The 135864-nt window shown below is 41.7% G+C and overlaps 7 protein-coding genes and 1 pseudogene across 9 annotated transcripts; 3 read left to right on the forward strand and 5 right to left on the reverse strand.

The window, feature by feature from the left end:
- Window positions 1-7882: 7882 nt before the first annotated feature.
- On the reverse strand, window positions 7883-22535 carry LOC149284684 (ras-related protein Rab-15-like). The gene is made up of 7 exons (XM_089496423.1): window positions 22412-22535; window positions 17985-18045; window positions 17124-17184; window positions 15001-15078; window positions 14551-14640; window positions 8512-8577; window positions 7883-8038 (listed from the first exon to the last, which is right to left on the reverse strand). Exons 1-7 carry the CDS (start codon window positions 22533-22535, stop codon window positions 7883-7885), a joined length of 636 nt encoding a protein of 211 aa, XP_089352549.1.
- Window positions 22536-25752: 3217 nt separating this feature from the next.
- On the forward strand, window positions 25753-32939 carry LOC149284685 (protein farnesyltransferase subunit beta-like). The gene is made up of 12 exons (XM_089496413.1): window positions 25753-25851; window positions 26404-26465; window positions 28267-28339; window positions 28766-28857; window positions 29569-29715; window positions 30185-30268; window positions 30392-30478; window positions 30717-30846; window positions 31426-31558; window positions 31842-31953; window positions 32039-32153; window positions 32832-32939. Exons 1-12 carry the CDS (start codon window positions 25753-25755, stop codon window positions 32937-32939), a joined length of 1242 nt encoding a protein of 413 aa, XP_089352539.1.
- A 4453-nt stretch (window positions 32940-37392) lies between these two features.
- On the forward strand, window positions 37393-72421 carry LOC149284686 (eIF-2-alpha kinase GCN2-like). Its single transcript, XM_089496314.1, has 40 exons — window positions 37393-37623; window positions 38009-38112; window positions 43389-43491; window positions 43679-43852; window positions 44364-44444; window positions 50079-50227; window positions 50787-50902; window positions 51019-51176; window positions 51564-52099; window positions 52262-52371; window positions 53550-53707; window positions 54085-54494; window positions 54646-54709; window positions 55169-55255; window positions 55462-55584; window positions 55741-55845; window positions 58624-58633; window positions 59712-59756; window positions 60004-60083; window positions 60256-60357; window positions 60641-60691; window positions 61018-61254; window positions 61755-61830; window positions 62126-62247; window positions 63129-63178; window positions 63441-63606; window positions 64068-64184; window positions 64401-64466; window positions 64575-64745; window positions 64997-65131; window positions 65583-65705; window positions 66102-66224; window positions 67044-67130; window positions 67506-67618; window positions 68185-68243; window positions 69608-69705; window positions 70143-70211; window positions 70822-70866; window positions 71388-71503; window positions 72364-72421. Exons 1-40 carry the CDS (start codon window positions 37393-37395, stop codon window positions 72419-72421), a joined length of 5028 nt encoding a protein of 1675 aa, XP_089352440.1.
- Window positions 72422-76781: 4360 nt separating this feature from the next.
- Window positions 76782-99270, reverse strand: LOC149284687 (spectrin beta chain, erythrocytic-like). The gene is made up of 36 exons (XM_089496315.1): window positions 99237-99270; window positions 97564-97755; window positions 97275-97426; window positions 96505-96678; window positions 96218-96306; window positions 95768-95848; window positions 93970-94085; window positions 92980-93092; window positions 92505-92692; window positions 92062-92179; window positions 91503-91661; window positions 90778-91080; window positions 90209-90359; window positions 89066-89936; window positions 88832-88969; window positions 87611-88367; window positions 87033-87235; window positions 86501-86591; window positions 85640-85786; window positions 85291-85554; window positions 84854-85063; window positions 84637-84726; window positions 83644-83922; window positions 82776-82906; window positions 82419-82623; window positions 81911-82285; window positions 81436-81680; window positions 81189-81327; window positions 80840-80924; window positions 80410-80606; window positions 79215-79312; window positions 78849-78918; window positions 78026-78300; window positions 77621-77794; window positions 77199-77241; window positions 76782-76949 (listed from the first exon to the last, which is right to left on the reverse strand). Exons 1-36 carry the CDS (start codon window positions 99268-99270, stop codon window positions 76788-76790), a joined length of 7119 nt encoding a protein of 2372 aa, XP_089352441.1. The 3' UTR covers window positions 76782-76787.
- Window positions 99271-106212: 6942 nt separating this feature from the next.
- LOC149284688 (protein Churchill) lies at window positions 106213-109081 on the reverse strand. Of its 2 annotated transcripts, none has more exons than XM_089496425.1 (4): window positions 109043-109081; window positions 107655-107790; window positions 107507-107577; window positions 106213-106305 (listed from the first exon to the last, which is right to left on the reverse strand). In XM_089496425.1, exons 1-4 carry the CDS (start codon window positions 109079-109081, stop codon window positions 106213-106215), a joined length of 339 nt encoding a protein of 112 aa, XP_089352551.1. The 2 variants fall into 2 exon arrangements, with proteins under 2 accessions (XP_089352551.1, XP_089352550.1); XM_089496424.1 differs by having other exon boundaries at window positions 107507-107580.
- Window positions 109082-111904: 2823 nt separating this feature from the next.
- On the reverse strand, window positions 111905-113620 carry LOC149284689 (glutathione peroxidase 2-like). Its single transcript, XM_089496257.1, has 2 exons — window positions 113399-113620; window positions 111905-112255 (listed from the first exon to the last, which is right to left on the reverse strand). Exons 1-2 carry the CDS (start codon window positions 113618-113620, stop codon window positions 111905-111907), a joined length of 573 nt encoding a protein of 190 aa, XP_089352383.1.
- A 5316-nt stretch (window positions 113621-118936) lies between these two features.
- LOC149284690 (serine/arginine-rich splicing factor 5-like) lies at window positions 118937-121507 on the forward strand (annotated as a pseudogene). Its single transcript, XR_016277820.1, has 7 exons — window positions 118937-119062; window positions 119251-119321; window positions 119413-119550; window positions 119649-119715; window positions 120632-120705; window positions 120807-120917; window positions 121002-121507. The product of XR_016277820.1 is annotated as a serine/arginine-rich splicing factor 5-like (transcript).
- A 1032-nt stretch (window positions 121508-122539) lies between these two features.
- Window positions 122540-125852, reverse strand: LOC149284691 (hepatic sodium/bile acid cotransporter-like). The gene is made up of 4 exons (XM_089496316.1): window positions 125509-125852; window positions 124657-124867; window positions 123936-124114; window positions 122540-123068 (listed from the first exon to the last, which is right to left on the reverse strand). Exons 1-4 carry the CDS (start codon window positions 125850-125852, stop codon window positions 122540-122542), a joined length of 1263 nt encoding a protein of 420 aa, XP_089352442.1.
- Window positions 125853-135864: the final 10012 nt, after the last annotated feature.

Genomic DNA, 135864 nt, shown 5'->3' on the forward strand with positions numbered 1-135864 from the left:
TATAGAATGCCTTTTTTTGTCCATGGCATACCTAAGAAAGGCAAATGGTATTTGTTGATGGCAATGTATAGCCGTCACCTGTGAGATTGGGCACAGTGAGCATGGATGGGAAATCCTGCCTTTGTACAAAAAGTATTCTCAGCATTAGGCGCCAGGAAGGTGCAAGACATGAGTCCAACTAAAACTCTATAAAGAGGTGGAATGCTTTACAAAACAAAAATCAACTAATACATAGCATGAGGTATTTCTGCATTGATATGTTACCGTCTTTACATAGGAATAAGACACATAGCTGGTTTTCAGGAGGGTCACTCAGAACGACTATCAGGTTCCTTCAGAGACGTGTCAAAGGCTGTTCCTTGCAACCCAGCAAGCGATTCATGTGTGCTCAGCTTGCACCAGGCACCAGTATGTTTGGGAGATTGATGACCAAGGGGGAACCCTAAATTTGAGGGTAGTCTGGTAGCTAAGAAGACATCAAAATGTTTTGGTTTAAAAAAACAAAACAGCACTCCACCCCAGTTCCTGAAACTATACTCCAATGTCTGTCTAGCTTTGCTTTACTGAGAGGGTGATGGATAAATACAACAGCAACTCTGCAGAAGTGATAGAGGTTATTACAGTAAGTGAATTTAAACATACATGACACAATTTTCACACTGAATCGAAGAGGAGACAAACAACTGATTAAGGTTTAAGTCTTTACAGCAGGACAAATGGGCAGACTAGACGGGCCAAATGGCAAATTCTAGCTTTTCCTATTCATTTAACTTGATACCACTCTATGCCCTTCTTTACTAATCTGTTCTTTTTACACCTGCTTTACACCAGAGCATCAAAACAATGGAATACAATCAGACAAGTTGAAAAATAATCTTACCTGTCTGTGTGATATCCTTCCACTTAAGTGCTGTTCAAACAGTATTCTGCAATACATTTGTGCCAGTATTTGTTGGCTGATCCACACCCTTTCCTCTTAAACACAACTCACCTGACCTTCTTTTCTCCAGGACAGTCACGTATCTACACTAAAGATCATAAGTTTAAAAAGTATCTCCCAAAACAACAAAACTTAGTAGTTGATTCCACAACTGCCCTTACCTCCATTAATGTAAAGACACTGAGACTGGTCTTTGGTTTGGTCTTGAATATAGCTGTATAAAGTAATTATATCCTGTTGTAGACCCCTTTTATCCAAATTAACCAAACCCAATTTGGAAAGTCTCTCTTCTTACCTTAACCCCTTCCCAGGTACCTCACGAAAAAACAGTCAGTTAACCAATGACTTGCCTGGCACCTCATTACATTAAATAAGCTTAGAAAGCATTCTAAGATTGTTTTCTTTACTTGAACAGCTTTTCTGTAATGCCTCAATGTCGAGACATTCAGCAATACTAAAATCAGCAGGGGCCCCGTGTGGCCCCTCCTTGGGGCGTCAACGTTCACCACAAATAATATGGCGGGTTATTACTACAATTAGTGGATAGAAAGTGTTAAAACACAGTATTTGAAATACATTTGGGTGTCTAGGTTTCAAACATATATAGTTTGACAGGGTAAATTGAACAACTATAAAGATGTCCCAAATAGGACATGGGGCAGGAGTAACAGATGTAAAAATTCCAAGTTGCAAAATTGAATTGCACATGTCCCAAATGTGGCCTTTCAGCCCCCAAGTAACCCAACAAACCCATGCATGGATGGTATCACTGTACTCGGGATATGCTGATATTTGCTGAACATAGATTGGGGCGTTGTAAATTTATACTTGAAGTACAATTTGTGTAGGGGGAAAAAACACAAAAATTATTACTACAACCTTGATGAATGCTTGTAGTACAATTTGTGTTTGGAAAGTGTTAAATTATTTGAAATAACCCGGTGTGTCTCGTTTAAAACAAAATATATATCGTTTTGATGGAGTAAATTGCATTGTTTTTGAAATGGCAAAACACTACTTGATGCCCTATAACTTGCAACAGAAACATTGGGTATTTCTAAACTCTGAACGAATAGTACAATCTATTTAGTAGGTTTTTTATGAGTAAAAGATTTTTCAAATAAGTGTGAAAATGTGCCTTTTTTTTTTTTTTTTTTTTTTTTTTTTTTTTACATTTTTCACCATTTTATTATTTTTTTGATTAAGCATGCTATTACCATGACATCATGTGTATTAATACATGCCTTATTTAGGGTGAAACCCTTAAGGGCCTTATGTAAAATGTTTGTCCTAAACAAAGTCTGACTATATTAATCTTCATGCTTAAATGAAGACAATGTCCTATGGACGTGAAGTACTTGAACGTGCAGTTGTGAGCATGAATTCTTGCTTTAATTAGTTATTAGTTGCCGTTCTAAACACAATTGGTCTAAGGAATGCACCAGTGGGGGAAAAGTAAATGACAACTTCTTTGTAACATTCTTTGCGCCATGGCACATGTCTTATTGTCTGACATTGCTATAAACTACTAAAGACGCAAGTGTTCCAAGTGGCAAATGTGTTCGGTGCTTTGATCACTGTCAAATAAAATACATCACTGATGTTTGTTTAAATATGCATCCATGGTTTTGCATTGGCGATGGTGGTGGGGGGGGTGAAGTTAATAATTAGTAGCTGGGAGAGGCAAGTGCTTCTACTGCTTTACAGATCTCTGGTCATATCCCCAGTAGGATGTGGAAGCAGTGGAGAGAGATCAGAGGAGGGCGACTAAACCGGTGAATGGTGTGCGTGATAAGACTTATGGATCTCAGTATGTCCGGTTTAGAGGAAGGAAGAGAGAATGAATGTGATAGAAACGTTTAATTTCTTAGAGATTTAACAAAAGAGGAGCAATGATAGAACAAGAGGTCATAATCGAACACTAGAATTTAGATTTGATTTCTGTTATTGAGAGGGTGGTAGATAAACAGAACAGCCTTCCGTAAGGATTAAAATCTTTACAGAGTCTTTATATAAGGAAAAATGGGCAGGCAAGATGCGTTGATCAGGTCTTATTGTGACTCCCCTTAAATATGCTGTCAGCTGTCAAGCGCTAAGTAAATCTGTCGCTGTTAAGTAAATGAATACATACATACAAATAAAGTGAGTTAGTGAAATTCTAAAATAAGCATCTCAGGTGTAATACGCAGCACATCTTGCTGTAAACTCTATCCCACGCATTGACCCTTCTTTTTTGCATCCTGCAACTAATTGCCAATTACTGCTTCAAACTGCCACCAAATTATTTATAAATGAAGGCTATTATTTATAAATGGTGGCTACTCTCCCTAGAAGTGGGCACCCAGCCAAGGTGACTCCAAGGGTGCAACGTGCAGTGCTTCACGATGTAAAAAAAGAACCCTGGAGTAGCAGTTAAAGGCTTGAAGGAATCATTGGAGCTGGTTAATATCTCCGTTCAGGAGTCTACCGTATGCAAAACATTAAATAGGAAGGGGATATATGACAGGACCGTTTGTCTGAAGTTTGCTAAAGAGCACCTTGACACTCGGCATCACTAATGTGTTGGCTGATGAAACTAAAGTTAAATTGTTCGGTAAGAACACGCAGCACAACGTATAGCGTAAAAAGGGCACCACAAACCAACATGAAAACATCATCCCAATGGTAAAGTATGGTGGGGGGGTATCAGGATTTGGGCCTGCCTCAGGATCTTCAATTTCCATCATTGAAGGGACTAAATTCCCAATTTTATCAAGGTATTACACAGGATAATGTCACAATGGCCAGCTTAAGTTCATCAGTAAGGTGGGTCAAGGACGATGACCCTAAACTTCAAGTAAATCTTGGGTGCGGTAATTGACATTGAAAATACTTCTTTTTTTTTTGTTTTGTTTATACTTGTGACTTTGATGTAGATCAGATCACATTTTATGAACAATTAATGAAGACCATCAAGTAATTCCCTGTAGTTATCAATGTCCAGCAAGTATTGATATATCTTAACAGGGTGACTGTCGGTAAGAACACATTACTTTGTCACAAACAATTACGATGCTTGGGGTAGTCTGTGGTGTTTTTACCAACTACAACTTCCCAGGTCAGCTTAGCATGTGATATATCATTGTGTGTGATGTCACAAACACATGGAATATACTGTACTTAATGAAGGGGCGACATCAAGATGGGTCAACAGCAGAGATTCCTGTGGTAAAGGTTATCTTGAGGACACTTGGGAGTGAGTAAACTGTGGAAGGTAAATTAATGACCATGACAATGTTACTTCAATAACATTTCATTAATATAATCTCTTGGAATACTACCTTTAGAAGATTTATGGGTCAATGTTGTGAGCTGTATCCACCTGATCAGCTTCTGATTATCCTGTTATCACTCCTTAGAATATCATGTTACTCTATCTCCCTCTACAGGTGAGAATAAAGAAGTATCAGGATATTTGGATTTCTGTAGATGTTGCGTTATTTGTTTAGTTTTGCAACTGATGGTGGGGAGATAGGAACATCAAATAAAATAGTAGTGCGTTATTTAATACCACATCATTCTGTCACCTGTGTCTTCTGTTACCTCCATAAGACATGTAAATTATCAGGTGAACTCTGAGAATGATGCTGTGTGATGTGGGTTCTCAGGAAACCTCAGCACAATGGACAGGATATATTTTACAGTTATTGGGGGTTTCTGTATGCAGTTTTCTAGAGGACGCTACACACCTTTTATAAGCAAATATAACTTTGCATTGCCTTTGGTAGATGCCATGCCTTTAATACCCCTGTATTTATTCATAAAAAGTGGTCACATAGGGTGTCGCTAGGTTATCATACATCCATGTCAGTTTAAGTAACCTCTTATAACCTTGTTGCTTCATGATCTGTGTATGGTGGTTTAGTGACATACATTCTTTTGAACATACAAATTTAGTTCATATGAGTTTGATACTTTAAGATACATATAAAAAAAAAAAAAGTTTTTAAATGCGTAATGTAACTGGTTATATACTCAGAGGCCAGCTGGGTGCATCTAAAATATTAACCCTTGTAAACTGTTGGTTTCATTTTACAGAGCTTGGACTAGTAGATTAATAAACTTTAGTCCTGCTTGGCTTCAGAAAGGCTTTTCCTCCAATTTCTATGAAACTTACTTGCAACTTTTAACTTATATATCTGTAACATTTGTTGTTACAGTACAGAAACTTCAAATTAGACTACATTCCAAAGAATGGTAAAGATGTAGCATAATATGAAGACGGTGGACAACCTTGTCTTGTATCGCTTGTATTAATAAAGAAGCCAAGTCTTTATTTAGAGATATTTCACCAGCCTAGTGATACTGGGGTCATTCATCCATGACAAATTTAGAGCTACTCTACTAAAAAATGTTCTCTCTCTACAGAGATGCAGACAATACAATACAGCAGGGTTTTGATTCAGTCATATGATGTCTTGGTAACAAAACATAGATTTATTAACATCACAACTTCCCATGATCACAGAAATAATATTTAACAAAACGAGTCAAACTACAAGTGCATTGATGTAAAATAGATATTTATTTTAAAGAGCCAATATATCATTTGGTAATGTTCTTATGGTGTCTGACTTCAGCCTGCAAGCTTTCAGTTTCCATACATCAAAAAAGATAATCTGTAAATATGCAGACCCACCATATGATTGTCTCGGTGTTCAAATGACTTACTTCGATACGGTATAAAACAAAGTTAAATAGGCATCAAAGCACAGCAAGTACAAATGACATAGGTCGTAAAGACTAATGATTGGAAAACAGCTTTATACACTACTGATCACAAATATTGTATTGTATTGATTTTGAGCCGTGAAAGCCTGTTAACGGTTTGTTAAATCGATCGATTCCAGTAATGCAGGCATTCCATTACCTTGATGACCTTCTTTTGATGTGAAGACCCTTGTGGTTACTGATAAATAGGATGAGAAACAGAGACTGCGATATATTCAGGCATATTAAGCAAATGATTGATAGATCAAAGTAGAGAACGGTCTCGCATATTGATGTGTCGAATATGTGAAAAAAGTATATGAATGATGTTTCAGTCTTCAGAGAGACCTTCTCATGAAGTTCTTAGAGGACGGAAACACTGATAACTTTGGGGGGCAGCCCTGGACTGGCCAGCAGGCAGATGTTTGTTGGGCCAGCGCCCAGTGGTGCCTCTGGATGCATGTAGTAATTCCCAGTCTAGTCCCATTGGGGGTACCTATTAAAGTAGGCTTTATACTTTTTGAATTTCTATCAGGGTAGGCAGATGTAGTCTTTGTAAAGAACCCTTTAAATGCTTCATAGCCACCAATAACTTGACAAACCTTGTTGTGGACGTAAACGTGACCTCTGTGACACGCTTGGTAGAGCGTTCTCATGTATGGTTGGGCGGGGGCTGGGGGGTTGCCCCATTTTGTTTGAAGACCACCCTAAACATAGGCTTGCACTAATTTTTTGGGCATTTGCTCTTTATCTACTCATACGTAATACAAACTATTTGCAATAGGTGATTTAAAGGAAAGCTGCAGTCTAGACACTGCTTTCTAGAGCTCCCAGGTATATCTAATATTAACGTTCAGCCCAGGGGCACCTCACATTTTTAAGCCCCCCGCTACACAAGTGGTAGAAATAATAATAATTCTGCAAGGATCATACTTCTGATCATGATTATTTTAGTCATGTAATGGCATTAATTTAATGAAGATCTCACCTCTTTTATAGCCTCAATATCTGCTTATACACTTATTACACTGTCCAATAATTTTTTTTCTTTTTTGTTTGGTGACAGATATTTGCATATAGAAGGTTTTTGTGCTTTTTAAAACCATTAACCGATCTCAAAAGCCTAAACACAAGATAACGCCGTGAGAATGGATTATGAAAGTGTAGTATCAATACATATTACTGAATCTGGAAACAAACAAAACATATATTTAATATTTTTCGACATTAAATACCTCTTTGTCTCTGTCATGATGACAGTCTAACAAAAAACACTTGCTTGACAAACATTTTCCAAAAAAAAAACCATAACTCGGTTATGATGTCACTACAACACAATCGGTAAATTTGAAGTAGCGCTGATTTCCAGTCTTTTAGAGATTCGCAAATTAATTTTTATTAATAAGGGAGACCATTTTTCTATTAATTTTTATTTCTATCAATACTTTCAATGCTGAAAATATTGTGGTTCTTTTTTTATTTATTATTTACAGAGGGTAAGAGCAATATTAATTTAATGGGGAGGGAACCTCGGAATTTTACACTGGGAATTAATGTATAAATTCAATATGCCTCGTTGTCCCTATTTTGTAATAAAACTAGCAATGTTTTACTTAGAAACGTTCCTCGTTTACTTTCCCCGTGACTGTTGGCCCCAGCAGGCATCCTGCCCAAACTCCCTTCTCCCTTAATCTAGAGGAAGCCCATGCTGCCTTCTACCTGCTAGACGCGCTGTCGCCCCTGTTTGTGGAAATAGGAGGGGGCATTTTTTGACGTGACTCTGCTTTTAATGCATTTATCTGAAATTCGATGGCAGTTTCTTCCTGTTTGACATATTAAAGATCATAAAAGGCCAGTGCGAAAACCAAAAAGAATAATACTTCCCCCTCAAAATAATATTCCCCTTCCTATATTTTTCTTTTTAATTTAGGATTTATTTAATTTTTCAATTATAGCTGGGTTTAATCACCTATTCAAAAGTATATTATTTTTTAATCTCATAGATCTTGGTAGGACTTGGAGATAAAATTACTGGTCAACCAACGACAGGTAATAGAATTCCAGCACTTGAAAAATTCCGGTAACGTAGGAACTGAAGGTTCCATCAACATTAACTGGTTCCATGATAGTTTACACCTTAATGAACTCCTTTCACAGATAAACCTTTACATACATCCTCTACAAAGGGCAGTTCTAGCACCAACAGGATTTTGAGGCTGTCGTCCCGTCCTGTTTGTCGGTGTCCTCTTCCATTTCGACTAGATTCAGTTCATTGGTGGAAGAGACACGCAAGCCATCCAACTCCTTCTTATGAGCCAAAAGCACCAGTTCCGTCAGTCGAGTAAATGACTTCAAAGAAAGCAAAAAAAAAATTTAAAATAAATAAATTCACTGTTACATTCAGATGAGGACGTGATGGAAAGATAATAATGGTGAACGTTTTCTTGTGAAATATTAGTCCTATTTTACGGGGCTGGAGCCACCTGCTGAAAGTTACACACGCGTCTACTCGTGTCTCCTGGAAAGTGAACATAGTACGTGGTATAATTACATAGCTGTATTTCTGGCTTCAGGCGGTATAGAAAATAATTTCTTGGCACAAACACAATGAATACGTAATGATCAAATCTTTTGATGGTATTTGGCGGGGAAACATAATTTCAGGTACTTCTCGTTACTCGTACTTCAGGTTAATTTGATGTACAAATTGGTTCGTAGAAACACCTTGTTGGAAGGAGACTTTGCCCAAAGTATATCACAGGCAAAATATTTCCGATAACCAATAGGACAGACTGAGTTCAAAATGCATTGTTTTATCTTACCTCTTTTATGTTGATGTTGGTGCAGGCACTTGTCTCGAAGAAGTCCATGCCGTACTCTTCTGCAAGCTAGAAAAAAAATAGACAGCTTTAGATTTGAGTGTTTTTTGGGGTTATAAGGTGAATACACTTTTTCTCATGGAAGACAGCTGCAGGTAGGGTTTGCCCGCAGAATAAGACTACAAGAGTGCGAGGATTCAAATGTCCACCTGACTGCTATGATTTCAAGGTTCTGAACCACTAAGAGAAGCAGGTTGTGTTTGCTTTACTTGCAAGTCCATAGGTCGTAGAGTGAGAACGTTTTTGTTTTGCACCTTGATTGTTTTTCTGTATTCCCTTTGTGAGCCATCTTCTCGGTCCCTTTTTTGTGTTAGACAGGACTAGATACTGGGCCACTTACTTTGCAGCATGGCCCAAGAGGTGTCAGCCCACCACTGTTGGAATGACGGCGTTTAAACAATCCCTAGATCCAGAAAAGCCATTTTTACTATGGAAGTCAACGAGAATGTTTCCCCCATCTACAAGCTCCAGTCCTTTGCAGGAGTTTGGCCAAACGCATCTCCTGCTTAGGACTGTGCAAGTACAACGTACTCCCCTCCGGCAGCCATTCCCACAAGATTTACAGGCACCCCCCTCAAACTGGTTTAAGCATTTTGTGTATTTTTGCCAATAAAATAAAAAAAAATGCATATTAAAGTAATGAATAGGCATTCGAGTTTGCTGAGGTTGCTTTGTACAGTAGACTGTCCTTCCAGATGATAGACCATCGTATTTTGGAGCTCAAAACTTTGTGAAAAGCTTCAGCATGTGCTGAGAAGGTCTATGGCAGAAAAAGCACGGGCCTCGTGTTCACTCACTAGACCGCCAGGGCTCTGACTAGTCACGCTAAGCAGAAAGGATTGGGTTCTTGTTTTAAACAAGGCGCGTTCAGGGTATTTTAATCTGAAAGGATGGTGTGGGGTTATAAAGTAAGGCTGAGATGCAGGTATAAAACAATGGAAAGCCAATAGAGGTGGGCAGGGTTAAAATGATTAGAGCTTAAAAATATAAAGAAAGGGGTATAAAAAAAAAGAGAAAAGATGTTAAAAAAAAATAAAAAAAAAAAATAGGAAGATCAAAAAAGGTGCAATAAGAGGATGAAAAAGAAAAATGATATGAAGGATATATATGAGAAAAGGATGAGAGCACGGACTTAAAGGCAAGACCAAAGACTGATTAAGGTCTTTACATCGGGAAAGATGGACAGACTAGATGGGCCGAATGGGCCAGATCTGTTGGTGTGCCACTAGATGTTTCTGTTCCACTAGCAGTTAACGAGAAATGCGTCCATGGAAGAAAAATGATTTTGCTGTTATAGGAGAAAAAAAAAATCAGAAGGTAGCCCAAAGAAAATCCGCAAGTTAGTAAAAGTTGCGGCCCAGATATCTACTTAACCACAATGTTTAAAAAGAAAAAGTTATTTGCAGGTGATATAAAATGCATCATGAGGTCGTATTACTTAATCAACCGCTCAGCAAATTAATGAATACTTATCTGTTCATACATACATTTTCTCCTTAGTTCATGGTCCACTCAATATGTTGTTCAATGTTTGAACATTGCCTGTAAAATAAAATAAAGGGTTAATATATATCTACGCACACTGGAGACTTTTCTTAGTGTTCAAAATGATAAATTCTCCCTGCGGAGTGACGGAGCTCTGCTGATTTAATTGTAGCTTTGAACGTGGCGTGGGTTTCGACACAGCAGTGTCTTCGATAGAAGGTAATTAACAACAGATTTGCACTAATTTAAAATAGGTTTTTAAAAAGGGGAAGAAATTATATGGTTTACAAGGTCAAACCCTCCTTTCAGCCTGAAAAGTTCAGTTCATTCACGTTTTCACACCACTCAGTACTCGAGTTAAAGAAAAGAATTATGCCAAGTGCCTACTCGTGTCTGGGTCATATTTCTGGGGCCATAAAGACTTATCTAGTTTTATATTTTTGTAAGCCGATACCCAGAATCTTTACTAGCAAACAACATAAATTAAGTAACTTTGGAGTCTGACACGTCCATGTTTTGTGGTCATACTTGGATCTATGTCTGGGTTGTATTATTGAGACCTTACAGAGGTTGTCTTTTTGTCAACCTATAGCCAGAGTTGGCAAACCATGTTAAGTAGCTTTGGGGTCCATTGATCAACATGCTACGGTGAGACTCGGATCACTTCACTCGATTTTTATATGCACTAGATGGATATGGTCAGTTGGGGGATCTATCTTCGACACTGTCCTGCACTGTCGGCACTCGTCTCTTAAGGATGCTAGTGCGGGGTGGAACTTTGCAGAACTGTGCCGAACAGTGGTGTTACAGGGAGCCTGATCACCCAAGAGGGCCATAGGCTCCCTGTCTTGCAACAGAGGACCTGGCCACCGTGGGCCTAATTGGCCTTGAGCAGAAAACACAACTGTGTAGGACCCAAGACATGCCCACATGTTCCTTATCAACAAAATCTAGATATGTTTGTAGAGAATCAGGAAAGGTATAGCACCCACGTGCCCACAAATTGACAATTGGGCAACAATCGAGCCTCCATATTAATGACTAAGGTGTGATCAAACATTTCTTTTTGGGGAGGGGGTAATTTGTAGACTTTTGGTTTGATTCAGTAACTATGGGTTGTATATAGGTTGAGACAGATTGAAATATCTCTGTGCTGCTAGTTTAATAATGCTGAGTTTCACTGTAAGTGGGGCCATGTTGGCCTCGCGTAATACATTACTCGGATAATATCATAAATCAGTGCAATATGCAAGGCCAACTCAGGCCTTCCCACAGGGAAATTAAATGTTTTAACTCATCCATACCCACTGGGACTCTATTCACTAAAGATAGTCTGCTATGGAATTGATTGATTCGACTCCATGATATCGCCGCGCATCATTAATTATTATTGCTCTTTTTAATTAGTACTACATGCTTGTCTTCTATGTTAGTGAATTCAATAGTTAAGGGATAGTCTAGTCCACAAAAGTGTTTTTAATGCATATTGGAGTCTATTTATTGGCGTTGGGGAATGGGACTTCTGTCACTTGGCTGCCTCTCTTGAAACCAGGAAGTATACACAGGAAGCATACTTGAGTACACTTCCTGTATATGCCCTGGCAGCCAATCACACGTATGGCAATTGAACAGCAAAGTAAACACGTCCTTTTTGACAAATGTCAAATGCTATTCTACAAATAACGTCTGATTTTTAACTTTTACCATAGCTAAAGTAATGTGCCGGGCATTTTGTGTTACACCACCGGCCCTTATTAGTAGGGAGCACTCCACATGTGACTTTACATATCATATTATAGACCTACATTACTTTTGAGTGGATTGCCATACTGAGCAGTAGATCCCAATCCACGTGACTCTGCATGTATGTAAAATTTATTTTCATCTTTAGATAAATCTAGACAATTATTTCAGCCAATAGGAAGCCTTAATGGTGGAGAACCAAACCAGGAGGAGATGGGCTAAGCGTGATCAATAGGAGAACACAAAAGAAAATATACACACACACACACTGACAAATGAATATATGCCTCCTAATAGCCAAACATACCCGTGTCGCCTTATAGATACCTTATATGTAAGCAAATGTTCTGAAACCATTCAGTACTTCAGCAAAAACCTAGACTTTATGGTACAAAAATGTGTACTAATTGGGGAAAAAAACCCTCCAAAAAACAAACGTGTTGATCGGGGCAGGCTCACGTGGTAGGATAGGATAATTACCCCTTATGCAAAAATAACTTAAAGAATTTGGCTTCCCACATTTCTAGAAATGTTTAATATAATATCCAGAATCTTTTCTTGCGACTAGATGCAGCAGGTTGGGTGGACACAACTCGCCAACGTGCATTGAGGCTTTTAGTATAGCCAAATAAATTGTATTAAACACTCACTCTCAATATATTTTTTATTATATTTTTTTTGCCAGACCGCCCCATCTTCCGCAAAAAACATAACGCGTACCAGGCAACCAGGAGAGAGAGAGTGTACCAAGCCAGACGGTTTGCCTTCCAAGAGGACATACATAGATATTGTCCAGTCCCAAACCCAACATATATACGTGGGAACATATATATCTAAGCCAAGTTACTTTCCATTGGTGCAAATCTGTTATCTTTTACCATTTAAGCAAGGGACATATAGAGCGTAAATTCTGTAATGTGCAAAGCCAGGCCAACTCATAATTCTAGGTCTCCAACTGAAGACCGTTCAAAGACAGAAGAGAGCGTGCTGGGGCTGCCTTCTTGGCATTTTACAGAAACCTAGCCCCTTAAATAAAGAAATAGCAGTCTTTTTTTTTTTATTCCTTCTAGAAATGGTACGCTTTGAACACCAAGATGCATCTTAAAATGTACGTGTAGATATATATTCATCCTTTTACTTTCCAGAATATAAGCTAACATTGGTTAAAAAAATAAATAAATAAATAAAAAAACAGGACCATGAACCATTGAGAAAACATACATGTGTCTTAATATATTGATTCCTGAGGCTGGCATTGCATACTCCAAACAATGAACACATCAGATCTGACTTACCTGGCCTGTCTGTGATCACCAGAGGTGCACCCATGGTCTATACAGAGACATTATAACACCACAACGTTGTCTTCAAGGAGACAGCCTTTCCAGCAACCATCTGACGTTCATTCTTCAGGTTGCGCATGTTATACAAAGCTGCCACCGACTAACCGCTCATTTAAATCTCAGTTTAGTTAGTCTTGTAATTTAACCTATCTGAGGACGAGTTACTTCAAGCTTTTGTAACCTTAAGTTAATTTTTCTATGTTGGCCCCCAAAAAAGGAACCAGCTTCAACTAAACATTCAATTTACTCTCGGGCTAATAGTTTATATCCAGAAATCGAGAGGCTGCTTTAAAAGTGCCACATCTCCTAATTTAACGTGGTTCATTATGACATTTTTACCAATTTGTCACTCATTAGTACATTGCAGTTTGTGATAGATAAATAACAATTGTAATTGTAGGCAACTCTATATCACATTATATTTTCACAATCCTCTATCATTTCGTTAAGTTGAAAAAGTAAAGTATCTCGTTACTGGGCTGACCATGTCGATGATGCATTTTAAGTAATAATTGGCAAACTGGATCATATTTACTGGGAGCTTCCGTACTATATCATCATATTATGTCAGGAAGGGAAAGATCTGATGGTTATGTTGAAAATAGTTATTTTTCTCCATGCTTTCTATATTTTCCTTGTTTTTTTTCCCAGAATATACCTGCTGTTTCTACTTAACTGTGCTATTTGTCCCTAGTTTGGAATTTAGCGATTATATTGCACTTTAACATTCAGGGGCCCTTAGTAACATAGTAATTTAGGTTGAAAATAAAAAAAATAAAAAAAAATAAATAAAAAAAAAGCCAAGTTCTACCCTTCTACCCTTCCACCCGTCCTTCTGGCTTTTGAGCCAAAAAGTCAAAACCCAATTGTTGTTGTTTTTCTAATTTTCCCACTTGAAAAGTGATGTCACGTTTTGCAAGTCAGGACCCCCACAATGCATGCGGCCATCGTTTCTCACCCTGCCATGTCCTTAAATAGTTGACGTGACTTGTGACAATCTCTTTATAGCAGCATGAAGATTTACCTACCAATCTCATTAAAGTAGGACTCGGGGCTTAATCAGTCGTTGGTCTGGTCTCGGATTCAGGAGCCGTATGCCTATCCCTGTATGTTTAATTTCCCTCACTGTATTAGCCTTTTTTCACCATTTTTGCCTGTTCCACTTTTCTACTACTCTCTCCGTAATGTAAAACTCCCTTACATTACTTCTAAGCCAGTGACCCTCTAGTTTTAGACTACGACTGCTTGTACTAACGTTTCTCCTCCTTTGGGATAAACACTTTGTTGAGTGATTTCTATGTATGTCTTCATTGGTATTTTGAATGTAGGAGAAACGTGTATTTTAACTTTGTTTCCCTTTTATTATTAAGCAACTTTAGAGTTTGGAAAGGCAGCTTCATTCGGAACGTACCTTCATCCCTTGATTTCTCCCGACTTGCCTTTTCTGTTCCTCATCAGCCTTATTTCCAATCAGAATCTTTTGAACTCCGTCTGGCGCGTACTGGGGAATAATAACAAAAGTTTAATTGTTGCCACTATCTATACAGCCTCAAAAAATTCTCAAGTGTGTGTGTGTGTGTGTGTGTATATATTTATTTATCATGTATATTATAGAAGTTATGTTTCCTTGTACAGTTCTGGAGATGTATAAAGGGCAGACATGTATCATACCACTTGAATCATCAGAGCTTAAACAATATCTATTTGTTATGGGAAACTTTAAGTCTGATGACGTAGGTGCGGCCGAGTGCAGTATACGCGCAGCAGCGCACGGTGTTTTTATGCTCGCGTTGCTGTCGGGCATATCCAGCCGCTGGTTGCACGCCGCAGCGCACCCGATCTGCTGGAGCATTGACCCTACCTCGTCTACGTCGCTGGCCCATTTCATTATATGCTGGTAGGAGCGCTCACTTGTTATATCGTACACTAGAAATATTCCCTGAAAAACATAAAGAGAGCAAACGTTAACAGGCCAGAAGCAGCCTGCGCGAGCTCGTGTAACATTAGTATAAACGTACAATGGAGCTCAACCGGTAACAAAAAATATCCATACTTTGTTCTGTGATGTAATATTACAATGACGTGTATTAGAATTATCTTATATCCAAATGGATGCTACAACGTGTCAAGAATCGGTGAAAGCAGAAGGACTCCATAACAATATCTAGCAGCAGCACAGGTCATCCCAGGAAGGGGTTATCTGAACGGATTAAGTTCATGTCCTCATTTATCAAAGTCAGACTGCAAACCTGATTCTGGTGACATCACAAGAGCCTCATCCCTTTATCGCCTCTAGGGGCCACCACTGACACATCAAGTCAATTCACTTGCTGATCTTTGTAACCAGTTTGTAGCAACCAGGCTGAACCTGGAGGCAACTCCACCGGAGACTCCCAGTGTCCACCTAGAACTCTCAATGTACCGCTATAATATAGTGAATATAGATGTATACCATTCCCTACAACATGTCAGGTGCTGGGAGGGAAGAGTGGCAATGGGAGAGGAGTGGGACTAGAAGTGGGAGTCTGCCCATCTTACAGGGAGTGTCGCCTTGCGGCGCGCTACAATGGAGGCTTGTGCTGCTACAGCAGAGACCTCCATTGAATTGACATGTCCCCGAGCTGGCCAGGGGAGGTCTGAGGATCTCCACAAATGGCTGATGATCTCCACCGCCCGCAAAAGTGGGACACTGGGGCGGCTACCAGACAGCGTGACTGTGCCTAGAAATCGGGATTATTTGTGTAAGGCTGACTCTTCAGACTTTATTCAGTGAAGTAATATCGTGGTATTTATAATGGTTTAGAAATCCATGGTCTTCGAGTCAACGTCTACAAACAAGTTTGCAGTCGTTAAATTTAGATTGCGACGAAGAAAAGCTTTGTAGAAATCAATAGCTTCGTTTAAGCCTCTCAATGGGGTGCACAGAGTATGAACGCAAGGTAAATGGGTACATACAAAAGTGATAAAAAGACTTAAAACATTTAACATGCCATAGAAATGTAACATAAACCCCCGGCACATGCACAGAGACGTCTAGAGATGATATAGCATGGACAAAATAGCCCTTTCAGTTGTGTCATGTGATGTGCTTCTTTTAATCTATAAACGCCATGAAACGAGTTTATTGTTTAAAAATGCAGGAAAAGAAAAGAAAGATCTGCTTTAAATGGCCTTCTTTGAAAACCGTACGGCGGTATCTGCTTCTCTGCGGATCGCCAACCCACATGAACCTCTCTCCTGACCCCTCTTTAGTCTGCTTTTCATCTAGCCGCACTTAAACAAAGTCACTTCTGACAGCTGCCGTACTTTTCTAACCTCAGTGGAACAACACAGGAGTACTTCAATAGCAGAACTTCCTCACAGACACCCTAGACCATGAGAGCTTGGATTAATAAGTCTTAAGAAACCAAAGAAGCGATACCTTAAGGGAAGTATTCAATGTCTGTACTAGTGTGCACGCGTCGGTAGTCTTACACCTTCTATATGCTTATTTCCTCTATCCCAAAACACAATGGCGTCTATTTACTAAAGGAGAATTCACAGTCAGGGGTGACTTAATGGTCTATGTTTGACCTTAGTGATAAGTCAATGTTATGGGCCCTTGAGTACCTCAAAGGCTTATCTGCTGTAGTGAAAGTAGTTCAAATATAAATATAGAACTTGAAAGCAGATAAGAACCACCCGGTCAACCTTGGAAAAACCTCAAACCTTTTTCAGTCGTTGGTTTTTCGCATTCCTTTCCCGTCTAGCATCGCCATTTAATCGCTATACACATTATACGGCTGCGTAACGTTTTGCACGCTTCATTTCACTTGTTATGGCCAATCTGAAGAGTCCTAGCTTTGTTACTAAAAGCCATATCCCACTCGCTCCCTGTCTATCAGTAAGCACTCTGCATGACCTCAGTGTGCTCATCAGTGACATCATAAGCCCACTTTGTTGCTCAACATAACAAACGGGCATCAGTAGCTCTTAAGGACATACCTGGGCTCGCCTGTAGTACTGTTTAGTTATGGTCTGGTATCGTTCTTGTCCAGCCGTGTCCCTAAGAAAGAGAGATGTCAGGCGGTTATTAAAGATCAAATAATATAAGTATCCTATCATTGCTGCTCGGGCATGAAATACGATGACAATTATTTCAGCTCTTTAAAGCGGAGCCAAGATGCCTCCGCTGTCGGGCTGCGATGATTCAGACGCTGACATTCAGCCATCGCGTTCTATACAGCACCGGGCGACACGGGAACATTGATCTTTCATAACAAAAACCATGTTTAGACAAGAATTTGGAGAGAGATGAAATGGGAATCCGATCACACGCCAGACAATTACCGGGTCATCATTGTGTATGTCGCTACGGAGAAAGCAAGCGTCCATTCATCCGTTCTACCTAAGCTATAGCTGATGATATCTAGACAAACGTTGTTCGAGATGCCAGCGGGTATTTGAGTTACAATAAAAACATAGAAATAGTGTTATCCTTTTTCTTCTGTTTTTTTGCTACCCCAAAGCTTCTTAAATCCTAAATACTAGAAGTGAAGGCTGGTCCAAGAGAGCCACAGGTTGGTCGTTCCCGCGAGTATAAAGAATACATCACTGGTATTAGACGCTCGGGGGATAACTGAAGTTCAGTGGGGAGGTTTAATGTGTAAGTCTCTGGACAATATGATAGATATTTAGAAATAATGATGTGAGGGGCGGAATAGATGTTGGGTAGCTTACACTAGCCAAAACACTTAAGGCTCTGCCATTTCCCGCTCCCCAGTTGACCCAAATTAGGTGTAAGTAAATTTTAGAGAATATCTAAGGAGATAAGTCTTAGTCTTAGGCTTAGGTAATCTTCCTTACCAGATCTGTATTCGAACTTTGATGCCATCAACGTCTATTGTCTTCATTTTAAAATCAACCCCTGAAAGGCAAAGCATAAGGCAAATTAATAACGACAAGATGTTTTTTTTAATATTCACAGGTTTTGAAATCCCTTTTTCATCCACTAGAAGGAAGCCATGACATACACTTCAGGGTGTCTACAAGGCTCCAAAAACACAAGTGCCGACTCTCAGCTACGAGACGTCATATGTTCCTACAGAGGAGCAGATAACAACAACGCCGTCCCTTAGACCCGTATCTGGGGAGTACAATGGGGAGAGGTCTTTGGGTCTTCGTAGACAAGTCGGTTTTCCGCATAGTATGAGCCAGATCCTAAAGCTTTGCTTATTGAGCCATTCAATGCTACTTGTAAGCACCGGAAACCTAACCCAAGGAGGGCTTTCTCCTCTTTTTGCTACTTAGGGATGAGGCAGGTTTGAGTGAATGCTGGATCGCCTACCGACAGACCCTCCGGAAACCCTTGTTCTTTAGTCAGCTGCAATGAGTACTTATAGCAGAATATGTGCACTTTCGGGTCCATTATATTCAAGTGGAACTTATTTAGAGGAAATATGGCAGCCTTAAGATCAATATGGGCTTCTTATTTATTTTTTGTTAATGGAATCTTGTAGCTATTCTTGTATCGGTTGTATACACACACTTCATTCCACTTTGGATTCCCATGACGCAAGTGTTTTTCTTCGAATAGAATCATTGACCTTTTTATTTGTTTTAATTTTTTTTGTAATGGCATGATCCATTAGGATTTAAGATTGCATGAAATATATTTTAAGGATGGTGGGGGGGGGGGTGTTCTTTGCAGGGAATGTATTTAACGCCATGCAATTATTATGCAAAATAAATTTTGTATTGAATATTCGGCTGCAGATATATCTAAATTCTTCACTGAATAATTGTAATTGAACTGAAATCTGGTTATTTAAATGATGTCAAATAGTCTTTTATGTTCTAGAGAATGGGGACCTGCGCACCCACCCCCTGACCGACGCCATGAACATTTTGGCAATAGAACTTATATGGATAACCGATTACTCTTTTAAGTTAGATATAGCCATTCCTGAATTATTGTAAAAAATAGTAACAGTGACATTTAATTCTATTTATCCTGACAAGATGTCAGAATTGATGTGCAATTATATTGATGTGGGACTCAAAAGGCTGAGCGCCACATGCAGTACAATCAAAATTTGGGGGGTATTCCTTCCTTTTCAGGTATGACGCCGTGTCTTGCAGGAGAAGATGCAGCAGAGAAGGTTCTATCATTAACTCTGCTGCTGGGGCAGAAAGTATGGGGCGCATACGGTATGCAGACATCCATGCACAATACACCCTGCACCCCCCAATCTGTACCACAATCTTTACTTTTTTCAAATGACAGATGTCATTTTAAAAAAAATAAGGTGGTGAAACAAAAATAAATCCCTGATCTCATTCAGGATTAATTTTTCTCCCGTTATCATCATTCAGTGCATCCTGGAAATCCTAAATTATCGTTCCTTACCTGTGATTACAGAAAGCCTCTTTAATGCTACTGAAGGGTCAGTGATCCGTGGAGCTATTATCTCATGAATCAATACTTTCTGCTTAAAGTGATAGTAATCTGAGAACACGTAGTTGTACTTGAAGAGCCGCCCATGCTGTGTGGATTGGATATTTGGGGCATACACGGTGTTAAGTAACAATGGATGACATCAGCATGTCTAGTTGTCTACAGCACCCACCAGAATCAGAATGGGAGTTATAAACTTATGTCATGGTATGGGTAGAAGCAACAATGTCTACTGATCACAAAACTTTGTGTTGAGTCGGCAGTAGGGTGATCAAGGGGGTTGAAGGTGGCTTCAGCTTTACAAAATGAAACCGGTTGACCCTCAACTCCATGAAACTCAACGTAGTTTCCCAACTCGGCAATCCACGCAAACAGCTTGTTGGGAGTCAAGTTGGACTCCATGACATCTCAACATAAGGGCACTCAACTGCAACTCTACTTTTTGTGAGAAGACATTCTGTTAATAATTACGTTATTAATGTTGAGTTAAATGGTCAACGAGCCTCCTCTTGAAGAACCGAGTTTATTTTGGCAAGCTGAAGCCATTTTTTTTAAAATCCATGACCATATGTTTAAAGATTGATGTATTGTTACATGCTTCCTAAACATGCTCGTCTTATCTTTATATTGGTGCCTTTCTAAAAATCCATGGCAACAAACAATTGTCAGAGCAGAAGCAGCAATGGCAGAAGGAAGTCTAAGAAGGAAATATCCCTTAATTGGTTGGGTGTGTGTGTAAGGGTTAGCTTGTAAGCTTGAAAATACCGGATGTCTCCTTAGAAGAACACTTAAACCTAATCAGACGGTCTCTTGATTACATAAGTAAATGCTTTGGAGATCACATCGAACCAATAGATCTTACTTTTATGTGTATAGAGTAGAGTAGAGCGGGTCATATGAAGTGCATAAGATAAAACTGCCTTTCCGATCTACCCCAGTAACGTCACGTTGGATGCCAACAATACGTCGGCCTTGATGGCTGCTTGGAAACCTTTTACGTGTCAGTCCAATCGTTTTTATAATATGGCATGTAGGTTGCTGTCACAGAACTGTAGACACACTTCCCTTTGTGAGCTGGAAACTATTTCAGAGAGACCCTGCTACTCATTGCTGACGATGGCCAAACTATGAGGCCTCATTACTCAGTGTATGTGTGTATATATGGCAGGGGCAAGTGTTGGTGTGAATGGGTTAGTACCACCGTGGCGGAGGCAACCTCTTGGTGATAGACTGGCAGTGGGGGAAATCGACCCAAGCTGCAGAGCGGTTCTGGCTGGTTATGATGATGCACGAGCCAAAATGGCCAGCTCACGGTGTCCATTGGTGTGTAAAGTTAACTTGTGTGACACCGTTCAACTACACCCATCAAGGTGTCTGACTTTCATAGCTGAGACATATAGTGTAGCATGGTGTCTCATATAGGGTGTAGTTTGAAACCAAAATCTGAAAATATAGTTTTAGAATGTAAGCGCTGCGTAAATTGTTGGCGCTATACAAATAATAGATAATAATATATTCTCATTCTTCTTTATTGGAACGTATTCATCGTCCATCAATTAACGGCGACAGAAGGCTTTTTGTATCGCCCTCCTTAGCTGGGAGTGTGAAGAATGTCTTAGTCGCTCTATTGATTTCTAGATACCAGACAAAAATACCAAGACTTTAATGACTCTGAGATATCATCAGACTTCTCCCGAGCCCTGCCGCATGCTTCTCACAGAGACACTGAGTCTGGACTACACCGAGGAATTGTGGGTTAATATATATATATATATATTTATATCGATGAACACATCAGTAAAATGAGCACGCAGGCTATTACAAGGCTCAACTGGTTTACCAGAAGCCATTTTTTATTTTATTCATTTTTATTTCAAAATAAAATGTATCCCTTCGGTTTGTCGTAACATTAAACTGCATGATGGATACATTTATACAAAATATCACAACCGCTCTTTTCAATATAGATTTTTTATTTAATGAAGCCCAAGAGGCTGTGGGGGGACAAAACTAAATAAAAAAATGTCAATTATATTACCCGAGCGCTCAACAGATTCAGCTTTTGATGACAACACAAGTGACTAGTATTTGTGAATCATCAACACAAGCTGCTTCTGTAGTATGATGTCATAGATGAGAACACATCCAACATCTTTAACTTAAAATGTAATATAATCTAATGTAAATATTTCTAAATATTTCTCATACTTTATAAGGGGAGCCATTTTGATTAATGGGAAAACTGGTTTTATACAGGTGATGCATTTGGGTTTGGACCCTTGAGGACTCGAACCTACACAGTACTTGGACTGTAAACACAGACATAAACATTTAAAGTATATTGTTAACAATATAAATAAATATTAGGCTTATATAAAAAACAGTTGTTTAAACCCCATGCATGCAGAATTTAGAAATAAATAAAAAAAAAAAAATACATCTAATATGCTAGGAGCTGTTTGTTTCAAATAAATTATTTTGCAAATAAATGGGACCATAAAGGGATATTATTTCCTAAAATAGGTCAAATATTTTTGGATGTACAGTTGCTGTATACACTAGTCATAACCCACACATCAGCCTTATTGTTGAGTGTTGCTGCAGTAACAATACACCCAGGATAAGAACACAATGGATATAGGATGTTTGCTTATGGCAGGCAGGATCTGAAGATATTCCATGTGAACAAGAGACCTCTGAGGTCCTGCAAGCTTACGTAACTCCTCTACATGTTGTTTTCTATGCTGTCTGAATACAATGTATCACTAAGGTTCCAATGAAAGCAGTGAGAATTCTTGAATATCAGGAGCTGGCGAAAGCATCTCAAAGGTCTTACCTATTGTAGAGATGTGTGAAGGATGGAACTCGTTGTCTGTGAATCTGCACAGCAAACATGTCTTGCCAACCCCAGAGTCTCCTATGAGAAGCAGCCTGAATAGCACATCGTATTGTTTAGCCATTGTGTGGCTGGAAGGAGCCTTCGCACAGACAGCGTTCAGCTGAAAAGGGAGGAGGTCTTATTCAGGACACAGACGCTGCTCCCCATCCATGGCTGTCTGTGGAGCAGCAGATGTAGTCCCCACAACAGGTTCTTCTCCTCTTTCTTGTTCTCCTCCTTTGTCCAGATAGGATCCAGCAGGATAGGGAGATTGTCTGTTTGCTTTTGTTGAGTAATAAAACACACAGACTGTGAGAAACGACCAGATGGAAGATCTCTTATCAAAATGGGTTTGGAGGAGGAGGAGGAATTCAAGCTCCACCTAATGCAGTAGACCAGGAGAGGCTGCTCTGCATCTCCTCGCATAGGTAAAGGATATACAAATATATTGGGTGTGTTGGAACAGACGGCTGATCTGAACACGACAGGTTTACTGGGGTGGGATCGATCGATTACTGTTCACCATTATAATCCATTTACACCTCCTTAATGTGACGAGGAGCTGCCCCCGGGGGGAAACTCTGTCCTTCTGACAAATGCTTGGGGCATTACATCACAGTCATTTATTTGGATTGGGGCAACCCGGGGGCAAATACTGAACCTGTCTGACTTGTTTGTGGAGACTGACATTTCTTAAGAAAATACTCAAAATTCTGATAGAAGGATGTGGGAAGCGAAAAGCCAACACGGATGTAAATGTCTGGAGAGAGAGAGAAGGCAGGTGATGGTTAGCGATGCAGCTTGTAAGTAGGGCTTTAAATCCCGAGTGGTTCCGCAGCCCCCATATTCATTAATAGATTAGACACAAGTAAGACCCGTGTCTCTGATGGCACAGAAGGCTCTTTTCCTACTCGCACTGAGAGCAGAAGTCTGTCGGTGAGATCTGTAACTTGAAGCATACCTCCCAATTGTCCCTCTTTATTAGGGACAGTCCCTCATTCCCCCCCTGAGGAACACTTGGGGCATATAATGTATGATGTATCACAATTTTCTGAAGCCCTAAAACTATAATAATGTGTATAGACAGCAGATCACGTGCACAGAAAGTGGCTATGGGACGCGGGAAGGGGCAAATGCATATGGGGAGATTGGGCATGCAGTGCCCGACCTGGGATAAGGGCAGCCCTGGCGCTTTCAGATGGCAGCCACCTAATGATGTAAGTGTGTCCAACGGCAGCGCATGTTATGTTTTGGTGGAGCCCTCCTGTTTTGTTCTTTTTCTGACTCTATTAACAATTTTATTTAAAATTAAAGTTCCGTCGCACACCAGAAATGAGGTGTCTCTGGTTAAGGACAGATCTCTGGTTAAGGTGCTCTCCGTGTCTTAGCGTCTGTCCCTTCTGCTGTTCCACATGGTGCACAAGCCTAGAAGGAATGACATCACAAATGCCTCGATGTCGCTCAACGAGGACGGCAGACATCTGTTGCCAGAGCAACTCCAAAAGGTTCCAAGCCTTTTTAATCAAATTTGTGAGATTGAGACTTGTATAAAGAAACAAAAATGACAAGATGATTCATTTTGATCTCATTACTCATGTCTATTAATAAGCCGGGCAGAGCACCGCTCGTGTCTTGCTCGATAGATTTTGAGCTCTGCCTGGCCTTATCGGCTTTTCAGGGGGTTTTGCTGAACTCTTCGCCGACTTGTTAACATTTACTGTAGCAAAGTCTTGTTTGTTGGCCGTGCGCATGGACAATTGTGGGTTTAAAAATACTGAAGAGGGGTTTGACAGCTATAAAAAATATAAAGACAGTGAAATCAGCCACTAGCTCAGACACATAGAATCCGACGCGTTTCGTCGGCCCGTTTCATTGGTTGTTAAATATCGTGTTACAATAACGCGCTGCTTCTCGAAGTTCTGCTTTATGTCTGACAATTGTCAAGCAACAGGAGTGTTAATGATTGTGTCATCAAACCTTGATTATGTCACAGTGCCTCACTAAGAATATAGAACCGCAGACCAATCATGGCCAGACCTATATATTGTTGCCTAGCAACTGCAGCATCACTGATTCTGCACCCTGTGCATCTATCTTGCCGTAGATGGCGATGGCTTCATATTTAAAGCAAAGGGAACGTTGGGGTCTTACAGAAAGTTGTCAAAAATGGCATTGAACGAGTCCTCGTTACTCATTAGACTTCTGTTGCTTAAGGAGTTTTAAAAACCGCCTGTAAGGGCCACGGCATCACAGGGGGCAGATTCAGCTCAGAATTTAGGTCCGCAGTGAAAAGAGGGGGCCACCTCAGCCAGGGAAATGTGAGGGGGGTCTCGTACTTTGATCCCCCGGGTGCGCTGATCCCCTAGCTCAGGTCCAGGACCCCCCCCCTGCATAAATCCATCACTGGTGAGAATGTGTAGCATTAGCCCTACATAATACCCATTGTACAGCGCTGCGGAATAGGATAGCGCTATGTAAAGCGATAAACAAAGAATAATAAGTTGGCCTGCCAGACCTTAAGCTGGGGAGCTTGGCATTTGGGGGCAAGGTCAGAGATTGTGCCCCGGGCGTATGCCACGTCTGTCGCGAAGTGGAAGATTCCCAAACTATTCTTATAATAACCTTAGCCGTAGCCATATCAGATGTATAACACCTCGCATACAGTACGGACTCTCTCTGCACCCCTCATTTCACTCGCTTTCCATCGTTTTCACCTCCACTTTCAGATGCCATTTCTTCCTACTTCATTCTATAAGTGTAAAACATTATTACTTATTTTATTATTATTATGATACAATTCTTATAGTCAACATTATATTATTATCCTTTATTATTATTATGATACAATTCTTAGTCAACATTATATTATATTATTGTTCTTGTTATTATTATTATGATACAATTCTAACAGTCAACGTGATATTTATTATTAATATTATAAGTGCAAAACGGTGCTTATTATTATGATACAATTCTAAAAGTCAACATATTATTGTTCCTGTTATTAATATCTTGATACAATTCTAACTGTCAACATGTTATTATCAAGTTGACTGTTATAATAATGGGCTAGGGCAGCACAGGGCACTGCAATTCTAATACTCGGTATATTACGTATAATACAATGATATAATAATGATGCTGATGTTGGCGCATTATTGTTTTTGTTTTTAGTGCCTCTGACTCCCAGTGACGGCTAGGCGTGGCTGTGACTGCGCGGGCGCGTTTTGACCCTTTCAGACCCTGCCGAGCTGCCGTAGCTCCGGACCCGCAGCCCGTGGGCGTGCTGAGCGGCAGACATGGCGGAGAGCGCAGAGCAGCTGCGGTGTACCCGGGACAGCCATGCCCTGGAGCGGCTGCAGGATGACTCCGTGCCCACCGAGACCTCCGTGGAGCAGGTACACGGACGAGGCTGCGAGTACAGGCAGCGGCCGCTCAATACAAGGCGTCTCTCCCAACTTTATAGCAACTCTTTTGTATAACACTCTGCCCGGTGACATGTCTGCTCCCCCTGCCACTCTAATGCTTTTGTTTGTTTATTTCTTGTAAATATTTGGGTTTGCAGCATATACAAACCATAGGGCACTGCTTCTATTACATCACCGACCACAACCAATACACCCATCCCTCATTATGTCATGTATGTCAGGGGACTGGTTTTATTATTATTAATAATAATAACAATCAAATATTACACTCTTTATATCGATGTTTGTTAGAATGGGCTTGCTGCCTCCCCTTTCTTATTAGTTGATCTATTTATTATTATTTAGTAACTTTTAGTAAAAAGTAACTTTGCAGTAACACACAATTACATATGTGTAATGATGATGACGTGGTTGTTTGATGGGTATGATGTCATAGTGAAGAGACACCTCACATTAATACAGGGTTTGGTGGAGAAGCTCCGTGTTTATTAAAAGTCTAACGTGTTGTGCTTTAATTCCCAGAAAAAAGTTGAGAGCTGTGTTGGCGCGATATTCAATATGTTTAAGAAGCAACCAAACCAACCGTAAGTAGTTCCTCTGCGCGTGTTTATTCTGATTCCTGGGTGATTTGGGTAAGTTTTGCAATACAATAAAAAAGTATTCTGTATCGATAAATGTAATTTTAAAGATTTTTTAAACTTTTTGTTCATGAAAGCTATGGTACCGTATTTGCTCGATTATAAGACAATCCCCAAAATTTTAATGTTAATTTAGAAAAAAAGAAAAAAGCTTGAATATAAGACTACCCTATAGGAAAAAAGTTCTACTAGTAAATATTCGCATGTAAACTATCTTTTCTTATTTCATAAAAACCTGTTTTTATTTTCTTTGCCAACCTGCCCCCCTATATGCCACTGCCTCCCTGATATGCCACTCCACCCCCTATTTGCCAACCTGCCCCCCCAGATATGCTTATACCCCCTATTTGCCACTCTGCCCTTAGACTTACCAATGCATCCCCAGACTTGTCCCCCACATGCTTCAGACTCCTTGGTGTTTAGTGGGGGCAGCCACAGAACGTTTGCACGATGCGCGTACACAACCTCTGCTACTACCCAGAACTTCTGCCAGGGCTACTATGACTGAGCACGGGAAGTCATGTCACGCGGCGCTGTGTCATAGAAGCCTCAGGGCATCGCACAGACACCCACCGGCTGCCAGAGAGGAGGATCCAGGTCCCCTGCAGCTCTGCGGAGGGTCGCTGGGTAGAGGCTCTGCGGAGGGTCGCTGGGTAGAGGCTCTGCGGAGGGTCGCTGGGTAGAGGCTCTGCGGAGGGTCGCTGGGTAGAGGCTCTGCGGAGGGTCGCTGGGTAGGGGCTCTGCGGAGGGTCGCTGGGTAGGGGCTCTGCGGAGGGTCGCTGGGTAGGGGCTCTGCGGAGGGTCGCTGGGTAGGGGCTCTGCGGAGGGTCGCTGGGTAGGGGCTCTGCGGAGGGTCGCTGGGTAGGGGCTCTGCGGAGGGTCGCTGGGTAGGGGCTCTGCGGAGGTCGCTGGGTAGGGGCTCTGCGGAGGGTCGCTGGTCCGGGGCTGTGCGGAGGGTCGCTGGTCCGGGGCTCTGCGGAGGGTCGCTGGTCCGGGGCTCTGCGGAGGGTCGCTGGTCCGGGGCTCTGCGGAGGGTCGCTGGTCCGGGGCTCTGCGGAGGGTCGCTGGTCCGGGGCTCTGCGGAGGGTCGCTGGTCCGGGGCTCTGCGGAGGGTCGCTGGTCCGGGGCTCTGCGGAGGGTCGCTGGTCCGGGGCTCTGCGGAGGGTCGCTGGTCAAGGGGCTCTGCGGAGGTCTCTGGTTAGCGGCGCTGCGGGGGGGGGTCTCTGGTTAGCGGCTCACACCAGAATAACGCTTCTTTGGTTTCCAATGAGAATTCCACCCGCTCTGAGATTCATCAGCACAGGTCCAGGGTCACGTCCTTAAAGAGAACGTCTTGCGGAATAATCGGTGTAAAGCCCAGCAGAGTAAGTCTTCTCCCTGCCCCGGAACAGCTTTTTGGGTACATGGCTCGTGGTGCTTTGTTTCCAAGCTTAGGGCAGGACACCAAACCACAAACCGGCCGCAAACGTACAGCCAAAGTAAGATCGCGGTTTGTAGGCAAAATGTATCCCAGTGTGTTCTAAGAACTCGGCTGTTCGTGATTTGTCTTCTAAGTGGGTTTCCGTTCAATGAATTATGTTACGTGCTGGGAAACGATTTCAGAACAATAGACATGGAGATGTCCTACAGATGTAAAGCAGCTCCACATTGTTCATAACCCTGACTTATCCAAATTCTATACCGGATATGGAACATATTGCTGTTCTAGAGCTGAATTGTGTTCTGTTAATGATTTCCCCTTTTCTAGCCTTGTTCTAGAGCGAGACATACATGCCCACTACTTGAGGAAGGGTTTACAGCATCTTTCTGATGCATACGAGGTAATCAGATGACTTTTTCATGAAACTTGGCTTTTTTAATAGAATAAAGTAGATGGTTCTGATCTTGTCATTGACCCCATATTAATGATTGACTTATCAGAGTCTAGAAGGCAATCTTCCTGAAATGATTGGCTTGTGGGGTGTCTAATTCTCGAGCCTGCGCATGTGCCCTTCTGTTAGAACGCGGACCAGTTCCTTTAAACGCAAACAGGGCTGGCTCGGGAGATTCTTTTGCCATTTCGCAATCTCTCTTAAATCTGTAGGACCCTAAAGAGAGACCAAGAAAAATGTCCACGGTCCTGTTAAGATTTGGTGGCCTGTGACCTTGTTACTGGACCACTGCTGTGATCAGACTAATTGAGGGTGGTGGGAGTTGTAGTTGCCCAGTAGTGCCGCCTTATCAGTACACGATTTCTTTTTTCCAAGTGCCTGGATGCCAGCCGCCCGTGGCTTTGTTACTGGATCGTGCACAGTTTGTCGTTACTAAGCGAACCCATTCCGGAAACTGTGGCGTCAAAGTAAGTACTTTCCAGATTGTCTCTTGTACTCTTTGGGCGTTTCCGGTCTCTGAAGATTAACGTTTATATAAAAAAAAAAAAAAAAGTCAGTTTTCGGGGATCCACGAGATCAAAAATGTTGTGCCCTCAAGTTTATAAAGTTCCCGCTTTGAATCGTGAAGATGGCTATAAACAGTCACATTCAGTAGCCTTCTGTCTCGGCTGTTTGGAACGCTGGCATCTGATGGGTCTGATTGATAAAGTTGTTGGGTGACCCTTTCACTTTCGGGCAGTGATTGGAAGGCTCATGAGTCGCATTAATTACCCGCCACGTATAAAATACCTGCGTGGCAACGTAGACCTGTGGTGCCAACCACGTGTCCCATTAATTTTGATGTCTCCGCTCTCTCGTATGGCTAGCAGAAGATGTATTTAACCGGTCACTTGCCTCCAGCTGGCTCCATGAAGATCTGTAAATATTTACAACCACATACAACCAAAAAAATTACTTTTCCTATTAAAGGGGGCCTTAACATTGCGCATTTAATCTTTTCGTCTGTGGTTTGTATCATTGGGGCATTTGGCCCGACTTGCCCTCTAAACTGAAGGCTGCCAGTCCCTCTGAACTGGAAAAGAGTGAGAGTCTATTCCCACGATCCGTCCGTCTCTGGAAATGTAGCGTGATGTGTCAGGTCGGGTAAATGTCATCGTCTGCCTCTTCTCCTGCTGCAGTGTCTGCCAGTTTCTAGCTCACTGTCAAGATAAAAACGGAGGCTTTGCCGGTGGGCCCGGTCAGGAGCCCCATCTCGCCCCGACGTACGCCGCCGTCAACGCTCTGTGTTCTATTGGAACCGAGGAGGCCTTCGATGTAATTAACCGGTAAGCTTAACGGATCCTTCTCTGCCAGTATGCGTTGCGTACGTTAATGTTATCGTTCTAGTTTCTCCACTCATTGTCAGCGCTCTACGGAAGCTATGATGTAACGGGTGGGTGTCTCGTATTCTCAGCCTTCCATCACCTGTGTTCATGGATTAACAAAAAAGTCGAGGCTGGGAAGCCAGACGGTGGATCGCAGACATCCTTCATCTTGTTGGATGGGTTATTGGGGTCATAGATGCCTTGGGTTAGGTCTTATCACCATAGCAACCATTGCTTTTTACACATTGCTTTTTGGCACTGGTTCTCATGACGAGCGCAATGCGCACGCCTCCTCTCTACCTTTATTCACTCCTGATTTATGAGTGTTTATAACGTTATCAGTCACGGTAACTTTGACGTTTAACGTATCAACTCTTCGTGATTTTTTTTTCTCTTAGATTTTTAACCCTTGTTTTGTGTTTTTTGGCAGGGAAAAGCTGCAAGAGTTTTTGTATTCCTTGAAGCAACCGGATGGCTCTTTCAATATGCACCGCGGAGGAGAAGTGGATGTTAGGTAAGATTATTTGCTAATGTAAAAAAAAAAAAGTTACCCATAATCCCCTTTATTGGCAGTACGGTGTTGCGTGTGCGCGGAGGCGGTGTTGCGTGTGACCGTTGATGCTTTTTTTTGTTGTAGAAGCGCGTATTGTGCTGCTTCGGTGGCTTCGCTTACCAACATCTCCACCCCGGACCTGTTTGATGGAACTGCAGAGTGGATCGCAAGGTACGGCCATAAACTGCTGTCCTTCTGTCTTGTTTAGGGTTTATTAGAACACACGTGTACCACGTATGCTGCATGTGACGATGCGGGGGTTGGTCACCCATCTGCATTAGCCGTAGGGATTAGAGAGACACCTCAGGAAAGTGCCTGCTCCGCTTTGAGTGGTATTATTGTAGTGCTGTTTAGGTGTTGGTGTCTTTCTGCGATTGCACATGTGATTTGTTTTTATTTTCCACTGTAGGTGCCAAAACTGGGAAGGTGGCATTGGCGGAGTTCCCGGTATGGAAGCGCATGGTGGCTATACCTTCTGTGGACTGGCTGCCTTGGTCATTTTGAATAGAGTGCAGCTCCTGGATCTGAAGAGTATGCTGGTGGGTTTTAGTTGTAAACTGAACACTAAGTCTAAACGCTCCTGGTTTTTCAGATTATACCAAAAAAATATTCTTGCGTCTTTTGTTCATCTCCTTTCATTCTGTATCTTTTTTTTCTTCTACCTGCCTGTCATCTATCATTATGCTTTGTTATGGAACAGCAGGCGTTCTTTTTGCACCATTCGTTATTCTAGCAAGATCTTCGTAGACTTGACTCAGATTGATCACATAAAATTATATAAGCGGATCTGAATACATTTATTTCTAGAATGCTCTGTATCGCCCACAATATATTGATATATACGTTTAGATGATCATTCTGATACGTGAGCTGTAGGCCAGTGCTTTGGGTGCTGTCTAGATCTATCAACGTAAATCTGTCTAGAGCAGTCCATTAAGCTTGATTTGGCTGTATGTTTCATGCATTTAGGGCTCGATAGATGCAGATCGGTCTACTACGTGCATAGGATCTGGTTATGGGGTCCAGATAGGTCATATAACATCATCTTATTCCATGTAGCTGTTGAATGAACAAAGCGGGCATTACAGACGGGTGTTCATATTGTGTCTTCCCTCCAGCGGTGGGTTTCCTTCAGACAAACGAGATATGAAGGTGGATTCCAGGGCCGCTGTAACAAGTTGGTTGATGGCTGCTATTCCTTTTGGCAAGCTGGTTTGATGCCACTGATTCATAGAAGCTTACATGCTGAAGGTAATGTTATTTATGAATATATTATCACTTGGGTTTTCTCCAGTACCTACTTTGAGCTTAAGGCCCGTTGCTACTGCCACGTCAATGTTAGGAAACAATGGGGTAGTTGTGTCCGGGGATGATCTCCTAGTGACGTTGCGTTGGGCACGTCTTCCTCGGTGTCAGACCTCAGCAAGTCCTGACAACAATTATTCAGTTATTGAGTTGGCCGATTATTACCCAAAACCAGTATCTAAAACATACGTTTATCTGTCTTAAACTAAATCTGCTTCTGGTTTCTCAGGGGATCCGGCTCTCAGCCTCACGAACTGGATGTTTGATCAGCAGGCCATGCAGGAATATATACTGCTGTGCTGTCAGTGCCCTACCGGGGGGCTGCTGGATAAACCCGGCAAGTAAGTGAGAGGCGTTGGTGTGTATGGTTGGCCATCGTCTGCCTGTAGCGCCAGCTGCTAACATATATAATATCTTTATTATTAGGTCGCGAGACTTTTATCATACCTGCTACTGTTTGAGCGGATTATCTATAGCACAACATTTTGGTGGCGGCGATATGCTACATGAAGTCATAGTAGGGCGACAAAGCAACAGACTGGTAAGAAGGAGTGTTTCTATGTAAGCTAAGTCTTATGTTGGATTCTAAGGCAGTGAAATAACCCAAATATCTAAATTGTCCCCACGGAGGGGACAAAATAAATGCTCCCAAATATACCTTTAAAATACTACCTTCCAAGTGGGTGGAGAGGAGTGGAGAGGGGAGTCCTGGAAAATGCCTGAGGTGGAGAGGTCGGCAGAGAAAGTGCTCTGGCCATTTAGCCTGCTGTGTCTTCGCTGCAACGTTATTGAAGGTATCCTCAAATATTTATTCTACGAACAAGGATGCCAACAATTAGATGCAAAGTCATAGAAATGCGTGCAGGACTCTTCTCATCTGCTCTTGTAAACACACAATACCCTTAGAAGGTTTGGGGTCACTTAGGAATGTCCTTGTTTTTGAAAGAAAAAAGCTAATTTTGTTAATTAAACACAATGTTGTAAATGACTATTGCAATCTCTTCATAGGCGTACAGAGGGCCTTTATCACTCCCATCACTCCTTTGTTCCAAGGTTAAGTTCAAAAGGCTAATCGATAGTTTCTGCAATTATGTTACAGCTAGAGAAGTCCTTGTTTTCCATGAAAACAGCTAAGTGACCCCCCAAATGTTTGAACGGTATGTATTTAAAAAAAAAATAAAAAATTTTTATATTGACTTTGCTCTCTCTTGTCTAACAGAATCCAACCCATCCCGTGTATAACATCGGCCCTGACAGAGTGGCTCGGGCCATTATGCACTTCAGGAAGAAGGAAGTTCCAGAGACGGCCAAGTCCAAGAAGAACTAGCAATCCTTCCGACACGTGGCCGGTACATGGAAGTAGAAGAGCCATTGTGCAGCTCCATAAGGGCTGTGCATTGTCCTGTGCCACGATGTACCAATGCATCGGGTAGGACCCTGTATCGCAAAGTAACCGTACGTAACCCCTCGGTTAAACCCAACGCTTATTTAATATGGAAAAACTCTAACTTGGCTTTTTAATGCTGCTACATAACTAGTAGTACGTCCAGGTTATATCAACTAAACGGCTGCTACTAGTGTGGCTATTTTCCCTTATTACAGAAGGCCATAGCACAAATCATTGTGACTCCTAGCGGATAAGTCGCCTGTGGCCACAGCATCGTCCTGTAAAGCACATGCTTCGCGTGTACAATACGTATGATTTATGCACTGACGCGATTCTGTCTTGCGTGCGTTATTGTCCGAGACCCCCGACGTGTCATGTCAGCATCAAATGGGAAAGCGTGTTCAGTGTGATGGTTTGTTCGGGTCTACCTTCCACGTTAAAAAGTCGTTATGTAGCGGACATGAAAGCCATCGTTTCGCTTATAAGATCTATATATATATATATATCACAGGCTACTGTGTAGCTTAAGGGACTTTTCTGCCAACATCTAAATGTACCTGACTTGAAGGAACTTTGCCATTTAAAGGGACCTCTTTGGATTTGTATTCACAGAGCTCGGGGTTAGAGGTCTTTAGCATGGTGCTGGACTGTTTGGCTCTGCTGGACACGTGTATTAAAGAGCAGAGGGTTTGTACCGTTAGCCCCTTAACCTTTAACTTGCACTTAATAAACTGGTTTCTGGTAACCGCACACGTGGTATGTTTATTTATGGCGTAACTGGGATGTTACCGGGTGTTCACAGCGTCTGCTACGCTCCTCTGATGTTACATGTGAAGGGGTAAAGCTGGCTAAGTGTTTGTCTTGTGTGTTGTATCCATAGGGGCATCACGGGAGACAGGTGCAAGGGTTCTATACCCACCTATTCTGGGGGAAGTGTCCTTATCACCATGGGAACCAAAGTAATGGTCCAAACGGTGGCGCCATATTGTGTATTGTACAGCAGATCTGCTATATGTTTCATATAGCGCGTTAAAGGTGCTGTTCTATTGAATAATTTAGACTGTCCAAGAAACTATACCTTAGCAGAGCTGCCCTTTTGCTCTGTTTCTATGGCAACAAGCATCTGCATTTGTGCCACATGTTTACGGCAAACGTTTACTCGATTTAACGATTATTTCTGTGATGGTTTAGACATTCAGCAGCGCTAGGAGCGATCCTAATGCCGCATTGAGTTACCAAAGTTCATTTCTAATTGCCTCAATTTTAAAGCTGCAGTTCCACCCGCTGACTTTCTCACTGTAATGTACGTGTTTCATTAGCATTTACGTTGTAACATCTCGTTTGTTTAGAGGTGAGCAGTGGCGACTCTAGAAACAATATATAGGGGGGGCACACAAGATACCACAGTCAAACTGGGGGGGGGGATTCATTTTCACCATTAAATCATACCACTGAGAAAATATATATATATATTGCCAAAAGTAGCTATGGAATGATACTTTTGTTATTGGACTAACATAATACTTGATCATTCAACATGGGAAGCCTGAAGTCACAATTTAGTACGACTAATCCTTGAAGTAAATATTATAGCATAAATAACACAATACCTTAACTTTTCCACTAAATGATTTCAGGGCCTTGAATGTTTTGTCCCCTGAAGTCACTACACCTTCAGGAGGGCATTTTATCAATGGATAAGTATAAATTAAATCATTCCAACTGTAAGTTTATTGCCAGGAAAAAGATAACCAAACACACACACCAACACGGGCTCTGTCGCACCGACACCCAGACACACACACACACCAGGACAGGCTCTGTCGCACCGACACCCAGACACACACACACCAGGGCAGGCTCTGCCACACGGACACACAAACACACACACCAGGACAGGCTCTGCCACACCAACACCCAAACACACACCAGGACAGGCTTCCTTCTCTGCCGCGGCGAGCGCTGCTTCACTGCTGAGCGCCGGATATGATGTCATATACCGGCGCTCAGTATGAAACGCCGGCCTCGTGGAGGAGAGTGAAGGTGGCCGAGCGGTTGCTAGGCGCCCCACTCTCCTCCGCGTCCAAAAAAAACGAAAAAAAAAAAAACGTTTCAGGCTGCCCAGGACTTAATCCGCTGGATGGTTCCAAATTCGGCGGGGGGGCAAGGAATAACCTAGGGGGGGCAATTGCCCCCCTGTAGCGACGCCACTGACCAAATGGTACATGAACCACAATGACTACATTCAAAAGGGGCAAGCCGCAACTTCAAAAATCTCATATTTCAACAGACAGGCTGGTTCGCTATAAGGTTTATTTCCTAAAATAAAGGTGGATGAATATTGCTTGAGTGAAAAAAAAATGGTTGACATTTTTAGTTAGTTATATACCCTATACCCTGCAGAGTACTATGTGGTTGTCACTAAAGGGTTAACAAATGGATCCCAACGTGTAATTTATTCTTAATTGTCGTTTGATTTAGTTCTTTGTATCAGTTTTGTCTGATAAAAAACGTGCACACACCCGCACTGGGATTAAAAATTTGCCCCGGTGCCCCACTGGTAACTGCCCTGTGTGTCCAGGGGCCACTGCGCCCAGGATATGTCTCTTGTAATATGCTATTTATTATCGATATCAATAAAGGTGCTATCGCTAAGGCATATAGTAGTGTAAATGTTTCAATACGAAAGAATGCGTTAAGAAAACATTGATGGTTTTATGATATTTTTAGAAGTATGTTTTTATTGATCATTCATAATCACGAATAAACCTTTGAAGACACATGCGTGTTTTTCTTATGCTGTATGTAATCATTTGGAATGTTGGAGAATCAGTGAGAAAAGTTGCCGGACGTCCATCGTCTTGTGTAGGGTCCAAGACCACCAAGGCTACGTCAACGGGCCGGTCCCGCTGACGTCAACGGGCCGGTCCCGCTGACGTCAACGGGCCGGTCCCGCTGACGTCAACGGGCCGGTCCCGCTGACGTCAACGGGCCGGTCCCGCTGACGTCAACGGGCCGGTCCCGCTGACGTCAACGGGCCGGTCCCGCTGACGTCAACGGGCCGGTCCCGCTGACGTCAACGGGCCGGTCCCGCTGACGTCAACGGGCCGGTCCCGCTGACGTCAACGGGCCGGTCCCGCTGACGTCAACGGGCCGGTCCCGCTGACGTCAACGGGCCGGTCCCGCTGACGTCAACGGGCCGGTCCCGCTGACGTCAACGGGCCGGTCCCGCTGACGTCAACGGGCCGGTCCCGCTGACGTCAACGGGCCGGTCCCAGTCATCACACAGATGAATTCTCCTGTTGTCCCCGGAATCACTTCCAGCTCCAGCCAGCATGCGCACCTTGGAACCCTGCTATGTGTAACCAATAAGTAGACACAACTACCTTGAATTGAGTACAGCGGGAATGAACAGTTTATTGAACAGAACACAGCATATTTATACACAAAAACATCAAGACAACAGAACAAAAGGGCTCAATCAGTACATAATTGAATTACATCACACAAGATTTAACTAGAACAATTGAAAAACTAACTTTTCGTGCGGTCGGTTGACAATGAGCGGTCCCGCTGATGTTGCGTGCGGTCGGTTGACATTAGTGAGCGGTCTCGCTGACATTGCGTGCGGTCCGGTTGACGTTGCGTGCGGTCCGGTTGACGTTGCGTGCAGACGTTAGTGAGCGGCCCGGTTGACGGTGCGTGCGGACGTTAGTGAGCGGCCCGGTTGACGGTGCGTGCGGACGTTAGTGAGTGGCCCGGTTGACGGTGCGTGCGGACGTTAGTGAGCGGCCCGGTTGACGGTGCGTGCGGACATTAGTGAGCGGCCCGGTTGACGGTGCGTGCGGACGTTAGTGAGCGGCCCGGTTGACGGTGCGTGCGGACGTTAGTGAGCGGCCCGGTTGACGGTGCGTGCGGACGTTAGTGAGCGGCCCGGTTGACGTTTTATGTAGTTGGTTGACAATGAGTGGTCCCTTGTAACCAACCCACTGAGAAGCAGCATGACCCTCATTTTGTCCCTGAAAAAAGAGTAAAATCATACAGTCCAGACTTGCAATATTCAGGCAGTATTGTCAGGGCCCACAATAAATATGGAGAAGGGGCTATAGGATTATTTACTTTAGTAATTAAGTAAAGATCAGTATACCAAATAAATAATAAATTAGTAAATAAATAACAAGTTTGGTATATCAAAAGATAACCGAGTACATCACTTTGATCAATGTGTGATGGGTTCTTCAGCCACAAGATGGCAGCCTTGGACAGGCTTACTTCCCTTGCCCACATTAAACATGGCAGCCGAGTCTTCATTAATGTGCACCGTGTCCTCTTGCACGTCAGTGGGCCCGTCAGCTTACAAAAGTAAGCCGTGTCGGTATGCGTCCGCTATAGCATGGCCGGAAATGCGGGGAGTACCCGTCTCTCCGCCGAACTCGTTTTTTCGCCGACCTCCCCTCACGTTACTGGCAATGATCCGGCCGAGAGCGGGAGTATGCGGAGCCCGGTGCGGCCTGCCCCGGAGCCGCCGGAGACCTACTTCCACAGGCAGGAGAACGAGCTGCAGGTGCTGGATGCTATCTACGGGGGAGACTTCACAGACTTGCGGCAAAACTCGCCGTGGAAGGTACATATCGCCATGTATACAGAGCGGGTGAGCCTGGCGCTCAGCACAGTGTTCTGTGGAGAAATTATATACTGTGTGGTATTTATGTGTATGTATACTTTTTATATGGCTATATGTTTGTGTGTGTCTTTCTATTAGTTTTGTGACCTGTAACATCACAGGATACATATCACACACTGTTAACAAAAATAAACACTTTTACCAAAAACAAACAATGTTACCAAAAACAAACAATGTTACCAAAAACAAACACTATTGCCAGTTGGTGAATACCTTTTCTGTTGCCTTTATGTAGACATTGTTGCCCATTATGCATTTTCAGGTATTTATTTTCAGGTATTTATTTTCAGGTATTTAGGTTTAATTTACTGCCTTTTTTTTCAAGGTCCAGCAACCCCCTGAAATTCTTCTCGCCTTAAGTCCACAAGGCAAAGATGTTCACGTCAAAGTGGATCTTTGGGTAAAATGTCCGCAAACCTACCCTGACATGTGAGTAATAATTCATATTCGTTATTTACTGATGTCCTATTATAATTGTGTAATATAATATATATATATATGGCCTATACAGACCTCCATAGCCGATGCAATGTGGTGAATATATATACATGTGGCTATTTATTGAATCGTTTTAATGTGATTGTGACTTTCATTTCTGGATCTGCTATTTTTAACTGTCTAAAAAAATATATATTGCAAAAAATATTCTCTGACTCAATTGTGATATTTAGCCTTTTTTCCCCATTTTATTTTTTTTGTTTTTCTTGTACATAACGTTTGAGAACGAAGATGGCAGGAACTCGCGACAGCAGCCTCATAGCTCCACGTACATGAGTTTAATAACTTCATACTCCTTACTATTATATATATAACTCCATTTAATTTGCCTGATTGTACGTACACACACACACACACACACATGAATGTTTCATTTTGTGTTTTATGTATCTATGTATATGTGACAGCCAGTAAGAAATCAAAAAGTGATTCAATGAGTTTTCGTCTCTCTGCCTTTAATTCCAGTTGCATACTGGATCCCATAGAAACTCTTCCTCCCGACTCGACTAGGGCAGCACTAACACGTAACTAGAAGCTACCCCTCTACTTCCCCCATGTGTTAAAGGGGGTTATTTCTGTCTTTTGGCCATCAGAGCTGTTCAATTAGCCCGCTGTACCCCAAGGGGGTAGAGAAAGGAAGGGGCTTACCTGGAGTAAGGGATCTGGAGGGGAATCTGCAGATTTGGGCAATAGGGTTCCGGCAGGCTAGATGGAGGAAAGTGTATCTTGTGCTCCAGGTGATGTCTCAAGATGGCGACGGCTGCAGCTGATTCAGAGTACAGGGTGCGCTTGGCATCAAATGCAGGCTTTGTCAGTTGATGGGGTGCACAGTAGACTTTAAAGAGTCCAGAAATGTTTCATTTTAGTGATTCCTTCACTGGTACTTCCTGAAGATGAATCTTTTTCTGCCTGCCCAATGTTCTGCTTCTGCAGTCAAGGGAGTTTCCCATATTATTTTTTGGGGATATTGCTACAGTAGGTTCTGCTTAACACCTTCTTTGGGTAGCCATCCCTTCCTCAAGAGGGATTCTTCACTTCCAGTCCGTTCCTTTCGGTTTTGCCTCTGCACCAAGAATCTTCACCAAGGTGCTGTCAGGGTTAACAGCTTTCCTGAAAAAGGGAGGTATCCTTTCTAGGATTGGTCTTAAACACCTCCTGTCAGTCAAATATAGAAATATCACAAGTCTTACTAGTTTGATTCTTTTGAGACATCTCTCCAGCCTGAGTCTCCTCATGCACCTTCTTGGAATGATGGTGTCTACAAGACCAGCTCTTGCATGGGCACTTATGAGTCCGCTACAGAATTTAATTCTGGGTGTATGGGATTGATCCATTCCGCCTCAAGAAAATATGCTATTCCCTCAGGTGCTGGCTTTAAGAAAGACTAAGATCAGGCCTGGTTTGGATGGAACCTGCATGGACGGTTTCAACAGATGCCAGTTTGACTGGGTGGGGGCCACGCTGTAAGTATACAGAAAAGGATTTGGTCAACCTAGGAACGACTCCTACATATCGATGTGTTGAAGCTTCTTGCGGTATGGAAAGCACTTTCTTGGAAACAGGTTACGGGGAAGGCAGTGAGGATCTTATCAGACAATCGCACAGTGGTGGCTTTCCTGAACAAGCAGGGAGGTACAAGGAGCATCTAATTGGGGACTCTTCTACAGACGATAGGGAAATGGCCCGAGAATAATCTCACATCTTTCAGCAGTGTTCAATCGTGGTAAGGAGAACATCACAACTGACTTCCGCTGGACGTCTGTTCTTCAGGGAGAATGGAGCCCGAACAATTCTGCATTCCTGTAGATCACAAGAGACCGACGTACTCCAGAGATCGACCTCGTGGAAACGCTGAGCAACAGAAAGCTACAAGCAGAACTGCAGGCAATAAGACGGTGTACTCTGGCTGTAGTGTAGAAGAGTGTCGTTTTGACAGCTCATGAGAACCCTAGGGGAAATTATCTTAATACACGGTCCCCTGGACTCTTGCTCATGTCCTACCCCTTCAACACCACCTACTAACCACGAAGCATTTCTTTTTTACCCTTGTGAAAGGTATTTCATGGTGTCCTTTAGTAGACTACACAATTATAATAGATGCTTGTCTGACTGGGTGGGAAGCCCATGTAGGGGAAAAGTGGCCCATGGGAGATGGTCTAAGGAAGAGCTAGTGTGCTCCTTCAGTCACATAGAAAAATTTGCTGTATGGAGAACCCTAAATCTCTGGCAAAGGAAGATCAGAGGAAGGATAATCTGAGTTTGCTCAGACAATAGGCCAGTAGTGGCATGTAAACTGTAATGAAAATCTTGCTTCAGTGGGCCAGAAAAGAGACTTTTTAATATTCCCTTTAAGGGTAAGACTCTAGTGAAGAGCTAGCGTCCCTTTTAGAGAAGACTACAGGGGATAAACATTGGATGCCACAGCGGAGACCTGCTTCCAAGAGACGGCAGTCCTTTAGGCCGTACTTCTTGTGCCTGTCCAGAGGCTATTGTTCCAGATTCGCTCGCTCGTCAAGGGATCAAGGCTTCTGGGGAAGATTCCCGCATGAGAGGGGTAGAGTTTGACTTTCCTTCCCCAAGAGCTTCGCATGCTGCCACCCCCATTCCGGTAGGAGGGAGGCTTCGATTTTTCCAGAGACAGTTGGTTCTCCATTATTCGAGAACACTGGGTAAGATTCATCATCTCATATCGGCCTCCGTTTTTGAGAAGGCCTTCGGAATGGTTTTTGATTTCCCAGTGTTTGAGGCCTTTGTGGCTATATTTTAGACTGGCATCGCAGCTGTGTGTGTGGTGAGAGCCATGTGTTTATGGCTGCAACAAGTGGAAGATGTCTTGGGAGGTGCAGGGGAGGCAGGTATCCTCCGAGTATTTCGGACATCATAGAAACATAGAAAGTGACGGCAGATAAGAACCAGTAGGCCCATCCAGTCTGCCCAACCTCTGAGTACTTTCCTTTAGTACTTGCCCTTATCCTATATCTATCTACATCAAGGGGGCTGCTGACTTTTTTTCGTTGTGATGTAGCCATTGAATCAGTCCGCATAGCAGCGAGCGCCTCCGCTCTGTTGGTGGTATCTAGAGAGGCCATCTAGTTAGTCTTGGTCTGCGGATAATACTTCAAACACTATTTGTACAGTATTTTTCAGGGAAATAACTGGAGACATAGAAAAGGCTACCGGTGACATTTTTTACAGAAGAGGAAACCTCTGCCTCTGTTCCGCGTCTCGTGACGAGATCCTCATCCTGATTTCACGAGACCCTATATCTCCAGATTTCACTCAAGAAGAAGAGGTAGCGCTGCTCTGACCAAGCAGTAAGATTCCTCTTCAAGAAAGGCGTGAGATTTTTTTTCATAACTGGACTTGGATCACTTGGTTAGGTTCTGGGTATTTTTTCTAGAGGGTACAGTCTTAAGCTTATTGGTATTCCCCAGAAAGTTTCCTGGTGTCAAGTGTTCCTGGTGTCCCCTCAGATCCTTTATTGATGGCAGGCTTTTCAAGATTTAATTCACTTTTTTTTTTTTTTTTTATTGAAAATGGTCTGAATTTCAGTACCTCCAGAGGAAGAGGTATTCAATCCCAGGTATTCACGGTTCCAAAAGCTTCAGGTGGATTCAGGAACCTGAGGTCTAATCAATCTGAACAGTTTTATTTTTTACAAGAAATTAATTTGGTTAAATCTACTGTAGAGCTACTCGCCCAGGGATATTTTTTTTGCGGCTTTCAGGACGCTTAGCTGCGTGTTCCTGTCCGGCAGGACGTGCAAAGGTTTCTGCGCGTAGCCATTCCTTCAGTGGGGGTTCTTCACTTGCGGTTACAGTCCATTCTGTTCGGTCTCTGTTACGCTCAAAGTATCTTTACCAAGCTCGTGTTAGGTGGTATCTGGGAGAGTGGCTGCTGGCAGCAGGTTATCCAAATCTCCTATTTCATCACAAGAAATTGTTTCTGCTCACTGTCTGCAGCGGGCCATCCGCTAACACTGAACACCCATTCCCAGAAATGGGGCATCCTGAATATTGCAGCCTTTAGATCTCTCGACCACTCAATTTGCGTTTCACCCTAGGGTCAGATGCTTAAGCAGGCTGAATGCAGGCTACGGCGTTTCAAACTATCACTGGTGCTATCCTGGGATCTGAACTTGGTTCTCTCCCGTCTGACTTTTTCTCTGTTAGAGCTTTTACAAGACATCTCCATCAGGATACTTACCCTGAAGCCTGCACTCATAGTCTTGACGTTAGACGGATGGGTAGCAGAGATCCAGTCTCTTTTGAAACCCTACATTCTATTTTTGAGAATAAGCTGATGCGTACTGGTAAGTTTCTACCAAAGGTAGTGTCCCCTCTCCACCTGAACCAGGAAACTACCGTTCTTTTGTCCAGAGCCGAAGAATGACAGAAGGCCTGCTCCATTGCATGGACGTCTGGAGGTGTTTGAGAGCTTACTTGCAGAAGACAACTACTTGTAGGAAGTCCTCCAGCTCATTTATTTTTCCGGATCTGGGAAGGGGCTCTAGTGGCTTTTGTCTTGGTAGTGGTTGTTCTTTGAGCCTGCCTTTATAAGCTTTGTTGGATCTCCTATGCTACCAGGAGTGACTAGGGAAACTATCTTTACCTGAGAATTTCTCTTGCTTGTAACTTCCCAGTAGCATTTTTGCCTTCCCTAATAGAGGTGTTTGTCTAAATAGGTTTTTTGTATTCTCTGAGGATAAAGGGAAGGTTCTGGGGGCTTTATTTTTCCTGCATTAGCCAAATAGGCAGAGCCATCTCTTTTGCTACTGGGATCTTACAAGGAAATGAAGGGAGCTCATGTACAAAATTGATCACCCTGGGGTTTCTGGACACCAAAAGAACAAGAGCTTCTGATGGATTACATGAGAACTTCATCTGCGACGCTAGAGACAATTTGTCTTTTAGATAACTGTACTGTTGTCATAATTATCAACAAACAAGGAGATATAAGATGCTTTCCTATACAAGAACTGAAGAGGCCTTAAGAGATCTGAGTATCCCCAAATATTGCAGTAGGCTATTTGAGTTGGTGTGTCTCCGCGAATGGGCTGTAAATCTGGAAACTCTTCAGATCCTTTTGAAGCAAGTAGGGTACATCAGTCCACATTTCACTCATGTATTTACAGATTCAACTAACATATGTACTCTAACCCAGGAGTTACCACTGCTAATATACCCGTGTTCCCCATGTTATTGCAGTCCACCTGAAATCAAACTGAAAAATGTGAAAGGTTTGTCAAATGAAAATGTGAATTCCCTGACGCTAAGTTTAGAAGAACTGGCCAGACAACTTTGTGGAGAGGTATGTATTTTTTTTTTTTTTATCCCCCCCCCTTCAGTTAAAGTAATTGCTCTTAACGCTGGCCCCTTCGTATACAATGGCAACCTCCTGGTCTCTAGGTTTTCAACACAAGAACTGTGATATGAGCCTATTGAAACTATTCTCGTCTGAACACAGTATTTTTTTCTGCTTTTGTGTGCCTGGATAGGTGATGATATATCAACTGGCAGATCACATACAGTGTTTCTTAACTGAAAATAACCACCCACCTCCCAAATCTTTTCACGAAGAGATGCTGAAGAACCTTCAAATACAACAGGAAAAAATTGCTCTTGAAGAAGAGAGAAGAATGCAAGAGATAAGGAGGATGGAAGAGCAGACAGTAAGTAGGGAGATTCAACTGTAAGATTGAGAAACACATTGAACGAGAATATGTCTGTCTGTTCTACACATTCCATGTATGCACTGTATTCATTGAGGGACAACATTTTCTAGATATCTCAGCTTAAACACACCGCCAGCCTGATCAAATAAATCACTTGGGTTCAAAGTCATGTCATGGGAAAATCCAAAGTATTAATACCGAACCTTCCTATGGCACTTCAGGGCAACTGCATGTCTCATGTCTTTCTACAAAAGGTGGTCAACTTGCAGAATAGCCTTTAAAGATTCTCAAGCATTATAACTTAGTTTTTGGCTAAGATTTATGTCTCACTGGACACTTTGCCTATGTGTAGATCAAATTGCTCTTTTAAAGGTAAAGCTGTAATGTTTTTCCTCCCACACGTCAGCTGATGGGCTGTTTTTATATTAAATCTGCATTACTGTGCTATTGCACAGGTTTTCTGTTCTTTGTCTGGCTTGTAGACTTTTTAACTTGTCTACCTTTTCAGAGGCGTGAGATCCTTAATGAAATCCAGAGGCGGGAAGAGGAGAAAAAAGAAGAAAAAAGAAAGCAGGAAATTGCGAAACAGGTAGTTTAGTATACACACTTCTGAATGACTACATCCCAACTTTTATATCAATGCATACTCTAGTGAGTTCCGCTCATGAGGATAAGATGTTACCCTACCTACCCCGGTGAGTTTTGGGGCTATATTGCTTGAAGGTGGGGAGAACTTTATAAACATAAGATGTTTGTTTTTTGTTTGCTACACTGCTCCCATATAGCTGTGAAGTACTCATGCCTGGACTGAACGTTGGGCACTAGCCCACCAGGCATTTGGCTTTACTATTCAGTCGGTTTCAGAAATGCATCATGATGGTATTTTATGTCTATGTCTATGTATAATATATGCAGTACTGTGCAAAAGGTTTAGGACAGAACATGTAGAAATCCCTGTGTACCTTTCTGACTGCGAGAGACCTTGCTGATGTAGTGTAACTTGTGTCTTGTTGCAATGCTACTTTCTTCAGATGTAACGTCTTATCCGCTCTGGCCCCTCTTTACAGCCGGTGTGGGTGCATTGCGGAGGTCAGGGTGGCTGATATGCTGCGGTTCCATGGCGGCGTCTGTCATGGTGATTCTCCAGCTTCCGGTCAGGAGTGTTCCTAGCCTAGTTTTTGGAGGCTTTTGAAAATCCTTGCACTGTTCCATCACTGTTGCAGCTTGATTATAGACCGTTTAAGTGGCTTGTTGAGTAGGAGACTGTTTTCAGTTCCCACCCTTTTGTATGGTGGTATTGTATCCTGGATTACAATGTCTGCTCCTGATAACTGAGGCCCCCTCTGTTGAGGACAAGCCAAAGAAGACTTTAATGAAGACTAAGCATGCATAGTGCTCTGGTTGCCACAAAGCCTTGCAAGACTCCAGAAAGTTAGTGGTGGACTCTGATGCGTCTGGAGGGAAGGAGTTTCTTGCCATGCTGAAAGTGGAGATGCAGGATCCCACTCGCCTCGTTTGCCAGCCGTTCCAGTTTTTGAACTCAGAATTCGTTTACCCTGAGGTGGAGGAGGTCTCCTCTGAAGAGGGTGAAGTCTGGGAAGACCTTTCCAGTGGATGAGATTGGATACTCCTAACTCCGCTGTGAGATCTGTGATGCATCTGGAGGAAACTGCAACCCAGAAGTGTGACCCCTTCTATGCCAGCTCTTCCAAGCATATGGCCTTGTTTCCAGTTCGTCCTGTCTGATATCATCAAGCAGGAATGGCATCACCCAGAACAAAGGTTTAACCTATCTAGGTGTGTTAACATCTGTTCACCTTTGAGGGCTTTGCCCAGTTTTGTGCTACCCTGGTGGATACCACGGTTGAGTCTCCAGAAGAACCACATTGCTTCTTGAGGACAGCTCCTATTTTTCTGACCTTATGGAAAAGAAAGCCGAAGGAGCTATTAAGTCTTTTGAGGCCTCTGCTCGCTCTGGAAAAGCTCATCAGTCTCCCTCCTCATGTCAGAGCATCTCTCACCTTGTGGCTTTAAAGGGACATCCTGTCAGTAATCCCTTTAGCTCCAAACTGGCCAAAACGCATATGGCATAGGGTCAACCTCGGTTCCAGAACCCACCTGAAACTTTCTGAAAGAGCTTCAGCAGGGTCTGTTTCCCCGCCCAAACCCCAAGATCTTCCAGCTGACGGCCTGGATGTTGAACAGAAGTTTGAGGGCTCAGGGTTTCTCTGTTCCAGTGGCAGAGACTTCTTCGCAGTAGGAAAAGGATTACATCCCTCAGATACATTAAGATCTGGAAGAAGTTTGCTTCATGGTGTGGTTTCAGAGGGAATACCTTCCCCCAGGTTGTTTTTTATATTTTTATTTTTTTTTGCAGGAATGTTTTGACCTTGACCTTCAACTCTCTTATAAGGTCTAGATTTTACCGTCAGTGCCTTGCTGGGATGTGATCTCGCCTCGTTACCAGTTGTCGGGCATTTTGGTAATGCCATTGTTTGCATATTTCCTCATCCTGTGACAGACCACCCCCTGGGACCTTAATCTGGTCCTTCAGACACTCACGCTGCCGCTTTTTGAGCTCCTTCGGTCTGTATCCCTGGATTTTTTGTCTCTGCTGAAGGCGTTTTTGGCGGTCCTTATCTTCACTAGACACATTGGCGAACTTCAGGCTCTGTCTGACGTAACCATTTCCCCCCCCCATCCAAGGTGCAGTCAGCCTTACACAAGAACCAGATCATCGTGTCAGCAACCTTTTTCTCATCTAAATCATCTGAAGATGCCCTACAAACTCTAGACCAGGGGTGGGCAATTAATTTTCCCATGGGGCCACATGAGAAATTGGAATGGTTTTAGAGGGCCAGACCTCTACAAACTACAAACTCCGAAGCCTTGTCCATTTTGTTAACTTATGTGCTGTTTAATAAAGTTATTCAAGCCTACGTCATTGGTAGAGGTGCTTGAATAAGTAAGGCCTGAATAACTATTAGCACAGCACAGAAGTGAACAAAATGAACAAGGCTTCGGAGTGCATACCGTATTTTTCGCTCTATAAGACGCACCTGCTGATAAGACGCACCTAGATTTTAGAGGAGAAAAAAAAGGAAAAAATATTTTGAGCTAAAAAATGGGCTAAAATATTTATTACAATAACTGAATAAGCTATGAACACAGTAAGACACACGCAGTAAGACACACACAGACACAGTAAGACACACACAGACACAGTGAGACACACACAGACACAGTAAGACACACACACAGACACAGTAAGACACACACAGACACAGTGAGACACACACAGACACAGTGAGACACACACAGACACAGTAAGACACACACAGACACAGTGAGACACACACAGACACAGTGAGACACACACAGACACAGTGAGACACACACAGACACAGTGAGACACACACAGACACAGTGAGACACACACAGACACAGTAAGACACACACAGACACAGTAAGACACACACAGACACAGTGAGACACACACAGACAGTAAGACACACACAGACACAGTGAGACACACACAGACACAGTAAGACACACACAGACACAGTAAGACACACACAGACACAGTGAGACACACACAGACACAGTAAGATACACACACACACAGTAAGACACACACACACAAACACAGTAAGACACACACACACAGTAAGACCTCCCTCCCTAACCCCCCTTCTCAGTATCTCCCCTCTAACTCCCTAACCCTCCCTTCTCAGTATCTCCCCTCTAACTCCCTAACCCCCCCTTCTCAGTATCTCCCCTCTAACTCCCTAACCCCCCCTTTTCAGGATCTCCCCCCCGCCCCGGTCACTTACCTTAAACTCCTGTGTTGGAAGCGTGAGGCGTTTGTCTCGGGTGCCGGCGCTTCACTGCTGATCGCCGGCGTCTGACGTCATATGCCGGCGCCCAGCGTAAAGCGCCGGCACCCGAGACAAACGCTTCCAACACAGGAGTTTAAGGTAAGTGACCGGGGCGGGGGGGGACACCGGACTCATTGGTGAGTCACCAGGACACTCTTTGCGGGCCGGTCCGAGCTATTCAGCGGGCCGGATGTGGCCCGCGGGCCGTGCTTTGCCCAGGTCTGCTCTAGACCTTGAGAGACCTTACGATCCATCTGGAACAAACTCTTTCCCTGCAGAAGTCGTCCTCTTGCCTGTTTGTGGCCACACCCGTCCTTAACAGAGGATTGAGCATTTCCAAGTGGATTGTGTCTGCTATCAGCCTGGTCTTTACTGCAGCTGGTGAATTTCCCCCTGCTTGGGATCTGGGCCCACCCTACTCTAGCAGTATCTACCTCCTGGGCTGAACTATGTCTCATCTCACCCGACCAGATCTGTAGGACTGCCACTTGGGGAGTCGCCATACTTTTGCCCAGCAGGCTCGATAATACTGCTTAGGATCTCTTTTCAGGCAACCATGAGAAGACTTGAGTTCTTCAAGCTCGGGAAGACTGGCAGTTGGAGGAGCCTGAGCGCTTAAGGAACAGGAGGTCTCTAAAGAGACTTTTTTTTTCTTCTTTGTGGAGCAGGTGAGTAAATATGGGCGGTGAGACCTACGCTGGACCTAGTGGAAGAGAGACCTCAGAAGACAGATCTGTTCTTCTAGGGTCCTTTTAAAAAGCCTAGGACCTTCCAGTACGTGATGCTCTGAAGACTATCATTACGGATCAGTAGATCAGAAGATGCCTAAGGTTAAGGTTCTCTAGCAAAATGTCAACTCTTCCCATTACCAGAGGACTTATCTAAGCTAGGTCTGCCAGATGAGGCTAGGATTCAATCCAAAGTTTTGTAGCGATGAAGGTCCTGATTTCAGTGTCCCCAGACCAAAAAGGAAGAGGCATTTACTCCCAGGGCTTCATGTGGATTCAGGTTAATCATAGAACTAAGGTTCCTGAACTACTTCATTTTTTTTTTTTCTTATACAAGACATTAAAGATGGAATCAAATCCACCAAAGAGATTCTCTCCCAGCGAGATTTCTTAGCCACGCTTGATCTTCGGGATATTTATCTTGTACCTATACAAAAAAGACTCCCTGAAGGTTCCAGCATGTGGCAATTCCTCCTTTGAGGGCCTTCACTTTTAGTTCCAGGCCCTTTCTTTTGGTCTCTCTCTGCCAGAAGTGTAGTAGATATCAGCCAGAAGTGTAGTAGATAGTCTCTCTCTCTCTCTCTCTCTCTCTCTCTCTCTCTCTCTCTCTCTCTCTCTCTCTCTCTCGCATAGGCTAGTGATGCGTACTTCTCCTGACTCTATGTCAAAGGTGTATTCTTCTTTCCACCAAGACCTGGAGATTGTTCTACGGGCTTTTGGCCAGAACCAAAGAATAATTAGGAAGCCATGCTCCATTGCCTGGACAGCCACAGGTGTTTACCTTGAAAGGACTGCGGCTTCTGGGAACTCTTACCATTTAGTTTCATTTGCTGGAACCCGGAAGGCGCTACCTGTTTCCAGGGCAACCAAAGCTCCATGGCTAGGCTCTGCCATTTCTAGACCTTATAAGGCCGCCAGTGAAGAACCTCCTTCAGGACTTGACATCTTGGGCTGAGGCAGCCAGAGTTCCTATTGACCAGATCTGCAGAACTGTGTGGGTAAAGTGACACCTTTGTGTGACATCAGCTAGGGACCACTATATTAGAAGGGTCCAAGTTTTGGAGGACGTTTTGGAGGCTGTTATTCATTGACCCTCTCTATATGCTTTGTTATAACTCCTGTGTACTGGGAATGACTAGGGAAACAATTATTACCTGAGAATTATTTTTTTGCCCTCCTGATAAATGATTTTCTACTTTCATAGTTCTTTTGTGTTCACTGGGGGTAAAGAGGGAAGGTTCTAGGAGTTTTATTTTTTATTGCCGGGTAGTGACAAGGAAAACACATTCTTAGCTAAGGATTTTGTTTTTCTGTTTACTCACTGCATTTTTTTTTTGTTAAATTATAAAAAAACATTTTGAAAGCATTCTTATATTGCAGGGGCTTTCCACACCTGCATATAACTCTTGTCGAATGACCTTACATTTAGTCTTTTGTAGTACAGCGAGAAACCAGCACAGAAGCATGAACTGGCAACGGAATAGCTGCTTCCTGCCGGAGATTGCAGTTTAAGCAGTGATGAAGAAAAATCAACGGAGCTTTGCACGAAGAAACCTTTAATTGAAGCTAGTTTGTTAATGTTTTAATGATGATTCTCCCCTTCTACTTTTTTGACAGGAAAGGCTGGAAAATGCCAATTTAGCATGCCAGGAAAACACCAACAAGGTCAATAATACAGGAGTCAGAACACCTACAAACTCAAGTGGAACTTTGGCTGATCAGGGAGGAAACTACAGAAATCGGCCAAATTCAGCAGGTCGATCAAAGTAAGTTAAACAACTTAAACTGGTTTAAAAGGACCATGGAAGGTTCTTTTAAACCAGTGTCCATGGAATCTTGAAAGCCCAGCAGTTCTTGAATTTGGGATCACTTTTCTCAATTCTGGTACCCTTAGCTGTGTTTTTAGAACACAGCATAAAGTTAGGTCTAGAAACAAAACATTTTAGTGTTGTGTGGATTTAGAAGGCAGATATAATACAAGAATGTACACTACTTTTCAAAAACTTGTGGTCACTTAAACACATTTAGTCAATTAAAATAACACGAAATATATCAGAAACCCAGCGGAGACTGTTAATGTTGTAAATGACTATCGTTTGGCTTTTAATGGAATATCTGGCACATTCATTAAGCCATGTAAAAAATTTAGACTAACTGTTGGAAAAACTTTTAAAATGTTACAGCGACAAATGTCCTTTTCCATTAAGTTGGCCCTAAACTCTTGAAGTGTACATTTAAATGTATGTACCATGTTGTCCTAAAGCTTTAAGCAATTAGATGCTTGTGCTTCAGTACCAATTTGAGGCTTTTTTCCCCCCCCTTAAGACGTGATCGGCAGTATTCTGTTAGTAGCAACGATGATACAGTGTCCGCATATGAAGTCTTGACATTTGATATCGGCTGCAATGGTCAACTTGTTGTGCACCGAGGAAAGTGTCTGGGTGAGTATGCTAGCAAATAGGTGCAGGGATTCTCAAATTATTGGTGCTGTGTTCTCTGTTAACTATTTTAATCCTTGGGAAATGTTTACTGTTTGCCTTTTTTTTTTATTATTCAGACAAGGATGAACAGCTGGGTAAATCCATGTACAATGGCATGGAAGTCGCATCTGGACAATTTGTCATAATTTATGAATGGATCCTTCAGTGGCAGAAAAAGATGGGCAAGTTTCTTACTAATCAAGAGCGGGAGAAAGTTGACAAGTGCAAAAAGCAGGTAAAGTCTTTCTTTTTTTCCTACCCTGTGTATGTCCTCACTTTTTCTTTTTTAACGTGTATACAAACTGTAGAAAATATGTATTGTAAATCAGATTACAAAAGCAAAATTGAGTCTTCATAATTAAGTCACACTAGTCACACAATAACAAAAGATTCCGTTGGAAACCCTAAATTTAATGAAGGAATTCTTTAATCAGGTCACTTACATTCAATTTGGAAACCCAGGTATAATTAGGTCTATGTCAAACTGAGCTCTGTAACAGATGACCCTCGTGCTTGTTGCAGCTTACTTTCAGATTCTAATATTCTTCTTTTTTTTTTTTTTTTACTAAAAGGTCCTTTCTAACCTAGCTAAATACTACCATTTACTTGTCTTATTCAACAGATTCATGGTACAGAAACTGAATTTAATTCCCTCATAAAATTAAGCCATCCTAACATAGTGCATTACTTAGCCATGAGAATTAAGGAGAAAGAAGATTCCATTTCTGTTGGAATTGTAGCAGAGCACATTAATGGATCAAGACTTTCCAGTTTCCTCGAGCAGGAGACCCCAGTTCCTGTAGATCGCCTTCGCCACTACACCTCTCAGCTCCTGTCTGTCCTGGACTACTTGCACAGTAATTCGGTTGTACACAAAGTCCTATGTGCTTCTAGCGTATTGGTGACCAGCGATGGGAGAGTAAAGTTAACAGACTATGGCCTCTCCAAGCGTCTTGCAGACATCTGCAAGGAGGATATCTTTGAACAGACCAAAGTCCGTTTCAGCGAAGATGCTCTGCCAAGCAAAACGGGGAAGAAAGGAGATATATGGAACCTTGGGCTCATGTTACTATCACTTAGCCAAGGAAAAGTTGCTAAGGAATATCCTGTAAGAATACCCAGCGACTTACCAGCAGATTTCCAAGACTTCCTGAAAAAGTGAGCATGTTTATGCATTGAACCGCTGTGGGTTTGATTAGGATTCCTATTAACATCCAGGGCATATGCCATTACCATGTAATTTCTATCACTATTCCTGTATCCCATGTAGACATGCATCACATGTTTTTTCTTTTTTTTTTTTTCTTTTCTTTTCATTAGATGTGTCTGCTTGGAGGACAAAGAACGATGGAGTACCCAGCAGCTACTCGAACATGTCTTCATTAACCCTCCACCTCACAAGCCACTTGTAAGTGAGGACAGTCCAGAAGGTAAGGGCTTCTGAGGTCAGATTTATTGTCCCGTCCCAGGGAATTCAAATGTGAAAACCCAATTAAAGTAATGTATTTAGTGAGCATAACTCACCGTGATCACTCTAAACAGCTGTCCTCTTCAATAAGGATGGGAAAAAAATGTTTTATTTTGTGTTAACCTAGCTGTGAAAATGTTTAGAGATCACTGTTAGTTACTATAACCAAAACATGAAGATCTATGAAAGTAAGTTGTATATGTTGTTTTTTTTTAATGGACAATACTGTAAAATTATACTGAGGTATAACTGAATTGCTTTCCAGGTATGGCAAAAAATAACCCCATAACCTACTCTTCCCTTCAGTAGTCTTTACCTGCCCTATTCTGAGTAGTCAAGAACCCCCTTCCTTTGTTTTTCCAAGCTCATGGGAGAGCCCGTGTCCCTGGCTCCTTTCTCCCACTATGTAAAGCTGGTGGGTCTCACGCCTTTGTTCCTTGGTCAGATCCTCTATACCAGGGCAGTGGGGCGTGTAAGGATCCTTGGGCAGATCTGGACTTATCTCGCCCTCGAGGTGGTTCTCCTGGTTGCCCTTACATTAGCCATAAGGATCAGCAAGCGTTAGTCTTAATCAGGAGCCTTTTCTGTAGTTGTTACCAGACAAGGTAGTCCTCCGATTGCCCATACAATTTGTGTCTCTGTGCCACCAAGGAAATGGACCAGGAAGAGTAATTCCCATGTACGAATTTAGTTTTTCTGTACACAGCAGATGTATTATGTATTTCTTGTCCTTTTTTTTCTTAATGTTTTTGATCCCCTGGAAATGCTTTTGTGATATGATCACCATGTCTTGTAGCGCAGTGGTTAAATCCACCTGTAGCCCCTGGTGGTTTTGACGTCCAGTCTACTACTGTGGCCCCAAACTCTGTTGTGGGGTAGAGCAGGAAATTCTACCAGTATAAGACTTGATACTTGGATTTTTTCTTTTTTGCTCAAGCTGCCAAGAGTTGTAGTAGTTTTTATGGAATGTGTTTCCCTGTAACACTTTTTATATTCAAGTTTCTAGTAATAAACCTTCTTTAATACAATGTTCAAGTATAGCTAGCAGGAATGCTTTAGGTGCAAATGAAAATATAACAAAGGGGACTTGGTGGCTTCTTTGGTTTATTCTTAATCCTGTAATTATTGTACCATGTCCAGATTTCACAGGAGTGGACTGCACAGAGACCGTCATTCCCACCATTCCGATATCGAATTCCACATTTCACGTAGAAGCTCAGAGGCATTTTTCTAGATACTTTAATGACTTTGAAGAACTTCAGATGCTCGGGAGGGGTGCCTTTGGTGCGGTTCTCAAGGTAATTCTTTGTTACACGTTAAGATAAATTACCAGGAAATTAGTAGATCCTTTTCTAGTGTATTCATTAAATTGAATATTTCAAGGCTTTAGTCTTTCTATGAGTTGTACCAACCCCACAATGTTTCTCCTGCAATAGGTATTAGGAGGCCCTGTATAATGCTTAGTTAACTGGGGGAAGTTTCTTGAAAGTCCTCATGTGTTTGACATGGAGTGGGCCTTTTTTACAGTGACTTCCGGACGATACTGCTGCGGTTTCTAATTTCTGTGTTTAATGCAGATTGTGCCAGCGACTCGTTGGTCTTTTATTTTGTGTTTTGAGTATCATAGCCACGCATCTCCAGTAGGTCTAAAAGTGTAATCTTGTTTTGTCTCCAGGTTCAGAACAAGCTAGATGGGTGCTATTATGCAGTCAAACGGGTTCAAATTAATCCGGCTAGCAAACAGTTCAGAAGAATTAAGGGAGAAGTGACACTGCTGTCTCGGCTGAACCATGAAAACATAGTGAGATACTACAACGCATGGATTGAGAAACATGAGCACCCCTCTGCTTCTCAAAAAGCCCGGTCAAGTGGAGAAACTAAAACGCCGACAAAGACTGATCAGTTTGTGAAGAATGAATTGGGGTTATTAGATGATCTGGAGACCAACGCGCCTCCCCCCATTATGACAAGCTCCGTGGAGTGGAGCACATCTTGTGAGCGATCGTCCAGCGGACACTGCAAGAGCTCTGACCAGGACTCGAGTGATGACGATGATGAAGAGGGGGTGTTTTCACCATCTTTCCTGTAAGACTTTTTATGTTTGTTTTTTTAATTTGACGGTATTGCAAGTTTGCGGAGGATCCGGTTGGAAGTCTTATAAAAGGGGCTGTGCACAACTGATGCATGTGACAATTACTTTGACATGCCTAAAAATACTCGCACATTCTTGTTGCAGGCCAGCGACAGATTCAGACAGTGAGATTATCTTTGAAAACGAAGACGGAAATAGCCCTGATCAGGTATATTTTCAATGGGCTATGCATACAATTTTAAATGTCAAAGCTTTCTTGGGGTAAATAATTCTGGTAGTCTTACACTAGTCGTCCAACTAGAATTGGAATCAAATATACATCTTCTGGATTTTTATTGCCTTCGCAAATACTTCTAAGGTGCTGTATGTAATTGTAAGACTGCGTCTATAAAACGCATTTTCAGCACTAGGGATCAATTTATAATGTGTTACCTTTAATGTTCGTAACATGCGGTTCTAAGCTCGAAACTTAATTGTTTCAGTTCTATGATGATGGGGAAGGTTAAGATTGAAGTTGCTGCGCTTTAGATCATTGCTTCTATTTCTTATATAGAAATTTCCACGTTTTATAATTTTGCACGGTCCCGTTGGCGTACTCACTGGGAATACCATTCAGATGTCATCGGTTAGACATTGTTCATTTTAATGTTACATTTTATTCAAACAGAATGAGGAATGTGTCAAGAGCAGCACAGACGAGCAGGAGGACTTATCGGTTGAGATGACGCAGACCGTGCATTACCTTTATATCCAGGTAGTTACTAGAGAAATAATTTTATCCATGGACATCTCCAAGAATGTGCGTATTTATATCTAATCAAAACCACACAAGTGTCTGCGCACCCAAATAAGTGAGTAAATTATATGTGCAACGCAAAAATATGCACAAAGATATTTATATATATTTGTAGAGTCAAATTTTCTAATGAGTAACGTTTCACCTTGATGATTTTCTTACAGATGGAGTATTGTGAGAAGAGTACATTACGGGACACAATAGACCAAGGACTGTATCTGGACATGAGTAGACTTTGGAGACTATTTCGGGAGATTTTGGATGGACTAGCTTATATTCATGAGCAGGTAGTGTGAGAGGGTTTTTGATCCATGCTAATTTTGTTTTGCTAGAAGACACTCCGATAAAACAAGTCTAAAGCACGTTTATGTGGTTTTCAGGCAGCTGTTTCATAATTTTGTGTGGTTTTTTTTTTTTTTGTTTTTTTTTGTTTTAACCAACAGGGAATGATCCACAGAGATTTAAAGCCTGTCAATATCTTCTTAGATTCCGAAGATCATGTGAAAATTGGGGATTTTGGCTTGGCCACAGACCACCCAGCCAGTGCAGTAAGTGCTCTTAAATTATGTGTGGGCACACTTTTATAATTTTGTTGTCTAACTTTTTTTTTATTTTTTATTTAAGCCTTCATTCTGGACATAACATAACTGCATGTCAATTTCTTATTAAATCAAGGCTTATAGATGTGGCCTCTAGTGATGCTGCAGGAGAAAAATAAATGCTTTCCCACTGTGCTTATGCCACTCAGCTCTACACTGGGTATGATGTGGTTTCAGTCACTGCACAGCCTGGCAGACCAGTTGGGCTTGCCAATAATTGTTCACAGACCTAGACTGGGGGGGGGTCAGGAAAAGGATTTTTGGGGCTAATATTGAATATTGTATGAATATAAAGGGAAGTGGTGGTAGGATATCACAATTACACCATGCTTGCCAGGCTTCTGTATATATTACACCCATTGAGGTGCTCTTTCAACATGTGACCACTCTTCTGGGTTTGGGGACTTGGCCTACAAACAAATTCTGTTGGCTGGGGCTCGTTATCTGGTGCACCCCTGCCCCTTTGTATACATGCAGGTCTTTCCATTGTGAGTGGCAACTTTCCTTTGACGCTCTTTGGCCTGCCGCCTTGGGGGGGCCCCTTTCTTGCCGCCTGCCCTGCTGCCTTGGGGGGGCCCCCTTTCTTGCCGCCTGCCCTGCCGCCTTGCGGGGGCCCCTTTCCGCCTGCGGGGGCCCCCTTTCTTGCCGCCTGCCCTGCCCCCTTGGGGGGGCCCCTTTCTTGCCGCCTTGGGGGGGCCTTTCTTGCCGCCTTGGGGGGGGGCCTTTCTTGCCGCCTTGGGGGGCCCCTGTCTTGCCGCCTTGGGGGGGCCCCTTTCTTGCCGCCTTGGGGGGGCCCCTTTCTTGCCGCCTTGGGGGGGGCCCCTTTCTTGCCGCCTTGGGGGGGCCCCTTTCTTGCCGCCTGCGGGGGCCCCTTTCTTGCCGCCTGCGGGGGCCCCTTTCCTGCCTGTCTGTCCCTACCAGTTATTTGTAAAGCATCGTGGAGTACAGAGTCCATCATAAGCCCTACTTCTAGGATCCTCCCTGATTTTCTTGCCCGGCTCGTGATAATGGGTATAGAGATGAGACATTATGTTATGGAGCAAGACATTGGAGGAGCATGAATGTGGTGTTAATATGTGGTGGTAATGGCAGTGGATTGATTTTATGGTGTTGAGGAATATGATGGGGCATGACTGTGGTGGTTGGGTGATAATTTGTGTGTGGAATGAATTAGGAAGTTGGAGATGTGATGGTCAGTGGCACCTCTACACTAACACATACATGCATACATGCACGCTAACACCATAACCATACATACACTAACACTTTACACATACATGCATACACACTTACAACATACACATGCAATTAGAAACATACTAACCACTCTAACATCAAACACTTGTGTGTACGTGTACGTACATCCCTTGAAACACCTTATACTTAAATACATTGTCACCCTCTCTCTACTTTCTTTAGAGCTTTTTTATTTCTCAGCATGAGTTTATTTGCAATGTTTATTTACCGTGAAAGTAATTCCTATGTTTTAAAAAAACAAACAAAAAAAACAACTTTGTTTTCAGTAATTTATTTCAATAAACTTGAAAATGGTGAATTTCACATTAATTTTTTTGCATTGTATAAACTAGACTGGTGCTCTCTGTTGGTCTCAACCAGTTACCTGATGTCATGGGCGACAGTGAGTGATATTAAGAACTGTGTTTTCATGTGTATCTCATTTCAGACTAATGTGTTTTTTTTTTTTCACGTACATACAGTCACTCTAACACCATACACTTACACATAAATGCATGTACAATGTCTGCAGTGTGTGTCTGTGTGGGTTTACTGAAAGAGAAACATTACAGCCAAATTACTATAGTAAAGTGATGGAAGATTGGAACCATTAAGCCCATCTTGTCTGCGTGTAATTTTGATAGTATCGACTATATGCTAATATGTAAAAATAACAAAATTAGTAACTTTCTCATTTACAAAAACTAAAGATTAATACAAGTAGTGTATTGCCATTTCAATATTGATGTTTTGTTTTGTTTAAAATTTGCAATGGAAACATTGTATCACTGGTCCTGAACCCCCTACATATTTTTCAGAAGTAGACCACATGGGCGCTTTTGATGTTTTTATTGAGCCGTTTTACCACCAATCTATGGCAAAGTTTACCCAATGTTAACATCATCCACCCACCCACCCACCACCACACATATATTGCAATTAAAGTAAAAATGTACTAAGAATTTACAGATACCTATAATGCAACCAACATTTCTAGGCTTAAATAATGCCATCCATACCTGGGTTTTCTCAGATTATTGGGGCTAAAATGCCAAATTCAGGACATGCTTATATCATGTTTTCAATTAAGAATTTTGACTTTTAGTGAGTTAATAAGAATCTATAATGTGAGTGTGTTTAGTAACATCTCATGTGTAGAGTGATAGAGGCAACACCACCCTCGTTGATCACTTTCTATAAATGCACTTTCCAGTGGCCGGCCTCCAGCCTATGAAGACATGGTATATACTGGGGTCGTTTGTTAAACCCCATACCGTGCCAGGGATGTCCCTGGTTGTTAAGGAGTTAAATGCCCAAAACCTACCACACAAAATTGTTACCTAGTAAATTTTCACTGGACTGCGTGGTGGGGAAGACTTCAGGGTCAAGTGACACAAAGTCAGGCGTTCATGGATTGTTATCATAGAAGCTGCCTGTTCATATTGGAATTAATAACTAGTTTGTCATTTGGTCATCCATGCAATGGAGCAGGCACAATCAAGTATTAAAGGGTATTAAAACAGGAAGGATCACAAACCATAACTACATGAGAACACACTCCTGCTCTCCCCCCCCCCACACACTCCTGCTCTCCCCCCCCACACACTCCTGCTCTCCCCCCCCACACACTCCTGCTCTCCCCCCCCACACACTCCTGCTCTCCCCCCCCACACACTCCTGCTCTCCCCCCCCACACACTCCTGCTCTCCCCCCCCCACACACTCCTGCTCTCCCCCCCCACACTCCTGCTCTCCCCCCACACACACTCCTGCTCTCCCCCCCCCACACACTCCTGCTCTCCCCCCCCACACACTCCTGCTCTCCCCCCCCACACACTCCTGCTCTCCCCCCCCCACACACTCCTGCTCTCCCCCCCCACACACTCCTGCTCTCCCCCCCACACACTCCTGCTCTCCCCCCCCACACACTCCTGCTCCCCCCCACACTCCTACTCCCCCCCCCCCACACACTCCTACTCTCCCCCCCCACACACTCCTACTCTCCCCCCCACACACTCCTACTCTCCCCCCCCCACACACTCCTACTCTCCCCCCCCACACACTCCTACCTGCTCCTGACGCGCAAATACTCATAAGTACCCACTCTAAAACATTACATACAGGAGTTCAAACAAGTAACTTTTTGCATTGTTGGTTGTGCACATAACCTTTACACCACAGGACAGACAGACTTCCGGGTCTCGCCCTGGATATATAAGGCCTGCTTCTGACCCACAAATAAAACTTTATGTACAGCCATACAGGAGCCATGGAGGTTTGAACAACTAACTTCATGTACTGCATAAGATACACCTAACCAGGCAGTAGGATGTGCACCTTGCCATGGAAAAACGAGGGGCTGGTACTCAATTATTCCAGGGCAATAATTTATTACGTTATTGGATATATTGGATGTTATTGTACATATGTATGTGCTACAATGGAGACGAACTAGCATGCAAAAATGTGCAATACGGAACCCTTCCACTGCTCTTGTTTTCAGTTGTAAGCCAAATTAGTTAAAATTGAAGACAGAGCTTTAAAGGTTTTTTGTTTTTGCTTTTCTGCTTACGCAGGGAGAAGAGGATCAAGTCCGAAGCGACCTGGCTAAAACGGATCCCGAGGGTGAATAATACATTTATTGTAAACGAATGATTTTATAATGACACAATCATGAGGATTTATAATCATTAAGTGTTCCTAAACCTTTTTGCCCTCTCTGTTTTCGTAAGAGTTGGCGTGCAGTAACTTATCGCAATTCCAATTTGCATTCTTACGACAGTCAATGCTCGTATCCGCTGTGTGTTAAAGGGATTTCCGCCACATCAATTATCCGCACGTTTTTTATGTGCGTATATATTATTATACACAGGCAAACTCACTGGAATGGTCGGCACCGCCTTGTACGTTAGTCCAGAAGTTCAAGGGAACACCAAAGCGTCGTACAACCAGGTAAACCCACAACGGCGAAGCCAGGTAGCCCATTAAAACATCGCGTTAAAAGTCCGTAAAGCCTCTGAGAAGACGTGTCTGCGTTAGATTAGTGATCTTATTTATGTCTTGATAATGACCATGTTTGATTTCAGCTCAGCTTCTTTAATAACGCTAATCGTATTGTGTTTAGAAAGTGGATCTCTTCAGCCTGGGTATCATTTTGTTCGAGATGTCCTACAGGCCGATGGACACAAGCTCCGAAAGGATTTCCGTCTTGAGCAAGCTACGGCAGGTACGGTCATGTGTGGGTAAGAAGCAGAAACAGCTCGACGCTTGAACGTCCTTGTTTCCTTACCGCATAAGCCGATTCGGGAACTTGAGCAGTAATCCATACAAAATATTGCATGCTGCTACCCACTGAGGAACGCTTTTATCCGTTAGAAGGAGCTTCCTTATGGCATCTCGTATCACGAGAGTTGGGCTAGGTGTGTGTGTGTGTGTGCGTGTGCGAGTCTTTCCGGAAAATGCCTTTTTTTTTAATTTATTACCAGTAAAATATATTATTATTTCCGCAGCCCTCGATTGCCTTCCCGGACGATTTTGACGCGTTGGAATATGAGAAGCAGGTAAAGTGTTTCTTGTGGATCCGCTGGCAGGTAGCGAGCGATACCTTTCCGTCGGCTGCATGTTTATGTATCAAAGGCGCAACGGCGCGGAGAATGTTTGTCTTGCTAAAGCAATGCTATGTATGGTGCATCGCAGTGTGTAGATGGCACATTGTACAGAAATAAACTGTGTTGCCATGCAAACTAAAAAGTGTCTGTGTAGCGGTAACAGCGTACCTGTGTCGATTTATAGAAATACCTTTGATCTGAAGACAGAGTTTCTTGAAGATATTTGGTTGATAAAAACAGCGTCCTAATGAGACGTGTATTGTTTTGTTTCCTTGCAGAGGAAGGTAATTACCTGGCTTCTGAACCACGACCCTGCATCTCGCCCCACCGCCATGGAGCTGTTGAGATGCGACCTCTTACCCCCACCACAACTGGAAGAGTCCGAGCTCCACGAGGTTTTACATCACACTTTGGCCAATATAGACGGAAAAGCTTATCGCACCATGATGAGCCAGATTCTCGCCCAACGCATTTCTCCGGCCATGGACTTTACGTACGATAGCGATATATACAAGGTAAAAAGTGTAGTCGCGAGGATGTGTGAAGTCCGCTTTGCATCCTATAGTTTCTGGCTTGGTTTATTTAATATTGTCTCTCGCTAAGTAGATGGGTAACCTTGTAAATAAAAATAACGTGTGCAATGTTTGCACTTAGAACGTCAGATGTTGGCTCGCAGTAAAGTGTTAGTGAGCAAGGATTCCATAAACATCGTAGCTTGGTGATTAAATAAAATGCAACTGGAATTTGGCACAAGGTTACTGGACTTAACCTGTACGAAAAATACAGTACAGAGAAGATCCAGAGCTGCAGCACAGCGCTTCTGGCAAGGTCCAGTTACAAGACATAGTATACATTTATGTTTATCCCCTCATTGATTTAAAACATACCTATTACATTTTATACATTTTTCAACCATTTTTTAATTCGCTGTATAGCGATATATCATGTTCAGGGTCTGCAGCTTGGTAGAACCGCTGTTTTATCGGCATCCGATTTTCTCTTCTCTACACTCCAGGGTAGCTTCTCGGCCCGTTCGGCTAGGATCCACCACCACGTTTGTGAGACCATCTGCAAAGTGTTTAAAAGACATGGTGAGTTGAAGAAAAAAAAATACATAGTCCCTCTTGCTGTAGGTTTCGTTATGTTTCTATAGTGTATGAACATTAATGATAGAAGCGATCTGTGAGGCTCTGTCATCAGAACTGCCGTTTTTTGTTTTTTTTGGTCTAATTAACATAAGTCATTATGGATATATATACCACTGAACACTCTACACCTTTTTACTTGATACCATACACTTTGTAAGGGGGCACAGATCCCACCGGTACTTTGCGACCTTCCATGTCTGGAATGATTATTGTCGTGTTTCTTTTGTTCTTTGGGCAGGAGCTCTGAAGCTACACACACCGTTGCTCATGCCGAGGAGCAGAGGCACGTACGACAGCAGCGAGTCCGCGTGCTTTATGGATCACAGCGGCATGCTCGTGACTCTTCCATACAATCTCCGGGTACGTGCCGGCTTCTCACCTGTTACTAAAGCAAATACCGCTTTGATTTGTAACACTCTAGTAACTGCCCTCGGCAGTCTCCAGTAACAAGCAGGTAGACCAAATGCGAGGATTAAAATGATGTCAGTGAGTAAATAGGGCCACAGCTGCTCATCACTACTTGGGCATGGTTACTATGCAAACAGAGCAGCCGCTGTTTTAGAAGTTGGAGTGTCAGAATGCGGGATGTAAATGAAAAGCAACACTTTTTCCATTCCCAATAATTCTATGATCAGAGCGTTGTCCTAAATTAGAAGAATGTTTAGATGTAATTATCTTAAGGGTTCGCTGAGACCGTCCTTCCAAGAGTACCGTGCCCGACCTCCGCTCGGGCATCCATGATGTTACGCAAACGTAGAAACAACCATTAGGGCCATTCACTCTCAAACCTAACCTTATATTCGGGATGAGCTTCTGTCTGTCTCTCACTGTATTAACCTGTGCCACATGGGTATTTATCTCTGGTCCTCCATGGCCACTGTCCTCCATGCAGGGTGTCCGATCACCGAAGAGGGCAATCATCTGCCTTTTCGGTCTTGCAGCAGTACAGTACTGGGAAGGCTGTTCCATAGGAGACCTACAAAACACAGAGACATACCAAACAAGCAATATACACAATTTCTGCGTCAGGGCGCGTATTTCCTGATTTCTAAGGGCAGCCATCTTTAACACATTTGTAGAATATTCCTGCACATTCTGGTCACGTATAAAACCAAAGTAGCAGACTAACGATGTGGTCTAATTGCAATTTAAAATAAATTATGTTCTAGAACGGTCCCTGATTGGTTTGTTTAAAAAAATGGAAGCTGATGAGGCTTATAACCTTTTCTCCCCCCCTATAGATTCCGTTTGCACGATTTGTCGCCAGAAATAATGTTACAAACCTCAAAAGGTAATTATGAATTAAGCAAACGATATTGAATGATGCTCAGCGCATTATATAAATGAAAAGCCTGCGTAATACTCTGGGTTTATGATACTTACCTTTGGATTTTTACGTGAAGCTCGGTCTACGTGAAGCTGCTCGTTTTTCCTTCCCATTAAATTGAGAAAAATTACTTTTACTTTAGCTACGTGTGCCGGGTGTATGAAACACATGGGTTTATGTATGTAACACATGGATTTATGTATGTAACATGGATTTTCTGTTTTAGATACTGTATCGAGCGTGTGTTTAGGCCACGCAAGTTGAACCGATGCCACCCGAAGGAGCTCATAGAGTGTGCTTTTGACATCATCACCTCTTTGAACAGCTACTTGCCCATTGCTGAAACCATATACACCATCTATGAGATCATCCAGGAATTCCCCGCTTTACAGGTAGGTGCCGATGACACCATTATCTATCTCTGATTGGTGGAGGTACGCGCTGACATCACCAGCTATACAAAGTACGGTGTGCATCAGTAACATAGACATTGATGGCAGCAAAGACCCGTTTTTTGTAGCGTAGAGAGTCAGACCTTTAATATTTATGAGACTTCCACGGGCACAGTCACTTCCTATTTCACTGTGATTTCGGTGATCAGGAGCGCCAAGAGATTAGCACACGAGACCGACACTCGGAAAAGGACTCTAGCATCATTTCCCAAGTCGCTGTACCTTTAAGGATAGAGTCTTGTACCTGGAACTCATATTTAGGGCTGGATTTCTGTTCCAAGGGTGCAGAAACAACCGGCACTCCACTTTCTGTCACAAAAATGAAGAAAATTAGTGACGTTCTCGCTGTGACATGCTCGCTGTAAATGGAAAACTTCTGTGTGTTTTTTTTTTTTTTTTAGGAAAGGAATTACAGTATATACGTAAACCACACATCTTTATTGAAAGCCATACTTCTTCACTGTGGCGTGCCAGAGGATAAACTTATTCAGGTGTATAATATACTCTACGACGCCATGGTAAGCGCAAATTAAATAAAAAATGCCATCCATTATCCGCAGGAAGAGTGAGGAGGTCTTTAACCTGAAATGCTTAGTATGTGAGACCCGTATTTAGAATATTATCTGGATTATTTTAAAAACATAGACTATTTACCTCTATAGGGGGGAACAAAGTGAATTAATTTTTATTATTATTATATTACCCCATGTTTTTCCATGAAAATGTATTTGCAGATTGAGAAGTTGACAAAAAGAGAAGTTGAAGCCAAGTTTTGCAATCTCTCTCTTTCCGAGAACAACGTAAGTCATGGATAGTTATTTTGAATGCGACATACAATGGGTAGAATTGTCAGCCTTGACGGCCCATTCCCTGTTCATATTTTGATTATATATTGATTAAAGTTTCAGCTGCATCGTCTTTACAAGTTCATCGAACAGAAAGGAGAGCTTCAGGACTTGGAGCCAGCAATGTCCACCCTGACGAAACAGAAATCGGGAGTTGGCATGTTGGCCAAACAAGGCTTAAAAGACCTGGAAGAAGTTATCGGCTTGGTGAAGAGGCTTGGGATAAAGCTGCAGGTGAGAGTTTAAGCAGCACTTATGTTATACGTGTAATAAGCGTGTAACACAGGCGGGCATTGGATACGCTGCTTAAACGACAGTGGGTTTAATGTTACATATGGTGAGTTTTCACAGCTCACCTCTAGCCGCTCTACATAGACATCTTCCTTACCCAACCCTTTCTCTATGCCCTCTCCTTCTCAGTCTGGCCTCAAGTGTCGTCGACATTTCAGGTCATATCTTATGTATAGCATACCTTTCACCTCTAGGTGGTTGTGAACTTTGGGCTTGTGTATAAGATGCAGCAGCACAGCGGGATCGTGTTTCAGTTCGTAGCGTATATTAAACGCCGGCAGAGGATCGTCCCGGAGATTCTTGCAGCTGGTGGCAGATACGACCATCTGGTGAGTACACGATGTAATAATAGAGCTTTTCCTCTGTCTGTGAACAAGTAACCCTGTATTATCCACTTGAATAATAGTGATGAGACTGCGTGTGGGTTTATCGGTTACCAAACGCAGGCGCATCTTTGTAATCAGTGAAGCCCAGCGGCAGTTCACATCCCACCAAGTAATATTTTAGTGACGTGGCAGAACCGATCTCTGGGGCCAACAAATTAAGCCGTAATACTGTCCCTTTATGGGAGTCCAGAAAGTTTTCTGGGTATGAGGCTATCACAGGGTTCTAGCACTTGAAAAACACCGATAATACGTATAGAAATAGCAAAAGACCTGCTTATGTGTGTTAAATTGTGTAAATAAAATATTTTTATTTTTTTTGCAGAAAAGTCTTTTTGTACTTTGTTACTGAATATTGTGTTGGGCTCGATCCCTCCACTGTTTGTATGTTTTGTAGATTTCACAGTTTAGAGGACCTCAGTCAGGATCCATCGCTCTTCCCTACGCTGTGGGTGTCAGCATAGCCATAGACAAAATATCTGCAGCGCTTTCCGGCGCGGAAGAAAACGTAAGCAATAACGTCTGCTGTAAGACTGTTTCTACATCCGAGTCGTTCCTAATAAAACGCAGATACCTGGGAACTTTAAGGATTTCTTACAGAGGATGACCATGTCCAATCCCCAGGATTGTAAGGGTTAATAATATATACTATATATAATATATATATATACACACACAGTCAGCTTAGTTAAGGTGTAGGAAAAACTTAACTACGAATTATAGCCATGAAAGTCTTTTGTGGCCTTAAATGCTGCCACATTACATGGAAAGTATAACAATACATGCGCTGTATTTTAGAAATACAGTAAAGTATTCTATCTTACGTGTTTCCTGAGCAGTGAAGAATGCGCAGTAATACCCCCCAGATAAATACCCCACGCACCCTTCACTTTAGTGTGTTTTCTCCCCCCCCCAGGTAAGCAGCTGTGATGTGCTAGTGGTAAGCGCTGGGCAGATGTCTGTGAACAGAGCTCTTACCATAATCCAGAAGTTGTGGACAGCAGGGATCACTGCTGAGATCATGTACGACTGGTCGGAGGTATGTGCAGACGTCACGCACAGCAGCTCACCAGAATCTCCTAGGAAAGAGCAGATAAGAAATGGAACGTTTGTTGCCGGCTTCTGAGCGTTACACACATTTTGCGCAGTGGCACCTAATACTTCATTACACACAGTTTTAGTAGGAAGATTATGTGTAAGGGACTGTCAGTGTCTTATGTGTATTAGGCTGTGGATCCCAACCCAGTTCTCAACAGGGCAAGATTCTGTTCCTAGACTGTCGGTGATTGTGCGTGTGGCTGGGCATGTGTGATGCACTGTCGGTGATTGTGCGGGAGCCTGAGGCACTGTCGGCGATTATACATGTGGGGGGCGTGTGTGAGGCACTGTCGGCGATTGTGCGGGCGCGTGTGAGGCACTGTCGGCGATTGTGCGGGCATGTGTGATGCACTGTCGGCGATTGTGCGGGCGCGTGTGAGGCACTGTCGGCGATTGTGCGGGCGCGTGTGAGGCACTGTCGGCGATTGTGCGGGCGCGTGTGAGGCACTGTCGGCGATTGTGCGGGCGCGTGTGAGGCACTGTCGGCGATTGTGCGGGCGTGTGCGAGGCACTGTCAGCGATTGTGCGGGCGCCTGATGCACTGTCGGCGATTGTATCTGTATTACCTAGTCGAGTGAAGCCATTTCCACGCTGCGTGCTTTTACTGCACAAACACTATTAAGTTGCAGCTCTCTGGTTAAAGTGCCAGACTTTGTGTTTTGGGGCGCCAGCCTGTGCCGTAGCACAGTACTTTGTATGGTATGGGGAGATACATTCGCACGGCACAACCTCGCTACTAACCTGTTGGATTTCTGTTTAGTCACAGGATGAATTACAGGAATATTGCAGACTGTACGGAATCACATGCGCCGCTATTATCTCAGACAAAGAAGGAAGCCATGTCAAGGTAAAGCTCTAAAGAGACAGCAGCTCTTTGAATAGTTCAGTACTCGTTCTTCTATAGAATGGCTGATACCCCAAGGAGCTCACCTGCTGGCACCAGCAGGGGGCATACAGTATTATTATTAAGTAAAAACCTCTACATTTGCTGGACAAGGCGTATAGTTAAGGGGTTTCATCCGATATAAATGGGGCAGTACTCACCTTTGGGATGAGGTAAACACGCCAGCTATTCCTTGCGTAAGCACGTTGGTAACACTGGTGCACTCCTTCAGTTTGGGCGATGCAGAATACACGCGTGTTCTTGCTGTCGACCATTATTAGTTACACCGGTAATTGAGAACGAGACCAGGAGAGTCATTTGGGTTTTTTTGTCAAACAGCTGAAAACCTTTGAGAAGGAACGGCAGAGCGAGAAGAGAATCCTAGAGTCGGAACTCATAGATCACCTCGTGCAGAAACTTCGGCTCAGGGGCTTTGAAGAAAGAAGTAGCAGGTAATCGTCTTAATGAAATATATCGCCAGCATTACACACAGTCATTTAATGACAGATGGAGAAATAACGGGTTTATTACCTGCTGCTGTCATGTGGCGGATTTCCCGTGATGCTGCCCGGTCTCGGTGTACAGCGCGATGTTCACGGGGCATAGACTTCTCGGCATAAGTCCACGTCTGGTATCCCGGTATCTGACGACTTTCACTGCGGAATAAGAGTCTTGCTTGTTCTCTAGCACTTCTCTCTATTCCCTAAATTACTTTAACCTTATTGTTCCCTAATAAGAAAAACTACCTATTAAACCCCATAATTCAGTCACTGCTACCCAGACACACAAAGGGGTACGTGCGCCAGAATGAAGTCACACGGCCATACGCATTAAATGAAATGGATCAGTACATAGACACGGCTATAAAGCCAAATTAATAACTCAAAACACATGAAATCTCACTCGTTAAAATACTTTAGATCTTTTATATATAGCACAGGCAAATCCTGTAGGATATGACAGATTGGGGTTAAACATAACACAACCGTCAACATATTCCCTCCTTGTCTCTGTTTAGAGAAGTATTGGAGAGTCTGTCGGCACAAAACGTGAAAGGATCCTTTTCCATCTCCCAGAGTAAGTTCGGAGTGTCCTGTTTGTAGAGTTTTGCTTTGCGTTCTAGAACACCGGGGTACGCGGGATGTTATATCGCTTAAGTTTCTTTATGGTGCAGCTTTAGTCACGTGGCTTCTTTAAACCCAGGAATTCTATTTTCCCATTATTTAGTACAGTGCAGCAAGATACGATGGATAGGTTTATATAAAGGCAGCAGATTAAAGCAGATAAGTCACTTTCTCCAGAACCTCCATTTATGAGTTCTACACAGTAAATAAACCTCCATCGTGGCGTTAAATATTAAAATAAGCAATATATATATATATATATATATATATGTATGTATGTATGTATGTATGTATGAAAACCCACCTTATATGTGTAGCAGGGGAACAGCCATCTTCACTCCGTCTTCTCAGGTACCCCCCTATTGTAAAGGTGCGCGTTGCAGCCATTGTAAGGGTCAGGTCAGGAAAGGAAATTAAGGTGATGCTGGATCTGCCATAGGCTGCTGCCAAGGTAAACTTTTAAACTGAGCATCTCTGAATCAAATCCAACGACAGACAGACGGACGGACAGACAGCACACGTTCGTAGTCCCTAGTTTGTAGACTGTGACCATGCCAGCCCCCCCCCCCCCCCCCCAACACAAGTAAAACACGTAGAACTCGGAACACAGGGAACCGTAAGGGTTTGTAACGTGGAACCCCATAACAATAGTACTAAAGAACCGGCAGCTACTCTAATCCTTAGACTTAATCATCGGACTGCTTCGGGGCATGTGCCACGTCACAAACCACAAAACCTTCCGCTGTTTAATATCATCTTCTCCCAGAGTAGAGCAAGATCGTTCGGCTAATAAATCGAACTCATTCTGTCCTGTACTCGGGAACATACACCTTGGGCATCGCACTCACCAGAATCATGAGCCCCCCATCTTATCTTTTGCCACCTACTCTCAGAGATCTAGTCTCTAAATGCCAAAGCTTTAACGATGTGAACTCGATCACTAAACTCCGCTGGCATTTCATGGCAACAACTTTCAACAAGCTATGACGACGACTTACTATATGATAATTACTAGATAATACTCAGATCATCATCCTTCTTACACAGCGCCAACGATTTACGCAGAGCTTCCAGCAGTCCATACAAAGAGTCTGACAAAACCGTCCGACTCAGACCCCCCATACACTAGGGTAAAGAGGTCCGGGCTCGCAGGCTTACAATCTAAGCGAGTTTGGTCAAAAGTCTGTTTGTATAGATTCTATCATTCCTTCGTTGTCGATTGCGATAATTCAAAGGACGGAATGTTCCACCTAACGTGATGGAGAGCCATGTTTCTCTGCATGGAGGAGATTAACCAGAACATTCTCTTCACGGCAGGCCAGTTTGAGCAGCACAGCCCGACCATAATCCCCAACGTCGGCGTCATTTCACCGGAAAGGCTGTCTTCGAGCGCGAGACGCCGCTTTGAAACTCAGGTAACCGTTCTGATCTGAATTCACATCGCGATGGTCTCTTTCTGCGGACAATGAATGCATCTTCCTGTTAATACCCCGACAAGTGAACTGGGCAGCCGTGCCGAGGACAGCAGACACCGTAGTTACCTCTACTTCTAACAATTTCTATTGTCAAGAGATTCTGGCGGTGAGAATTGGCAACAGTAACATCACCAAGACAGTCCCATCCGGGCATGCGGTGCATTAAAAACCACCACTAACACTCACCCCTACCAATACGCAGAAAACGCAAGACGGGTTTAATACAATCACTTTCTGCCATAACCGATTCCTTCAAAGGGAACCTAAGAATTGGATAGTTTACCTAGAGGGGAACCAGTGAGTGCGTGTGTGAGTGTAATGTGTGTGTGATGTTAAGGAATCTTGATATGTTCTTTAAAAGCACTGTCCTTTTGCAGGTACTTTCCAAACTCCAAGCCTTTATCACGCACTTCCAGCAGCGAAACACTGAAATTGAAATCCTGGCGGTAAGTATTGTCTTTGATGCTGTGGAGCGGATTCCACTTTTGGAATTTTGTGCCCTCGTTGGCACGGTGTGTATCCGGGTTGTGTTTAGACGGCAGAGATTATTGGAGGTCCGCAGACAGTAGTTAGGATTTGAGATGAGGGACTTAGGTCTTTTGCCGAACATGAAGAAGGACAGGGTGGTGAAGAGAAGCCGCGCTTCACCCGTCGGATTCACAGCCCACTCCCTAAACTGTATTTTGGGGATTCTGTGCTCCATCTCCCCTTTCGGGCTCCATTAGACAGACTTACAGCAGGTTTTAAGGAGAACATTCAGCGCATCAGATCGTTGTACACAGTTTGCTTCCGATGCCTCCACTGATATATGTAAAGTCACTGGGAATGGTTGCATCTGAAGCAGAGACCTCTGAGGTCCCAGAAGCTCATGTGACTTTACATCTTTCTGTGTCGGCCAAATAAAAGGTATCAACTAAAGACTATCTTACAGAAAAACAACATACTACATGCCCAGCGTCTGTTGATGTTGCCGGACTACTATTCCCATCATACTGATCAAGCTTTCATCTAATACGTTCACATTTATCTATACGTTTCGTTTCTAACATTCTCTAGGTGGATCTGTCAAGAGAAACCATCCAGAATTTGTTAGCGCTGGAGGTGAGTAACACCGGCTTTGTCCCAATAAACGCTTCTAGTCTAAGCAGCGTGATGAGGGGACGACGTAGCTAGTTACAGACCAAGATACAGCTGCCCTGTCGTCACCACAATCGGTTTTCCGTAACAGGGATATCACCACCATGAATAGACTCGGTCATAGGCCACGGATGTGGCTCTTCTACACAACACATAGTTCAGGCTATGTATATTAGTGATAGCGGTGCAAAGATTCAAATGTCGTCTTAGCCCCATAGTAACAAGTGGCAACATTCCAACCAGCAGTACTATCTCAAAGGTTGCTTTGTCGCTTTTATAGACAACTGTTACTTTAAACAGCAATAAACGGTGACATATTAAGCCGCTCAGTAAGATACTGAGATAGTACATGCGCTGATAATAAGAACGGACCTAAGGGTCTCACTGCAATAACAGAGGCACGTCTCCCAGAACGATCACGAGCAATAACTGGGGGTTCTTATACGTTCCGCACTAACTATACGCTCCGAGTTCTCTCTCTGCAGTTTGGAGATGAACAAACTTTCAACGCTTCAGTAAAGCAACTCATGTCCCGGCTGCCAAAACAAAGATATCTAAAACTGGTCTTTGATGAAATTTATACCATCAAAATAGAAAAGAGGTAAGAGCCGCTGCCTATGACATCATGATTACACATTCTAGCGTAATAAGTATTAGGATTACATGGGTTTGTGTAGAAAAGTGTTCATGAAGCACTTGATGGGTCCTTCCCCATACCTCTTTCTCCACATTATTTTCTTTATCACCAATCTTGGGACACTTGTTGAAACCACTTAATGGTTATTAATTACTTTTAAATATACTGCACTTTTCAAAGAAAAGCACATTTTGTCTATTAAAATAGACAACGGCCCTTTATCACTCATCACTCCGGTGTTCCAACGGCCCTTTATCACTCATCACTCCGGTGTTCCAACGGCCCTTTATCACTCATCGCTCCGGTGTTCCAATGGCCCTTTATCACTCTCATCACTCCTGTTTTCCGACGGCCCTTTATCACTCCTGCTTTCTTTTTAACGGCCCTTTATAGCTACCATCACTCCGGTGTTCCCATGCTCCTTAATCACTCCAATCACTCCGGTGTTCCAATGGCCCTTTACCACTCCCACTTCTGTGTTCCAATGGCCCCTTTATCACTCATCACTCCGGTGTTCCAATGGCCCCTTTATCACTAATCACTCCGGTGTTCCAACTGCCCTTTATCACTCCCATCACTCCTGCGTTCAAATGGCACGTTGTGTTCACTGATCCAATTTTAAGTTTAAAAGGCTAATAGTTTGTTAGAAAATCCCTTTGAAATTATGTTACAGACAGAAATGTCCTTCCATGAAAAAAGCGCCAGTGACCCCAAACTTTTGAAGGTAGTGTAGAACAAGAACTTACATTTTCCCTGAACAGCCTACAACTACCTGAAGCAGGCGTCTGGTGTCTAACGCCCCGCGTGATTCTCTCTCTGTACAGAGTGCCCGTACTGGTGTTATACAGCTACAGAGACGATTACTACAAGATTCTGGTGTAGTCGGGATCTCCCGGAGGAAGGCGCGTCGGGGACACACTACCGCTGAACTATGGACACGGACGATCTCGGTGGGAGACATTTTTGTTTTTATTTGTCGTTACTGAAGTGCAGCACAAGGCTCTGCGGCTTTCTGTAACCATCGGATCAGCGATACAATCAAATATAATTTCTGTATACATTCCTACACGGGATAAAGGAAAGAGGCAACCTCCGCACACTCTGCTGCCTGAGTGTTAAACCGCCGCTAGCCGCTAGTGCAAACTCCCGCAGCTTAAGGGGTATCTTAAATCTATTTGTCATGATTTACAAATAAGTGAGACTTTTGTCCCGATCGTTCATTTTTTCTTAAGCCGCACGGCTTCCTATAGAGGGAAGAAGAGAATCATGTGGAAAGTATTCGTGATGGCTGCTGGCATCCATGCACAGATAAGGCGGATTGGGATTCCTTTTTGCTGCGTATATAAAATATAATTAACCTTAAAGCGGAGTTTTTGTGACGTTGGTGGCTCCACTTTAATTGTCTGTTTGGATTCTGATGAAATATGTCTGTTTTAGGATATACGGTAAATAAAGGCTTTTTTGTTTTTTGGACAACTGTCATATGTATGTTCTCACCTCCAGTGGCGTCGCTACAGGGGGGGCAAGGGGGGGCAATTGCCTCCCCTAGGTTATTCCTCCCCCCCCCCCCTGCTGAATTTGGAACCATCCAGTGTGATAAGGGAGGGAGAAGGGTATGCATTAATGTGTAAATGAATTGTCTGAATGAGGGAGAGCATGAGTTAATGAGTATGTGTGTATCATAGATGTATAATTGTGGAAGGGCAAAGATGGCACTCACCGGGGAATTCTCTCTGACAGCCGGGGAAGGTCTGCGCGATGGACGCAGACAACCCTGCTGCTAGCCGCACCTCCTTCCGGCTGCAGCGGAAGTCTACACGCTGCCCGGACAACACACCGGGAGTCAGAAGCACCGGTAAGTTGTTTTTTTTGTTTTGTTGGGGGAGGTGTTAAATGGGGGGCATAAGGCATTTCTGTGGGCAGAGTGCTCCTTGAAATGCCTTTTAACCCCCTTAATGCCACTCTGCCTCCAGAAATGCATTTTAACCCTCTATACGCCACTCTGCCTCCTGAAATGCCTAATACCTCCCTATATGCCACTCTGCCCCATCATATGCCTTTTAACCCCCTAAATGCCAGAGTGGCATATAGGGGTATAAGGCATGTCTGGAGGCAGAGTGGCACATAGGGGGTCAAAAGGCATATAATGGGGCACAGTGGCATATAGAGGGTTAAAAGGCATATCATGGGGCCCAGTGGCATTTAGAGGGTTAAAAGGCATATCATAGGGCCCAGTGGCATATAGGGGTTTAAGGCATTTATGGGGCAGAGTGACAGGCCTGGGGGCAGTTTGTTAAATCAAAGGACTTAAAAACAAAATATTTTTCTCAATCATAGCTTTTATAAAAAAAAAATAGTTTACATGAATTAACATTAACTGGTAAAACTTTTTTTCTATAGGGTCGTCTTATATTCAGGCTTTTTCTTTTTTTTTTTTTTCCTAAATTAATATTCAGATTTTGGGGGGTTGTCTTATAATCGAGCAAATACGGTAATACCAGCAATGCTGTTTCCATGTATTTATTTGATCTATACCTGCAATGCTACGTTTTATATATTGTTATTGTATACCTGCAAATAGAGGATTTGAATGTTTGATTCTGTTGATTTGATATATATATACCTTCAGTGCTGAGTGAATTTCAATTGATCTATGCATGCAAAGCTGGGTTTGTGTGTTAATGTGTTGATCTATACCTGCTATCGGCAGCAGGGTCTAATATTTATATTTATATATATATATATATATATATATATATATATCAGCAGGGTCTAATATTAACGAAACTGCCAGTTCAGCTGTAATTTTGACATCATGTTTCATAGTCTTTACTTCAAAGAGATAAGTACTCATTATGTAGATAAAAATGCATGTTTAATGCGTATATGTGACGAGGCCATCACATAAATCAATAATAAAGGGAGGGGCTTGCTGGGGGCATTATTACAAATAGTGGTGGCTGGAGGCGATTATACAAGGGTGTGGGGGCACCACATTAATCTATACTAAAAGGGTGCTGGCTGGGGCATCAATACACAAGGGTCAAAAACACTAAGGGGGTATAAACAACAATGCAGTGTGAAAAATCCATCCTGATGTAGACGTCGGTGACGTAGATTGCGTCCTGCTGTTTGTGTGTTTTTGGTTATCAGTGTACCAGAGCCTGTCCTGGGGGGTGTGTGTGTATAGGTGTTGGTGTGGCAGAGCCTGTCCTGATGTGGGTGTGGCAGAGCCTGTCCTGGGGGGTGTGTGTGTATAGGTGTTGGTGTGGCAGAGCCTGTCCTGGGGGGTGTGTGTGTATAGGTGTTGGTGTGGCAGAGCCTGTCCTGGGGTGTGTGTTTGGGTGTCGGTGTGGCAGAGCCTGTCCTGTGTGTGTGTTTGGGTGTCGGTGTGGCAGAGCCTGTCCTGTGTGTGTGTTTGGGTGTTGGTGTGGCAGAGCCTGTCCTGGTGTGTGTGTTTGTGTGTCAGTGTGGCAGAGCCTGTCCTGGTGTGTGTGTCTGGGTGTCGGTGTGATTGGTTATCTGTTTCCTGGCACTTAACTTACAGTTGAAATTATTTAATTTATACTTATCCAGAGATAAAATGCCCTCCTGAAGTTGTAGTGACTTCAGGGGACAAAACATCCAAGGCCCTGAAATAATTTAGTGGAAAATTAAGGTATTGTGTTATTTACTCTAATATTTATTTCAAGGATTAGTCGTACTAAATTGTGGCTTCAGGCTTCCCATGTTGAATGACCGAGTATTATGTTAGTCCAATAACAAAAGTATCATTCCATAGCACATTACTTTTGGCAATATATATATATATATATATATATATATATATATATATATATATATATATATATATATATATTTTCTCAGTGGTATGATTTAATGGTGGAAATTATGAATGCCCCCCCAGTTTGACTGTGGTATCTTGTGTGCCCCCCCCTATATATTGTTTCTAGAATCGCCACTGCATTTGGTTATAAAATATTACTGATTATATTTGGAGTTAGAAGGGGTTATTCCAAAGCTGTGTTTTGCGTCCTACATGAGTAATGGGAGGGCTGCCAAGTGGGGTTACCTGCGGGTAATACCGTGGCTTAAACACATTTGGCAGACTTTAGACTCAGAACTATCCAATCATATCTCACATCAATTCAGCAACTGGAATTTGCTAGAAGGGCTGTAGAAAGGATCTAGAAAGGATCTAGCCAAGGTGCAAATTGCATGTTACACTACAAGCCATCTAGAGAGAAGCAGAAAGACAGTATTGCAAAGGAAGAGAAACCAGGAAAAATAGAACAGAAAAATGCCGCAGGAAGAAGAACATACAGAAAGGAAATGAAATAGAATCACGGCATAATATGCATAAAAAGTTATATACACTAATATATATGATACACTCTATACCATTAAATACTTTCTTATTACATCCCAGTCCTTCAGGACAAGCAGACGCACGATGATGATGACTTAACGTGAAATACTGTAGCCGTCCGGCTAATTTTGTTGAGTGCCCCTTCTTTGTACCCTGTTGAGTATCTACTTTGGACGTTATGCCACTGAATATGTGTTAATCTGGCACTCAGCTAACAGAAAAACACACGTTGCCAGTTTTGCCAACTGAGATGCCAGGGAAAATGGTGGTGCGCACCTTGCACATGCCAGGTAAAATAATGACAGATGTCATTAGCAGCAGTGCTACCGGGAACCCTTCAGATCGTAACCAGAGGCTCCAGAGCTGATTCTTCTTTGCCATGTCTACCCCCTGTTCAGATCCTGCCCACCCCTTAACAGCGTATTTGGTGCTCGCCATGTCCCTATGCATGTACCCCTTAGACACCCCTCCTACCCCCATTAAGGAGCAAGAGAGAGGGGGAGCTCTGGGGGGCAGCCTTGGGAAGTTCCTAGGTATGGTTATATTGGGGAACAAAATGCCAACATTACCAAAGGGGCAACAGGAACTACATTAGATCTACATACAAGGATACTTGAGAATGCACACCTCTCAATGACACACCATGGGAATCAGAAGAATCCTAAAGCTCATTCACATCAGTAAATTTCACATATGATTAACCAACTTTAGCAGACGATGTTGGACTACAAATATGAACCACAGCAACAACATTCAGCGGTGGTCTTTGGTTAGGACTCGCCCGGGTCAGTGAATAATCACTACCTCCCAAGAATGACTGTGCTAAAAGTCTTTATTTAGATCAGGACAGTACTTTCTCTGATTCGGCTGATACTGAGGCTATTTTTTCGAGGTGAAGAGGCTGAATCTTTTTTCTTTCTTCTCTGGCTTGCTTTCAGAAGTAGATGCAGATGGGACAGGCAGACTTCGTGACTTTGGTTTCTGATCTGATGTCTCTGCAATCGCACTTCTTAAAACCTCAATCCAAGACTGGCGTTCGTTCTGTAAAAAACACGGGGCGTTAATGTCATTATTAACAGCTTCGATGACACGCCTGTTAAGGGAGGGATAAAACATGTCCTCCGCTTCCTTCTTTGGGTCTTCATGCATGTCCAAAAGGAGGCTAAGCAAGACTCTGAACATTGGACCAACCAGTGGACCTCAGCCAATTGGGTAACATATAGCCAATAAATATTTGGATGTGATTAGGTAAGCAATAAGAAGGACTACAATGTTGCATGATGCCCATACCTCATCCTTTGCTTGAAATAGCCATTCATTGCCATCTCCTAGCCTGAAAAATGAAAATGTGTTAATAATGCATAATTTTGCATAAATGTTGAAATGTAAGTAAGGTTTCTCTAGAATCATCTGAATCAAGTATATTACATACAATATCATTGATGTATTAAAGAGAAAAGTACAAATGTGTAGGATCTCATTGTGACATCATTAATGATTTCCATATCGTGTCTTATTTGTCTTTGATTTAAGTTTACTGTTTATTTGGAAAGAATCTCATTAATAACATTTATTTGTAAAACATTTAAATATGGTGTCACTAGAGGTAAAGCAATGATCGATAGGCATTACAATGACCCAATTACTTTTAACTACTTTTAATGGGTTGTTATGGGCTGCGGGCTCTCGCTTAATGTCGCTTAATTACTTACCGTAGCCTGAAAACGTGCTTTTTCTTTTTATAATCTGCCATTGCTTCGCAACTTGCGTTGCTTAGTAGAAGTGATTGTTCATCTTGCAAAAGTTCATTCATGGCAAAAGATTTGGCGTCTTTATAGAAAAATAAGTCATTATTCTTTAGTGTACAGTAGACATTTGACCAGGACCTGTATAACAAAAACAAAAACAAAAAATATATATATATATATATAAGGGCATATATTGATCACTCAAAAGGTTTTGCTTATATAAGCAACAAGATCCCAAATTAAATGTGTCAGCTTCTTACATTCCACTTGGAAAGTGGTTTCAAAGAGGGGTTGGATTCTTTAATTCATCTAGTTGGAGGGCACAAATATTGATGGAAAGAGGAACCTGTTTGCCATTTGGAGGTTTACCTATTGGCAGCCCTTTTGAGTGTCCCTTCAAGGTCGTGCTTTCTTGCTAAATATCCCTGCATTTGGATAGTGGCAGAACTCCCCGTCTCTTCTGGGACGATAGGCGTCTCTTCTTCAGTTTGGCTAACGGCTGGCTGCATGACGCTGTGCTCAGTCTGCCCGGGAATTTCTGTCTTCTGTTCTTCTCCGTGTCTCTTCTCCTCTTCGTGGTCCTGGGTGTCAACAACACTTACTTCTACTACAATCGGCAATCTGTGTTCTTCTGGTTCTTCTACCTAAAATACAACACAGAAACCATGTTTACATAAGAGATTTAATTAGTCTTAATGAATGTTCAGTTATAATCCAAATCTCAGGAGGACCCCGCTACTCAGCAACGTCTTTTCCACCTGAGCCGATTTCACACGACTACTCCTCCAGTTAACTATATCCAACTACATACAACGCATGTCGCTGTCATAATGCTCGATCGCAAAGGGTGAGCCTTAGCATGTCCAGCAGGTGCACTGCGATTGGACCTAGCCTGGTGAGACCATGGTGACGTGCCTTTGGTGAGACCATGGTGACGACCTATTTGTATCAGTTTGTATCAAGGGGATCTGGACACAAATCTAATTGTTCAATTACTCATTCAGTGTTTGCTAACCTGTACGTGAATGAGTGCAGTTATCACGTATTGCTTGCTTATGTGCCCCATGAGTTCAACTGGTGAGTACGATTTTAGACAACTCATTGAATTAAGACAATTTTTTCTTATGTTAATAAGAGAATGCATGCAGGAGAGGTACATCCAAAACAAAATAACTGAACTGTATGACCTCACCTGAGTAGGTTCTTCAGCTGAACTTCCAACTTGTGTTTCCTCTTGCTCACCTTCCTCGTCTTGCTCGAAGCTTAATCAAACAGATAGCAAAATTAAATAAAAACGTATAACTTATAAAAGCAAAGCACAATCATGAAACGTTGTCTGTTCATCTGTGTTCTATTAGGCAACAATGAAAACAAAGACCAAAACCATGCATTTGTTAAGATCACAACTTGAGGAGTTGCAGGAAGCCATTGACTAATATCACCCAGAGCTTGCATGGTTCATTTTACTAAAACCTATTAAATTGTATTAAAGGCACCTAATTATACATTAATTTGTCTTTATTGGTGCTAAGGAACTTTTAATTTCAGTTAAACCTACTGTGTCTCCAGGTGGTCTTGTCTCTGGTCTGATTCATCTGCCTTCTCAATTTTCTGTTTCTGAGCCTCCTGATATCTCCTGATGTCCAATAACTCCAACTGAAAGAAAAGACAAAAATACACAAATAGGATAATTTAATTAAACAAGAATACTTTCACATCAAGTGCATGTGTGGTAGTTTGTAACAGAGCGGAGTAATTGAGGAGACACCATAAGGAAGCAGAAGGTATGAAGAACGCAGGAATGTGGACAAGAGAAGAACTGATGAGACAGAGGTGAAGGAGAAAGGAGTTTAGTGGAAATGGAGAAAGCAAAATGAGATCACAAGACTATTATAATTGGATATAAGGAAGTGACCAATAGATGGTACCTGGTTCCGTCTAAGTTAAAATGTATGTATCCCAACAGTTCTTCTACCTGTTGGAGATGCAATAATGACGATGGAACATACCTACATATTTGGTGGGAATGTGGACAAATTAGACCTATCTGGAACAGGATGTACGACCTATTGGACACCTTACTTAAAATAAAGATTAAAAGAATACCAGAGGTAGCCCTATTACATCTAAAATGGCCGCCTTTACAAAAGAAAGATAAATTATTACTTACGCATTGCCTAGTAGCAATGAAAATCATAATAGCCAGAAATTGGAAAGTACCTAGTCCTCCTATCTGGAATCACTTCATCAACCAGTTATTTTTCCAGATAAAAATGGAAAGAGCAATTAGTTGGCCCTTCCTAAACTCATGGAAATCTTATAATTGTTGGGGCTTTTGGTTCAAAACATTTGATGAATTAGTATCATCCCTATAAGTGCATACAACAACTTTATTAAGTTTTCTTATTCTAAATACATAAAGTTTACCCCGTTCCTTACCACGCCATGTTTGTTTGTTTTTTGTATGTTAAAATAAAAAAAAAAAAATAAAAAAAAATAAATAAAAAAAAATAAAAAATAATTGGATATAAGGACAGAGATATCCTAGCGGGATGAGCTTAAACATATGGGACTTGAAGGAAAGGAAGAAAACAGGTACAGATCACAACGTATGGGGTAGTCGGGAAGCTTTTAATAGTCAGTGTTCCAAACAGAGGCATTTAAATTTAAATATTCTTGATCTTTTCCCTAAAAGTAAGAATCACGTCAGCCAGTGTTCCATGAATGCTGAGACTGTTGTTCTGTCAGCTTACGGTAGTCAGTCTTTCGAGTGCTGAAAATCGTTCCTCCCACGTTGCGGTGGACTTCTCAAGAGCTTCGTGCCTCTTTAATAACTTTTCTACATCATCCAGGCTATTTCCGACTTGTGTTGTGGATAGGTAAGGTTCCTTTGATATTAACCAGGCTTCTGCCATGGAGGCATCTCTTGCAAACTGACAGACCTCTAGCACTGAAATGATCAACATACAAGAATTAACCACAATGGGGCTGATTGTATATTGTGCGACATTTTGCAGAGTTTACAACCATTTCATGTATTCAGTTCTGTGACGCTTCCCTAATAGACAGCCCCAAAAAATCTCAAATGTCAGATTAAAGTTGTCCTTTTCAACTAAGGTTCAAAGGTTCATTTAAGAGGTTTAGTTATTTCCCAGGTTTTATGCCAATCCATTCACTACTCACGCAGACGAAGCCAGTCCCAGCGCTTGTCCCATTTCTCCACCATCTCAGCTCTCCTTTGCGCTAGCTGGTCCAGCTTTTCTTTTATCTGTTTGATGACAGACCAAAATGTTTAATTAGTCAAAAAGTTACATTATTTAAATTATGTACACATTCATTAACTGAAAATTTTACACATTTAATTAACCTTCATGAATACATTTTAAGATTTTAAGGGTTACTTCTTATGGTGGCTAATATTATAAGATGACCATATGTCTCTGTTCTCTGCCCAGATTAGGACCTCTTGCCCCTTGTTGCTATACAGTTGGTCACCACCACATGGAACAACTATGGTCAAGTAGCATATTACCTCTGCGGAAGCAGGATGATTTCGTGCCAGGAGCGTGTTTCCCAGGTCAACACAACTGGCGTAACTTGCATTTCTTGCTTCAATCTGTGCTCTGAGTTCTTGGTGATATTTTAAAAGGAACTCAACAGAAGACACATCTCTGTAAAATAAAAATCAGTAATTGAGCTGAAGGCACGCGATATATTAGAACCTTGTCAGAAGAGCACTTTTACACACGTGTAATAACACACATGTATCCGGCACTTACCTTGGCTTTTCCTGGGTTTCAATCTGTCGGATCATGTTCTCCATCCATAGCATTAAATCCCGCACCATGCTGAAAAACCTGAATTTCTCAGCTGCACTAATTAACTCAGTCCGGCGGCCATCACAGGCGTCTAATAAGCCTTTCCAAGCTTCAACAACCTCCCTCTCCTTTTTCTGTATATCCATAGCTTGCTGCCCTGCGTACGACGCGTATAGTCGAGCGGCCACATCTTGGAAAACCTGGACCTGCGAAGACAAATATAACATGAAATAAAAACAACATTTTAGTGTACTTCTTCTTGCATGACCTGACACACTGGCATATAAGGAAGCCGGTGGCTCTACCCCATGACTGCTCATTATAAATAACCCGAATGTTTGTATAATATCACTGATTCCCATATGCACAATGGTCCATGAACCTATGGAAAACAGTGGTGTCCAGTTACAAACGTGGCATTCTCCTGATGACATACCTGGGATCCAATAAAATGAATGTCCCTTTCAAAGGCTGTGTGTACCCTATGCAGGGACTCGGCTGTGTATTCATCAGCACCCACTTCTTCTGGGAGCTCTGTGTGCTTCTCCTGGATCATGTTTAAGATCTCTGTACCATCATAAAAGTATTTATGGAGCTCATAAGATGCAGACAATAGCTGGACACGGGTGTCGATCAGTTCCAGCAAGTCTCCCCAACTCTCGTTCAAGTTATCTTTCCATTCTGCAATCTTGGCAGCTTCAGAATGACCATTATCTATCAGTTCTTCAATTAGGATGTTTACATTATCTATACGTTCCTGCCCGATGGCCCCCGTCTCTTTGGCAAAGTCACGGAATTTATCTCTCAGCACCTGGAAAACATAATATTATTTGTAACTTTATCACCATCATTACTATAACTTCTTTCTCTCTGTCTCTCTCGCTCTATATATATGTAGATGCATAAACATTTTTCTGTTGGCTTTAATGCAACTTCATACTTACAGTTACATGGTCTAAATCTTGTCCCATTTCCTGGGATGACGCCTTCATGTCCCTCTCTGCGATCCACTGTTCCAAATCCTCAACTTCACGCTTTAGTTGAAACATGTGATAGATATTGTCCAATCTTTGTCTGCGGTCGTTAGCCATTTCCCTTAACGCTGCATACTGCTTTTCTATATTGCCTTGGCGTCGGATTAGTTGTTCACTGTATTTAACACAGGGAATATTATTTGAGTATTTACCACGCTTCAAAAGTTTGGTACAAGTTAATGTTGTAAATGACTGTTGAAGCTGTAAACGCTGGAAAACATCTAAGTGACCCTTAATTTAATGTTCTGAGGACCCTAGTATAGTTACCTGTCAGGGTGCTCTAGAGCAAGGAGTTTCTGACACTGATCTGCCAAATCTTTAATATTCTTCCTGTAAAGTTCCACTCCATGCTGCAGACTTAGATGTCTCTTCACCAGTAGAACCACGCTTTCTTCATCCTTTCCGAAAACAAGAGAATCCATCATATAACATATATAACATATGACATCATACATTCACTTGAACGATTTTATTTTGATACCACTGCCAGGAGATTATGTCAGAGGCTAATCAGAGTCTTATTGACATAGTCTTACTTTATCTACTGGACATACCTTTAGAGAGAATGCTTTAGGGACAAGGTTTTACTGCTGTGTATTGTTGGTCTTCTAAAATGTAACATTACAAGTGTTCTTTCCAGCCATTGAATTTGGTCAGGGATTTTTAAAGTGCAGGGGCCCTCACACGTCATCTTTACTAACAATCTACTATACAGGAACAGATGGCCTGTGGTTCTGATGGCCACTATCTCTGTTCCATCATGGGTCTACTTCAAAAGTGTAGAGGACATGAAAGAGAGATTTGTGAATCCAGACACGCACTTCTAACACCTTAATGGTAGACACCAGATGGCTAAACCCATCACCACCTAGGAAGTAGACTATCTAACGTTCCTGTTGCCTTCACAGCTAAGGTGACCCATCACATGATTATAGTGGTGTCCTTTGTGATTATAGCCTATAAAGCTTAAGGTCTGAGTCCTTTAATTATCTTATCGAAGCAGTAACATTATGGACGTCTGATCACCATTTAAACCACCACTGTTGGAGGGCTGAACTGTAAATGGAATCATCTGTGGAATCAACAGAACCTTACCGCTTTTCAGTTTAGAAATGTGATATATTGATGGTGTTACCTTTGGAGTCTCATCTCCAATCATATAAAGCTGTTGTTCATCAATCCAAGCCTCGGCCTCAGTGGAGTCGATATAGTACTGCTGTGCCTCGTGTGCAAGTTTGAGGGATTTCTCTCGGTTGGCAGTCGCTGTCTGTATACGATCCCAAAGCGCTTGCAGAGACTTTCGTTGTTTTTCAATAGGTTGGGGATCAATGTATGGCTCAGCCTCCATATTCACAGCTCGTTTAACTACATCGTCTATCCTGGGACCATGGCCGGCAATTTCCTTTTGCAAAGTCTAGAACGTTTTGATTAAATATAGATCTTGTGAAAACACAATATGTTAAATAGCAGTGCTAAATGAAACGAGTATAACAACTGTCCATTCTTCAAATAAACACGTACATTATGTAGTGTGTAAAATAGAAATATTCGAAAGGATAATTTACCAAAGAGTGAGAAAATTAAATTGCCAGGACAAAATATTACATCTGGTCTTCACCATTTAATAGGATCGTTATAGAAGAGCATGCTTACATTGCTAATTTTTTTAATTTATTTTTTTAGAATAAGTAATTCTGGTGCAAAGTTTGAGATAAAGTATTATAACTTTAGCAAATGGGCATCCATGGGAATTCTCCAGGCTTGACGCAAAGTCAAAGGGTTCTCTGGGTTAGTGTCTTCTTTCTCCTGGCAAGGGAACAGTGCTCACTCCCATCCATATTCTGCCTGCCCTCTCCCCACTTTACCGTAATCCTCACCCTCATTCCCTTTTAAAAATAAAAGGCACTCTGGGGGTATCCTGCTCCATGAATGGTTACCCTGACCCTCCACACATAGTTGGCCTCACCCCATAAGAAGCCATATGGTCATGGGATTATCCAATCAGCGGAGATCAAAAGACCACTTTGAAAGATCCATCTTAAAACTCTGCACTAGAATGGCTCATTATAAATAACCACCAATTAGCAATAATAATGGCTGAAGATGAAATATTACAAAGGAGGATTACCTGGTTCTTCTTCAATAGCATCTGGACTGTCTGAAGATTATTCCCATATTCCTTGGACTCTGCAAGTGGCAGCTTCTCCTGAACCCACATCTAAAAGAACACATCTACAGTGGTCACGTAATATAAAGGCATACCTTTGCATTATACCCAAACATTCTTAGGCACTATGTAGAAATGATTTACAATACTTTTGAAAATAGAGCACCAAGCCACTCACTATTTCATCTTCCAAGTCCCTGTGCAGCTGATGTACTTGCTTTGAAGAATTAAGCTTTCTCTTTCTGTCTTGCAAGGGCTCTTGAAGTTGTAAGAATTGTACTTTAATATTTTGTTCTTTCTCGTTGGGCTGCGTTCCGGTGAACGCTTGAGCTACAGGAATAACTTCCTCAATTTCTTTCGCCTTTTGATCTATCTGATCTTCAATTCTCTGTATATGAAGTAGAAATAATAAGAACCAAAAAGGTGTGTCCTTTAAACAAATTTAAACAAATCCCAAGGAGACACAAGACATGGCAATGTCCTCTAGAAGTCTATGCAAGATGTACTCGCGGGTTATTCTGTATTGCCCATTAATTTGGATTGATAGCAACCCAAGCTCCCAAGCCCGCCAAAGTTCTAAATCACCCATAACAAGATACATAGCAGTATTTGTACCTTGTGCTTATTGAGAAGAATATTAACACTTGTCAGGTCGTGTCCGTAGTCATCAGATGCCACCTGCTGTTCCATCTCCTTTACCCATTTAACGATATCCGCATGTTGTTGTTCATACAACTCAGACCGGTTGGCATCAAAAAGGATCTGCTCTTTCTTCAAGGTTGTTGACTCCAGTTCGTCCCACAGAGCATGTAACTGCTGTAACTTTTCAGAAACTATTGGTTCAAACTGTCCTTTCTCTCGAGCCAGTTGTTTCCCTTCCTTAAAACAGCAAATAAAACATTTAAGAACTTCCTAAAACATATTCTTTTGTTATTTTTCATTTACTAAATTTCAAAGGACTCACAGAGTCAATCTTGTGAAGCCTCTCTTTGTTGGAATCGAGTTCTGCTTTAAAAGCTTGATGCTTTAGCCATTTGCTGTGTAAGTTCCGAGCTTCGTCATACGACGTGTCTTGAGCGGTCAGCAATTTATCATTGATCCACAAGGTTAACTGAAATATAAAAAATATTATATGTAATGCCAAAGTTGAACATTATGAAGGCAAACCTCTGAGATCTTTTTCTACTGGAAGGGCTGATACAGTTATAATATATAGTTGAATCATGGATGTTTTAGGAAATCTCCCACATTACATATGCATTATGCATATAGAGCAAATTTGGAAGCTCGCTGGCATGTGTCCTTCATCACGCCTAGTGGTCCTTCAAAACTCACTCTAGTACATAGAACCTCAAAGAGTCATTTATCTTCAAGTCAAAATGGCAAAATCAAGTGAAAACTAAAGAAGAAACTACAACTTTCAGCATAAAAGCAATTCGTCTAAACTAACGCCAGCGTGGTGGGCAACCATCTTAGTTCAGGTCACTTATTCTACTATCAAAGGTCCACTGGAAGACAAAAGCCAAGAGTATCCAACCACAAACAATGTAAAATATGAATGTTACAGCAGAATAAGAGCAGAAACTATCAAGGTGCAAGCATAAATATGGAAATGTGTTAAATGGATTTGTCTAGTATTTTCATCTTTATACTTTCAGTCTTCTAACTGAAATAAAAATTGGGTAAAAGAAGGAGAAAAGCTAGGATGCAGAGGAAATTAGGATGACCCAGAACCCACGCAGAGAAAGGGATATTAAATCTAAATCTGTTTTTGGTAGGGTTTCAATGTTCTACCCAATAAAAGCCATGAAAATCTAAAACTTACTTCATCACAGTTTTCTAAGAAATTCTGGAGGTCATAATTATCCTTCAGTAACACGTAAACTTCCTTAGCCTTGTTCACATTCTTGGTGTACCTGAAAAGAGATAACATATAATAAGCTATGGAGGTAAACTTATAATCAACATATTCAACGCCTTAAAATTCCAGTTTCCACAGCGCTACACATTAAAAAAAAAGGAAGGAAAGCTTGAAACGTGTCTGCCTAAAAAGTCCTCACGTAATTAAAAATATTAATTAAAATTTGTTCAACCTATACAGTTGTCAAATAATACAAAACTGGGCAAACGAAAGCAACAGATGTCATGTTTTCAAATGCTTTAATACTGTTGGCCACGGGTGGCCAAATCCAGAAAGACACCAGATGACTCAAGATCAGTGTTCTAATATAAAATAAAAAAAACAGGAAAAATACACCTATAATAACTGCACCATTAATTCTTTCTATTGTACAATTTACTTAAAGAATATGATCTTTGGATTCTACTTGGATTTTAGAAACATTTAAACATCATACCTATCTTGAAGCGAGCCAACTTTCTCCAAAGCTTTATCGGCAAATATGTTCTTTTCCTTTTCCAATCTCTTTCCATTTTCTATGGTCCCAGTAATCTTCTCTTCGTTATTCTCCATGGTGGTCTGGAAGTCCTCGTGTTTTTTCAGTCTGTTCTGAGAAGCTTGGAGTGTGTTGGGTAGGTCAGTATGTGCAAAGACATATTCCTTCAAGAAAAAAAAAAGACAGCATTTATGATCTAAAGATCTAAACATCTAAACCATGTTCCTGAAATTGTCTTCTAAACGAGGAGCTTCTTAATGTTGGGTATTTGGTAATGAACTATTCAAAAGAGGTAATTTTGGTGAAAAGTTTAAAAAGACAATAGAATGTTCCTGATACTGGTGACATTCCATTGCTTGTTTTGTGAGATGATCATTTTTTAGACTTATTGACTTCCTTACATGTGGCCACATAATGTCCATTAACTAAAACCTTTCCATAGTATCACACAAGTGTTGTACTTCATTACGCATCAAACACAATTTGATTTTAAAATAAATCCCATAACAAAAGACTACATGAAATAACATGGAGAGTACCTGGTTGTTTAAGATAGCTTCAGACTGCTTCACGTCCTTTAAAAACCTTTGAAACTCAAGGCACTGAGAAAGGAACTTTTCTCTGTTGTCCCACATCTTCTGAAGATCATTCCAACCACCTTCTATGTCTCTTACTCTTTGGTCCAGTTGTTGATACTGAGGATCTGTTTGCCCGCTAGTTACCGTATTTCCAGTGTCAACAACATCGTGGAAATCGCCTTTGTGGCGTTCAATGTCGTCCTTAAGCGCCAGATGGTTGTGATGTAGCTGTTCTGCTTCTGGCAATGAGTTTGGTGCATCATCTGAAGCGGTTGTCTGCTGGGCTCTGTAGAGCCACGTTTCAAAATCATACAAGTCTACCAAAAACTTCTGCAGTTTGCTACTTTCCCCTAGCGAATCCTCTTGGTTTTGTAACGCCTTCTGTAAATCTTGCCAGACATTGTTAATATCAATCAATCTGTCGAGAATGTCTTGGGCATGATCAGGGTGATCGTCAGCTAGTCTCTGAGCATCCTCCTGCAGACTAATGAGTTTAGCTTCTATGGCTGCCAGATCCCTCTCAATGGCAGATAGTTTCCTCTGCACGGTCATCACGGCAGCTAGGTCATTCCCGAGGTCCTGTATAGAATTTACCACCCTGACTTTCTCGAGTATCCAGTTCTTGGTCTCATCACAATCAAGGCCATAATTGTGGAGCCCAAGTGCAGAATCAATGGCTTTTCTTCTATGAGACACCATCTCCTGAAAAACTGTCCATCTGAGAAAAAAGGGAAACAAGTATGACCTTTTTAGTCTCTTTAATGGAATATTTCTATCTTCTCTGATATGTGGAATGTGGTGTTACTATATTAGTCAATAAGGAGTAATAACGGTCCCCTAAAACGTATATTTTGGAAGGGGCATGCCAGTTCACTGTAATATGTTTTGTTATGTCATTGTTAAAACATGGTTTTCTATTGGAATGCCAGATGTTATGTATCTGATCCATTATCTAAGACATAAGACACATTCAGGCTGCATCTTACCGTTACATTGAGGCCACACTGTTTCATTGCTTGTATAACATATGTACTTTGCTATAAGTAATGTACACTATGTTATTTCTGATGTCTTCTGAGGTATGTTAATAAAAATGAACACAAAAAAAAATCAATTTTTATTCTGCATTCCCCATACTAAAATAACAGGTTTTTCCTATTCTTCGAGTACTCGTCTTCTTACCTGGTGTTCATATGGTCCTGACACTGCTTTATTTCCTTTCTGTTGGGATGTCCGCTTTCAATTAAAGCATTGGATTCACTGTTTACATTCTGAATTTGAGAGCCCAAAGTGTTCATTTCTTGATCAAGGGTATCAAATCTGAAAAATAACAATGGGATTTATAAAGCCGTTTTATTGTCCAACATACCAACCCCATTCTCAATTGTAAAACAAAATGTAAGAGGTGTTCTCTACCTATGCTGAATGACCCCCATATCCTCCAGCGAACTTGGGATCTGCATTTCTTCCAGCCACTTCTCCTTCTCATTCATCCACAATTCGCATGCATCTATTTCGCCAAGAATAGTGTAATATGCTAGAGCGTCTTGAAGCTTTTGAGAGCGCAGGTCTGCGAGGGAGGCCAAATCAGAATAGAGTGCCTCTAATTTTTGATGCCGGCTGTCTATCTCTGGCGATATTTTAAACTCTTCTGGAAAGTTTTGCACTTGATGCTTGAGACCCTCCAAGACGTTCCTGTTCAACATGATGTCATCGAGGTGATCTTTGTGTTTCTTCACCAGTACTGTGGTGGAATATTCATCATGGCCAATGTCATCACTTTGCATGATGCGATAAGTGTCCTGCATCCTTGCGGCCAGGTCGTCTGCATCCAGTTGAAACTGGAAGAAGTTCTCAGCATCACACAGGATCTTTAAGCGGAAGGCCGCTAATTCTTTCAGCTGAGACCATTGTACTTTGATTTTGTCAATTCGTTCTTTGATCTTGGGTGACCCCATGTGTTTCTTGGCAATCAGTGTTTCTCCATCTTTAATGGTTTGTTGCAAATTAGACTCAAGACCTTTCAGTTCATCTTCAAAAGCTTTGTGCTTTCTTTGAAGAATGGAAATACTTGTTAGATCCTTCCCATAGTCCATTGAGGTGTATATCTGCTCCTTCTCCTTTATCCACCTCTCAACCTCATCCATATCTCCGAAGAACTTCCACAAGCACCTGGATTGCAATAGTTGGGCTTTTCTCTGTGCCGCTAACATAACAAGTTCTTCATAGCAGAGTTCGAGGTGACGGACCCGGTCTTTAATTACTTGTGGATCACAGGGCTGGTATCCTGCATGAGCCAACAGCAGTGGGTTATGCGCAAATATTTAAATATTATATAATAGCTAACCACAAATATATTTGTTGTTAGCTGTGTCTGAAGCCTATCCTAATTCATGCTCAGGCATGGAAGTCATCTTCATGATAGGTTAGAAACTTTAAAAAAGCCAAATGAATAATTTGCCCTAGAGATTAACGGTGTCTGTATCAACTCTAGTTAGTACATTATCCCTCAACCTTTATGAATAATACAATTTTTGATAATTTTGACAACCAACTTACCATCTCCACCTACATACTTAACCAAAGCCTCATTAAAAGACTTCACTTTATCTTCTTGGGCTGCGATATCACTTTCAACCAAGGCGTGTTTTTGAAGTAAATATTCCACCTCATTTAGGTGTTTCCCAAAATCTTGTGATAAAAGCCCAACCTAGGTCATGTTGGAAAGGAGAAAAGGCGAAATGAATAAAGGAATAATGCACTCCCTTTGACCCCTTCTTAGACCCCTTCTTAGACCCCTTGGAACTCTTGCACCAGTTCTGTAGATGGTTGGCAGCGAGTATACTATACATGCACACTGGTAAGCAGGAGGTTGACAAATCAATCTCCTGAAAGGCAAGGTAATGGGGGCAAGATTGCCGTCCAAATGCATATGGGGGATTGTCTACCCCAAATGGTAGTGTCTACCTTGTCTGAAAATATAATATCTATGAGTTTAGAAGTTTAGAATCTATGAGTTTAGAAGTTTGTAAACTAGATGACCACAGAGGAGACCCCTCTACAAGGTAAATGCAGGGAAGATCAATTATAGACATGTGAGACCCTTCAGTAAAACATGTTTTTTTTACCTTCATTTGATCCATCCAGCTAACGGCTTGCAACATTTCCTGGAACTGAGTCTGGAGTTCCAGATTCATCATGACTCTCTTGCGTCGTGCGTGAAGCATCTCTAGAAGGTATTGCCAAAGACGTACTATGTTGTCTTTCCTGGCGTTGATTCTCTTTATGTCATGGTATCTCTCATTCTCCAGTTCCTTGGCTACATTCACCAGTGCCTGAATACGCTCCTCGTAAGCCAAGATATCCGTTTCAATAGCTTCGTGCTTCTTCTTGGCCGCGTCCACTGATGGCAAATCATAACCAAAATTATCCTGTAGGGAACAAGTGTTGCTTTATAAAATTGTTCTAGATATATTTTGTTGTGATCGTGTATACACAAGTATATTGTTACTGCAAAGACTGCATAATACCAATTTTTAGAATGTATGTTAGGGAAATGTACCTGAGATGGATGCTTTGATGAGCAGTCAGCAATTTTGAATATGAATATTGTTATATTTACTACAAAGAGTTGCTACCTAGCCGCCATACAAGTTAACTCATTACTTGTGTACTTGTGTATAAGTACAAGCAGAGGCGTATTTAGGACTGCTTTATATACGTAGCACTTGTGTAGTGCTATTACCATAGCAACCAGTGGAATGGTTCAATCAATAAGATCAATACTAAAGATCTGCACCAGAGTTGCTCTCTCAAAATAGCCTCCTATGAGCATAAACCTGATGACGTTTACCTGTGAAATGAGATGCTGGTTTTCGGCCACCCAGGCCTCCCTCATGGCTGCCTTCCGGTCAAAGCGTTTTGCCAGTTGCTCCAACTTTTCCTGCCGAACGAGTTCATTCCTTAGCGCCGTTTCTCGCTCATGCTCTGCCTTGTCAAGACGACCCCATGCCTGTTTCAGATTATGCCAAAGCCACATATTATCGGATAGTAGATGCACTTGCAAGATTTAGGACACGTGAACATACATGCGAACAACATGGATTATAGCATATATGACTAGTCTATAAATAATCCCTCAGCAAATACAACTAAATAGGCTTTGCGTTGGCCCCGCTCCTGAAGATGGGAGAAGTTGGAGCCAAACCAGCTGAAACCAATACACTTGTTGAGTATTGTAGATCGTTCTTGGGTTACTGGGTTTCTTGAGTGCGTTTGACTCGTGGGTTGGGATTGGCCTCAACATGCCACTGATTTGCCCACCCTGGTTCCCTTTTAAACAAAACACGCTATTCACACTCCTTGTGTGCCTTACGCAGAATCCCTTAAAATCAAATTCCTTTTTTGCTTACCCTGTTGATATCAGACACCAGCTTCCCATCAGGTGGCACATATACTTTCTGCTTGTTTTCCCTCATCCTGGACTGGATGGTGAATAAAAGAACCTCCAAGTCTCCCTTTTCTTGGAACCTTTAAAATGAAATACATTTGTATTAAATGTATTTGTGGGAAAATACATAAATGATGTTAAAAGACGCATGCATTTGTAAACTCAAGCATATCAACGTGGCATGAGACTTGGTAGTAGAAGTTGCATTAGGTTACATTGGAGTTATTGGAGTTATACAAAGAAACCTAGAACTTGTTGCCAGATTAGATGCTATTGGTGTGGAACCTGTTCAGTTTGTAGACAAGAGGTCACTGGATCTTTAGATGTTAGACCTTGTTTAACAGTCTCGAAAAATAGCTTCTGCCGATATATGAAGAAGGTGGTTTGGGTGTGACAGTCACTTACTTTGGGGGTTTCTCGGTGGTTCTATAAGCACTGAATGCTTGGAGTTGTTGTTGAACCCCAAGGAGCGAATTAGCGAATTTCCAGTTGGTCAGAGCTGAGATAGTTTGTTCAATCCACGTCAGAAGGTCTGAAGTCAGCCCTTCATACTCAATGACCATCTTCTCTGTCTCGATAGCACCATCCAAAACCTTAGCAAGTGTAGACATTTCAAGACATAAAGCGTCTAGTAATATTACTTTAAAAAAACATATAAGCAGAGTATAAAATATTTAACGTGTAACTGGCACCCCTACAGAATACCTTTCAGGCGTTTCATACCAACACTATAAATTAGTGACCATAAATACACTATTATTTATTGTAGGAATATTAATAGACAATATTGCATATTTTTTAGTAATTTATAATTAAATAATAATTATTATCACATTTAATATGTAATGTAAATGAAACATGTTGTAATAGGAAATCTTACCTTGCCAATTCTTTTACCTTCTACAGCCAGGGCCTTCATCTTGGAAAAATAGTGATAAAATGCCACTACATATGTAATAATGGATTTTTCATCTGGATTTTCGGTAAAAACATCTGAAAAATATAGTTATAATAAAATGATAAGTTATATGCTACAAACAAACCCCCACATTTGAGTACTATGTCCTCTAAGCCTCCAAAAATGCCCTTTTTTAGTTTCCTCTAAGGTGAACAAATCAACACTGAAGCAATTACAGTAGTACTACTTAATAAGTAAAGCAGTCTGTCGTGTTATTAAATCAGAATAAAATAATTCTCAATGTTAATGTAAAAAATAAATACAATGTGGATATTGAAACGGAATTACCGGTAATAACAAAGCGGATTCTGCCAGGAAACACATTTTTGGAAAAGTCTCTAGAAGCCGGAGGACGGCGTAAGCGCCTCAGGTGTAAAAATGTGCATTTTGGAATATGCTAAATATGTGGCAACCACAACTCATCCTAAACCACGTTTCTAGAACTCCCACACGCGAACAATGATAATTCTTTGAGTTCCTCCACCATGCATTACCCATTGTCAACTCTAACACCTTTAAAGGTTAAATTAGAAATAATAATATAACGTTCTACAAAAACAAACAAGAAAGAGTGTTATTTAAGTGTGATAAATAAGAAATATTAAGAATAATCACATTCAAGACTTGGCTACAATAAATAAATAGTGAATAAATATAATGAACTTAAAAACATATATATAAGCATATTTATTTTCTGAAGTGTATTTTAAGTGCAGCTCAGGTCTTTTTTGCTGCAAACACCGGAGCTCATCCTATTGTTTTCGATCAGTTTGTAAAATATAAATTTTTGGCACCCAACATTGCCACCTTGAGATGCAATTTAATTTGCTGTTCTAGTGCTTTTGGATACATCTCCAGGATAATAAGTTGAGCTCAACACATCCCAGGAGATCTTCTTATAGCTCCACTTACCTTCAGGGTCAAGGAGCGGTGTTATTCCCAGCTGTCGCTCGGCCACGCTAAATGCATGCTCCAGGTTGTGTCTTGCATTGGACTTCTTCAATTTCTCAAAGTCTATTAGATCAGGCCTAAGAATAAATCATTTTTCAGGTTAATGTTATACCGAAGCCCTCACTGTTGGGACCCTTCAGGGACCCAATAATCCAAAAACCAACTTATTCTGCGTAACGTGTAACATATATATATATATATGTTGACTTACCATCTTAACACTTCCTAACACTAGTAGCTAAAAAGCAGAATGATATTTTTATAAACGTCTGTAATTGTCTCATTGAACGCCCCTCTGGAGACAATGTGCTAATAGAGTGCTTAATGACTGCACTCAACCACCCATTAATATTTTAACAGCCAATAAAAATCATTAAAATATTTAGTTTTGTTTTCACGTTAGTCGAGAAAACCTGGCAGTAAAGGTGCGGAGCGGCATTCCGTGGTCATGATACAATATACAGATCGCACACGTCTTCAATCTCGTTGGAAACATTAAGCTAAACTGTTTAGCCAGAACAGCCCTATAGCAAGCAGCCGTCTTCTTTTTTAAATCTTTGAAATGTTAAAGTAATAGAAAATAATTCTGGATCTTGGTGGCCACACTCACCTCTAGACTTTATAAACCGGTCTCTCTGTCTCCCGACTTGATATTTCCTTGTGGTTACAAGCTTTGCTTCCCTCCTTTCAATAGCCCATTGTGTCCTACTCTCCAATACTTTTCATTCCTTTGGGCACTTGGCCCCTTTTCTATTATTCCATAATCTTTCCTAATTGTGTTTTTTCCAGCAATAATTATGTTCTAAACTATTTTAACTATTTTCTTTATATCGTAAGCAAAGGTGTAATTTAGAACATCTTTCCAAACCAAACCAAAGTCAGATGTGATTCTGTGATTGACATAACCCTCATCCAACCTGGGACCATATAGTTCATAAAATCAAAGCCTATGAATATCATGTGGCTCTCCGCATTACAAGATGCTGAGCAACAGATCATCACCATAAAAAAAGAGTAACAAAGATGGCAGGGCCCCCCTGCAAGATGTCTTCCTACACACACACACACTAACATAGATTATTCATACACACATGAACATACTAACATACGTACGTAAGTCATCAGATTTACTCCTGTCACTCCTATTCATATATTCTCACGTTCTCTCTCCTATCATACACCTCACTTCCTCACACTTATCATATGTCACACTAACATACTTACACACACACACTAACATACTTACACACACACACTAACATACACACACACACACACACACACTAACATACTTACACACACAGCAACATACTTACACACACAGCAACATACTTACACACACAGCAACATACTTACACACACAGCAACATACTTCCAGCATACAGACTAACATACTTACACACACAGCAACATACTTACACATACACACTAACATAATTACACACACAGCAACATACTTACACATACACACTAACATACTTACACACACAGCAACATACTTACATACACATTAACATACTTAACAGTATACCTGGGATGTGGGGGGGGGGGGCATAGGTTGGAGGAGCTGGTGTTGGGGGCACAAATCCCGGTTTGTAAACACATCAACCATTCAAAGGCGTACATTTAAATGAATCATATTTAAATTTTAAGCTTTTGCTTTGATTTTATTTTGTTTGTTGTGTGTTATAAACCAACATCAATTCTGGTAGAAGGAGTAAAATCTACAATATTCTTATACACAATATAAAGTGTTTACCTGTGTTTATGGATCAAAGCATTAAACGCTAAGCCATCCTTCCAGCTTGATGTAAAGTTTCTTACATTGACATTGGGGTATCTGGAAAGAAACCATGAGCTGGATTATTCTCAATGTATTTTGGGGAGTGTTAAAAAGATGGCACCTCATTGAGTAAAAAATAATGTATACACTCTACTAAGGCTGATAGTGGGAGAAGACGTAAAGGTCGGTAAACATTCCCAGATACTCCTGGTATTGGCCCAAAAATACTGTATGTTCTTCCATTGCTCTCCCATCAATGCTTCTATAGATATTCATGGGTTTTATGGGCCATCCCAAAAGAATATATTCTGTTGATTTTGCCTGTGGCTGTAACATATCTGTAGATTCTCATGTATTTATTAAGATTAGAACAATAATGAATAATAAATATAGGTTTCCTGCCAAATAGAATCATTGCCTTCTTACCCAGCTGTCTTCATTTGACACCACAAGAGTAAGGCATCTTTGGCAGACCGAGTTTCACTTTCCTTTGTCTCAATTATAATATCTTGTATCTGTATTAGAATTGATTTAATACTTGGTTAATAAATTTAGGGAAAAAACATGGTTTTAAGGTGATATATCAACCTTTGTAAAGAGATTTTTTTTATTTGTAGAAAACACAAAAATACCCTGCTTGTTATTCCCTATCTCAGTCTGAAATGTCCATGCACATGAATATATATAATCCAGATGCGCCCCAACATACATACCTGGAAGCGTAATATAATGGTCCAAATGAGGCCCAATGTCAACCTGTGGTTACCGTTCACAATATCATGGGGGCCAATATTTTCCAGATGCACCCTCTTCTCCTTTAGAAAATTAAGAGCCTTGTCAACGTTTTCTAAGCAGTGGATGCGCATTCTCCCCTTTGTTCTTCTTGGCTGTGAAAACAATGGCATTGCTATTTAAACTGAGTAGACAGGACTTTACTTCCCCCAATGAAGATGATTTTGGCCAACCCTGTGCCATGCTCTATTGAAGAACCAAAAACTATAACGACCAAGATAAATCTCTGAATTTAGTTCAGACATCACATATTGGTAAGAAATGTGCCACCTTGTACACATTAGTACTATGCAGTGTAGCATATGAGACTGTAAGCTCTTTGGGGCAAGGATCTCCTAAAATTCTAGAAGGTCAGTAAAAATCCTAAATTTATGGATCAATCCGAGATCTTTTAGGCATGCTTATGAAGTGACACAGGCTGGACCCAGGCTGTTTTTGACTATATTTTCTCCTGAATTGAGCATTGGATGACTATTCATGAGCACTGGCTGTCATATGGACAAAAAATCTTGATTTATTAACCTATGCTCATGCCAGAAGATCCTGAGAGCAATGCACTGGTTGGAAGTGTTTGAGATCCACCACTGAAGACTCTGCTTGTTGACCAGAAGAAACATTATCATCTGGATTTCAAATGGAAACATGGAATTTATGGATAAGGAATAGCGGAGATCAAGAACACAAAGCATACCAGCTGCTCTCCTGAAAGAACTTCAAGTAGTTTCAACAGCATTCTCCCATCTCTTAGGTCCAGATAAAGGTCGGAGATCCGGCAGCTCACAAAAGCAAGATGTGAGTTTACCCATTTTGTAAACGTCTTCTTTTGTACAGCTTCACGTTCATCTAGAACACATCGAGCACAAGAAGGAGACTGATTTTATACTCTGCAGCCTAAATTTCTCTGGCAAACCCCTTTATAGACCTTTTATATTTCCAATAATATCAGAGATGATACAGTCAGCATTTCCAAGGCAAGTTACCTGCAAGGGCCTTAATCCTAGACCTTTCGAACATTCGGGCAGAAGTGTTATCATTGTCCAGCTCATCTTCTGTGGTTTCCCAGCGAGAGTTGACGCTGCTATACTGCTGCTCTATCTCCAAGTTGTCGAAATCTGTGGTCTGCATTTTATTGCTCCTCGGGCTGATTGCTCTCCGGCATGAATTATGGAATCCTGGGTAAAAAAAAAAAAAAAAAAAGGGAAGCATATAATATCTGTGTATATCTTATTCATTATTTATGAATATGAATCCTTTATGGTTTTGGATGACAAAAGCCACAGATGAATACCCACCATTTTTCCACATTTCTTACAATAAAATAGTGGGGTACTAGAACTGGAGCAGTACGTCCAGCGGCCAAGAATATAGTGAATAAGTAGGACACGTTGCTTGTTTAGGTGAATAAAGGGCATTGACGCAAAGGGAATATGGGCATTACTTTAAATGCCATCGTCTATGCATTTGGCAATCAAATATAGCCTTGTCCTTTTACAAAGGACAAAGGTCCTTTTCCAAAAAAAAATCATTATTTGCCCATATTTACTTTAAAAGTAAATATGGGCAAATAATGATTTTTGGGGAAAAATAAAATATATATTTTATTCTAACAATGTAATTGGTTAAACCCTAGAGCTATCATTAACCATACATATAATCTAAGGAAATAACTATTCAGATATTATGGTATATTTTTTTTTCTTTGTTTGGATTATTTGTTTTGTGATTTTACAAGATATTTGAAACCTTTACCAAAAAAAAAAAAAGACACATTTTCACGTGGCTGATTTCAAAGCTGAAAGCCACAAAGAATTTGGTTAGTGAATTCCAAGAATGAAGTTGAGAAGAACATGAGCGTATGATATCACATAAGCTGTCCGCACAACTCTGGTTTCACTTGATAACACCTGATGGAAGGAGAGAGCGGGAGCTGTACTAAACAGACCCGCGAATCATTATCAGCGATCATCTGGCCAACGCGAAAATGTTTAAAACTGCCTGGAATTTCATGTGAATGTTAGACTACTTATTCTTAAAATGCATAAAGGATCGATTATATATATATATATATATATATATATATATATATATATATATATATATATATAAATAAATACTTTTATATTGTGATCTTTTTTATTATTTTTTCTTATAGCTATCCCACGAAGGTGCTTATTTTGGCTAAAAACAAATTAATTGAGAATAGATGGTATGGGATATGGAAGGTACATACAGCCCGGTGAGTCTGACATGAAGTTTTGATCAACTAAACTGTTGAACTTTCACAGGGAAATGGGTGAAGGGTAATAAGGTAGCTTTCAACTAAGCAGAACAAAGCTCAAAAACGTCACACATGTAGGTACATAAGCAACTACAGAATAAAATTATCCTATATCTCCTTGTCTATTAAGTATGGAGGTGTTCTAGCTTTACTCAATATGTGTCCTGTGTGTAGCGAGAGATGGTCCCACCATTTAGGTGACCTAGTCAGCGAACTATGTTAGCAAACAAGCGCATGCGAGAGACAGTCCGCCTGGGATTCTAGAGGTTCTATGGCCGTCACAGAGCACTCTCCTACCAGGTCCTCCATCAAGTGGTGTCTGCATTTGGTTCATATATTATCTATAAAATAGAGGGACGGTGTAGGAGCATTCACCTCCCACAGAAGGCACTGAATTTGGTGGAACCATGTCGCAATTTATAGGTTAAACTATCCATATGGCAAACATACGTAAAGGAATAGGAGGCCTAGTTGCAGGTTGTTTGCTTATCATTAAACCCCCATATAGAACATGAAAGAGTCCTCTCCTGACCCTGAGAATCTGCTCATCCCATTTCATCCTCTAGATTGCTAGCTCCTTTGAGCAGGGCCCTCCTCACCTGTTATGCTTTATACTACTTGTTATGTCCTGTCTACCCATTGTACAACACTACAGAATATGAAGGCTCTATATAAAACAATAATAATAATAATCCTGGAATCGGATGAAAAATCCCAGCACATTGCAGCTTTGTTTTGGTAGATCATGTGTCCGTGGAATAACCACGTGGGCTCATGCTGTGTTGGTATCCTGTAAGCTGACACTTGTTGGGGGCAGCCCTGAGGAATGACTTTCAGAAACTTTACTCTTACCCATTCATGTTGGCTAATAACATTCTAAAATGTAAGTACACCAACATTCTGTCCACCGCCCCCACACATATACACAACAAACAACTTGATTTGTTCCTGGACATATACATACATACATACATACATACACCTGTACATACACACACACATACACAAACTTTCTTGTAATAGTGATGTACTTGCATGTAAAGTATGTTTTACATCACAAGAATGTGATGCAATTACTTCCTGGAATTCAAAGAGTTAAATCTTACAGATTTTCCTGGCCGCTGTGTTACTCTCATTCCCGTAGTCCCGCTTTAAATAGACTTGCTAAAATTATCTCAGTAACAGCTGCCAAATTCTTTGACTAGCCGAAAGGCTCAGTGAAGGGCAGAAATGAACAAAGCCTTTTGACCCCCATAGATATATGGCCAAAAATATACTCAAAGTCATATATTTTTAAAATGTATAGTAGTTCTAGTCACTCTTAAGAAGGTAGACATTCTTTTCTAGATCCACTAACATGTTGCGGATACAGAAGTAGCTAAAGCTATTTATTTCCTGGCTTTGGTGCCAAACCTCAGAACATGGCTTTGCCCCAATAGATCTGCCCGCGTGCCAAGGTGAACCACACAATAACATTATTCCTTGTCTGTCTTAATCGCATCTCAATCTATTTTTCAGATTTCTGAATCAAAATCATTCCCGGTTTTACCCCAATTTACATAACCCAAGACTTTTGAATCACAATAATTTTGTGATGTCACGATGTAGAGTGCTACTTGGAAAATAGTTCGAACACATGATGATGTCACACCTACATCATAGCTTTGCTACCCAACCTCATAACATGGCTTTGCCCCAACAGATCTTCCTGAGTGCCAGAACTGATCTCTTCCCCTCGTTACGACACAGAACTTAACCCTTACAACAAAAACGTATGCACTTGATACATGGTTCCTCTGCACCAGCCCTCGTTTACCACAAACCTCTGCCACATCTACATTATTAACCTGCCCGCTTTCTGCTATTTTATGTGCACCAATTAAAGAGTCATCTGTGCCCATGTGAGAAGATCCAACTTACCTTCACTCAGGGCTGTTTTTTTCTAAAGCAAAAAGTATCAGTTTGTCCTATCTTGGCTTACTTGGTTCTGCATAAGCTTGCTTACTGATGGTCCATGCACATCCCAACATGTCTTAAGTAAAAATAGCACAACGTAATTACAAAAGAATATAATTCCCAAATTTGGAAGCAAAATCAGATGAAGAACTGTCACTGTATTTTCAGGGATGAGAAAGCGCCTATGCTAAGAACGTCTATTGGACTCAACGTCCATGTTGAACAATGTTCCTGCAGAGATGGCGTTCAGGGCGATGAATTTGAAGCTTAGAGATTTTTGCCTCTAGCGATCTACCCCCCACTCCTTTGCGTGGCTCTGAGATACCTCTGACTTATCATGTGGCTATAGACTGTATAGTTGGGTAGGTAAAGGAGACAAATGAGATTTCTGCCATAACAGGGATCACCACTTATATAAAGTCACCAGAGGTTCTGCAATGTACCCAGGTTTAGAAACCATAAACAAAGCATCGTTTCAGTCTTTACTTACAAGACAAAGTCAAACGTCCACCATCAGCTACCGGTTTGCTGCCATGGATAGCCTATAGTTTGGTTGGACAGGGGATTAAAGACAGGATAATACATTAACCATTAAACGATCACAGATCTATCACCCTCAATAGAAGAGATAAATTACAGCATTTAAATATGTATAGATGTCTGCCATTACTTTGAACATACATGATTAATGGATGGTTGGTCAGAGACGGAACAGATAGGGAATTCCTTAAAGAAAAAAAAGCTCATGGATGAACTCAGAGAATGAGACCCACGTGTTGCTTTGAGATTGAAAATAAGGTTCCTAGTGTCTTATTTTTGCACAGTAAGTCCAGATAAAGTCAGTTTTATCCCAGTTACGTATTATCAGTACTAGCCACACGTGCAGAGGGCTTCCCACCCATACGCTTTTATGTCATGTCATGCTTCATGGAGAATGGCTCGTGAAAGGTCTCAACTGTGTTACGAATTAACAAAGTGCAGGAATCCTCGGGGAAAGCCTTCAAATATCAACACTGGCATTTCACCACCATTTTCTATTGCTCTCTTTAGAATGTTCGTTATAAAATGAGACATAGGTTAATTCTGGTACATAAAGCAGATACATACAAACTTACATTTTGTAGGCATTTGGGGAAAAATCTGATGTGTTGGTAAAGTTCTCCTATAGAGTCAACAACATGGCTGACACTAAATCTTTTGGGACCATAAAACTGACAATATAACACAAGTTAGAACATCCATTGAGTGATGAATGGTGGTGGAGGACATCAGCTTTTGAAAAAAAAAGGTAAAGAATAGATATGTAAAGCTTTGAAAGTTCCACTTTTTCAAAGAGGAAATGTGGGCATCAAGTCCTCTATACAATAAAGAAAGCAGGAGAACCTACATGTCCTACGTGTATCTAGGTTAGTCTTTGCAGCTCCACAGGTGCTGGCCCTGGAGAGGGCATGAAGCTAAAGGGTTTTTTTACATTTTTTCCACATGTTTCATTTATAGTTATCATCCAGCCTTGATAATTGTTTTACATATGTGTGGTTAGAGAGTATGGGATTGGGTATTAAAAGCCATATCCAACAATTGAACGTCTATTGAACGTCTATTTTTTAGCACGCACCTTCTTATCATGTTCTATTGAATGCATACTTCTCCACTATTATCTTTAAAAAACGATTAGTACTTTGGGCTTTATGATATGTAAACCTTCCATCCGGCTACAAATTAAATTATAATGTATCTATATTTTATGTAAAAACAAGACATTGGAAGGAGTCTACAACAGCCACAAAAATCTCCAAATGTGAGCTATGAGATACAGTTACACCACATAATTATTGACGACTGGTCCGAAACAACTGTCCATTGAACCAACTTCAAGTGATCTTCAAAAAACTTTTTTTTCTTTCTTTATCTTGACATACCAGAGCCGCCCTGCTGCCTGTGATATCTGACCTGTAGCTCCTCAGACATCACGCCCCATATAGAAAACCTCCTTCCAACAGCCAGGAGGGAGACACTAGGATTACTGAAAACAGATGTACCCTTAACTACATTAATACACAACAAATGCAAAAAAATCTAGGAATAAAAATCACTCTACGGTGCCAGTAAAGCAATGCAAGCTTATTTCAGATGCATATTTAAAGAGTTGTGAATGAGAGTTCATATGTCGTTTTATGGATGATCCATGTAGTTGGCGTTAGGTAACCTGTAGAGATCTACCTGCTGAGAATCCCAATGCTTGCCAAATGTCCCAGTTTGTTTGAAACTTTCCCAACTGCAGGGTTCAGATGCCTTTGGCTAAGTGTCCGACACTATGGGCCTATATGTTGTATTTGGCATGCTTTGCACATGTTTAATGTGCATAAGACATAGATTTAATGCCATCGCAACTCTGCCAGCTGCACAACGTCACTGCTACATTATGTTCCATCAGCAGAACATTGCCAACTATGAGCTATAAAGTTCTATATATTAAAACATTTCTGCTACTTTGCCTATCCCTGATAGCAGGAATGATCCACAAAAACGTACATCAAACAATTTGGACAGAGGATACGGGATGTTCTTGAGAAAAAGGCATTCTATTCAGTAAGAACAATAAGGATCTAGAATTCTTTCCTAACAGGTATAGCTGGCACCTTTAAAACAAGACATGGTGTGATTTCTGCAGACAGAATATATATATATATATACGTACATATGCATCCCCTTGCCTTAAAAGCCAAGGTCACAGGGGCACTCATGGAATTCATACATTTCATTATCAAGTCACTGGACAACCACTGCACATAAATCTTCCTCTAAATTACAGTTTAAGATCCTTTACCAGCCAATCATCGAACTAGTTTTGTTGGAAATAATTTTAATTATTTGTGTGGGACATAACTGGGTCCTTTATCCCGGTAGGGCAAATGAAGGTCCGCAGACCATATGTAACCATAAGTGATTTTTTTTTTTAATTTTTGGTAAGATCATGTCTGAAAACACCTTTTCCAACAAAAATCTGCTGTATTTAGCAGTATCTCATCCTGCACATTAACAATAATGACGCAGGATAATAATCTTTAACGCTCATCATCAGCAATAACATCATTAAAAGGTTTTGAAGAACTCAAGGTTCAAAATATATAAAGGGTCTTTCCTGCAATTTTGGGAGAAAAAAAATTACTCTACATCCAATATCTGATCTTCATCCAATATCTAAGTACAATAATATTGTATTACGCGTTGGGGTTACAATTTATTACATGCCACGCTCTCACAACATAAAACTTAAATGTTAATATACCAATAACAAAACTATTGTAGTATTTTAGTACTCTTATTTTCACACATCTGCATAGACATTCATATTTATAATGCTATATTTATAACATACTGAATTTTAAATGATCTATTTCTTCCACCTTAAGAAGAAGTGAAAGAGAAATGACAAGCGAAAGAATACAAATTAGCGTTATGGAATTGAATATTCCAAATCCGATTGTTCCAGGTCTACCGATAATAAAGAGTGAAATAAGAGAGAAATAAGTGAAACCGAAATAAAGGCTGTTAAAATAAAAAAGGATGATGTTTCGGTTGAACACTCAATCTCTTTGGTTCTAAAGAATTAGAAATGTCTAAAGTTGATTAAATGAACAAAAAAAACAAATATGTTGTTTTATGTTTGTTTTGACGTCTTCTGTTCTTTAAGTATAAATAGAATCATTAAGGGCACAGGACAAGCTAACACCAGACAGAGAGTTTCCAATATAAATTGCAGAATAAACCAGGTATGTTCTAGGGAATTGTGGTTTACCTTAGGTTTGTCCAGTTTTCCTTAAGTTAGGTCCAGTAGCACCAGGGAGTGTGAAAGTTGAAAGTTAAGGACAAAAGAGCGATTGAGAGAAGAGAGAGAAAAAAAGGAGCTACTACACTATCAAGCAGCACTGCCAGGCAGAACGACACACCCAGGGTGACAAAAATAAAATTGTCAGCAAGTGAGCAAGTGGAATTCCTGCGGGACGGAGGTATTTTCTGTATAAGGGAAGCACACGGTCAGCTGGTGGATGGCTGTGGGGGATATAGGTCTGCCGGAAGGACACAATATCAAGACAGGGAACAATATCAAATTAGGAGAAGCCATGAAATATTTCCCTATTCCATTCCTTATTGTAGAGAGAAAAAATTATTTATAAATAAATAGGCATGCAATTCAACTCCTTCTGATTACCTTCAATCTATTTCTATTGTTTAACCTTAAAAAAAGACGATGTTAACGTGTTCCCCTTTCAAATTGTTTGTGAACGTGCAATGAAAACAGCAGGGAAAGAAATCAGCCAGATTCAGAAATGTTTTTGCTGCAGAGATAAATGATAACGGTTTTGAAAAGATAAGACACTCATATTTTTTTAATTATTATTTTCACTAGTAAAAATGTACAAAAAAAATCCTCCGACGTTCTGTTATTTATAGGCGACATATGGAACGTTAAAAATGCTTTTATGCGGTCATAGCCCAGTTGCAAGGACATCATTCCATAGAATTCATCGTCAGCGTTAATGACAGAACGCATTTGGAACAATCCAAAGTTAGTTTCCACTGGAGACAAGTTGAAAGGGGAACTTTGCATGTGATAGCTGAGAAGGCCCTGTTATGGTGTTCCCCTTGCAAATCGATGAGGGCAACCCCATTTGCCCCCCTTTCTAGACCACTAGAGTGCATCACTACCACTAGAGACCTCAATAACAACTCACGTTTTGAGTCAGGGTGCTCAAAGAGCCATGAGATTCTAGAATTGCTTCAGATGGTGGTATTTTATTTGTGGCGACTCGGCACACTCCTTTATATTGTTATATTGAGAGGTCTCACATTGTCCTGTGTTGCCTAATTCATAAAAAATACGAGCAACGCAAATCTTTTTCCAAGGTCCAGGTCATATATCCTATACTCTCCACGAAAATGTGAGCTTTCGGTAAGACCTGTTATGGCAGCACAGAGCAGATCAATCCACGTAATGTCTTCTGTATCTTCTGCTCGGAACCATCAGAATAGCCCATGTGTTATTCCAACCAAAATGTTCAAATAATGTAGGAAAAACACAATTAATTTTTGCTGTGTGTATGAAACATAAAAAGGCATTCACAAAACAGATATCTGATACCGAAATCACACAACAGGCCACATATTGGAACATTGGCTTTGGTTTTATTTCAGTATATTTACTATTAACGTGATGGAACCAATGATACCCAAAGAAAGAGGCCCTTTGTTGACGCCTAAATTCGTGCAGGAGTAGTAATGTACAGGGATCTGCGACATCTGCCCGTATAACACGGTCATCTCCAGCTTCAACAGGTCCATTCTCCAGAAGCAAAGCATCAAAAAACCCATGGGGTCTCTTGGCAAAGGATCTTCAGAAGAGGGGTGCTGTCTGCCGTGGATCGTCAGGAAGGACGCTGATGGAATCTTCTGCTCTTCCGCATAACATACAGAGCATGGTGTACTCCTGAAAGAAACCAAAGGCTGTCTTTTTGAGTGGTGACGTGTGCTTACAGGTCTCTTCAATTAACCATTAAGCAAGACCCAAGTTCAATTAAAATAAAAATCTACCCGGGTAGAGTCAACTTGGCCGCAGCGTCAAGCAGGAAAAAATGAACAGACTAGATGGGGAGAATGGGTCATTATGGGCGATTATTGTGTACTTTATCTGGAGTTGTTCTACATGCCAGCTTAAAAAATAATTACCAATAAAAAATATCACACACAGAATTACACAATGGATAAACAACACGTATGTGCGTATCAGGGTAAACATGGCTTGGTGTTTGGCGTTGAAGAAGAATGGCTAATATCTGATCTAACAATAGCATCCTGTGCGGATCAGACAGCTGTCCAACTCTGCCCATGACTCATAAGGCCCGTTCATAAACAGCTGCGGTCATCGTTATGTTTATTTTAAACCGGCGCTAAGGAGTCCTAAGCCTAGGACCAGTTTTTATATGTGTTTACAGGGCTTGTTGTAGCCAATCGCAGTATGTATAATGCTCTCTAGGGCAGGAATGCGTCACTTAATGTTATTTACTAAGGTCGCCTTCCCGCCCACTTTAAATCACTTTGGGGTGTATTCGGTGACGTGGAGTGCTGGAAAGGCTCACACTCCCTTGCCATCCTATGATGGCTGTGTTCCCAAACCTGTGTGTATTCTTTTGAGGTCGGACTCAGGGATGGGCCCGGGCCCGGGCCCGTCAAAACTTCTTCACAAAGAAGATGCTGTGGTATAAAAGCAGCAGGGTAACATAACACTATTATTATATTACTATATTATTATGACCCATTGCGAGGCTGCTCACACAGTGTGCAAGCAGTCAGAAAGAAAGCTGCAGGTGAGGTAAGGGGAGAGAGTGCGTGAGAATGTATGTATGTATGTATGCATGTATGTTAGAGTGAGCGTGTGTGAGCATGAATGTGTGTGTGTCAGCATATGTATGTATAAGTTTGTGAGAGAGTGTGTCTTAGCATGAGTGTGTGTTAGTGTGAGTGTGTATATTGGTGTGTAAATATGTGTTCCAGTACTAATGTAAGTTATTGGGGCGGAGGGGTATTGAACCAATATACTGAATGTTCAATTTAAAATGCTACGTGTTACTAAAGTGATCCAAAATAATTTAAAGATCGCCAGCGAGACAGAAGAACACAATGATTTGTACCTGATAGTCATCCACGACGCTGAATGTATACTCGTGCTTGGCAATCACATGATGACAGTTTGTACACATATCTGAAAAATACGGAAAATATGTAAACAGTGAATTACACCACAAGACTCCACAATGGAACGAGAGGGAAACCTCTTACGGTCAAACGTGATTATCTCCTCGCCATCTTCGTCTGCTGTTGCTTTGTTGGCTATCAGGACGAAGTCTCGTTTATTGCACTGAGCGCAGCTCACGTAGTTCAGCAGAAAGGAGCCTGTCTCTAGACACGTGCTACCCTGGAAAAGAATTAAAAAAAAACAAAAATTAAAGCAACGCCACCAAATCATTTCATTTCCACAAAAGTCAGCAGTTAGCATGGAATTCTGCCGTTACTACGCCGATTGAAAGTATGTGTCAACATATGGGGTTATAGTGTGTGTGTTTGCGTATGGTGTTACTGTATGGCGAATGTGTGTTAGTATTTGGTGTTGGTGTGAGTGTGTGTGTAAGAACCGTATTTCCCCATGTATAAGACGCACCTTTTTTAGAAAAATTTGGGATCTAAAAACTGGGTGCGCCTTATACAGTGGTGGTCCGGAAAGGGGACCTGCTGCTTACCTCTGTGTTGTTCAGCAGAGTCTCTTGATCCGTCACGGAGACACAGGAGCCCAGTGGAGTCACGTGAATGTAAATCATATCACATGACTCCGCTCAGTTCCTGTTCGAGCATCGCAGAGGGAAACAGCGGCCCCCACGGAAGTCTGCGAGCCGCACCAGAAGATCTGCAGTTCAGGTAAGGGTGGGGGAGTAAATGAATGAATATATAAGTCTGTGTGTGTGATACTATGGATGCGTGTGTAGGGGGCACAAGGAGGGGGGCACAGGGAGGCTGAACGTGATGTGCATGTACTGGCTGCCTGAGCATGATAGGATTGTGATTGCTAACAATTGCTAGCAGCTAACATCAGTCACACTCCTATCATGCCCAGGCAACCAGTACAATAACTTATGTAATTTTTTTTCAAATTTCGGGCCCCAAAATTAAGGAGCGTCTTATACTTGGGGAAATTTGGTGTTGGTGTGCGTGTGTATGTAAGTATTTGCTGTCGGTGTGAGCGTGTATGTAAGTATTTGATGTTAGCATGTGTGGACAAGCTGACTTCCCAAATTGAATGTTTTGTGCCATTCCGCTTCTAACCCTACACGGGGGAATTTGGACAGGTCACTGAGTGCAAGCTCCTGGGCTCTGTGCCTAGCTATGAATACAGCATCTATCATAACCTATCCCAGACTAGTGGGATTTGCATAAAAGCTGGCTGGTGCAGTTTTAAAACTGGTGTTATCACCATGGCAACCAGTACCTCACTTTCTACTAGGCCAGCAGGTAACAGAAATACACGGTATGTCTACATAACGACTATACATTTTATAACACTTCCTACAGAAAGTTTAATATCTTCAACCAATGACGTCATTGAAGCCTGTGAAATACGTGTCATATTATGTCCCGAACAGCAGCCACTCCCTACTCAAAGTCCTATAGCTCACCCGGTCCGGGTACTCCTCCTGCACACAGCCCCCGCACATAGCGCCGGTCCCCGGGCGTGTGGTGTGGAAATAACCGCGTTATAATATATCGCAGCAACTCCTCGGCGGCGGCGGCTGCGGCTGCGGCTGCAGAGTCTTCCGGCCAACAAGCATCGCGATACTTACAATGTGTCACTAGAGGGCGCAGTGCTTACAATGAGACACTAGAGGAAGCAGTATTTACAATGAGACACTAGAGGGCGCAGTACCTACAGCGAGACACTAGAGGGCGCAGTACTTACAATGAGACACTAGAGGAGGCAGTACTAACAATGAGACACTAGAAGGCGCTGTTCTATATATTGATTTATTCTAAATTCTATGAAACTAATGTAGGAAAACTCCACGCAGGTTTATGGTGCGGCTCCAAAACTGCTACATTGTAACCTCAATTTAACTCCTGCCTTTCCAATTATTTGGGATCTGGCTCCTAAATTTTACTTTTTCACGATGGAGAGTGATGTTATACCGTCCCTGTCCATAACCAACTACAATATTCCTAACTGGTAAATAATTGTCACATTAAACTAGTAAACCATTAGGTTAGTTTAACCTTTCACAGACTGGACACAAAAAATGTAAATATTGCACAACCTTTCGCTTTCCCAAGAAATCTCTATTTCTGAGATATGTTCATGTGGAATGATAATTGTGAAAAGGGCCATCATACTCAATGATCACATACCTGTAATACCTTCTTTCATCCATGTAAAGCGTATGTTTACACTCACTCCTAATCTATGGACTGGTATTGATGATGCATAAATCTTAAGTGATGTAGATTCTCCTGGCAGTTGGCTGCAGGCTCGGACTGGCCATCTGGCACTGCAGGCAAATGCTCAATGGGCTGGTGGCCGGCAGCACCACATTCTCACTCGATCTATTGGATGCTGCAGTGAGCGTCTGCCATCTGGAAATGACAAAAGCGTACGGTGTGGCTGTGAATATTCAGCCATCGCCGGGGTTATGTCATCAGGCGACTGCTGGCCTTAAAGTGCTGGAGAGTCTCGTCATCGCTAGTCTGGCCCCCGAAGTATGGGAATACCAAGCAGGAGGACAATTCTTCCCAAGGAAACAGGCCAGATGACCATATCGGGACAGAAATCCCTGCGTTGCTCTTTTTTGCATCAACAAAGCACAGCATGCCTAAGGCTGATCCGGTGCCAAAACATTAGCCCCACTAAACAATAGAAATGCCTCTTTACGGAGTATCCAGTTCTAAACAGGTTTATCCAGTTCGGATTGTAAGAATGAGTGTTCTAGAACAAAAACACAGGGTTCTAGCTACTATCTATATTCGTTCTAGGTTCTCTGATTTCTAATTAAATGCTGCATATGAACAATCTTCTAGATATACCCCAAATATCCTAATCTCCTCCTCTACTTTGTGCTGAATTTAACCCTTTTCTAACCAAATACAGATTTGGAAACGCTCAAACCTTCCCCTGAGATAAGTCTTTTATTAAGTATTGGGAATTTTCCAGGGGAACACTAAATTGTCATGTGACACAGAAGATGGCTCTTATAGGCTGTTGAAGTAGAAGCTTCTTCAAATGTATTTGTTGTTGTAATGTGATAAAAATACTATGTAAATTAACACCCTACCCCCCAGTGTTTTCTTTGAAAAAAAAACAAAAAAACCGAACAAATATTAACATTAATCTTTATTGGAGTTTAAAAGAGAAAAACACATCAGTGCCCAGATACCAGCTCAGATACGACATTCTTGTATTCTTCCGTTACTTTAAAAGAATACAGTCATCTAGTACAAGCCTAACATCTGAACACTGGCAGTTTTCTTGGGATTCACTGTTTGGACGCATTGTGTGTGTGTATGTGTTTGTATATGTGTGCATTGGTGTGTATATGTGTGTATATATATGTGTGTATATGGGTGTTTGTATGTGTGTATATGTGTATGTGTTTGTATATGTGTGTATTGGTGTGTATATGTGTGTGTGCATGTGTTTGTATATGCGTGTATTTGTGTGTGTATGTGTGTGTATTTGTGTGTATGTGTAAGTGTGTGTGTGTGTGTATGTGTGTGTATATGTGTGTGTGTGTATATTACAAGGTAATCCAGTGAGTAAAGCTCTCGTTTCTCCTCCCGGTTCTCCTGTGCCTTTCTCTGTCTCCTCTGTCTCTGCTGTGTGTCATATGACGTGTCTCCCTGTGTTTTCCGGCTGTAACCCTTTCTTGTTCACTTTTTTTCTGTACGTTCTCCAATTCTCTTGTTTGTTTGCAAGACTGCATTCCCCAAAATATTATTCTCTGTTGTAACTAAAACGAGAGAATAATAATTGAGCTGAGCATTATGGGCATGCCTGGAAACTTTCAGGGCTTGCCTATGAGGTGTTTAGCCCCAATCTCAGGGTGAAGGGGTAAATTTGCTGTGTGGAGCTGACGTCTTGCCATTCTCCCACCGCTGGGATCATATACATGACTCCCAGTTGGTGATTTTGCTGCCAGTATGTTATGGTTGACATCCCTGCTTGAATGCAGGTGCTCGATGAAGTGTATCTTAAAATAATGACAAGTCAAGGTTTCCACGAGGACCGGTATGGATATTAAAGGGTTAATATTTCAAGAGTTTCAGGGTCCGCTCACGTAGAAAGTTCCCAGACACAACTATATTAATGGTCACCCCAGTCCCAAGCTACGTTACAGATCGGACCGAGCCGATAATCGTTGTAAGAGGCAAAGGCATTTGTGTTGGATTACATCACACCGGATCGTGAGTGACATCAGCCATCCAAAAGATTGAGAAATAGCCTAAAGCTCTAAACTCTATGAAATGAGGCTATGTCTTAACTACATGACGTTTTATTTGGCAAGTTTCAGGAGTCTCTGGATGTCGGGCTCTACGCCGATAGTTTGGAAATGTTTGCTGTAGCGTTTGAAAGGCTCTCCTTCAGGACCTATGAGGAACTTCTCGAAGTTCCAGGAGATGTCGGATCGATGTACGGGGTTCCAGACCACAAACCGAGGATCGCTAATGAGGGCCGCTGGGTCATCGTTGGGGGCGGGTAGTTTATGTTTTAAGTAAGCGAAGACGGGGTGCGTGCCCTGTCCGTTGACTTCACATTTCTGGAAGAGGGTGAAAGCGGGTTCAAAGCCGTTGCCCGGCCGCACGTACTTCAGGGAATTGAGGATTTCTTCATTTTTACAGTTTTCCTGTGGACAATAAAGTGGAAGAATTTTACTATAAATGCGTGGTTTTAAATAAATCTGCAAATTCATCACACAACCTGAAAAAAGAAACCACGCTAATTTAACAATACATTAAAAACTAAAAGAAGCGATAAAGATCAAATAATGATAAATGAGGAACCAGAACTCTACGCTATTTCTTTCCAGTTGAAAGATGTCCTATGGTTGGTACGTAGTTTGAGGAACCCTTGGCATTGGCTACCCCATGCATGTTTAAATCCCCTCACTGTATTACCCTCTACCACTTCTGCTGGGAGGCCGTTCCATTCATCTATCACCTTCTCAGTAAAGTAAAACTTCCATCTAAGCCTCTGACCCTCCAGTTTTAGATTATGACCTCCTGTTCTAACATTTCTCCTCCTTTGAAGTGCGATTAGATACATTGTAGCCGTACTAAAAAGTGTCATTATTTAGTCAAAACATTTACTCTTAAACAGATATACAGTTAAAAAGACATCATGTAGCTATATTTGTGACAGACGTACTTTAATAAATGAGCGGCGTCCCTTTTTAACAACATAGTTCCAAATGTATGTGCAGAGAGATGTCCGTAGACACAAACATGCATTGTACATAGACATGGTGATCTCGCCGCTCCAATATTAACATACATCGCCCAGGTTAACAATGTGATGAAAGCAGTCTGAAGCAGTCTCATACGGGTTTATTCACTAAAGAGGGTGCTTGTCGGTAACAATGCAGAGTCACGCATTTTACGAATTATGGTGGGCAAACTCTTACGTGGCGTCCAAGAAATTTTACTGAAATACACCGGGGTTGGCCCAGGGGAGGGCAAAAGCCAAGTGGGCCCATTGGTGTAAAGACTCAGACCTTAATCATCAGTCGTTGGTCTCATCTTATATTCGGGAGCCATATGCCTATCCTATGCACCCTCTCAGCAAAAAGGTTTGTTGTAGAGACTATGGATGCGCGTGGACCACCGCAGGCCAAAAAATAGCATGTTTCTAATGTTGCTGTTTTTTCCTTTAAGGCGAAGTCTAGAGAGCTACTTGTACAGCGAAGTCACGCGTGCGTTTCCATAGAAACTGTCTGGCCCGGTTGGTTGTCACGTGGTTGTTGCCATTGGTTATTTAGGACATCACTTACTTGGTAGCCAAACTGGTTGCATGGAAATCCGAGGACCACAAGGCGCCGCGGATACTTGCTTTGCAGCTCATTAAGTTGGGTATAGTCCCTGACCGTGGTGTCTCAGAGGGAGGCCACGTTCTCGATGAGAACCACCCTTCCCCTAAACACGTTAAAATCCACCTTTTCTCCGTCTAGGTTGGTGGCATGCAGGTCATAGAATGATTTCGCGATGTAAGCCATTGTCGTGCTGTGGCCACACATGGAAGATTGGCTGCCGACGGGGGCCACTTTTATTGGGTGATCACATGACCCGCCGTCATTGATGCCGGTCTGCCGAGTATACATTACCGAAAGTGGATACCTGCGTGTTACCGATACCGCCGTGGGCACATCACGATGACAGAGTCATTGTATCGGTTCACTCCGTGACACCTCTTCATGAAAAATGCAGATGCTTGATCAGTGACAGTGATATATATTTTCAAGGACTATTTTTAATTAGTTCAGGGCTGCCTATCTTGAAGCCAGACGTGTCCCGGACTAGCCATCTGGCCCTTGGACAGATGTCCAGTGGTCCAGTGCCTATACGTAAGCATAAAAACATAGCAAGCAACCGTGCATACATACAGCTGTCAGCCGCACATACGTCACCATTTAAAATGCCAAGGTCGCCCTGGCCCCTAACACAGCCTTACATTATTATAGCTCATCACTCCTGGACCCTACAAAAATACGGATCTGGTATAATTCATTATTATGTGGGATATTTTTCTGTTTTTTTTTCTCCCAGATTTCTTTGGATCTAAATGCGGTTATATATTAACAGAAAATGAACTATGCACTCCGGGTTTTTAAATATTAAACGCATGGGGTGAGAAAGACATGTTGTTTACAGTCCAACAGACCGATTAGGCAAATAAAACTATGCCTTTAGGCAGAACTTTAAAGGTGCTGTTCCACTTAGGCAACACATTACTTGCACTCTTTAGTACTCTAAGCAAATAAACCTTAGAATATCTGCCATTTTATTCCTTCCCATGCATTATTCCTTTCATTGCATCAAAACAGCAGAGAAACTTTCAGGAAGCTTTTTTTGGATTGTATGGTCACTACCTATAAATGTCCGCTTATAGGATATACCATATAAATATATATATATATATATATATATATATATATATATATATACGGTATATATAAATACTGTATATGTACAATGCACACCCTAAATATACATTAACACAATGTCAGTCATCCCCGTTCCTGTTTATTGTTGAGTTGTGTATTGTCAATGGAAACACAGCTGGATGGACAACAGAGACCGAGAATAAGCTGCATACTAATTAACGCACCTTTGCTGATTGGGGTTGCCAACCAGTGTAAAACTCTTTTAGTTGAAATGCAAATACGGTGACTGAATAACAGTCCTTGTTATGTACCCGGTTTGTTATGTATTGACTTTAAGTGTATTGTGTGTTACATGTGTTACATATATTGCATATTTATATTATTATTTATTATTATATATATATATATTTGTTTATTGTTATTACAACCACATCCTGCAGGGTTATATTTACATCCTGGTGAGCCAAAGGCATAACTGCTAAGAATGAATAGATCTCATTGTCTAGACTGTAAGCTCCTTTGATCAGGACACTCCTCACCTTTTGTTTCTGTAAGTCCAAATTGTTGTGTGATGTGCTACTTATGTCTTGTTTGCCCATTGTCCAGCGCTGCGGAATATGGCGGTGCTATATAAATCGATAATAAATAATAACATAACTGATATGTGGTCAACATTTATTACACGCAGTCAACAGGCTGAACATGGAGGACAAAGGCTTTCTTCTTGCCTTTAGAGGGAAAGATCTTTGCTCTCTCCTACACTGATTGTATGACTATATATATATTATATATAATGATTATGTAGGGAAATACTGCATTTCTTGCAGCTGAAAAACTGGAGAGATGGCATCAGCGGGTGGGGGCAGGGAGGAACGAACGCAAGAAAAAAGCAGAAGGAAAAAATAGTCTAAGAAAGGGGGAAGGGAGACGGAGAGAAGGAATGGCCATGTGACTGAAGGGAATTACACATTGCATCTGTCCGCTCTTGTATTTCAGTGGCAAATATCAGGGGTCGCTTCGTCAAACGATCCTGTTCACATCAGGAGATCTAAAACGAGTTTAAAGGGGCACCATTACCCATCTTATGGGAGGTGTATCCACAAAACGTGCCAACTAAATCCGACTCATCCACAAATGTATCCTGTCCCAGTGAACTTATATTTATGGTCCGTGTGTCTCATTATCTTTTTATTGATATATCCGTAAAAAATTTCCAGAGCGCTTCTTCGAACATTCAAAGGGATTCCCCCAGACCTTAAATTAAAAAAAACTAGAGCTCCCCTAAGAGCTTATATAAAATAAACTAGAGATCCCCCAGACCTTAAACAAAATAAACTAGAGATCCCCCAGACCTTAAACAAAATAAACTAGAGATACCCCAGACCAGAAATAAAACAAACTAGAGATCCCCCAGACCTGAAATAAAACAAACTAGAGATCCCCCAGACCTGAAATAAAACAAACTAGAGATCCCCCAGACCTTAAATAAAATAAACTACAGGTCCCCCAGACCTTAAATAAAATAAACTACAGATCCCCCAGACCTTAAATAAAATAAACTACAGATCCCCCAGACTTGAAACTAAAAATAAACTAGAGATCCCCCCCCCAGACCTTAAATGATATGTTATATCTTGTATATTGGATGTAGTAAATGCAATACTTCATAAAACAGTATGTAAAAAGTGTGTGGTATGTGTGGCCGATAAGGGTGTGTTTGTTTTTTCTGAAATATACACACCAGCGGCCTTGAGCTGGACAAAGCTACCCCTACAATGCAGAGATCTGATTGGTGTTTACAGCATCTAATGCAGAAATGCTATTTTTTCGTTACAATGTAAAAAAAACCCCAAAAAACATTTTACACAACACAAAATAAACACCTTTACAGCTGAAAGCATGCCGGTTCATAGATCTATCGGTATGCATATCACAGCCTCTAGCAGTAGTTATATGAGGAGGGTTTCTGTGTAAAGGCCTCCTAGAAGATGATTCATTCATAACATGCAGCTACAGTATCTTTATGTTGCGAGGGTCTTTAAACCGATACTTTTATGCATTAGATGCACTAAATCCCAATTACCCTCAAAGCCTGTCCCCATGAACACACAGTCTACAGTGTCTTATTATTATTATTATTATATTTTATTTATATAGCGCTAACATTCTTACAGTCCCTACATTCAAAGGGTCTGACCATCTAGAACCGACAGAATAAGACAAATCTATACAATAGGTAGAAAGGGCTCACAAGCTTGCAATCTAAGGTGTCTTTTATTAGTATTAGTATTATTATTGTTTTTATATTTTATTTATTTAGCACCAGCAGTTTCTGAAAATGTACAAACAAGAACATTATTGTTATCTTTTATTTATATAGTGCCAACAATTTACGCAGCGCTTCGTACGGTCCATACGTTTAGGGTGAACGATGAGACTAGAAAAGACGGACTAAGACAAAACGATACATTAGGGAAAGAGGGTCCTGCTCACAAGTTTATTTCCAAGCTGGGACTGAATTTGTTAAACAGGACCATCTAGGTCCAGGTGGCCTTGGGCTAGGGTGACCACATCGGCCATCTTTTCCAGGACACGTGTACGTTTTACATATTGATTACCAGCCCAGATAAAGTGGGATGTGTAGACTCATGGAAGGGAACCAATTAGTTATACGTCTTTCATACCGCAGGGCAGCACTTTATCTGGGCTGGTAAGCATATATATGTGTACTGGAAAACATGGCTGATGCTTCCCCCTCAGCTCAGACTCATGTCGTCTAAACCAAATATAATGGTAACTCACGCCATGTTTTTAACTCGTTCCTCTTTACCCTCATGCTCGGTGGAATAAAGTGCTTTTTAACCCTCAAAATTACCTAAAAATGTCCTTCTTAAAGCCTTAAAAAATGTCTCAATCTGCCTCACTATTGTTTTAGAATTTACGCCTCACATGAATAGGTCATACACCACAATGGCGCAAATTCCGTGTGTTATGTAAATACACAGTTCTTTTATTATCTAACTTTACTTTTTTATTATATGGCTAGTTTTCTAGAGCCGTTCATATTTATTCTAATTGACTGTTAACTATATAGTTATATGGACTATTTTATTTATAATGATTTTTTATATATATATATAATCATCATATTTATATACATTTATCTATAAACACACCCTATCCCTTTCTGAATACATAGAGAGAATAATAGTAAAGAATGGTTAGCATTTCTATTGATAAACTGGCGTCCTGGCCGCCATTTTATGCGGCCATCCTGCACGTATCAAACTACACCTCTAACCGCCATTTTGTGCAGAAAGCATCACATTGCAGATAGAATTACACAACCCTATCCCCGCCCACATCTCCATTTTGTAGGAGAAAATCGCGTATCATTGGCTGTCATGTCTTGTACCTCCCTTCTCGGAGGCCCCCTCCCCTTCTCCCCCTATTTTAGTGCCATTGCTCAGGCGGAGCTTTGTCATTCGGAGAAGGAGTTTCCTTGGACGTAAAGGTTGGTTTTTCTTTACATGGGTGTTTATTGTTTTTGTATTTATACATGGAGTGTTTAGAAACGTTTCTTATTATTATTATAGATACATTTCCCTACTAGGATAGCATTTATTTATTTTTTTGTTACCCGTTTCGCGGTGGTTTTAATGAGCGATATACCGTTACGTAAACACTGAAGCCTTACGGCCTTTTTGTTTTAAATTTAGGGCCCGTTTTATTCCTTACCTAAGTCCTGTAAGTGCACTTTTTGGGGACGGTACTGCAAACCGGGCGAGTCAGTCCCCTCCCTCCTTGTCGGCTGCCGGCGCCATTTTGCATCAAGCTTTGTCACCGATTCATGTTCGTTAAACTGAAAACCTACTCGCCTTTTCGGCCATCGCGGTTTTTTTTTTGTTTGTTTTTTTAACTTAGTCCACCTTTCCAGATTTCTATAGAACTCGTAAATGGTAATTTATATCAGAATACCTTCCCTATATACCTGAAAGCAACGGACTGTCCCATCCGTTCAAACCGGGCTTGTGAAATCGGTTCAAGTCGGTGCTTTATGTGCCCTTTTTTTCGTACATTTAAAGGTGGTCTGATAGTTCAATGTAGTAGGTCTGTAAATCTGTGTAGGCAAAATGTATTCAAAAGTAGTAACTGTTACGATAAACAAAGACAAATCAAAACAAAAGATACATTGTATATAAAAGACATAACGTGGTGGGGAAAATGGCTGCCAAGAGCAGAAGCTGAGTGGTGGCGCCACCTGGTGGTGGATATATGGTAATGCAGCTGGGTGGGGCTCTTCATATTAATAGACTCTTAATTGTTATACTGCACACAATGCTAATGTTTTTTTGTTTTGTTTTTTTGTTTTTTTTTTCTATTTTTTCACTTTAGTTTTTTTTCCAATTTTGCCTTCTTAAAGCAACAATGAGCGGCTGTCGTGTATTCATTGGACGTCTGAACCCTTCCGCCAGGGAGAAAGATGTTGAAAGATTTTTCAAAGGATATGGTCGCATCAGAGATATTGACCTAAAAAGAGGATTTGGCTTTGTGGTAAGTTGTATTTAGTTTTTGTTGCCTCGTATGTTTGATTCCTGTGAACCTTTACTTTTTACTTGCATTTGCAAGTGAGTTGTCCCTAGTGTAACCTAAGCATCTTACTGTTGCATGACTATTTGTGTAATGTGTAAATATCAGTGATTAGATTATAAATGTGTTCTCCCCCCCCCCCCCCCCTTTAGGAATTCGAGGATTCCAGAGATGCTGATGATGCAGTTTATGAACTTGATGGCAAGGAACTTTGTAGTGAAAGGTGAATATTTCTACAGTGTTTTATGGATTTTCTTGTAGCATTGGCTTGTCTACAAGGTTTTTTTTTTTTCTAATTTTCCATATTTCCCCAGAGTTACAATAGAACATGCAAGACTTCGTTCAAGAGGTGGTGGTGGAGGAGGAGGAAGGGGTATTGGCAGGGGGAGATACAATGACAGATTTAGTAGCCGCCGTCCCCGTGGTGACAGAAGGTAATTATCTTTTTCCCAGTATGCACGGAATAAGCTGTTATGAGTTTCCATTTAAGCAGTTCATATCAATAGTGATAAACTGTCTTAACCAAGGATTTTATATTTCTTTCCTTTAGTGCACCACCCATTAGGACTGAAAACCGCCTCATTGTTGAAAATCTCTCGTCCAGAGTCAGCTGGCAGGTTTGTTAACTAATTATTTTGAATGGGGTGTCTAGAAAGTAATGTCTGTAAACATGTCAATGGGGTTTGGAATATGTTTTGTGGGGGCAATCTTGTTTCTCATAATTTTAACCAAATATTAAACCCTTTATTTGCCAGCCTATCTGTGTGTCGTTGGCCTCATGATGAGGAGCGCCTGTTGGTTATCGCTCTGTCTTGGTCACTTTTGATTGGGCCTGGTTGAATTTGCCAGTTGGTCACCTAGATCGGTTGATGATGTAGACATACTGGAGCACTCGTTAAGTGCCAGGTTGCAGCGACCCCTTGAGAGTTAACGAAAGCTGATCCTTAAGTTGAGCGCTACTTCTGTAAAGATGCCGAATAGGAGGTCCTGGTCGCAAAGATACACAATTAGGTGGTCGTTGGGATCCTGGTCGCACTAAAGTCCTTGGTAACTCGCAAGAATAGAAAATGATGGCCAACGTCCGTGGTCTTCTAATGGGGAGGGGCGTTCGCTTTGGGTAGCCCACAAGTGGGTGGCGAAGAGCCAGTCGGGCTTGTGTCGTGACGGTCTCTCCAGTCGCTTACTTGCTGATTGACTAGCCTAGGGAATTTTAATTGAAGGTAAAGTAACCTACATTTCTAATGACTTAAGGGCACCAAATAAACACATTCTGCTTTTGGTACTAATTGTTAGCACTTTTTTAAAGTAACATTTCTTCCTTTTCTTGGGCAATGGTTGGTGGGAGGGATCAAGCTTAACTTGTGCCAGAGAATAGTATAACTTATTTCGTGCCCTATTATAGTTTTTGCTGTTCTTTATCCTAGACTGGTAACTTAACTTATGCCAACCCACAATCTAACACTGCATTCCTTTCAGTACACTTGCTTACTTTTCTTCATGTGCATTTGCTAATTGAATCTGTTCTTAAATTAGGATTTAAAAGACTTCATGAGACAAGCTGGAGAAGTAACATTTGCTGATGCACACAGACCAAAGCTTAACGAAGGGTAAGTGTCTTTACAGAGCCACCCATACCATGTTCTTAAGACAAACCTACATGTCATCTCAGCCCCGAGGTGGAATTTCACGTTTCCCTTTTCTTCCGCAGGGTTGTTGAGTTTGCATCATACAGTGACCTGAAAAATGCTATAGATAAACTTTCTGGCAAAGAGATCAATGGCAGAAAAATCAAGCTGATTGAAGGCAACAAACGGCATAGGTAACTTGCAAGCTCTGTGTGACTTTTGCTCCAGCTGCTGAAGTTATGACAGTCATGATTCTAACAGTCTTTATCTTCTCACAGTAGGTCAAGGAGCAGGTCTCGCTCCCGTAGCCGAAGCTCATCCCGTTCTCGCAGTCGTTCCCGCTCCAGAAGCCGAAAGTCTTACAGCCGTTCCCGTAGCCGCAGTCGTACCCCTCGTAGCCCACGCAGCAACCGTAGCAAATCCAGGTCCGCTAGTGGGTCTCCCGTGCCAGAGAAGAAACCGAAGGGTGGCTCTAAAAGTCCATCTAAATCCCCAGCTTCTGTTGATCGCCCAAGGACAAGGTCTCGGTCTCGGTCTCGTTCTCGATCTCGGTCGGTTGATAGCAGAAACTGAACATTTACCATCCTTTTCCATACTTCCTGAACAACCGCCACCCCCCAAACCCCCCCCCCCCCAAAAAATACTTGCTGACTTGCGGTAAGTATCTGTGACTTGGTTGAGTGCAGGATTCAGCAGTGACATTTTAAAACCATGAGGACATCGATACTGCTTCCTGTTTCCATATTGTATAGTTTGTAAAGTGCTTTTTTTTTTTTTTTTCCCCCCCCCAACATTTGTAAATATTTTTATTTTAGAGGGGTTTTGTCTGAGGCCCCCAAATGGCTGTACATAAAGCATCGATTCAGATTCTCCCACTTTTATTGTTACCTTGTGAATGAAATGCTCAATTATAAATAAACTTGATTAAAAAACAAACAAACCCTGTTCTATTCTTTACTTGACATCGGCCTGGAATGTTTCCGTAGTACTAAAAACATCAAACTTAATGGGGGGGAAACAAGGGCAACTGAAAGGCAGATAATGGTGCTATTGGGCTCTGTGAAAAGGAGCTAAAGTTAACTGAAGAGTGTTAATATTAAACGGGCACACCTCATTGCCGCCTGAGTCCCATGGACCTACTGCTTCCTAGTAGGAGAATAAACTCCACCTCCCCCTGTCTCCAGTGGTTTGTCCCTTGGCCACTTCCTGTGCGTGAGGTGGGAATACATCCTGTGACAGGGTTTGTGTCTCGCAGGCTCTGCAGGGGTTGTCTGCTTTGGAGGATACCTCCTTTCTGTGTATAAATACAGGCGGGGGCGGTACGCTTACCTTTTTAATGAACAGTATTCATTTTGTAATTAACCACCAAAACGCAATTTAATCTGAAGGGATTTTTTTTTTTTTTTTTTTGTCTGACAAACAACTGTTTTCTTATGCATTAACCAAAATCGCCAAATATAACAAAGTGTAATTGGGGAAACAAACACAACTGTTTACATATATTTACAATAACACTGTTCAATAACACTGCCCACTTTGCCAGCCGACTTGCGAGGCTAGTGTTCTGAAGGGGGGGCTGGAAAGGTTTCTACTGCTGAGTGCACCCTGACCTGCTCACGCTCCCTAATTCCCGAAAGTGGGACAGTGGCTAAATATTGGGACTACTTCAAGAAATTTGGGCTGTGTGGAGTAATGTATGTTTACATCTATTGCACGAGTCTTGCACGTAACGGCAACATTAAGTGAGATCCGGGCATAGTTTGGATGAGTTGGGGTGAGGCTTATGTCAGGGTGCGTCTCTAGATGTCTAAGGAGCCTAAAGACTAAAGATGTCTGATTCCTGTAAAGCTTTTTGCCCCGCTGCAGTCGAGGCTTCCTTGTAGAAGAACTCCGTGGTTATCTTTGCCATATTTTCTTCACCCTTCAGGAGGACGTTGGTGTCTCGGGTGTAGTTGGGGTTTCCTGCAGTGTCCCCGTATCGGGAACTTTTTTCACCCCTGGAAAATAAAGTTTTTATAATTGCAAAAGTTCTTCCGGTGTAGGACATGTCAATTCTGTTTGTTAAAGAACAAAATATATGGCGAATACACATTCCAGGGGGGGTATTTGTAGGACCCAAACCACATCTGCCGGAAGGCTGTTCAAATTTACCTTTGGCCTTTAACCATTCATGTAAGCGAAAAGCCAGCACCAAAATCAGCCCCTCCATCAGCTGAAACGTTATGTAAAGTAAAGGGAATAGAAAGAGCGGGCCTATGACATCCGCGTCAAATCCCATTTTAAGAATGGCGCCGCATAGCTGAACGTTTTGACATCCGGTTTCCATGCAAATTGTTCTTTTACACCTAAAAGAAAAACAAGGTAAAGCCTTAGGAACCATTAGGAATCCCCCACTCTTATCTCTTGCATATTCATAACGTTAAAAAAAAAAAAAAAAACCCCACCAGTCTCTATCATTCTAGCTTAAAAAACACAAGCCAAAAATGCTGTGATTTTTTATAATTATTGATAATATTTATCATAAGTTACCGAAATTCTTTTTACAGGCGGCTCTAATAGGATGGCCAACGTAGCGAGGGCCGCATGGACAGGTAAGTAAACAAATAACATTGTTGGCAACAAAAAAACCCACTTACTTTGGCAACAAAATGGAATCTTCTCAATCTTGTTGAGAAGCCACATCTGGTGTTTTGTTAGCTGCTCACACAGTTGGAACCCACTCAAGAGAAGTCTTCTTCTCTCTATCATTTATTCATCATGACACAAGATGCCTGATCACATTAATATACCGAAGTGCGTCTGGTGACAGTATTTATTATACTATGCTGAGTCAGGGCACTCTCTGCACATCTCGAAAATGGCGGAACACTGGGGTATGACATCATATCACGGCACATTGCATTAAGGACGGCAGTGTAAGGGTGTAGCGGTGGAAGGATATGGAGAACGGAGAAACGGCTGAGTCGGAACGTACCTTACAGTTTCTCGGTTATGAGATCTGTGAAATAAGACACAGTTTGGAGAAGGAAAGCACTCCTGGATCTTGTGATCGCTCTGGGCTCAGGTTAAGCTGCAATATATCTCATAAACGCAGTAGACGCTAGTGGTGGTGGCACTAGTGAAGATGTGATGGTGATGATGACGAGGTCAGTATTTAATTCTATGTTTACACATAATCCCCATTATCTTTATGTTCAATGTAAATCACTTACTGTCCGGAGAGTCTGCCGAGTGTCGCAATACTGTATCCAGACACGTAGCCTATAAGTGGCATCAGTAACGCAGCGCTAAGCAGCCATGGTGAAAAGAGGGCAAAAATGGCTCCTTTGGTGTGGACCGCAGAAAGAATAAGTATTAAAACGGAAGTCACAATCCCCAACACCATGCCAGCCTAAAACAAATAACACATCGTTATCACAAGTCATACAATTCATAGGGACATCACACAAAGCATACAATCTGTAATCATACTGCTTCCTTTATGAAAGGGAATGCATCGTCATCACTTCTAGTAATGATAGTAACAACGATAGTAATGATAGTAATGGGCACGTTGGTCGATAAAGTGTAGGGATGTGCAAGTAACCTTCAGCCAAGGGGGCAGCATAAGAAGACCAGTTATGTAGCATCACAATACCACACCAAATCTATAGAGAATACCCCCCCAAAAAAACACAATGACCACTACACGGACACTAACACAGAGGAACTCGCCAACAGCAACAGTGAAGACACTAAAAGGGTCAGCTAACGACCACCGACACGGTTCCAATTAAAAATCTTCAGTTGTAGTAGCCCAAGTTCTTCCACCTTAAGGGGTCACTTTGTCACCATCTTCTTCCAATATTTAATTCCTCTTTTAAATTAAACGGATGATGAATTCCAATAACGTTTACTTGTGAAAGAATATACATTTTTGAATAAAATCTTTACCTTAATAATACACTTTAAAGAGTGTGGCCTTTTTACTTTGAGAAAAATGCCAAGTCCACATGGGATGACCGTAAGGATTAAGGAGATGATAATCTTTTGGAACGGAATCGTGTTCTGTTTTGGCACAATCTCTAGTCCAAGACTGTAAATGTAGAGCAGTAAAGGCATCAATCCCAGAGCACAGATAGACGAGCATACTGTCATCACAATGCTGATGAAGTGAAACAGAGACAACACTTTAAGAAAGTTCAGGTTCTGAACACATTTTAGAGAACAAATGCCCACAATGTAACCCCCCCAGTGTTGGTGAACCCTCTTTCTGATTAATTTTCTACTCAGCATCACTTGGCTGTCTTTGCAGTTTTAATGTAGCACCTTTCGCCACCTCTTTGTTTTCATTTCTTCCAACAGAGAGATCAAGATGTCCTATAATAAGGTATGATATGTGCAACAATGTTACCATTCTTAGGTATCTGATGACTACATCAGGATCTCCTCTGATGCCCAGAACCTGTTCCACGTGGGGTTTTTCCCTGCACGGTTCCGGCCATTATGGGCCATTCCAAAGTTTGGAAGCGTGGATAGAATCAGGGATCTTCAGACTTTGGGCCCCATGTAAATTTCTTAAACTGTCCTCCATATTCCACCGGGTTTCCCATGTTTAAAAAGAGAAAACCGAATGGCTGTTGCTCATGGCACCCCAAGTGTTTTAGTTTTGACCAAGAACCTCCGTTGTTTAAACCCCCTTTTTTCCCTCATTGTCCCCTTTTATGAAAGCCTTGGAGGATGGCCGCAACTGATAATTAAAGACCATAAGAGTCAATCTATATATAAATAATACGTTTGTGTTACCTGAGATTCATGTCTCCCTTTATCGCCAAACTAAAGATATTGGAAAGGTTTCCTCCAGGACAGCAGCCGCACACAAGAACCACCACCGACTCCATCGGACCCAGGCGTAAGAGACGGGCCAGAGAAAAGGCAGTGAGCGGCATAACTGTGTATTGAGAAAATAACGCTATCCCAATCTCTTTCGGCTTCAAAAGATACTTCTTAATCTCTGAAATTTCCAGCGTACATCCAAGAGAGGTCATGACAACCAGGAGAAGAGTAACCGTAGCGCCATCCAGTACATAGCTGATAGCTTTTTGGGAGTTTTCTGTTGCATTTGGTAACATGCGATGTTCCTCTTCCATTTTGGGCAATGTCTTGGTGTCCGAGACGGATGGCCAGTCACCATGTGTAACTTATTAAACAGTACAAGGTTTTGGTCTAAGCTGGGACCGAGTGGGTTGCATTGTAAAAATCTACCTTGAAGAGATTATGTTGTTTGACTTCAGTACACAGTCGGCTACATTTCCAGATGTAGCCAGTCCCAGACCTGACCTTGCAAGTCATGAGCTCCGACTAGCTGAAAAGATAGCACTGATGTGAGGTCATTGTAGATGGCCGTCTTCTGTGGCCACACTGACTGCGACCGATGATAAGATGGCAGATAACCATTTAATGGATAACTCTTGCTTGGTTAGTACACTTCCATAAATCTTTTTACATAAACTGGATCCAGCGCCTTGCCTCTTCTCGATACTAGCTAATTTGGTTTGGAGACCCATATTATTAGATTTATATGGCGCCAACAATTTCTGCAGTGCTTCTTACAGTCCATACATTCAAAGCTAGAACTGACCAAGGCGAACCGATACTAAGAGCCAATCTATGGGATGCCCATGTGTGTCCTCCATGTTGCTTTTGTTTTCATCATTTCTCTATATTTTTCCTTTACTCGTTCCCACTTTCCTTTTTGGTCACTAGTTTAAATATTCCGAACCCACTGGCATTCCTTCAATGAATTAACCAGGTCAGTCAGGAGACTTGAGCACCCACGAGAAGAATATGTGTCATCTTTTTATTTGTACAGCATCAACAGTAGGACCATGCCTGACACAGAATAAAAGCCCACCGTGCCCAGGAGACCCCAGCGCTCCACCTGTACGTGCGCTCACCGCTAGGATGTAGTCCACACGCCTGCCACAAGAAAAGTGCTGAAAGCGCAAGATTAGTGATTTATAGCAATTCATTTTATTTATACATGCATATTCCATGGCGGTAGAGATGTGAATGCAAGAGCCAAGAAGGTGGTTAGAAGGGGGGCAGCTGATGAAGAGTGATAGGATAAGAAACTTGGTCTGATGGAGGTGTTTAGCACGGATTGGGGAAGTGAAAGATGTGGAAGGCAGCATTTACGCCCTGAATGAATCCTTTCTATGGTCCTTTTATGGAGTCCTTTTGGCAAATATGCATTGGACTGTGCACATTGAGCATTGATGCCCTTGCCATTGTAAGCCGAATGTTTTGGGCCTCTATATTACTGGGCCAATAGCTTTGGCTTGCCCCCTGGTCTGAATGGTGCCAGCCCTCCACTGGTGCCAGCATTACAAGGGCACACTCGCCAACAGTCCCACATTTGCCAGGATAGCCCTGTTTTTGGGGATCCTGTCCTGTCACGTTCGGCATAAAAATACCGCCTATGCACAATGCATTACAATTCAGCTTTATACCCCGTTAATGACAAAGCCTGTACATGTACGGGCTCAAAATGCATTGTTTTCAATGGGTTTTGGGACCGCCCAATGTCCTTAAGGGGTTAATCTCCAGGCACCCCTGGACACAAGGGGGTGGAGCCTAAAGTAGACAGAGTCATGCGACACAATATAACTCCACCTACTTCAGGCCCCGCCCTCTATATGTCCTGGGATACCTGGAGCAAAAGTTGGCGAGTACGCTGGGGCAATTTTTAAAGCCCTGTTTGGATATGTTTGAATGTTCCAGGTATACTCCAGCTGTCGTTTACACGTTAATGCGTAAGATGTGCGGTCCCTTAAACTTTCACGATGCCCACCTTGCAAATACAATCCCCCCCACACACACACCTATTTGCATGCAGGAGTTGCGTATGGCTGAAAAATGTCTCCTTGCATGCGATATATTTACTGCCTGGTAAAAAAGAGTGCCATATGCGCAGGCATGTGTATTTTCTACCTAGAGTTTGCTTATGGAATTTAACTATTTGCATGCCAATTGTGCACTATTTAATGTGTTAAATATTGTGCAATGTTTAGGGTTGGAGTAGGTGTTATTCCCACTATTTGGTGCAATGCTTTGGCAAGACCCATGTGATGTACCTCAGGGGCAGGGGCTTTAAAAGTTTATACTGTTATCCCAGGGGGTTATTTTATTTCAAGAGTAACTGAACAGAGAACAAAAAAATATCACATGGATCTAAAATCATGTGTGTATCCTACAACCATCCAATTAACAAATGCCCCCTCCCTGATAATGGTGATCTCATATGTTAATACCACCATTCTTCATGCAAGGGAGCAAGCAATGTCTCCCCCTAGTGGCAACTCCAGGACTCATCGTCTTCCTTTAATTATGACGTCAAATGTGGGAACACCTGGGCAAAACCTGTTACCAAGCCATGCTGAAAACATGTGGTCACAGCATCTGATGTAAGTGAGAGCAATGAATGTATGATTTTAGATAAACTTATATACAGTAAAGAGGAGGCATTGTCTGTGTTTTCTTTTGATTTAATTAATATTTTTTTTATACCAATTTATTAAACTAAATTAATTTGGACTTGGCCTGCAGTAACCATTTCAATCTTCAAGCATTCACCCAAATCTGTCTCCCTCTTTTTCCTCCCCTAATGCCCAGCCCGGAGGGATCTTTTCCAGTGGCTCAGAAGGTTTGCTGGGTATGATGGTATTACAGGGTTCTACAGCCCTAGAAGTAACAATAGTGTGTTTTATAAACAGAAACCTGTTTGTAAATCAAAATTGAAAAAAAGGAGTAACATTCTTCTAAATGTCTCCCTCTGTGACATAAAAGGCTGTTGGTCCCAGTAAAGCCCTTGGCTTGTTGGAAGGGATGCAAATGGAGTTTGTTTCCTTGCATTTTTAATCAGGACTGCTCTGGTAACAAGCCCCATCCTCCCTGCTGCTGGCCACACAGGTGTCCTGATTTGCACACCTGAGATATTGGGAGGCTAAATGGATAATTACCCCACAGTCACTTTATGAAGGGTTTGGAGGCTTGAACGTGATCTGGTGCCATATGACATAGGGTAAGATTCCATCTATACATTGCACTAGGCAGTCTATACATGGCATTTGTCCTGTACAGGAATGCACTTAGAATATGCTCTGCACCTCAGAAGGGGTTAAAGACTGATGCAGCTTATGGCACAGGTCTTTATAAAAGCCTTACCTGGCCCAAACCTCAAGGATATCAAATAAAGCACATAGATCTTCAGTCAAATATTTGGGTTGCCTCCTCTGACCGTGCATGTACATCTTTGTAATATACAATATATATATATATATATATATATATATATATATATATATATATCCCTGTCTACTTGGACTACTGTATTAAAAAAAAAAAAAAAAAAAAAAAAGACAATGGCCAATTGGGTTTACCCTTCATGTTTTTCTCTTGGTGGCAAGGCTGTAGCATGTGCACCCGCTGGCCACAAGGTGACGCTGTTTACGCTTTTTTTGCATATGAAAAAAACTCACTTTAGATTATTAAGCTATTGTGAAAGTTCTAGAATAGTCTTGGCACTTGGACCACCCCGTTGGACCAGCATAGATGATTAGTGTATGCAATCCTTTATATAGTAGCTTTAGCTCATAGGAAGTTATTTTTCCCAACGCTTTTTAAAAAAAAAAACAACCAAAAAACTGGAAACCTACAATCCGTAAAAGTTTTTAATGGGTGCCCTGGAGGATGCACCTATGGCATTGTTGATAACCGTGGAAAGCCGTTTATAGAAATCATCCTATTTATAACAAACCATATATTCGCTATGTTTTAAAAATGGGTGTATGAATGTCACAAAGTTCTCATGACCTCCCCTCCAACAGCATGCCAACTAAAATCATGTGAAATGGTGCAGTTCCACTTGTCTCCAGCATGTTAACCCTTTGAGTAATGGATAGTGATTGCACACAAGAGATGGCAACTCTGAAAGTATTCGTCAAATGTTGCAATGAACCATTTTGCGGGATTCATCCTTAGAGATGTACCGCTGCACAGGCAGCACACTCAGCCGTACTGTGTGCCAGGAGGTAGCAGCAGCCAACGCTGTTAAACTAAATGGGTGAAACCCTTCTAGTTTACGAGAATGAATGGTGTCCATCAAGCAAAAACGAAAACTTGGCCATTACTTGACCTTTAAGACTTCTTACGTTTCAATGGGACCCTTGCGGATTCTACCTTCCAGCGTTCTATTTAACAATATCGGTAAACATGAATTCACAGAACGTTTTGTCTTATGTTCTTATCCCTCTTTTTAATGCAGCTATTGAATATCAGAGATGGGAAGAGAGCGTCGCCCTTGGAGGTGCTTCGTTGAAGGTTACGGTATTGTTAAGCTGCTGATGTAGCTGTGTGTTGGGTTTACACCTGGGATAATCTTAGGGTGATGTTTAACGCATAACAACTCAGTGCCTTTGAGCTGCCTTGTGGTTGTGCACCTGCATACGTTATTTTCCCAAGGCTCCGCAGAACAAACCCCTTAATATTTTCCCCCCATTAGGTCATCGCCCAAAAGGCGACATAATACTATGCCATCAAACAATATGCACATTCTAATGATTATAAGGTGGAACACACATTCTCGTATTCCTTTATTTCATATAAGCCTCTCGAAGCGTAAATTCTCTGTGATTATAAAGTGTGTATAGGGCAAGACAATCCCGTGTGTGTCATGTACTTTCTGTGACATTGTGCTTTGTATGGTAGGTGCATACATGTTATGGGTTGAGCCACCAGAAGACTCTGTGCTTTGGCTTTTTGTGGCCATACATTATGGAATGAATAGATATTCTCTTCCTTCTGCCTGTGCGACCGCAGCGTCCCTCATCTGTAAAGCGCCTGGATTGTGTTCCAGACTTCTGGTTTTAACTAGAACCCCCCCAACATAACCACAGCTGTTTTGCTGGTATGAATCAAAACTCATTCCACACTGATGGATCCAAAGGGCCATCTTTCCCATTCTGGATGGGGAAACATATACTGCATGATGCGCAATTACGGAGTCAAACTAATGTGTGGTCCACCTTGTTGAAGATCGTGAGCCCTTATCTGCTCATTACAGAAGCTAGAAGCGACTGTTGGATATCATGGTTCTACTGTTGGTTAGGATACCACAGCACCATAGTGATATTATCGTCCTATTCGGAGTGGTGGGCAGTGCTGTCACCTGAAATCTACAGCCTCCTTTACTTGTATGATTGTGTTGATTTAAATTTGTAGAACTAACGGTGAGATTTACATATCTGTCCGTCATGCTGAGTGAGTGGACGATCAGATGGCTAGCATGTGGACAAAAGCAATTTACAAAGCAGGTGCAAAGGAATCATGCGTTCTGTTTGGGGCTAAAAGAGGTTAGTAACCCAGACTACAATAGACTGAATGCCCACTGGCAGACAAAAGCCTCTTTAATAACCCATGTCCCCTCTGTCTTAAGGGTGTCAAAAACCGCTCAGTGTCGTAAAATAAATATTACCCTAGCCTGTAAAACTAAACACTATCACACTGATAGAACGAGATGGGCTTTCAATGATATGCCCATACTGCAAGCGGAACCATTAACTATTGTCTGTGTTTACAAGAAAATAGCCCTTAAGGTGTTAACTGTAAGACATTAAAACATCACACACGTTGTATCAACTTACATTATTTTTTTATTAAATAGAACCCTTGGTTGAATAAGTAAATTAGACAATCTATATTTAAAAAAAACCTCAAGCCACTCTTTCCCACAGTGTCCTGTAACACACACATACACACACTTTCCCTTACACGTACATGCATACGTTCACTCTGTCAATGAAAATCCAACCAGATTTCAATGTTCTCTTGAACGCCTTATTGCTTTCCAGATATTAGTGAAATAAATCACGATTTCCTTCACTGCATTTTTAAGTTAGAGAACACTCATTGCCCCAGGCAATAAGTTCACTGAATAAACCCAATGATTCAGAAGAACTATATAAGTATCCCTACGTGCGTGTTCATATTTACTTGGAACACATGTACACGGGATTCTGGAGCATTCCCTCTGGTGAACGGTTTCATCGCTGAAGTTACAAAGCCTCCACCTGTACTGACTTAATAGAATTCTGTACGACATGCTTGGCCAATATCTACAGTCCCTGGTGACGTATCTTGGCCTGGGTCCATAAGACTTAGGGTGGCCGGTTGAGGAGGGCAGCCGTTCTCCTTATTAAAAAACCAGGGGGGGGTGATCACCATCTTGGGCAGCCAGCCCCCGTGTCCCACTACTCAATGGGCCAGTTACAAGGAATATGCTTGACAATTAGACAGCTGTCTTAGAAACATCGTAGTCACCCGCTTTTTCTGCTGTAAAGACTCAGACCTTAATCAGTCCTTGGTCTGGTCTTAGATTCGGGAGCAGTATGTCTATCCCATACATGTTTAAATTCCCTAGCTGTATTAACCTTGAACAATTATTCCTGGAAAATTAAGACTTCTGGCAGCTATGCGACAGGGAACAGAGAACACAAGACCAAACAGAATGTTTCTCTTAAGCACAACACTCTATCCTGGAGAATCTATCAAAACCTATTGTTCTTCCTCTTTTTTGAATAGGGTTTACTGTTCTTGTAGTAATGACTATTCTGAAGCAATTTTGAACTCCGTCTTATGCTGCTAGTTAGGAAAGTTCACGTATAATTTTATTTGGCCGGCCGTTCGTATATTCTCACTCATCTGGGCTCATGAATTTTGACAGCTGTGTTTTTCTATTGGCCGATCGTGTCTTTTTCCCCGAGAAATCCGTATTCTGCGCAACCGGGCAGACCTCTCCCTGTTCCTCCCGTACTTGCTTTACCGTATAAATTCTGCTTCTCCCTAGCTTTGATTGTCCGTAATTAACTTTTTACTCCAGTGCCAGCGCTTCACAATCACCGGCATAGTTATTAACAGCGAGAAAAGTCTGCAGAAGGGAGGGGGTTGCAGTTACAAAACTTAATTTAATCACGGGGGCCTATGCTCAATTTAACATACACAAGAGCTCAGAATGGGGTCCCTGTGCGATGGGAGGGCAATCACTGGAGCGTTGTTGTAAAGAATTAATTGCGGCTGACAATGTGTAAACACTGGAGCTGAATAGGCCATGCAGGTGTGAGGCAACCGGGCCATCCTGAGGACTTGTTCACACGAATTCCACCTCCTTCACTGCTGACCTGCTCCCTAAAACGTGATTAGTGTCGGCGTCCGCAAACCGCCGAGGGTGTGAAATGTTGGCACGTATTAACTAGCCCCGTGGAGACCGAGCGAGGGGGTGAAAACACGAAGCCTGGTCAAAGAAGGGCTTGTTAAGGAGGTGGAGATGCATGGCCTGGAAATCCAAGAGCGCTTCCTATTCATAGGATGCTCGCGTAATAATATAATATTATTCAACTTAATTTATTATAATATTTTATACTTTTTTTTTTTTTATTCAGATTTCTTATAGAAACAAAGAAAAGGAAAATAGACTAACATTAACAAAACACATAGTTAACTCATCACATTATCGCCTTATCCATTCATCACAAAACCATTATTTTTGAGCAATTGCGATTTTTAAAATGTCAAATATTAAGCACTTCAACTTTAGTATTTGAAATAAATCCAAAATGAGCTGAGAATTATTTATAAAGCACAATAATGCAAGGTTGTAAAAGTGGTCTTAGCGTGACAAGTGGAATCGTCCAATCAGCAAGAAGATATAATGAAATATATATGATGTATTTGTTTTTTTGTGTGAGAAGTTAACTTTTTGATACTTTGCTTAGGTTTCACCAGCTAACCCCAAAAGTCACCCTCTCAGTAAAGTAATACGAGCATGAAAGACGGGATGGAGCATGAAAGACGGGTTGGAGCATGAAAGACGGGATGGAGCATGAAAGACGGGATGGAGCATGAAAGACGGGATGGAGCATGAAAGACGGGATGGAGCATGAAAGACGGGATGGAGCATGAAAGACGGGATGGAGCATGAAAGACTGGTTGGAGCATGAAAGACGGGTTGGAGCATGAAAGACGGGATGGAGCATGGATTAAAGTTTGAGTCCATCTGGGCAGACTAGATGGTCTCAATGGTTCTTATCGGCTGTCACGTTCTAATGTTCCGTGTGATGTGATGTGATGGTGGTCCCGGCTAGAGCTCCAAGAATAACCCGGTGTCGGATTTTTTTTTTATTTTTTTTTTTACAATGATGCTTTGTTAGCAGAATCAGGTCGTCGCAGCTGTAGTAGATGCTCGGCACAGCTAACCTGCGATAGCCTAGAGCTATTAGAAGAGCTGAACATTGCCAAATCCAGGGTGATATAGCTACAGGAGATGGATTCATATCAAAGACTCTATAGTGATTCTGTATTTGTGTTTAATTGCAGATAAAGGTCTCTCACATAACAGAACTGTCAATTCTGGCACTTTTCTCAGACGCACACAAAGAACGTGAATGTCTCTTTTGTTGTTTAATTGAAATAATTTGTCATGTCACCTGCTTTATTTATAGAATGTTGTAAATAATGTGTGCTTTAGGATAGTTTAATGTGCTCTGTTTTTTTTCAAATGAAATAATGGATCTGGGGGATATTTTAGGAGTGAATAAGATTGCGGACGATCTAAAATAAACAGGCATTGTTACAGATGAATGATGCTTTTTAATGATGGTTCACCAGGGTTTAGAGGACAACACCCCCCCCGAGACCTTTGTATCGTGCGAGAACAGGGGTTAAGAAAGGAACATTGAAAATGAAACATTTCCCTAAATGATTCTGTTATTACATGTCATGTAATTCCTGATTAAAAGTTATTTTGTTGGCTATGCAAGCATGTGTCAATAATTTGACACATGAAGGGGGAAAATATAGCCCTGTAATAACCCCGTAGGACCCAAGACCGATAGCATGCCCAATGTCTGCTATCCAGTCCTGTCTAAGACAAATTTTTGCCCCTTGTCCCTCCCTTCCGACATACAGCACATGTCAACATACAAATTACAAACTCACTAACCACACAATCCATCTCACCCCACTTACACATCCATGCTCACACACATATAATTACATATCCATGCTCACACACATGTACAATTACACATCCACGCTCACACACACGTACAATTACACATCCACGCTCACACACACGTACAATTACACATCCACGCTCACACACACGTACAATTACACATCCACACACACGTACACTTACACATCCACGCTCGCACACACGTACACTTACACATCCACGCTCGCACACACTTACACATCCACACTCGCACACACGTACACTTACACATGCACGCTCACACACACGTACACTTACACATCCACGCTCACACACACGTACACTTACACATCCACGCTCACACACGCGTACAATTACACATCCACGCTCATACACACATACAATTACACATCCACGCTCACACACACCCATAGCGTACACCCGCGCGCGTACACAGCCATGCTCGCGCGCGCGGGGGCACACACGCGTACACAGCCATGCTCGCGCGCTGGGGCACACGCGTACACAGCCATGCTCGCGCGCGGGGGCACACACGCGTACACAGCCATGCTCGCGCGCGGGGGCACACACGCGTACACAGCCATGCTCGCGCGCGGGGGCACACACGTGTACACAGCCATGCTCGCGCCAATTTATTTTGTTTAGAATAACCATTACTTGGTCTACTTAAGGCTCCTTCCCTTGGAATATGTCATCCTTTTTAAAAATGAGTACTTGTTAGATTTGTGTCTATGAACATAAGCCAGATGGTAAATCTATTAGACTGGGCCAGAGGTTTATTGGGCGAAACATGAAAAGGTCTCCGATTTTCTTGTGTATAGGCTAGGTGCACCAGAGCAAGAATACTTGAATAGAAGAATAATTTGAAATAAGTGTTAGGAATCCAAAATTATACAAATAGTAAAATAAAGACACAGAATATCTATGTATATGCTGCATCCATAAAAGCACACCCTGGAGTGGCGTACGGTGGATACATGGAATAAAATCCATCGGCTGCAGCTGGTACGTAGAGGTGATAAGAAAAGGGTAATGCTTTGTATGTCTTGCATTAGTCTTGTGTGTATGTATAATATTTTAGCCTAAATGCG

Source organism: Sceloporus occidentalis, unplaced genomic scaffold (assembly GCF_023333645.1).
Source record: "Sceloporus occidentalis isolate IW3139 unplaced genomic scaffold, rSceOcc1.0.p SCAF_89, whole genome shotgun sequence".
Classification (NCBI taxonomy): Eukaryota; Metazoa; Chordata; class Lepidosauria; order Squamata; family Phrynosomatidae; genus Sceloporus; species Sceloporus occidentalis.

What these genes read in the sequence shown, in the direction of transcription:
- LOC149284684 (XM_089496423.1), bottom strand. Translation starts at nt 22,535, where the DNA reads ATGGCTAAACAATACGATGTGCTATTCAGGCTGCTTCTCATAGGAGAC. An exon ending in GGAGAAATCAAGGGATGAAG is followed by an intron (nt 8,578 to 14,550) that starts GTACGTTCCGAA and finishes TTTTTTTTCTAG; the next exon opens with CTTGCAGAAGAGTACGGCAT. An exon ending in CCAACATCAACATAAAAGAG is followed by an intron (nt 8,039 to 8,511) that starts GTAAGATAAAAC and finishes CTTTCTTTGAAG; the next exon opens with TCATTTACTCGACTGACGGA.
- LOC149284685 (XM_089496413.1), top strand. Translation starts at nt 25,753, where the DNA reads ATGGCGGAGAGCGCAGAGCAGCTGCGGTGTACCCGGGACAGCCATGCC. An exon ending in TGGATCTGAAGAGTATGCTG is followed by an intron (nt 30,847 to 31,425) that starts GTGGGTTTTAGT and finishes TCTTCCCTCCAG; the next exon opens with CGGTGGGTTTCCTTCAGACA. An exon ending in CTGCTGGATAAACCCGGCAA is followed by an intron (nt 31,954 to 32,038) that starts GTAAGTGAGAGG and finishes CTTTATTATTAG; the next exon opens with GTCGCGAGACTTTTATCATA.
- LOC149284686 (XM_089496314.1), top strand. Translation starts at nt 37,393, where the DNA reads ATGGCCGGAAATGCGGGGAGTACCCGTCTCTCCGCCGAACTCGTTTTT. An exon ending in CCAGACAACTTTGTGGAGAG is followed by an intron (nt 43,492 to 43,678) that starts GTATGTATTTTT and finishes GTGCCTGGATAG; the next exon opens with GTGATGATATATCAACTGGC. An exon ending in AAGTGAGGACAGTCCAGAAG is followed by an intron (nt 52,372 to 53,549) that starts GTAAGGGCTTCT and finishes TACCATGTCCAG; the next exon opens with ATTTCACAGGAGTGGACTGC.
- LOC149284687 (XM_089496315.1), bottom strand. Translation starts at nt 99,270, where the DNA reads ATGGTTCCACCAAATTCAGTGCCTTCTGTGGGAG. An exon ending in GCTTTGATCCATAAACACAG is followed by an intron (nt 94,086 to 95,767) that starts GTAAACACTTTA and finishes ATTTATTCTTAG; the next exon opens with GCCTGATCTAATAGACTTTG. An exon ending in TGCTATTGAAGAAGAACCAG is followed by an intron (nt 83,923 to 84,636) that starts GTAATCCTCCTT and finishes AAAACGTTCTAG; the next exon opens with ACTTTGCAAAAGGAAATTGC.
- LOC149284688 (XM_089496424.1), bottom strand. Translation starts at nt 109,081, where the DNA reads ATGTGCGGGGGCTGTGTGCAGGAGGAGTACCCGGACCGG. An exon ending in GGAGATAATCACGTTTGACC is followed by an intron (nt 107,581 to 107,654) that starts GTAAGAGGTTTC and finishes TTCCGTATTTTT; the next exon opens with CAGATATGTGTACAAACTGT. An exon ending in GCGTCGTGGATGACTATCAG is followed by an intron (nt 106,306 to 107,506) that starts GTACAAATCATT and finishes GGTTTCTTTCAG; the next exon opens with GAGTACACCATGCTCTGTAT.
- LOC149284691 (XM_089496316.1), bottom strand. Translation starts at nt 125,852, where the DNA reads ATGGAAGAGGAACATCGCATGTTACCAAATGCAACAGAAAACTCCCAA. An exon ending in AAGGGAGACATGAATCTCAG is followed by an intron (nt 124,868 to 125,508) that starts GTAACACAAACG and finishes TCACTTCATCAG; the next exon opens with CATTGTGATGACAGTATGCT. An exon ending in CTCGGCAGACTCTCCGGACA is followed by an intron (nt 123,069 to 123,935) that starts GTAAGTGATTTA and finishes TTTTTCTTTTAG; the next exon opens with GTGTAAAAGAACAATTTGCA.